Consider the following 144179-nt stretch of genomic DNA (forward strand, 5'->3'; position numbering starts at 1 on the left):
AATTTTGGGCAAGACCTGCCTCACCGAATTAATAGTAGAAGCATTAGAAGCGTGGTACTCACTACTTGCTGCCTGATGAGGTGCTGGAAGCCCTATCATCTCATCTAGACAGCACAGAGTAGCCTTAGTATCATAGGTCTTTTCTAGGTGTTCAGAAAGGGCCACCCGTGTTCCTGGGGAGGTCAGAGCCTGGAGGTGATGGTCAGGCAGCCAGCTGGGATCCTCTGCCCGCAGCTAGTTGGAAGTGCTCTTCAAATAAGTACGCCTGCGTGCAAAGCAAAACTGGTTTCCAGCAACTCAGGGCCAGTATTCTGTGTCTTGCCAGCCAGGAAATCACTCTCCTGTGCTCCCTGCCTTCCCCCATCCACAAGCATGTCTCTTTGGTACATCTGTTAAGCCCCTGCAAATCTTTAACCATATTTATTATTCCATCAAAAAGAGCGTGGTTGACTGCACAGGCGTACACATTGTCTTCCACGTGCTGCATTAACAATAGTAGTTTGTTCACGGTTCCCATAAAAAGGAACAAGGCAGGTATGAATAACGACGTGGATCAGTGTTAAAGGCCAAGAAATGAATAATAAATGAAAGTGAATCGAGAGCAGGGACTCTCCCACACTTTATGCACTTGTGTTCTCCTTAAGCTACAGTCAGATGGGACTTGTGTATGTCCCATTCACAAATGTAAAAACGATCCCCGTGTCCTTTCATCCTCCTGCGTGCTGTGGCTGCAGCATCCAGGAGTAAGGAATAAGGGCATGATGTGTGAAGGGGAGAACAGCAGAGTCTGGATTTAAAGAGAACAGTAATAATTCCTTTAATTTGCAGTTGCTGCAGCCCTTTGACCTCGTGCTAGTGTTGTTTGCACAGCATCCCTGCTCAGCTATGCATTAGAGGCATAACTTTACAGTAAATTTAGCTCTGTTGCTTCATTGGGCATCAGACATACAGCACTGTAGGAAGGACTATGTGCTCTGAATGATTCAGCTCCCAGAAAGAGAGACGTCTAACATCGACCCTTGCAAGCAAAGGCCTGAACTTAAATTCCTGCCCTGGAGAGCGTATCAACAGCTCTTGCTCAAGTTCAGAAGTAGCTGCTGATGGAGTAGGCTCCGATAATTTATGAATCCACTATAAATCAGGGAGACATAAGTGGATCAAGTTCCTTGAAAGATCACATTGAAACCACATTGAGATTGAGTTATTTTGGAGAGTAAATTAAGCAGCATTTAGGCTGGCAGGGGAAATTCATTCATTAACACTGCTTGAAGGAATGAAATTCTACCCGTATTTTCAAAATGCTCTTAATCTGAATTGGTTTCATGGCCTTCCTAGTTCGTGGCTCTGATCATCAGACTCCATCCTCAGCTGTAGCTCTGGGACTCCTGGGTGTGAATCAGGGCTCCTCACCCCCAGGATGGGTTTGGTTTGTGCCATCAGTTCTTGGCCATAGCAAGGAGTGAAACTGTTGGTAGCTTGTGTTCTGCTTTGCCTCTGTCATTCATGTTGAGCAGCCCTTGGTGGGTCACCCTGGGGTTATTGACAGTGTTTGTTGAGTTCCCAGTAGCTTGATAGTCATCTGCATGTGGGGATAGAATTTGTCTTATGGATTTAAGACATATATATGTCTTACATGTCTATGTTTAACTCCCACTGGTTTTAATGGGTGAAGCTCCACGAACAATTACAAGATTTGTAGGCAAACTCCAGGTCAAATTTCACCACCAAACTATAGGTAACATGGAGTGAGGGATGATCCACACAGAGTGGAAGTGAGCTCAGGATTTATCTCACTGCAGTCAGGTGCCCAGCCATGCACATATTGGGCCAGATCTGCTCTCATTTCCACCAGAGCAATTTCTGGTGTGAGAACTGAATTTGTGCCATTGAGATTCAAACCTAAACAAAAAGAAATCTGGCATTTACAATCTGGCTTTTCCCCGTAGCCACCATGATCTTCATGCAAAAATAATTACTTAAAGCATTGGTACAGAATCTAAGATATCACAGGGAATCAGCAATGTACCTGTTGTCTACTGCCAAGCACAATTAGAGTGCAGTACATAAAGGGAGAACATAGATAGCTGTAAAATTTGAGCATAATGTTGAACATGGTTTCTTCATGTTGCAGAACTACTCACAGATAAACCATCATTTTGTTTTTTTTTCTAGCCAAGATGTTTTTTGTGGCCCTAAAAGCTGTTACTTTCAGTGCATTTTAAGAAAAGAATGGTTTTCCTCCATAAAACACTACACACTGGTACAGCAGATGTCAATTTTTGTCAACATCAGCTGATTTTCTTCTCCATTACCCTTTCTGCTGGATCTTTGCTTATCTAGCAGGTCCTGTCTTCTTGACATCCAATGTCACGTTGGATGTTTTTTCACATTTGGTGACAGAAAGCTTGACTCAGTCTTTCTCAAAAATTGGTGTCGTCATCAGCGGGATGGTTGTTATGCATTATTGATAGCGATGGAAGTCACGAATACACACATCTGCTGCAGGGCCTTAGCCTTTTTCTTTGGTTTATCATTGCTTTATCTTCTCTCTGCCTTTTAGTAATAAAGTCAACAGAGACGTTTCATGCTGCCTTCACCACCGATGAGTAGCAGTACTCTGGTCCTGGTGCTGCAGCCATAATCCTTTTTCCTGGTGTAGTTTGAGTGAAGTTATGCAGTTTTTCACTTTATCACAGAACTCTAGAAAACATTTCAGTTATCAAAAAGCTATTTTCTAGGGGAATCCTAGCTCTTACTGATGCAGAATTAAGAATAAACTCTTGTACAGCAAGTACTTAGAAGTTAATAAATAATTCATATATTTTTCCCCACTTTTACAATGTAACTTGTAAAACTGGGAAAATAGCATTAGGAAGAAATGCCACTGCTGTATTGTGTAGTCAGAGAATAACTGTCTAATATAAGTATGGAAATTAATTCATAAAAATATGAATTATATGTTAACATTATAAACACAAATAGTAATATAAATGAACAGTGGAAGACAGTAATCTTTGAAAAGGACCCCAGCTTGCCATATTATTCGTTCTGCGAGACACATTTCTGTGGAGGGCGCCAGCCAAGCCTGGTCTGGGATGCAGAAGTTGTTTCCAACTCAATTTAAACTCGCCACTTGCTGTAGCAGCCACGAAGAGCCTTTATTGGGAAGGATCCTAGACTGCTTAACAAATCAGCCTGGAGCCTGTGCCCAGAGTTCATGTCTTCTGCCATAAAATGAAAATACTTCTGGAGTGAAAAAGGATAATTGCTTCATGGCAAATACTTCTCTAAAATATGCAGAGCAGAGCAGGAGTGGTGCAGAGAGGGCTTTATGGAACATGAGTGCAGTTGTTGTCAGCTTTCTGGCTCACCCCAAGGAAAACTCTCCAAATCCATTGTACTACTGTATGTACTATCAAAATCCACCCTCGATACTTCCGTGGCTCAGTGCTGATTCAGAAGGAAAAAAAAAAAAGCATTGCATTGATTGAATGAACTGCATGCAGCTCCCAGGAAGGCACAGCGTTTGTGGTATGCTGGAAAAAACCCAAATCTCTTCAATTTACTGTGTGTGTTGTGTTGGAACCCCCTCAAAACAGACGTGACTGCAGACCTGGTGGTGTCCTCTAATGCTTTCATGACCAAGGCCATCCCACAGGACAGGTTCTTGGCGACATTCTGCCACTTTTGTAACTCACCGGGTGTCCCTTGGTGTAGATGAGGGGAGGAAGCCTCTGCAGAGTTTCTGAGGAGAGCCTTGACTTTGTAATGCCCTCTGTCCTCTGAAAACAGCCCAGAACTGGGACTGTAATGGCATGCTGCACAGCTCATCTCTCTTCTTCTGGCATTTGAAGAGGAGAGATAATTATGAAGATGGTTAGTAGATGGGAAAGGAGGATTGTTTCATTCCTTACCTTGCCTGCTTTTGCTGCAGTTTAGTCATAATAATGAGAGGGTTTGATAAGTGAGCTTTGGATTGAGTCACTGGTATCTCGAGTGAGTAAAGAGATTTTGGTATTAGTCTGAGGAGCTAAGCAGAGCAATCATGTGCTGCTCTTGGAAGCAGGCAGGCAGAAAGGGGGAGGCAGGCGTCTCTGGAAAGGGGAGAGGATCCTTGGCTCTCATTCTTGCCGACTTGGGGGAATCACCTTGAAATGCCCTGGGCAGCTGCTGAGGTGTCCAAGCAACCTCCACGCTCACTGAAGCCCATGGGAGATGCAGGCACCCAATAGGTTTGAGGGTCAATATGCCTCATGGTGGGACCTGGGCGTGGGGACACCCAAAAGCAGTGACTGACTGGGACGTGCTCTCAAGCAGTGCTCGTGGCACGGCGTGTTGGAGGGGGATAGCCAAGGCGCGGGGCCATGCGTTATCTCCTAGACCTCGCTCGTTCTCGTTACAGCCTTCTGCTTGTTGTGCAGAGAGACACAAGGGTAAAAGACTTTGAAATGGGTTTGTTGGAGCGTATCATCACAATTCACATTTTGAATTCAGATATAGGAAAATATTACCTTTGAGACACAAGGTAATTGTTGACATAGTTGTTTTTATTTTTGTTTTTACTTCAGTTAGAAAGTCCTGGAAACCATGAGTACAGAACAGTGAAATGTAGCACTTTTTCCTGCAATAACTGAGCCAATAAAAGGCAGCCATTGAGAATAATGTCCCAACAGCCGAAGCACTTCATTAATCTCTGCTGCTGCTTCTATGAACATATTATATAATAATGGGTGTTCTTCTACAAAAAAATATAAACGTGTCTCTCTCCTTCCCCTAAATATCACCAGGGGAAGCCATTAATTCTGCTCTAGTGTTAATCTATTCTATCATGATGATATATCCATTAATGGATATCATATATCAGTTAAACTTTCCACCTTCGCACAGAAAGAAATAACAATAATTCATTGTTAAAAAGACTAAATGATGGGTTTTGTTTTTTTTTTTTTAAGTAACTGATTATATATTTGTCTGACTTTTCCTCCAGGAGTCCAGACTCCACATGCTGAGACTCTCTTGTCTATTCAATCCAGAACCTCTTTTCCTTGAAGACATAACTGGCTTCTCACTTTCAGACTAACCAGACCTCAGCCCTTGCCAGACTTAACCCTGTATTCCCAGCTGTAAACATGAGCCATCACTGCACGGATTTGGGGAGCTAGCTGGGGAACATGCGTTCATGCAATTAGTAGCCCATCATGAGTTGGAAACCAAATGAAAGCTGCAGACAGGCCTGGGCACAGCAGGCAGGTTCTCACAGAGTGTGGAAAGCCAGTACTGGGCTTCTGGCAGCAGTAAAATGGTATATTCAGTGGTAAAAGTCCGATCACTGCAGCATGGAGGAAAAGTCCATAGTATTCTTAATATAATCAATAATACAGTCCATACCTCCTTGGGCTGTAATTTCAGTTTTTCCTGCAGATTATGCATATATTTACACTCAGGTCATACTTGCAAAGTTATCTTTACTCCGAGGCATGTATACTTTCAGCATAAAAGTTGTGATTGTGGAACACAACTCGGCAACAAGGAGCAAATTCACATGTGTATCAAACCATCCAGTGGACAAGGCCCTGCTCGCGATAGTTTTGGAGCCTTGTGTAGGTGTTGTGAACTTTGTAGGATGGAGGTCTTTGAAGGAAAGCCTAAAAACAGCTACCTAGCTGTCAGCCCATCTTTGCAATGAGAAACAGAGGTAAAGAAGTGGCTTTAGGATAGAAATATTTACACAAATGGTTGTAACTCCTGCACAGCCAGCCAACGGGCCTTCCAGCGCATGGAGATTCCAGCAAGAGCCTGAATCCTGCCCTGACTGTAAATGAACCAACAACCTGGTTGACAAGACCTTCCTGTCATCTGCACGCATTTTTAGAAAGAATATGAAGCCACTACAGAATCCATGCGATTTGATTTTACTGAGTTGTTATTAGATCTATTTTTTCTATGATTCTACTATGTCCCTGCTAATTTGCATGTCTATTAATAACATTAAATTCTCATTCAAAATCCCGTAGTGAAAATAGCAAGTTTGCTAACATCCTTGTAGAGGATTAAGTATGACCTGAAACCCAGAGTCTTTATAAGCACCTCTGTGCCTTTCCACTGCTTTTACCTTATCATTTCTGACTTAAAAGGCTATTGTTATGACTGCAGGACTGCCAAGTTGTAATGCATGATTTATTATGTACAGCGGGTGACTGGTAGTTAACATTTATCTCAAAATGAATGTTACTGTTTGTTGGGGTTTTTCTTCCTGCAGCTCTCCCTGGGAGGTTCGTGTCTTTGTCAGGGACAAGATGACAATTCATATTTTTACCAAAGGATCCAGTGACTCATCCTATTAACTCCGCTGAAATACACGTTTGCCCATCGTCCCGCCACAGTAAGTCGGTGGGATTTTGCATTCTCTCTGGAAACGTTACTCAGGAGTTAGTCCATAGTATGCATCCAGCAGTACAAATAAACTTTACCTAAGGCAGTAACTTCTCAGTGATGACCACAGCCCCAAATAGCCCAAATATTGCATGTCACACCTTTTTTTTCTTTAAGTTATTAAAGTATTTTAGAGCAAATGAAAAAACTGACTGTGCCTCGTACCATGCTATTTACAAGGGCTTGGTTTGTTTGAGCCTGGAGGCCTGGTTAGAAGGAACCTCATGTGTTGTGGGAACGGATACAAAGACATAATATATGTGGCCTTGAAAGTGTTGCCCTCTGAGGGGATCCCCATGCAGCTAAGAACGAGCGTACCGTGAGTCACGCTGGAAAAATTCGGCATCCAAAAAACCCCAAATCTCCAGATGACAGACCATGGATTATGTATTAACACATATTGCCCAAATTAAATTCCTTAGTTGTTGTGTCCCTCCTGAGAAGTCCCAGCTCTTCGAGCCAAGAGCCTGTAACATTTCTGGAGATGTGTAGGCGACCTGGTTCCTTTTCCCAGCTTTGTGCTACGGGAGAGTACACCTGCCCTTGGGTTGTACTGCTCTGCAAATCGTTTTCATTTGGGAGAAAGGGTGGTGCAGGCTGGTACACGACTCTCTTGCTTTCCCCTGTTCCTTGGGTTGGGTTGGAGAAAAGGTAGGACGCGTTTTTGTTGATAAAGTCTCTCCTTCCATTGTGCTTACTTGTTCTGCCCTGGAAGGTGATGTTCTGTGGCATAGGCCAAGCAAACTGCTTGCTGCTAAAGTGTATTTTGCACACCACGCAACCTTATCTCAGAGGAGAAGAGCATATGGCCTTGAGTTATTATTTGTTATTTCAGGGTAACTAGATGGTAACTGTACTGAAAACTTATGGCAACTCGTGTGTTATCTCATGATAACAGGATAAATAAACAGTATCTTCCCTGCATGCATTAACATTAATGGAAGGAAAAACTCATGAACAACACTGTCAAACCAGCTTAAATATGTCCCCATTTAGGATGCCCCAGATGCTTTACTGCTTCTACTTGTCTCATATGCATTTAAATTATGACAGGGACTCCTTCCACAGTTGACATTCTTGCCTTCAAAGCTAATGCCAGCTGCAGTCCTGAAGTCAGTGAGCATGCAAAATACTTTAAAATGTCCTGCTTAATAGAGAAATGTAGCTTTGAATTAAAATAAAGCTTTAGCAAGAGATGGAAAACATTAGTGATGCATATAAGTGATTATGCATATTACTATGCATTAGTGATGCATAGTAAGTGATGGGCCATCTTGTCTAGACCATGCTTTTGCCAAGAAAGGTTGGACCAGATGATCCTTGAGGTCTCGTCCAACCTGGTATTCTGTGATTCAGTGATATAATGTGTATGCAGTAAAACCACCAAAGAGGTCTAAGGGGAGGACTGCAATAGTGACTGTGAGCATCCCCGGGGTAACCCCCAAAAGCAAGGCTCCTTCGGCAGCTGACAAGACATTTTCCTTGATCTGTAAAGGTCCCTTCGCAGCTGATTTCAAGTGCAAACAAAGTAAAGACAATTGGAGCATGAAAGTATTCCATATAACTGTTGTAAAACAAATAGGGGAGCAGATAAAAGCAAAGGGAAGAGAATGGAGCTAACACAGCTGCACAAAAACTATTTCAGATGTATTCTGCTTGAGAACGCCAGCACATTGCAGACCCTTTGAAAACACACTGAAGCAACACTTTAGAGTATATAAAAAGAGAATCTTAAACAGTTTATCGGTAAAATATGAGCTAAATTTGATGAGACTGTCCTCTAGACTGTAAGTATCTGTTTCTATGAAGGTTGTGTGGAACATGAAAGCTGTCATTAGCGTAGCAGATTTTCTTCATTCAGATGTAAAGCCAGATTTGCTTTTATTTTTTTGAGGAAGCTGGTGTATGGCAGAATGCTAAGCAGTAGTTAACTACATCTTTTAGCCTCATTGTAAAACCAAACTCATAGTTGTTTGGTCCGAACCCTGCCGAAGAAAATTAGAGCCTCTAATTTCAATGTAAAAATAAATAATAAAAATTAGCCAACGTATGTTTAATGATCCCACAGTAACTAAACATTTTTCCACATTGCAACCACTTCATCAGCTGAAGGTGACCACTCAGGGACAAGTTGGAACTGGAATCACAGAAATATTTTTCTAACCTTGTAATAAGGATAATATATCACAAAACTTGACTAGGTCTGATCCATCTTGTCCTGTGCTTCTCTAGTCAGTATATATAAAAGAAAACACCCTGAAAACTATTTGTCCTCATCGCTTTATCTGACAGAGATCTTAAATGAGGCAGGATTCAGGGTCTGTTGCAGTTTATAGTAACATTTTAAATGCCATAAACAAAAAAACCTAAGAAAAATCACTGGCAAAGGGGCAGTGAGCCAGAGCTGCCTCCAGGGACCATCCTCTGTTACAAACGTCACCAGTTTCCAAAGAATGAAGTGATTTTCCAGTCTCTTTTCCCATTAACCGATCCCACCCCAGCACTCGCTCGTGTTCGCCTTCGCCTGGCTGCTGTGGTCACATGCAGCGAGTTGCCTTCCCTCCAGCCCTGGATCTCCCTTGTTTTACACAATGCTTTGACTAATTATAGCCTTGATACTGGTGCTGATTTATTGTAACTGAGGCTTGCTTGCATTAATAATAACTCCTGACGTTAGCCTGAGCACCTCGGTAAATAAATTTGCCACTGCTTTAAGAAATAAGGTTCCTAATGACTATAAAATTGCCTGGAAATCGTTCTTGTTGACAATATTAAGGAAAAGAACATGAGAAAGGGCTTCTAGGGAGGTGCAGGGTTATGTACTGGGTTGCAGGGTTATGTACTGGGTTGCAAACTGGAAGCAAATTAGTAAATAATAATAATAATAAAAAGTTTATTTAGGTCTATCTGTAAATTAATTATATTCTTGACAATTTAATTCCGGTTTTCCCTAGGAAAAGTTGAAGGCATTACTTCAGCACAGCATTCTTAGTGTTTATCACAAGACATTTCTCAGACATTACTGCTGAGGCTCTGAACTCACAAAGCAGCCCTGCATTCTCCAGGAATCACTTCAGAGGAATGACATTTTGAGGTACAACTCTTCAACACAAAAAAGAGCTTTGCTGACATTACCTTTTCCTGTCATTTTAAAGTCTTAGTATATTGCAATAAAATCTAAAATAACTGAAAACATGTAGCAGTAAAGGAAGGATTTCTAAGCTTATTTAGGGATACTTCCATCTTCTGACTTTCAAATAGTGTTTGAAGAGAGTCCCTCTGCTAGAAAAGGGGGTTGAATTTCAACGTTCCCTTCTCTAAGCACTTCCTTGTACATTGCAGCATTAACCTTGAAAAGCTCTCTCAAAGTTGTGCAATATGAGACAAATCACATAACAGAAACTACTGCTTAGGCAACAGTTCTGACAACTATAAGCTTGCTAGTAGATCGTGTCAATAACACACACGACAAACATGGCAGCAAAAAAAGTTTATACAAACCCCTCTCCTCCCAACCTTCTCGCTCCCCCCAGTGTTGTGCTGCTTCCAAAAGTCGCAGTGCCTTTCTGTAACAGCTATTTTTTGATGGTAAAAATGTACTGGGAAGTCATAAAATGAAGGATGGATGGAAGTTTATCATAATAATAGTTTGTGGTAATAAAGGGATAAGCATGGAATCATAATAAATAGCTAACGGTAAAGTCATGGGCATGTGAAGTGGGCAGTGCTATGGATGGGAATTTGTCTCCCTTTCAGTTCACAGAATCACAGAATCCCAGAATCACTCAGGTTGGAAGAGCCCTCTGGGATCATCGAGTCCAACCATTGCCCTGACACCACCATGGCAACTAGACCAGGGCACTAAGTGCCATGTCCAGGCTTTTCTTAAACCCCTCCACAGATGGTGACTCCACCACCTCCCTGGGCAGCCCCTTCCAATGGCTAATGACCCTTGCTGAGAAGAAATGCTTCCTAATGTCCAACCTGAACCTCCCCTGGCGAAGCTTGAGGCTGTGTCCTCTTGTCCTATCACTGGTTGCCTGGGAGAAGAGGCCGACTCCCACTCCACTACAACCTCCCTTCAGGTAGTTGTAGACTGCACTAAGGTCACCTCTGAGCCTCCTCTTCTCCAGGCTAAACACCCCCAGCTCCCTCAGCCGTTCCTCGGAGGTCAGACCCTCCAGACCCTTCACCAGCTTGGTCGCCCTCCTCAAGGGGTTTTCCTATCAGTTCTGCAAACCATAACTTGTAGCATTGGCACATTAATGTGGGAACATGGTTAATAGGTTAGAAGGAAAAGATTTTGCCTCAGAAACATAATGGGAACAGCTGAACAATTATCGGATAACCGGTTCTTAAACCGTAACAAGTGCTATTAAAGGATGCGTGTGTATAGGTGATCCATAGAGACAAAAGTACATCCCAGGCATATGACTAGATAAACAATGAGCGTGTTGCATCGTTCATGCTTTTTAAAAAAACTTCCTGGTCTTTCAAGTAGTTTTAAGTATTCAAGTCACTGAAGATAGAGATTTCTAGGCGGGACAGAAAGAACAAATTTGCTCATTTTGCTCATTTTGGCTCTTCACAGTGAAGTTTATTTGCAGTTTCATGATAACCACCAAGTATTTCATGTTATTAACCTCTGAGTAGTTTTAAATGAAGTCTGTGTGGTTTACTGCATTTACTTTGAGTCATGGATTATACAATAACACAATGGTTTCTCAGCAGGATTAAAACCCGGGTACACTAAAATTCAATTAAAAGCCTGTGACAAGTGCGGTGGTTGACTCAGACCGTTAACTGGGATTGTGTCTCTGTAAAATGAACTGCTTTGTCACTGCACCGAGGAAGGAAGATACATGTTTGTTATAACCTAGGGAAATGTCAGGTACTCTTGGGTTTGAGCAAGTTCTAACATTTGTCTCTTAATTTCTGTTTCTCCCTAGTTAACCAACCAACATCACAATGACTGACGATTTAGACCACAGATTCAGTAGTCTCACCTGGGATCAGATTAAAATCCTGGACCAAGTTTTAGCTGAGGTCATACCTATTCATGGGAGAGGAAATTTTCCAACACTCGATGTAAAGCCGAAAGATATCATTCATGTGGTAAAGGAACAGCTCATTGAAAAGAAAATCAACGTGAGAGATACCCGTCTGAACGGTTCGACAGCCAGTCACGTCCTAGTAAAGCAGAACGGAACCAGTTACAAGGACCTAGACATCATTTTTGGGGTGGAACTTCCAAGTGAGTTCGAGTTCCAGGTGGTGAAGGAAGCTGTTTTTAATTGCCTATTGGACTTCTTGCCAAAATGTGTTAATAAGGAAAAAATCACTGCTCAGACCATGAAAGATGCCTATGTGCAGAAGATGGTCAAAGTCTCTACCAACCACGATCGCTGGAGCCTCATCTCGCTGTCAAACAACAGCGGCAAGAACGTGGAATTAAAGTTTGTCAACTCGCTCAGACGGCAGTTTGAGTTCAGCGTGGACTCCTTCCAAATCATTCTGGACTCCATATTAAACCTTTACAGAGCAGCAGACTGCAAACTGACAGAAGACTCTCACCCCACTGTCATCGCTGAGAGCATGTATGGAGACTTCAACGAAGCAATGGACCACTTAAAATACAAACTGATTTCCACGAGGAACCCAGAGGAGATCAGAGGAGGTGGCCTCCTGAAGTACAGCAATCTCCTGGTTCGTGACTTCAAGCCAGCGGATGAGGCTGAAATTAAATCTCTGGAACGTTACATGTGCTCCAGGTTCTTCATTGATTTTCCAGATGTTGCTGAGCAGCAAAGGAAAATCGAGTCATATCTGCGCAACCACTTCATTGGGGAAGAGAAAAGCAAGTATGACTACTTGATGACTCTGCGCGGAGTTGTGAACAAGAGCACGGTCTGTCTCATGGGATACGAGCGAAGACAAACGCTGAACATGATCACAATTCTGGCTTTAAAAGTGCTTGGAGAACAAAACATCATCCCAAATGCAGCCAATGTAACATGCTATTATCAGCCTGCTCCATATATCAGTGACAGAAACTTCAGCAATTACTACATTCCTCATGGACAACCGCCTATCATCTACCGGCCATACCCAGTTCACACACAAATGCAGAGCGGCACGGCTTAGGAACACGGTGACCCCTTCCACACTTACACCCTTCTCTCTTTCCAACTTCTCTCCGTAATAAAGGCCTCATTAAAGCAAGTTGCATCATCACTTTTGACTTAAGGACGTATTTTTGTGCAAGTTGCCAAAGTTCTTTGGTTGATCAATGTCTAAGTCACCATTAAGCAGATCATAAAATAGGTGAAACAGCTGTCGTTCATGAAGTATTTATACCCCTATGTGTGTTTGGGCTATACTTTTTTTTTTTTCCAATGAAAAAAGAAAGATATAAATTATTCTAACTTTATAAAATGAAATGCACTAAGTTCTGGGTTCTAAAAAATTCTTAAGCAAAATTTAAATAGTGTAAATGAAAAATTATGCCAATAAAATACCTCTCAGTAGAATTTAGAAGCGATAGAGTTCTGGGTACGTTAAAGTAGATCATCCATCCGTTATACCCCTTCAGTTCCAGCAACTTTTATTTGCAGCGCCTTTAGGAAATACCCATTGATGGGCTGTCTCTTGGTGGTTTGAGCTCTGCTTTACAGGCTCTGATCACTCTTCGGCTCCCATTAGAGACGTGAGGTCCCTCTCCTCACCAGAGCAGTGTTTAGTGATGGTTAGCAGCAAACATCCTGCCAAGAGCAGACCCAGTATTTTTGTGTATCCAAAATTTCCAGTGATCTGAGTGAGAGATTTGGCTGCTTACGTGTTGCAGGTTTGAACCCCAGGATCTGCCTCAGATAGTGAAGGCTGCAAGAGATACAACTGCTCTGATTAAATTGGTCTTGAAAAACAATGTAATAGAATGAGAAAGAAGGTGAAAATAGAGCACATAGGGCTTGCTTTCTATTGCTAATTTGTTATTGATCAGAGATGCTTCAATGCATAATAAACGGAGACAGGAAAAAACCAAAAAGCCCAGGACTGCGTTGTTTTTAGGTGAATTAAAACAAATCCTTGGCAGTGGCATTTGAAAAAATATTTTATACTAGCAATGCCCTGTATGTGTTTAGATACCTGCACACATAGACTGGTAGCAAATGAAGATCTCTCTTATGATCAGGAAGTAAAACCTTAGTTATGTTTGTGTGTGTGTGTGTGAGTGTTTACCAAAGATAAGTTTTAAACATGTCACATAAGTGCCTCCCTGCACCAGTTGCTCCGTGAAAGTCGTGATGCTGTTGGCAACCGTGCTAGAGAGCTCCTGACCTCGAAGAAGGGCAACGTCTGCCCTTGGTCCTCCTCCGATGGGTCACAAAGCGTTCGCAGCACTGAAGGTCGGAGAGGTGCGCACCGTTTGCTGCGGTGTGAGCAGGTTTGGGACAGATGAAGCTGAGGTGTTCCTACCAAAACTCCTCCCGTTTGGATGCTCAATATGGTACGAGAAGGAATAGTAGTGAGAAGGAGCTTTAGGATGGGTGCGATGTAAAATCGGAACAGCCAACTGGAAATGCAAGCAGTAGAGTTTCTTACATCTGATGCTTAACACGTCACCGTGTCGTACCACGAATTCATTACTGGTACATCGCTGTGTCCCCTCCTTGTCATCCTTAAAAACACTGACTGCTTTGTATCTATTTACAACAGGTCTTAGAAATTTCTGCTGCTTGGGAAAGAGTGTTTGATTTATTTTACACAGAAATATGCTACATACCACTATTTTAATTCAGACATTTCTAAAATTTCTAAGGTCTATGGAGTCCTTTTGCCAGTGAAATGTAGCTTTCCCTTTTCCCATTATATGCCTGTATAGTAAAACAAAGAGCTGTTTAAAGACAACTTTGCTGACCATCGTCACTGAAGTCAACTCTTTTCTGTAAAATATAGTGCAAAAAACAATGTTTCTGCAACATAAGAAGGGTGTACTAATCTACTTGGAAGCTGATTCATTTTGTGACGTCTTTCATGAGTATAGTTTTATATATTTTTGCTGATTTTTCAAGTATGTCCAATTCCGTACCTAAAAGCATACTTTATTTCACTTCCACTAGTATCTTTCCATTGGCTAAACTGTATTTAATAAAATCGGCCATTCTAATTGCTCTGTTATCAAATATGATAACGCTATATTTGCATGTAAGCACTTCTAGGGAATTCCCCCTGTCAGAAGCAAAATGGAGTGAAACAGTGGATTTTTTTTTTTTAATTGAGCTGTTTAGATTACAAAGGGAACCTTTAAGCTTTGTTTGGCATTTGCCAAGTTAAATAGCACTGTGAAATTCTGTAAGAGCCTTATGTAGGTTATGTCCCTGCTAACGTTGTGCTTCAACGCTCAGCACGTGTGGTCTGCAGGGCTGGAGAGCCGAAAGCTGGACTGGGCACAGCCAGGACTTTCTGATGAATCTGTGGGTGTTAGGCACCCAAATGCCTTGAGTTTCAGGAGGAACTGGGCTCCTAAACTCCCTAAATTTGTTTGAAAAAATCTCAGTCCGTCTGCATTGGCCTATGACCTTAACGTAATGTAGCCACATCAACTCATTACTCCTCCACTCCTGGTTTCCTTGCTTGCTGGGTGGAGAAACGGGCTGATCTTCCCAAGAACCAAGAGACAGGTCAGCCAAGAAGGAGCATTTTCAACACGTTGAGTATAGCCAATGACCCATTACCTGGAGAAATAGCTCAAAAAGTTGTTTTTTAACCAACAAGTAGGAACATGTATAAAGGACTAGAATTCTTTTTTTGAATCAGACATTGTGAAAAGTCTCAGGAATGGTGAACTAGCTCTGGAGTTGTATAAACCAGCCTGTCCGCTTGTACAGCAACCGTTTATTTAAGGACATGTATTTAATTCTGTCACGTCTCTGTTTATACATCCAGGTTAGGTAAGGAAGGGCTCAGCCAAAGCCCATGGAGTTAGCGGGAAGAATCCACCTAACTTTAACGGGCTTTGTGTGAGACCCCAGCAAAGAGTAAAGGACCTGCGTGAGTACCTGCGGGTAAAGGTACAAAGACATCAATATGCAAAAATGTCTCAGGTATATAGAAACCCTTTAAATTTATTGAAAAAGGTCTTGTATTTCTTACCTAGAGGTAGTTCAATCTTGAAGGTTAAGTGAGGTTTATGGTTTTATATATACATACTTATATAAAATCTCACATATCCACACATCCACGGGCAATTAACAAAATCTGATGGTTTTCAATATTTCCTTCCAAATGTTATATCAACACCTGGCAGCAGTACTTGACCTGGAGACTTTTTTTCAATGTAGCAGTAATCCTGTAAACTCGTATTAAAGAGGGGGTGATGTTGCATAGGCTGCTGTTTGATACCAATACGTAAGATGAAATACTGTAACCTCTGCTCCAGTTGTTACCGATTTGACTATGTGCAGACATAAATCTACAAAGAATTGAGAGAGTTTCCTCAGTACCAGTCTCCTGAGCTTCATGTTTACATTATAATTGTATCTTGTTGTTACAATCTGTTCAATAATTATAATACCCGGAAATTGTAATGCTGATTTTATTTAGTCACATAAAACTTCTTAAGGTTTACAGCTTAAAGTAATCTGATGTTGTCAGGACCTAAGTGTTAAACTTTCAAGTGCTTTCCTAAAAAATGTCATTTGAACTTTGTGTTATATTGTAAAAGGTCTATTTGAAGCATATACGTTATGGTAGTTCCTTTGAAATGTGATTTGTGAGCTTTATCCTCGACACGTTACAAAGGTTTTTGCAATGGATAAAAGAAATGTGAAATTGTCCTCAGTCGAGATGTTATATCGTCTGTTGTGTCACACTGAGCCTGCAGCTTTGGGAAATAATGGATCCGATTTACCACCGCCTCACTTCGGTTTTCTGGCTGTGTAATTTGACTGATGTTAGAGGAGTTACATCAGCGTAAATTCGGAGTTACACAGGTGTGTATCCAATATGGTTTGTAGAACTATCTGGAGGAAGGACAGCAGAGGGAGTTTGGCAGGTCAGCATGGGTCTTACAGCTCAGTTTTTGTTTGATATGTTTTTTCTATTAAACGAAACAAATGGAAGGGTTCTCAGGACAAAGCTTTGCAGGTGAGAGAAGAAATATTTCCCTTAATGTGCCATCTGAAGCTGTCGAAAAAATATTGTAATGCTAAAAATGTGTACTAATCACACCAATTTGTAGGTCATTAGTCCACAGTGTTGACTAGTGCCTTTGGGTATTTGGGGAGCGATCATTAAAATAACTTTCTTGTTTAACGTATGGTTTGCTTGTAATACCTTCATTATTCGGGTTGGGTGCCAATTCCAGCACGCAGACTTCATCCAGCAGCCAAACTGGTGTGTTCTAACAGCAAGATGCTAAAGATTCGGTCACGGTTCGTTAGGTTTAGAAACCACCGGCTCAAATGTACCCCTGGTAACTGTCAGACCTACATGGAAGGTTACAGAACAGCCGGATTCTCATTAATATCTCTGAGATATTTGGCTCTGCGCTGGTTGTCAAACAGGCTTGTGTCAAATATTCACATTTTAAGTGCCTAGATGTATATTTATATAATGAAACCATGACTGTCTGCTGGGTAAATAAAATTAATACTTAACTTGACAAATTATTTACCTTTACATATGCCTAAAATTACATCTTCCCTACGCTGAATGCACGTTCCCATAACACGTATTTACCCAGGATGCAGAATTTCTGTCCAGTATGAACACGGCCAGTGCCAGTGATGTTGGACGAAGGTCAGAGAAACTCCTACAACCTCTGAGTTTTCAGCTGGGCAACATAATCACATTCATCACAGTAAGATTTCTAGTTGCTTACTTGGATTTTCTGGTTTTTGGACGGTTGGGTTTGGGTTCTTTTGGTTGCTTGGTGTTTTTTTTGTTTCATGGGCTGGGTTTTGGACTCCTGCTTATGAAGTCAATCATATGTTTTAAAAAAGACAAGGGAATATTGTTCTTTCTTCCTGGGGGTGTCAATACAGCGTTAGGTCCTATGGACCCTCCGGTGCCTTACAGAGGAGGGGAAGGAACATGCTGGAGGTTTTAGCCCCATGTGAGAGCTCAGAAGTCCTTGGCTTGGGTGTTTGTTGCCTTTTAGCCTCTTGCAGTGTTGACCGTGCAGTCTGGGGAAACCTTTTTTTTCATTTTTTTAAAATATAGCTCAAAACATGCTTTTTCACCTGTTTTTTCGTAGTGGAATGGCTCAATTTTTGTAAAAGCCTTCCCATTTTTTTAAACAGTAATAGCCATTTAATCGTAATTTCATTTCCTGACCATTTCTTTTCTTTTATCCAGCCAGATTTTTAACAGTCTGCCTCTTAATAAAACAGTAAGTGGGGAAATGGCAAGGCAGCCCACATAGGGAGTTTTCCTTCCCTTAAATATTCACCAGACACTTTCCCGAGGAATTAAAAACCTAAAGCAATACATAGTCCTTGCCACCCCCTATTTTTTCTGCTCCATCAGTCTCCATCATTAAATATTATTTCATAAGCAAGTGATTTTCTTCTTACCACCTGCTTCCATATTCAGCTCCATTTCACCTGGTACCGCTGCAGAACCTGTGTTTCTGAAATCGCAATTAGTTACCATGGAAAGCAATTCAATACCGTAAGAAATACACCCGAAGGCTGCTCACTCAGCTGTGTACTGCAAAATAAAAATAAAAAAAAGTCCTCCAGAGAACAGGACCCAGGTCACGTGTGTATATGTTTATAGGCAAGGGAGTGCTTGTATGTACGCACGTTAATGTAATTTTTTATCGTATTTTCCTGCATGCTGAGCACAGACAGCACCTCAAACCCCACCGAGACGCAGCCCCGGGCCCTCGCAGCCCTGCCCTCCAATGGGAGCCCCTTTTGCCCCACCCTGTATTTTGTTTTCCTGTAAATATTCTCATCCTATTGTTGATATGAATTTATTTTGCACTCGTTCTGTTGTGCTTTCTGGAATAGACAGGGACACGGTGCTGCCCATAAGAAGAGGAGGCTGAGGGAAGACCTTATCACCCTCTACAATTACCTGATAGGAGATCATGGTGAGGTGTGGGTCGGTCTCTTCTCCTGGGTAACCAGTGATAGGACAAGAGGAAATGGCCTCAAGTTACACCAGGGGAGGTTCAGGCTGGATCTTAGGAAGAATTTCTTCACTGAAAGAGTCATTAGGCATTGGAACAGGCTGCCCAGGGAGGTGGTGGAGTCACCATCCCTGGACGTGTTCAAAAAACGTCTAGATGTGGCGCTTCAGGACATGGTTTAGCGGGCATGGTGGCGTTGGGTCGATGGTTGGACTTGATCATCTTTTAGGTCTTTTCCAACCCTAAAAATTCTATGGTTCTATATGTTCCTGTGTTACTGTGCAGACACAACCAGCAGCATTTCGGCGTCCTCAGCAGCTGCCGGTGCCGGCTTTGCTGTCCCGTGTCCCCGCGGAGGAGAGCCGGCGTTGAGAGCGCAACAAGTCTTGGCTCAAGGTGTTGGTGCAACCCCACGGTGCCCTTGCCGTTTATGCCAACAATTTCTTCCTCCAGCGTTTTATCGGCTCCTGACATTTTCCAGACAATAGGCTGAAATTGCAGCTCATAGTTTTGCCTAAAGGATAAAACCAGATGTTGAAATATATCTCTCTCTATTGTGTTGCCTGCTTCTCCCTGGCAGTTCCCAGGTAATGACATTTTCTAGTCAAGGGTCTGGATTCATTACCTGCCTTGAACAGCTTCTATACCCCATCAGGTCGGAAGAGCGAGCTGTGAACTCCTCGTATTAAAGCACAAACAACTCGTTACGCTTCTTTAGGAGTTGATTAAACTGTGAGTTCCAGCCCAAACGCTCAGTCTTGTTTTCAGTCAAGAGGCAGAAAGATGACCGTGAGAAACAGCATCGTAGTTATCAAATTTAATCGTGTGGGACAAGCACAGCTGGTCTAATACTGAGCTCTAAATAATTTATTGCATCGATTAGTCCTTTCATTAAGTAATGTAGTCAGTCAATGAATTTCTCAGCTCTTATTATAGGAAACAAGAGCGTCAGAAGTATTTACATCCCACGTGCCAGCCAGACACATGCTTCCCGTGGCTGCCATGGAGGCTACCCGCAGGGACACGTCCCGGGGTACCTTTATGTGCTCTGCTGAACTGAAATGTTAAAATTTTTCCATGGTTTCTAAGTAAGGTCATAACAAGAAAACAGGTTATATTACAAAAACTATCAAAAACTTGTGGGAGAAGCATGCTCTAGGTAAAAATTTGGCTCCCCTTGGGGTCAACAAGGTTAGACTTTAGGTTTAAGTTATGAAGCAGAGCTACAATAAAACATAATAAAAGGACAAATATTTAAAAATGGGAAGTGGTTTTGTTCTTCAGGTTTAAAAACCGAGTGATTTGTTTGTATTAAAAGTTACTTTCAACATCTTTAGATTAAAAATATTTTTTGTTCACTTCTCGCTTATGTTGTTTCTGGCACTTTCTGTGCGAGGTGTCAAAAACCTCCCTCCTACACGTCCAATGGACACGTCTGGGCTGACACCTCACCCCGAGGGTTTTGCAGGGACAGTACTATGGGGAACCCCGTCATGTGAAATACAATTCAGTGTTTGGGAAATTTAAAAAAAACCTCATCAACTTCTCCCGTTAGTGATGTTAAATAGTGGAATGCAAATAATCTCAGGGTATTTTGGTTTTCACGGTGATTTGGATTTGCATAACAGTGTATTAGTCAATACATGTTTGTGTTAAACAACAAAATCATTTATTTTATAAAGTAACGCTGACTAATGAACCAGCACCGAGGCAGCTGGGTGCCGTGACGGCGAAGGGAGGGGGCTCTGCTCCGGGGCTCCTGCTGCGATCTGGGCAGATCGATGTGTACGCTGAATATAAACATGGTCACTGCTGGGGCTGAGGTGTGATGAATTTAACTGTTTCCTCATTGTTGTACAACTGTGAATACCCAAGTCATGGGGCTATTTTCAATTATTTCGTTATTCAAACCTTATTAAATAATTGTGCACTTCTCTACCTTCTGTCACTGATGTGTGGAGACTTTGTGCAACAACAGCGTGAAAATAAAAATACACCCACAGAAATACCACCTCCTGGTACCTGTCAGAGTGTCTCAGCGGTTGTGTTCTCCAAAGCAGGAGTTCTCCCAGCAAACACCTTCTGGGTGAAAATGGTGGAGAGAAATGTGTTGGAAGGACACAGAATTAACACCTGCTTGAAAAGCACTACAGGTTTTATTAGCAATTTAGCTCTGTTCACTTCAATGGCGTTAGGTCTTCAGCTTAGGCATTAGGTCTTCTTCTTGTAGAGAAGACCTCTACAAGAAGAGGTCTTACCTCATTACAAGGATAAGTAATGACAGGATGAGGGTGAACGGTTTTAAACTGAAAGAGGGTAGATTTAGATTAGATATTAGGAAGAAATTCTTTACTGTGAGGGTGGTGAGACACTGGAACAGGTTGCCCAGAGAAGTTGTGGCTTCCCTCTCCCTGGCAGTGTTCAAGGCCAGGCTGGATGGGGCTTGGAGCAACCTGGTCTATGTGGAGATCTCGGTTTTGCTGGTTTGGGAGGCAGAATGGAAACTTTTGCCATGTCCATCTCCTGCCTGTTGACCATGAAGAAGGACCCTCTGTCCTGCTCCTGCCAGGGACAGTGGCTCTATGGAAACACTGCTGGACATCATTATTTATGGTGTTTTAGTCACCCTGGAAACAAAGTAGATGCTACCAGACATGATTTTTAACACCACTAATTATATCATTAGTGTCAGTACCACTTAACAAGTGGCATATACCTTCCCTGGTCCAGCGCTGACAACGTTGCCATGGGAATGACCCGGCTCTGTGCCTTGGTGGGGATGGGCACAAGATGCGCCAGGACCACGGTGAGGTGTCACGGCTTTCTGCCACTCATCCTGGGGCAGGTTTACTGGCTCATCTAAGTTCTGCATTTGCTAAAAATTACTAACTGGGGGACAAGAAACTGCTCATAAATTCAGTTGAATTTTGTAAACACTCTGCCTTGAAACATTTCACGCTGCCATCCCCACATGTGGTACTTCAGTCTCTCGTTTCTCAACAGTGCTCCCATCTCAAAATCTACTGAAGCAAAAGAATTCATTAAATGAAAAAAAAAACAAACCCCAAGAGCAAAATGAAAGCTTTCCTGCCTCTTTACCCAGGACATCTTGATCAGTCCTGGTGGCGTCAATCAGAATTTTAAGATTTCAGAATGGCTTGGAGGAGATTTTGGTGGATATCCAAACCGTTCATCACCTGGCACAAGCCTCTGGCTCTGTGGGGGATGTCTCCACGTCCAAGAGCCGCATTCAGCCAGGACACGTTGCAACAAGAGGAAAAAAATACTAAGTTATTAAATCCCTGTCCTGAAGGCTGCACACATCAGCTCTGCAGGCTTACCAAGCCATTTCACCCCAGGAGCGGCCGTTATGGATGGGCTGGTGGGTCTCAGGCTGTTCATCAAGACCCAGCTGTTCCACACAGATGCTGTCACCATGGCCTGGCTGTGGCTGGCAGCGGCTTGGGGTGATGCGGGCATTTAGAGAGGCTGGTTGCCCCACAGAGTGGCGGGAGGCAGGCAGCTCTTGCTGAACCTCGGGAAATAAGATGCAGGGCTGGGCATGTGAGTTGGGTTTTTAAAGCAGAAACCTGAAAACAGGGTATTTGTGGAATTAGAGGAATCAGTTAAAAAATAAAGAAAAGTGCCACCGAAACCCCCGTGTGTCTGCTTTCCCTCGCCTGGGAGGGATGAATCGCAGATGATAACTGAGGCATCCAGCACAGCGAGGGGCTGCCATGGTTGGATAACATGGCTTTAGAGGGGGAATATGTAAACTAGCAGGGAGATGGATGTTATGGAGATATGCCCAAAGCCCCAAGAATAAATCTAAGTACCCAGTGGATGTTTTTCAGCAGAAGACAAATAGTGTAATTTTGGATGGTTCTTCTGGGGATTAGGGGTTCAGCTCCATGGTTTAAATGCAATGGGACTTTTTACTCTTTTGGTGATGCTCATATTTATCCCCCCTGCCCACCACCCCACACAGGACATCCTCAGACCCAGCCACGCACGTACCTCTGACACCCCTTTACAACCACTGAAGTCCTTGAGGTTCCTCTAATTGCTCCGTGCTGCAGTTGTTTCTTGGTCTAAAGCAAAAAAAAAAATGGCAAAATGATATATACTGTTGTCTTTACAGATGAAACAATGTCAAAATGACTCAAGCCTGCAAATAAAATGAAGGAGGGGCCTTTTGACTGGAAACCTTGAGGGCACTTGTTCTTGCACCCACTCACAGAATCACACAGAATCACAGAATCAATCAGGTTGGAAGAGACCTCAGGGATCATCGAGTCCAACCGCTGCCCCTACACCACCCTGTCAACTAGACCAGGGCACTAAGTGCCATGTCCAGCCTTTTCTTAAACACATCCAGAGATGGTGACTCCACCACCTCCCTGGGCAGCCCATTCCAATGTCTAATAACCCTTTCTGTAAAGAAATTCTTCCTGATGTCCAACCTTTCTGCCCCAGCCCTCGGAAAGGCAGCAGGAGGGGAGGCTGGGCTCTGTCACCCCATTCAGCAGCATGATTTTGGGCTCTTCCTCCAGCTTCCCATAAGGAAGACCTCAGGGGAAGGCAGGGCTGAAGGTCTCCAACACACCAGCAGAACCTGGTCATCGTTGTTCTCCACGTACTGCTCAGTGCTGTGCCCAGAGTGACGTTGGCACAGATGTAACCCATCCAGCACCTTTCCTGAGGGCATTACAAAGAAATAAAAAACAAGCTAGAAGATAAATGTGGCCCTGGGGGTGGTGTAAATCCAAAGACACGTTGCAGAAGCATCTCTGCTGCCCACCACGATCCCCCAAGGCAGACTCTGCCTCCAGGTGTCAATTAGTTCAGCATTGACTCCGGTTGAAGAGCACCTGCTCATAAATATCCCCAAATCCTCCCACATCCTGTTTGCATCATTGCCCGTGTACTTTGCTGGGAGAGAATATGAGTAAATGACTGACTCACCATGTCTGATTTCTCAAATTTCATGCAGTTTTAGAGTTTTTCCTTGTATTTTCCATTAAGATGCTTGTTCCTTTTATAACCTTCATTACACATTAGGAAGAGCGCACGCAGACCCAAATAGCTCTTGAATTTATAAATATGGAGCAATTGATGTATTTTATTTTGCAATTATTGCGATAAACAAATGGGGTATTTCAGTAATGCGTGAATGTGCTCTGTAAGTAATGCCTCTCATTGTCCTTTAATTGTATGTATTTGGTAAATGAGCTTTAAAGGTTCTATCAGTATTCATTAGGCAGAGACTACCATACATTTTCTGCAAAATTAATAAAATATAACTTTTTTCCTCTGATCACGACGGAGCTGAGTTGCAGCCCAGTGCAATGCGCTTTTATTACAGGTATGTATTGCTGTTCCTTCCCCAAGTCTGGTTAGGAAGGGGCTATTTTTAGTTCATGGGTGTGTGCACTTACCAATTTTCTTATGATTTTCAGGCTGGAGTCCACGGCCGAGCCAGGAAAATGATACTTGAAATCCAACTTGCTCTTGGTGCTGGGGTGCTGAAAGCCTCCCATGAGCGTTACCGAGCCAGTGCCTTTGGGGTGTCCCAGTTGACCTGGGGCCAACCCCAAAAGTGCAGAAGACCCCCCTGCCAGAGCAGGACCAACCTAGGGCAGGTCACACAGGAACGCATCCAGATGGGTCTTGAAAGTCTCCAGAGAAGGAGACTCCACAACTTCTCTGGGGAGCCTGTTCCAGTGCTCTGTAATCCTCACAGTAAAGAAGTTCTTCCTCATGTTGAGGTTGAACTTCCTGTGCTCTAGCTTGCATCCATTGGCCCTTGTCCTATCGTAGGGCACAAGTGAAAAGAGGTCGCCCCTTTCCTCTTGACACCCAGCCCTCATCTATTTATACACATTAATCAGATCCCCTCTCAGTCTTCTCTTCTCCAGACTAAAAAGCCCCAGGTCTCCCAACCTTTCCTCATCAGGCAGGTGTTCCAGTCCCTTCATCATCCTCATAGCCCTCCCTTGGACTCTCTCCAGTAGCTCTCTGTCCCTCTTAAACTGGGAAGCCCAGAACTGAAGGCAATACTCCAGGTGAGGTCTCACCAGGGTAGAGTAGAGGGGGAAGGAGGACCTCCTTTGATCTGCTGGACACACTCTTCTTAATGCATCCCAGGATACCACTGGCCTTCTTGGCCCCAAGGGCACATTGCTGTCCCAATTCCTCTAAACCCAAACTATTCCTCCCTGCCTGTGGGGAGCACCTCTGTGATTGCTGGTGACTCTTCCTCAAACCTTCACACCCTGCATGGGGGAGCTTTAAATGGCCATGAGAGACCATGGGAACAAACCTGAAAAAACCCCCACCTCTTGCCAAGGTGTGAGGATATAATACAACCTGTGTGATAGAGGGCATAAAAGGAAAAAAACACATACACAGTGAGTTCTGCTTAGAGAGGGAGAAGGTTTGTTATGAGTTTGTTGTGGAGACGCTAACTCAGGTCCTGCCAAGTCATTAATAACCCTGAACTGAAAAGATCCGTCAGTCAGTCTGAGGAGCTGAATGAAAAATGACCGAGAGCAGAGCAGGGGTAGAGGCTGTAGGATGTGCCTGGTTCCTTCAGACAGATGTAAAAAAATGGCAGAGGGGCGTGTATTAAAAAAAACAACTCAAAACCAATCAGGAAAGCTATCAAAAAAATCCATTAAAATATAATGGAGGCTGAGAAATACAGAATATTACAATTTTCATCTTCCCCAAAGGACTATTAAAGCCAGGCACCGCAGACAGGCGAGAGGTGGGGGCTCTCACTGCGAAAAGGCAACGCTTGTTGGAATCCCGAGACATCAGATGGTGCGAAAAGTTCATAACTGGAGGATTATTCATGGCAAAATATAATGCCACCCCCCCCAAATCACAGCAAACTGCTGGATTTGGCTCTAAATCACAACAGAAATGGAAGAAGCCACGTTGGTTTAGCAAGGAGGAGATATTTAATGTAGAAGGAAACAGGTCGAGCAGCTGATAGCTCTATATAAATATTTAAATGGCAACAGAGCAGCCCATCGTGTGTGTTGCCTGGGGATTTAGCCTAAATAAATGAAGCTGGCCTTTCCCACCTTGTCATCTGCGAGTCAGTAAATATTTGGGGTGCTCAGTCACCCAGGACAGACACTTTGGGGGGGGGGAAATATGAAGAGGAGAAAACCACCCGCCCATTAATGAATCACAAGCAGGTGTCTGTAACAGCCAGAGCATTTCCTAAATTCTGGCTATTTTTGCCCGAAATAAATAGTCTGTTTGGTGGTGTATGGGACCCACAGCTGCATCCCTGCAGGCAGCAGCCCCGTGGACCCTGAGAGCTGCCAAGGGGGGTGTGATGACCCCTGGTATCGCCTCTGCCTGCCAGGGATAGTCTGGGGGCTGGGGGTATTTACTGTCTCCCCTATGCTTTAGCTCCCCCACCATTGCCCCCCCCATTAAAAGTTTCCTTACCCAGGTTTTGGGATTTAGAGCAGGATTAGGTTTTGCATCCTGTGGAGAAGCTTGATCTTCATTTAGAGCAGAAATATAATTTTTAACCTCACCTGAAGCAGTTTTCCTGCCCCAGAGGTGAGTGCGGTGCCAGGGCAGGGGGTTTCCTCCCACGTACCCACTGCTGCAAAGGGGGTACATATGCCCGGAGGCCAGCATTAAGCATAGCCAGATCTTTTAAGGTATTAAAGCTTTTTCTTGATTTCTTGTTGTCTTTTTTCTCAGAAAGACAGAAACACCAAAGGATGTTTAGATCTGCTCAAGTAAGAGAATCCCAGAGGAAAAAAAAGGAGAGGACATCTGCCAGCAGTACCAGCCAGGAGACAACGCTGCACTTGAGGCACAAACAAGAAAGCTCTAATGAGATAAATATGATTTTCTTAAAATTGAAGACAGAGGTCTGCCCTCAGAGCCCACTGCCCACCAGCTACACCCCACCGCCCCTTCTGCCCTCTCCCCTAGCTCTCTGAAGGCAAGCACCAGCCCAGCCTCTCCTTTTATTTACCCAGAACACCTGGTAGCAGTTTCTTGCAGAACATAATCAGCTTTTAATTAACAGTCAGGTCATTTGTCACCTGCACTTGTTGAGTAACATACTGGGTGCTCAGCTCCAGCACCGGGCATCCTGCCCTCCCTCCTGCCCGCACCACTCAGGGGACCTTTGCTCGCAGGAGCAGAGGTTACGTTTCATGTAGTACCTAGCGCTAAAGAAAGTTTATTTCTCACAATATTGATGTGTTATGCAGCGCTAAAGAAAATTTATTTCTCACAATATTTCTGTAGCGTTGACAGGGTTGTTGCATTTCATTATCTGCCGGTAATGAGATGCGCTGAGGTGAGGCCCCTCTCCCCTGAGCGCGGGGAGCCTCTGTGGAGGCTGTGAGGAGCGAAATAGGGCTGACTGTGCTCCGGGTTGTAAAGTGAGAGTTGTTTAGGAGCAGGTAGGTGAGTCTGAGTGGCATGAACAGCACAGGCAGGGGAGGAAGTGTTTGGAGATCCGTGCAGCAACGCCGAGGCCTGCTCTGCCGGTTCGTCGGCTTGTTCTGGGTGCGCCCGCGCTGAGCCCTGCCTTGGTCCGTCAAACAATAATTAAAGTGACTTCTCCTGCTCCGACACAGCGTTCAGCCAAGGGGGGAAGTGGGGGATGTTCCCCTTTAGTCATTTCTCAGAGGGTCCCCCCGGTGCCTGGCAGGCGCCTGCTCAGAAAAGATCCGGATAACGTGGGTTTAAAAACACACACCAGCTCATCCGTCAGGTTCCCCTAAAAACTTTTAAACTTTTCTCTTGAGTTTCTGTGGGGGAAAAAAAGCTGGCTGAGTACTTCCCACACCGGTTGAGAAGAGGAAAGTTGAGCAGGGAAGGGTTCTATCGCGTTCCTCTCTAATGTGCTGCTCTTTCCCACAGCCCCTGGAGCTCCTGCAGCTTCTGCTCCGGGAGCTTTGGGCTCCTTCCACAGATGCAGGCTATGCAGAAGGAAAAAAACCCACTAAACTTCGAGGAATATCACGGAGAACTTTCTTCATGGATAGCTCTGGGCTACAAACACTTTCTGACATGTATTGATTCAGCAAAAAGTCTATAATATATAATAATGCCACTTTGTCATTTTATATCCTATTATTTCTGCTCCACATCCTCAGGATTTCCCAGCTGAGCATTATGAAGTGGGCAGAGAACAACCTTTACTTTTCTGCTCGCTCAAAAAAAAAAAACAAGATGCAGGTGATGCTGGAGTAGCTGCTGAAACTCTTCAGCGTAGGCTGGGCAAGAAGTCTGCTCCCGTGACCAAAATGCTCCCTGCTCAGGGCTGGGCTTCTCCTAAACGCATCTGCTCCCCTGATTCTTCTGGTCTTTCTTCTTTCTCCTTGCAGGGAGCTAAGCTGTGGTGTACCCCAAACTCATCTGCCAAGCCAAGCGCTGGGTTGTCTGTAGTGAAGGTGCCCACCAGCCCCTTCAACCAGCAAAGCGTTAGGGCTGAGGGAAGGTCCTGGCTCAGGAGGGCAGGAGGAGCCTGTCTCGCTGCAGAGATCATCACAACCCTGAAATTCAGCTGCTCCAACCTGGAATAGCTGCAGGGACTCCAAAACACTGCCTGAACTTGTTTCACAAATAACCCAATTTTATAAATGAATTGATAATGGTGCTCAAAACCGCTGCAGAGAGACCTTGCACTTGGGACCGTCGTGCCAATAAAAGAGCTTTCTGCTCTTAAAACCTGAAACCTGAATTAGACCAGAAATAACCCAGCGCAGAAGAGAAGCCTTCTGCCTTGGGCAGATGCACCCTGCAGAGGGAAGGAGAAGGACCGAGCACAAGGAACATCTAGAGCTATCAGGAGAAAGGTGCCCAGCCCAAAGCTTGCTTTGCCTTTCAAAGAAAAAACACTTCAAATATTAACCAGAATGCTAATATTCATGAATGACAAGTCACCTGCACCTCCACATCTTCCCTGTCACCCCGCGTTCAGTCATATCGCGTACAAAGACAAAAAGCAAAATGATGCCATGCAAATGAAGTGAACTTTCCCATCAGCTCGTCTATTTATTTCCCCTTAAACATCGCAATTATTGTTTCTATTGCACAACCACTCCTCGCTGCTTCAGGCGTGTTATTAACATGCAGGAGCACAGGCTCCCGTACGAGCTGTTAACATGCATTAGCACTCCGGGTCCTGACGCGGAGGGGACCTTTCCTCCGCTCATTGTCATTCACCGCGTGGCACCAATGGCACCGGGGACGTGGCCAGGAGCCGGCAAATTCCTACGGTGGGTTCGCTGGGGCTCGGGGCTGACATCAGAGCATGCGTCACCGTGGTCCTTCGCAGTTGCCCCTGGAGACAGAAGAAGTCCAGGGTGATAATTATTTAGATTCCTCTTGAGCTCCAGAGGTTGCTGAAGGATTTTTCTTTCGCTGTCCTGTGCAATCACGTTGTCATGGTGACCAGAGCGGGATGCTGGACATCAGCCTGGCTCCCCTTCTTGGAGGATGGGCTGGCCAAGTGATGAAGCTGATGGTTTCCAGTGGGGTTTTGCCACACCTGAGAAGAGAGAAATGTTTACCAAAAAAAAAAAAAGGGAAATATTTTCTAAAACAGACTTGAAATTTTTTGCTTAACCATGATGATCAGAGATTCAGGATTCTCCTTACTATTTTGTAGAATAAAACATAAAAGGTGAGAAGTGTGATCATGGGACTGGACTGAAAACTTCCCACGGTTTGGCACCGGCCAAACCTGAGCTGTGGCTCCTTCGTGCTGTTCCCTTGCACTGACTGACCTCCCTACACGGGTGATCATTTACTCCTGTGACTTACTCCTGTCTCAGCAGGAATAAGGCTCCATAGTGTGGTCCATAAATTACTGGGTAGACTGCTCCTAACCCGTTATTTGATTACTAACACATTTCCATATTACATTGTGAATTACCTGCAAACTGCCTGTATTCTCCAAGCACGGCACTGACAAACCTGTTGCAAAATAGCAGGACAGCTCCTCCACTGTCAAAACAACACGGCTTTCGCTTGCCTGTAGGGTAATGAGACAAATGCAGAGAGATAATTTCTCAACCACGTACGAAACACTGGGAAAGGAGTTGGCATTTGTCACTGAGAAACGTGTTTCCTCCACTTCCATCCCCACGTGCCTCCCTAACCCACCCATCTCCCTCCAGCACAGTCTTTCCCAGCCAGCTCAAGGTGTTTCACTCGGGTCTGCGCCCAGGAGAGCCGGGATGGTGACACCCTGGTCCCCATGCCTTCATCCACCTGCACCAGGGCCACCTCAGCTCTGCTCGCTGCTGGCTGCAGCCCAATAATGCAGAGCAGGATGAGAAACCTCCACTTTGGGGCTTCTCGGGTAATGCCAAAGGCCGTATTGGGTCACAAACAGGCAAAGGGGCCATGCAAGGGCAGGAGGCATTCACTATGGGTGCGTGGAAGAGTCCCAAAGGAGGGTGTCATGCTCCCTCCACCTGGCTTTTGCCATGCAGAGCCCTTGCCTTTTCAGTGTGAAAATATAATTTACCTTCCAAAAAAACCCAGCAAGTTGGCACGATTCTTCAAGCAGCACCTTTTTCTCTGGTCCAAAAGCCTCTCCAGCTCTCAGATCTCTGTGTAAGTACAGGAGCATCCTTGGAAGAGCCATCGCTTCAGCTCAGCTCCTATTTCACTCATGGTCCAGTCCTGCGCTCCTTGGGAGCTTGCTTTGTTCCTGGGCTTTTGAGCATCCTGGGCTTTCTGGAATATGTTAAAAGGACCAGCTGAAATAATGATCAGGCCAGAGACACTCTCCGAAGCGGGCACCTTCCTTTTCTGGACCCTGCATCACTACAGGCTGCCAGTTTTGGTGGTGCCAGGGAGCTGAGGGCTTGAGCTTCACCACCTTTCAACCCCTGGTGCTCCACAAAAACCCAGGGCTTGACCTTAAAACATCCCAGTCAGTACTTGATATCTCCTTGGATCTGTATTACACAGACAATAAAATATCACAGAACTCCACAGGATGTTTATCTCAAAGGAATTAGCCAAGGCCAAGAGCTACTTTTGTGTTTTTCTGCTACTACCCAGATGTTAATCCTTAATGAATTATGTTTGCATGAATCCAGTAGCACCATTTATATTATCTGACCTTTGTTGAGTTGACTTATTAAGTGTTATAAATAACTACTCTTAATATGCCGTCAGTGTACAAGTGGTTTGTATAATTCAGGAACAATCACAAACTAATTTCCCACTGATAATTCTGAAGATGTTGGAATGAAATTAAGACTGTATTTGCATATCTCCCCAGAAGGAAGTAATCTCCCTGAAAAATACTCTGGTTTGCAAACTGCATTAGTCAATGACTTTAGCACAGTCACTTTCACAAGAAATTATGCTAATACATGTGGAAGATTTCATTGTCTTTAAAAAAAAAAACCCATAAGCGCAGTAGAACACAGAACAGTCCAAATGACTGCAGAGAGAGACGCTGCCCTGAGTAACTGATTGCAGGATCCATTCAAATAAATCACGCTTTGTTAGGGAAAAAAATTAGGCAAGTTACAATCACACATAGCTATAGTTTAGTCTTCAATAAACAAATAGCATTCAGGATTTAATTAGAATATGCATGGATTGTGTCACACACAACACGTACGTGTTCAGGACTCGCTGCACTTCGCTGCTGTAAAAATAAGCACTTTGAAATACCCGAGATAGCCAGAATACCACTCAAAATCTCAGGTACCGTTTAAAATAGCAGCGTAGCAGATAAGCAGAGGAGCCCCGGCACGAGCCCTGGCTTCAGCCACAGCGGTGGAGAAGGTGCCCCCCCCCACAGTGGCGTGGGGCCAGGCGATCGCATAGACCCACACAAGCAACAGGGCGTGACAATAATGCCACCATCTCCAGGCCACCCATCCCGAAGCACTGTTTTTTTTTTCATTTTCCAAGTCTAGATGACTTAATTTTGTATTCAATGAGGGAGATGTGGAGAAAAGATGTCCCCACCTGCGGCTGGTAACACCATCAAGCTGTACTTTAAACCAGCTTTTTAGGCAAAGGAAGATACAAATATTCCCGTGTCCACAAAGCATACCATTAACCGAAGAAGTCATGAGAAAGACTCTCTTGAATGAAGCCTCTGGTCTGGTTTATGCATCTTTAATACACATTTCTGCAGCTCTGTTCCACACTCGGCAAATTCATATTCTCTTTGACAGAGTAGACACTGTCATAAAGTATTTATAGCAGCCAAGCGAAATAACCATATTTCTGGAGATCTTCATTCACAAACATTGACTTTAAAGAAATGGCTTTTTAACTGAGGTTTTCAGGAGTCTGTTCCAAAATCCCAATCTTCGTTTACACTATAAAGGGTAAAAAGAGCAAATAATAAAATGGAAGTGCAATTAAATTAGTTTTTCCAGCGGAGAATGCCTGCACCTATAAAAATATGTGTGTAATTCTGCCTGCTCTGTACAACTCCATTATTTATGAGTTCGCAAGCGAGGAGGATAGACGAGTACGGGGAAGGGCCGAGGCAGGAGGAAAGGGCAAACCCAAACACGCTCTGCTGCCACTGAAACGCAGCCAGTCCTCTGGGCATGTCCCCAGCATGGTGGGAATAGCTTGTTCTTCAGAGAAAACACCTCTGATCCAGCAATTGATAAAAATCACTGCGTGCCAAAACAGACAGCCTTCTACTACACAGCTGTGTTTTCTACAGCTACATTTTGTCATAAGCCAGCAATATTTAATCACAGAATCACAGAATCACAGAATCACTCAGGTTGGAAGAGCCCTCTGGGATCATAGAGTCCAACCATTGCCCTGACACCACCATGACAACTAGACCAGGGCACTAAGTGCCATGTCCAGGCTTTTCTTAAACACCTCCAGAGATGGTGACTCCACCACCTCCCTGGGCAGCCCCTTCCAATGGCTAATGACCCTTGCTGAGAAGAAATGCTTCCTAATGTCCAACCTGAACCTCCCCTGGCAAAGCTTGAGGCTGTGTCCTCTTGTCCTATCGCTGGTTGCCTGGGAGAAGAGGCCGACTCCCACTCCACTACAACCTCCCTTCAGGTAGTTGTAGACTGCAATAAGGTCACCTCTGAGCCTCCTCATTTAATTAATTGTCTCTGCACAGGCTTCTGCAAATGCCAACACAGAATGGACTTTGTGGTTGGGGTTTTTGTTTTGCTTTGGTTTATTGGGGTTTTTTTTGTGTCTTTACCCCAAAATCGCACCTATTTTGGGGGTGTGAATTTTTGCCGTCTTCCTTCCAGCTTAAGCTCCAGCTGAAGACCAGGGCACAGCTGGTTTGTCTCCAGCACTGATTTCCAAAGCCTCCTTTTCTTTCATGGTGGTCTCCAGTTTCCGCTGATCTTCCAGACCAGGATGTGTTCAGTAATCCTTAAATAATCTGCTTTCATTAGAGGCTTGGTCTTCAATGTCTTTTATTCAAGCATTTCAAAGACCTTTAATTAAGCCCCATAACCCTCCTAACCTGGTGGCAGTAACCCTATTTTACACAGGCTTCATTGAATCACAGGAGGTTAAGAGGCCCAACAAAACAAATAATAGTACTTGCGAACTTGTATCAGTTTCTCTAACTATTTATTCCTTCACCGAGGGCATGAAACAGCCTCAAGGGAACAACCACAAGTTGGGACCAGACATACAAGCTGGTTTTGTTCTGTTTTCACTGGGATGCCTCCTGAAACACCCAGCCCTGAAGCTGCCCCCTGGGCCGCTCTCTTGGTACCCTGATATTGGCAGTAATTAGCTTTCTCATTAGCAGACTCAGAAAAGCAGGGAAGAGGCGGGATTCTCCAACTTATAGGTGATTTTATTTCCTTTCACTTAGTGGAAAAAGTCCTGTTGGTTGGAAGATGAGCCCCTTGGAGGGGAGTGTGGAGGAGCAGGGCTGTTCCTCGACCCTTCCTTCTCCAGGAGCTAGGTGGTGACCAACTCCTATTTTTGTCCCTCAAAATACCACAAATATTTCAGGCTTCTGACAAATCAGCTCTGTCTGCTCTAAGCTTATAAGCTGCAGGGATACAATTTGCTGCCATTAAAGTTGTTGGTTTTACCCATGATTTCAGTGGCAGGAAGATGAAAGTCTAACAACTGTAAAAGCCTCTGCCCGAGCATCTGCATTTTATAAGTCACTTGATATTTTTCATTTTAAATTACTCCAATAAATGTGGCTTGCTGGTCAATTTAGCAATATAAGTACTTCTGGTGAGCTCTCAGTGCAAGACAAATAAGCAGGTTTCAGCAATATGACTCTTAATGTTTCGTAGAAATTATTAAAAAATCATAAGTGAGTGTTGCTTCCCACTAATTGCCAATTTACAGTCATGTTTCCCATTGCTTCCTTAAAGAGTTTCACCATTTAGACCTTTAAAAGATATACCAGGAACTCAGAGAAGACATTTGCTATGATTGATTGGATGCAGACATCTATAAAAAAAATAATATGGGAAAATGCAAGCAATATCTCTGAGTTTCTCTGCGTTTTATGGGCAGCAGAAGACTCGGCTGCTGTCGTTACTGAAATACACTGCCTGTAGGCAAAGATTTCCATTACCAGCCTATCAGTCACATGGGCAGAGAACGAGAGAAAAAATTGGTTCTTTGTACAATGTTCAGCAGAGGTAATTAATTGGAGATCGATTCAGAAGTAATCCAACTCCTTTTGAGTTTACAGTGATATAATCATGATGGATGGGATGGAGCAGGGGAAATTCCAGCCTGGCCGGACACGAAATGAGCTCGGTGTGCAGGAGCAGCCAGCCTGCCCCGAGACTTGCCCAAGTGTTTCCAAACATGGGTATTGACGGTAATTTTTGGTTTCACTGCCAGTAGTGGCACTTCTCTCTCCATTTCAGCTGTGGAGCCTGTTGCAGCATTGACACTCTCGCAGCATCGCAGTGAACAGCGGTGGAGGGCTGAGGCTGCAGCCTCGTGCCTTGTCCTTCTGAGACAAGACTATTTAAAGCATGTAAATGGTAATTATTTATAAACCACCTTTATAAGCCACAACTTTTTTTCCATCTACACAATTTTCCCTGCCTCTGAAAGATGATCCAGTTAATGCTGTTATGTCACTAAATGGTCCTGCCCCTACCCGTAATCCTTATGGAAAAATTGGTGCCGTCTACTGCTATTTTTCCAGCTGTCAGGGTAAGAATTACTTCAGAGGGTTATTGCCAAGTGTCTGCTCTGCAATTTCAGCCTATTCCCTCTCTTTCCTCTTTGCCACACAGCTTTGCTGACCCTGAGAACTTCTAATTGGGAATTCCCCAATTAACAGTGTCCTCATTGCTTCTCCCAAGCCACCCAGGGCCACAGCTTCACCATCCTGAAATATTCCCTTTAATACCCACTTTTGATCCAATTACATACCAAGAAAGTCAACAGGCAGAGGAGCATCCCTGCTGATGGCGATAAATGGAGTCGACGTTGGCAGGTCGGGTGCCCACCACTTGTCTCCAGGACCAGGGTGGCTGCGTGGATCTGCACACACGTTTGGAACCTGGGGATTGAAAGTGGGTTAAAACCAGGCAATAAAGTCCTGCTGCAGAATTTAATATTCCCATCATCAATTTTTGAGGTGCTGCTACAAAACAATACTTTTAAAGCCTGTTCTTCAGTAATGAAGACAGATCAAGATGCACCAGGCACGTGGTGGAGGACCAGACCAGAGTGACAGCCCAGTATCTGAATGCAGAGCTTGCTTTTTGCATTAGCACGTCCAGCCTTGGCTGCTGAAAGCAACATATTTCTTGTGAGCTAAAATTAAAAACAAAAAAAATAAGTTTCTTGTCGGTTCCTGGGGGAAATAGTGGTGGAATTAATGCATTCATGTGTGTTCATTGTGTGCTGTGAAATAGTGAAGCAGCATGAAGGTTGCCAGCGCAATAAGCGCAGCAAACCTTCCCCAGACTTTTCTGTGAAAAAACTCCCCAATTCCCTGAGCCCTCGGGATGATACTAGTGAAAGTAATCCCGACTCTTGTAATTTATCTAACTGATATGTCTTCTTTATATTCCCATAGAAGCTTGTTGCATCTTGGTGCATCACCAGCTCCCAAAGTCTAATGGCTCAGAGCACGTAGCTTAGGTTCTACCAGGACGCAGGACTGTGATGTATGGATAAAGGAAAAAATCTTTTAAAAATTCATTTTTTGCCAAGTCTTGAGAAAAACACATTAAGGTAAGAGCTCTGCTCCTCCAGTGTCGGTGGCGATGGAGGCTGCTTCTGTGCTGTGTGAGCAAAAAGAGTCTTTTTCAGTTTTGATGTGTATTTCTGCATTTGGAATTGTACATGAAAATATAGAATATCGACCTATCTTTCAAATAATTGCAGTACTCCACCACATGCTCCCGAACTCAAACGCAGCCATTTTTGCTTGAATAGAAGGGTTTTGCAGCTATAGGTAATAAAAATGCTTCAGACAGAGCTAACTGCCTCTCTCCAGAGACAACGGAGTCATTGCAACCCTCTGACTTTATAGATTCTTATTTTCATGCACAGAGCATGAAAAGGTCTCTTCCAACCTGGTCGACCCTGTGATTCTGTGAAGGGGGTTCACAAGGAAGCAATTAGGAGTGCCCAGCCCATAGCATCCACTATTGCCAGCCACCCTGGTTCTGAAGGGTGTAAAAAAGCATCTACCATCAGCAAAATCAACCTTTTTTTTTCTCCTTTTGACTTCCTAAAACTTAATGGTTCCTACATCACTTTAAAATACAGTTTTTGGGGAAAAAAAAAAGTCTTCCTAAGCAAAGACTTGGACCATCACAATTCTGAGTAAATGCTAATGGCTGAGCTATAAAGTACTGGTAATGGAAATGCTGACAATCCTTCAGCCACAGAGGTCCCAGCTGTCCCCTCTGATAATAAATGACATGATACGAGGAGTAAACAGGACTTTCTGATTCACCAGGGCTATGTGCAACGGAGTGGTAAAAACAAGTTGGATTTTCAGCACTGCCTTGTGTTTTTTTTCCCCCCAGCTTCTATTTTGACCCAATGGCTGGAAATGTTTTAAATTAGTGTTGGGTGTGTGTTAAGATTTTATACTGTGAATATTTCAACATATATGAATCTTTAATACACCCCTGCTCAGCTTAGCTCAGGAAATTTGAAAATTATCGTGTAGCGACTGTACAGCTTTCATAAAAACATTGTTATATGATGCACCAGCAAAATAACAAGCTTAAATTTGTCATAGTACTGGCTGCACGCTTGCAATCAGTTTAGCTTTGTACAAATGCAAAAGTGTTCCCCTTGGGAATGTGCTGGATAGCAGATTTTTCCAGTGCCTATGGAACACGATAAAGGGATCAAAAGTGACCCAAACCAGCATGCATATGGATGTTTCGCTGCACAGCCTGTTAAAATGTTCCCAATTTGAAATACTTTTGGCCAAACAAGTAAAAATGCTTTAATACCCTCAGCACAAACGGGAAAAAAAATGGGGATCATCCAGTTTCGGAGCGGTGAATTCGCAGGTTACCTGGTAGAGTCCAGCACAGGCAGGCACCGGCGCTCAGCCACGAGCATCTCAGCCACACAGCATATGCTAATGAGCTTCATTATTTAATAATAAGCAGCAACATTTAATTAGTGCGACCATTACTATGCATAAAACACTTTAATTATGCTGAAGGCTGGTGGAAAGAAGCCAGTCTGGGGTCAAGTTGAGCGGGAGGCTCAGCTCTCATCTGTGCACTGGAACGTGGCCGTCAGCAGCCAGGAGAGAGACGGGGCTTTGCCGTTGGTGCCTTCGCTCACAGGTTAATTACACACCGAAACCGCTTCGGTTTGGGTTTTAATTGATGGAAGGGCGGCATTCACAGAATCACAGGATCACAGAATCACTCAGGCTGGAAGAGCCCTCTGGGATCATCGAGTCCAACCATTGCCCTGACACCACCATGGCAACTAGACCACGGCACTACATTCCCTATTTCCTCTTGGAAATGAGCCACCAGCTGACCCAGGCTGGCCCGTCTGGTCGGTCTAGCAGGTCTGCACGGGGACGGCGCCGGCTGAATTCACGAGCCAGGACTTCACCCCATCATTCTCTTGCATCCTGCGTGCCAGAGCATGCAGCCTCCCTGCAAACCATCCACATTGCCCGCCAGTTCCTTCCTCTTCCCTGACACTTTTTCTCCTCCAAAATGCATCTTCAGACCTGCCCCCAGTTTTGGCCAGGTTTTCCTTCTCATCTGCAGGGCAGGACACGGGGCTGTCCACCAGCACAGGGCTGCGGACATCCCCACAGCCACGCTGAGCCAGGAGGAGGCTTGGCTCCAGCCTTCATCTCCTCCAGCATCCCTTGCTCAGACAGTCACTCTCCATCCTTCAGCTCAGGAGGTGTCTAAGTGAGGGATTTGTGGCTTTGCAGAGCGGTCCATCTGCTGTGGCTTACCAGGAGGAGCACATGTGGATCCACACATAAATAATACCTTGTGTCATCACCAGTGGAGACATTAATCCTTGGTACCCACGCAGCAGATGGGCTGGAGGAATCTCATCAGCATCGTCAGTGCTGCCAAGCAGCTAAATGGCTGCATGTGTTGTCACTACATGGGAGAGTAATTCTGGGACACTGCATGTTGCCAGCTGAAAAAGCCATGAAGTGGTGGGACTGTAGTGAAATTACAGCTCACGGTTTATCCCTGGCCAGATAAATTGAGGCACGATGTGAACCCTGGGATGGAGCTCACCAGAAACCCTCACTCGGGTTTTCCTTCACTCCAAAGCCTGTACCTGTACATCCACCTGCCCCAAAATTGGCTGCCCCCAAACCCAGGAGGATGCTTTAGTGGACAAGAGTGGAAAGTATCTCCCAGCTTTGCCAATGTTAGATTTGCTCAGGAATTTTTCAAATTCTTTTTGTCAGTTAATCAAATCTTTCGTTCTTTTTTCATTAAATTGCTTTTCTCAAGACAGCATTTTGAAATTGCTGAAGCCCTTTATTTTAGCCTTTTCTAAATGAGAAGTAGCCATTAAAAACGTTAAAAAACCCCAAACCAACTGAGAACACACTTAGCAATAACATATATGTGAAATACCAGGTTATGATGAAACCACTTGAAAGAAACTGATTTTTTTTAAACTTCTTGATATGGGTCAGGGACATTTCAAGACCTTAAAAATGTTCATGGAAGGAGAAAACTAGCTCCTGCCCAAATCCTGTATGATGCTGGTATCTAGAAATGTGGGATACGGTGAGAAACATCTGTGATAGCTGTGGCCCAACGTGGCCACAGCTGTGGACAAGGTCCAATGTACCACCCAGCTGTGCTGGGCACGGTGCTAGCACCAAGGTCCGTAGATGTGTACAATACCTCCCACATACCCAGGAACCCACAGCTTTGATGGCAGAAGGGAGAAGAGGTCCCACCAGCTCTTCTGGTTCCTGCCTGGATGGAGACTGGGGAGGGCAGGACACAGATTGCTCATCGTTGTTGCATAACCATTAATTATAAAGAGCTTTTGACATTTAGGCTGCACGTCCTGGCACAAAGACGTGCCGGGCTGAGTGACTTCATGGCAGCAGTGATGCCCACCGGAGCAGAGCAGCCACCTTCTGCTCCTACCAGCGTGGGAGGGGAGGTGTGGCTCCTAGAAATGGGAATATGAATGCCCCAGCCCCATCCGCCCTCTGCTCATGGCAGGGCTGGGTCTGCAGGGCAGAGGAGAGCTCAAAACATGAGGCTGTGTCTGTATCGCCTCTGAGAAAATAGCTCATGTACCTTGAGTGTCTTCAAAGCCTTCCCTGCTCTCATGGTCGCATTCAGCTGCCCAAGCCGATTGATAAAGGGGTATTAATTTCAGTGTAAGAAAGAGCATTAAAATTAATTATAAATGTCTGGTTTTGTAACAAATTCAAATTTTGCAAGTTTGAAAACTTCAGTTTCTTGTGGAGCGTATTTTCTTCCTGGAACTTTGTGCTTCTGCCTTTATTCATCAGAAATGTTTTAGTCTCAATTTAACATTATTCTGTTGCTGCTTTATGGATGAGAAACACATTGCTCTCTCCCCTGCTCGCATCTGCCATGAAAACAAAAAGACCAAGTTCTGCACCTGTCCCTGCTTCCCAACCAGCTGAAACGCAACGCGATTCAAGTCGCTAACCGAAGCGCGAGCAATGACTCAGTATGGAAATAAGACTTATTTCTTTTTAACTCTATTATGTGGCAGCACAAGCGAGTGGGTGTGCTTGCTTGTACGGCGGTATATATACATGGGGTGCCTATTTCAAAATCTCCTTCCAATGCTTTCTCAACAACTCTGAGACAAAAGGAAGAAACACTGTGTTTCTCTCCTGATGCCCATCTGCTCTAGTCGCTATTTGCATTTTTTAAACTTTAACTAGGCATGGTTAAAATACAAGAAAATGGAACAAAAATAGAGGAAATGTCTCAAGTCCCAGGCTACAACCAACCTGCACTTGAATTTTCCCAGTATCCACCAAAGTTTTAATAGAAATTTGTTTAACAGCCCCCCAGAGGGGTGGCTTCCCCAGAGACTCTGAAGTCTCCATCCTTGAAGGCTGTCAAGACTTGTCTGAGCCTAAGCCCCAGCTGACCTGGGCTGGTGCTGGCAACAGGTGGTTGCTCAGTAGGATGCTGGCCTGGGTGAGCCCCACAGGTCCCTTCCAGTCAACATTGCTATGATTTTGATTACCTCCTGCTGCTATTATTAATAAGTTTGAATCAAAACCATTGCTAAGTGTGTGGGTTATAAAAACCATGGTCTTCGTATGCTGCTGCTGGTTATAATCGGCCAGATCCCATCTGCATTGCAGATGTGGTGTGCTGAAGTGGCCTGGCCACTTAACTAATGGCAGGTTGGAGCTTTAGGCTTTAGAAAGCCAAGGGTAATTTCCTGCTGATGACCAGGTGATGGTGTTGCCTGTTATTATCCGTGTTGTCAGGATATTCCAATGGTCCATTCAAAACTGGGAACCTGATGAGATGGGCACTTGCCAGCCATGCTGAATAAGTTTCTGCCTGAGGATGAGACTACCCGCAGCTCAGGCTGAAAACCATTGAGACTGGTTGGATATGGTTGGACTCGATGATCCCAGAGGTCTCTTCCAACATGATTTATTCTGTGATTCTGCGAGTCTGAGACGTCAGACCGATGCTGACACCTCCTCCCTGCACCATACGCGGCGAGTCTGAGAGCTCCCACCCGCTGCCTGTACAGGAATCAGCCCCACCAGCAAGGCAACGCACCTGAAAAGATCCATCCAGCAAGGTATAAAACACCGCTTGCAGTTGCTCCAGGTGTATTTTTCTTTACTACATTACACAGCTGTAAATAGCAAGAAAAAATCCTTGAAATGGAGTGTAAATTGGAATTTGGGAGCAAGGCTTTTCCCTGCAGCCGAGGATGGTGAGCCACATGCCTCGAATATCTGCTGCTGTATTGCTGCATCCCCATCCCTGGGTACCACGGCTCAGAGGGGACTGATAGTCAGCAGTTTTAGGGGGGATTTTTTTGTAAATTAGCATTTGTAAATAAAATAATAATGACAGGAAAAAGACAGGGAGTTTCCGCGTAGCCCGGTACCGGGTGGTTTCCTCCCACCCCGCTGGCCGGAGCCTGCTCTCCTGCTGTGACTCACGCCCGTGCTCCGCTCTATTTTAAGGCACCAGAATACCCAGCCCCTGCCTGAGGTGGGGAATGGTTTTCTGTGATGTGGATCGTTCGTACCCGGCGGCTCCAGCCGCTTGCCTGTTTACCCTCACTAATAAAACGCCGACGTCAGGAGCGAGTCGTTCTGGTACTTGGATTTCAACACACGCGCTCGACGGGGCCTCTTTGTTCAGGTTTTTGTCTGTTCCGTGTCTGCTGTACCTTGTTAGCCTCCTCCCCTCAAATAAAATCTGCCTTTAAAGCTGCTGGTGATCTTTTACAGTGCAAACCACAGCGGCACTTGATGTTCTCTTTCAGCTCCTGCCAACCTCATTTCCCGCGCTCGTGCTCCCGTGAACCTGTTTTCCCATAAGCCACAGAAAGCTTATTCTGCGTTATAAACCAGTACAGAAAAATACCTGTTAAATGGATGGAAATCTTTAAGGATGAGCTGCGAGCCACTCGTGCAGCTCCTGTATGCTTCAGCAAAGAGCTCAGCCAGAAAGCAGCTCCGAGCCTTTAACCAAACCCAAAAAGCAGCTGATGCAATGCAGCTTCCCCAGCAAACGTCGCGTGTTCGACGCTGAATTCTGTTCAGAGCAGGCAAGGAAGGCAGGCAGAAATGGGGAGATGCCTTGGAGAGGAGAATTCCCTGGTGCCTGGTCCCAGAGGAGGGAGCAGAACCGCATCCCCTCGAGCTGGGAGCTGCATGTGTGCAGTGAATGCCGTGGGCTGAGGCCATTCCGGGGGTACCAGGGATGCAGCTGAAGAGATGATGCTGCCATCACTTTGCTCTGGCAAGTGGCATCTGCATGCTGGGACGGGACACGGGGGCTCCAGGTTACCTGCCCAAACACTTGTGCAATCGAATGTCAGGGAAGGGGAACACAATTTTCTAAAGGAAATTCAATCAATTTTTTTCTCTCACTCTTTATCCAACCCAAAAAATTACTTATTCAGAGTGAGTGAAAGGTTTTGTTTAAGACTTCTGTTATTAATGGGAATTTTGTAGTGGTTGGCTACCCAGGCTGCATGTTGATTGATAAAACCACTAATCAGGGACCACCTCCTGCAGCCTGGGCTTACAAGAGGGGGCAAAGCTCCCCCGGCTTCAGGGCTTCACTGCACCAGAAGGGCCCCTGAGGACTCTGTGCTCCACGTGTCCATTTTTTCCCAAATGGCACCTGAATTCAGCGCTCACGAGATGACTATTCCCTGACTCCTCTTGCAGCAGCTCATTGTGCATCTTACACAAAGCCGGTGCAATTTTACTGAATGAATGAGAAGAGGTTCATTGTTAAAAAAAAAAACAAACAACAACTGAAAATACACTGAATACAAAGAAAATCACAAAAAAACACAATTATTTCGGACTCACTGGGAAGGGGCAGAGGGCTGCTGTCACCCATACACACCCCAGTCACTGCTGTCACTGCTAACTCCGTGTGCCCGCAGGGATGCCCAGGGGTCCGGGGACGTGGTGCTGTCATCTTTCAGGGCCCAGACAGGGCTTTTACCCCCAAGCTGGAGCAAAACTAAACAAAAAGCGGCACCCCCGGGTCCGAGCTTTGCCTAATTCCCCCTACACTCCCCCACAACCCCCATTTAAGCTTGACCTTTTGCCCAAAACCCCACACCTGGAACATTTCAGTGAGCGTTACTGGCTATTGTGGTTTTTTCCTTTCCCTGTTTCCCACTGAGGACGTAGCCCTTGGTCAGACACCACCTCGCTAGGGGTTTGGTATCTCCCTTTCCTTAAGTCTCTTCAAATTTGCTGTTTTCTGCAAGAACACTGCTCGGTGGTGATCAGTCCAAGCACGTTTGTGCAAAGCCTGGCTTATCCCGCCAAAGGTGGGTCTGAAATGCTGACACAGACAGTGCTTCCAGCTACACGGGTGAGTTGTAGCAACACATCCGTGAAGACCCACTAGAAGGCAGTGTTGGAGAAAACTTCATAGGAACTTCTCCTTCTGAAAGCTGAAGGTCAGCAAAGCAAACATGGATTTTCTAAGACAAGGACCCCTGTAAAAAACATGAAGTGCTTTGGCATAAATTATTTCTGGGTAGATTTTGCATGAGTTGGCTGCAGGAAGAGGCATGGAGATCAAACTTCATCCCTGCCAGGGAAATCCAGTAGAAATATTTTAACGCTGGAAAACACGAATGATTTCATTCCTGTTGGAGAAACATCCTTAAAAAGGGTCTAAAATTGAGATGTGACCAGCTCTGTGCTGCCCACGCGGATCAGGCTGCTGGGACACCAAAGACATCCCGTTGGAGCAAGCACCAAAACGACTCTGAAATGAGCCTAATTTGGCAATAAAAGCCAAGGATGGAGTTTCCAGCCTGTCGCTAGAAAGGCAAGAAGTGGCTCCCCTGAAGCTCTTGGCAGTGATCCCTACTCTTGCAGAAAGGCTTGTGAGCCACATCTCCACATTTTGCAAAGACAGGCAGCAGCAGCAGCAACTTGATGAGCTTCTACGAATAGAGTTGTTGATTCACTGGAAAATACAGGAAAAACTGGGGAAAAAACAAATCAAGTCAATTTAAACCGCTGACACATTTTTGTATTGGTGAATGAAATGTAAAAAGTGTTATGAAGCATCGCAGTAACTTCACAGCCTACACAGAAGAATGAATTTCTGATTTGACGTTAAGTATACTTGGAATAAAAATATCAAGTGTGATTTGGTATACACAGCCTTTTTGAACAAAAAAACCCACTTTTTGGAAAATTTCTGGAAATGGACATATTGGGCGATGGCTTTCAATGGGAATAGCTTAAGGAAAATGAAGATACAATTCATTAAATCTCTCATCTCGAATTAAAACATAGAAATATTTTGAATTAAGAATTTATCCTTGCTCTCGTGCCAGGGTGCTTTATTTGAGAGCAACTGGAGTACAGCAAAATGGAATTACAGTCCTAAACACTGAGGCAACTTTCCCCTCCACTTTTGCTCATAAATGTGTAATTCTCGAGGTTTGGCCAAACAGATGCTGCGAATTGAATGGAACTCAGGGAACTTAGTTCCTATTCAATGTTCAAGAGGCTTTTAAAGTTGCGTTTACAAGAAATTATTCTGTTCAGGGGGTATTTGTTGTGACATGAAAAATAAACAGTGTTAAAGGGATAAAAATTCAGTGTTTGAACGGGAGTGCACGAGTCCTCCTGGGGTCTCTGAGCAGGCACAACAGACTGTTAAGCTGCAGTAATCGACCTAAAAAAAAAGTCCTATAGGGTGGTTAAATTGTTCTGGAATTATTTGCTTGTCTAAATGCCAGGAAAAGATTTTATACATTTCCAAAAAATTATTTTCAGTGACATTTCTTCAACTGAATGACTTTGCCAGTGAGTGCTGCCAGCACAGTTACAGGCTTTGTACCTTTCAGCTGGCTCCTTTGAACGTGTTTCACTGAGAGGTTCCTCTTCAATGAATCTCATCCTGAGCCTGTCGGTACCGAACAGAGCTAAGGGGTTGGGGTAGTCTGGTTTTAACTTCACCTGTTTGGCTTTCTCTTCATTTTCTCCTTAAATATGAACTTCCTAAATTTATAATGCTCATTTGGGAAAAAATTAAAACAGCCTCCTCATGTATATTCTTTGAATCATTAAAGCAGGTCCTTCACCTTGGCTTCGTCATCCCCGGGAACATTCATAAAGCAAACGTGCTCCAAATGAGTCCCAACCTTTACTCAGAAGAGAAAGGAAACTTCCCCATCCTCTCGAATGTTCATGCCCACATTACAATATTATTAATTGCTTTGCTATACCGTAATCCGTCTCCATCTGAGGCCAATATTTAATGAAAGGCAACCAAGCATCATGAAAAAACCTGACGAATAAAGTCTCATAAACCGCCAAAGCCATCGGTGGAAAGATCTGCTCCGAGATGCAAAGTTTCTCCTCTTTTTCTCCTACTTCTTTAACTTCTCACCCCTCCTCGTTAACACAAATCAGGGCTATCTTCTTGTTAATTCAGATGCTCCCTGGATGCAAGAAAGAGCGTGCCACCGGCTGCTGCTGCCAGCAAAGGAGACAGAGCTTGGGGACCACCACCTCCGTGCCGGGCTCCCGAGGAGGTTGTGCTCCATGGAAGCCCCTGTGAATGTGCCCCGGCTGGAAGCACTGACAATAACCCGGTTTTTTCCTGTGCTTTACGGATAATCATTTACTGAGCAGCTCAACCAGTTCTGCAGGGCTGCCGGCACTGGCTGCTGCAGTCTCCCAAAAAACTGCTTCGATTGTGTAAAACCCCTCCCGGTGTCACACCACGGGGTGAGCCGTGCAGGACACCCGGCCCAAACCTGACCGCCTGTGTTCAAACCAGCAATGATAAAAAAGCAACATTAATTCACGTAAAAAAAGCCCAGGAAGTAGAAATCAGAGAACGTGGGGAAAATAAAGATTCAGATGTGGCGGAGGAGCCTTCATGCTGCTCCGTGCTGGCACCGAGCCATCGGGTCTCCTCGCATGTAAAAATAAAGTGCCAAAAACATCAACAGGCTTTTTTTTTTGATCTCTCCTTTAAATAAATAAAAAAAAAAAGAGAAACATTAAAGTTTTTCAGTTAGGTTTCATAGTATTAAAAGTGCTTTTCCTTGTTGGGCGCTGCAGTGCTCTGGGGGCCTGTCCTACAGTGCAAGTGTGCTCTCCATCCCGTTACACAAGGCACGTGTGGTCCCCACGCTGCCACACAAGGTGTGCGTGGGCCCTGTGCCACGTGAAAGGCCTGTGTGGGCCCCACACCACCATGCAAGATGCACGTGGGCCCCATGCTCCCGTGCAAGGTGTGCACGGTCCTTCCGCCTTCGTACAAGGTTTATATGGTCCCTGTGCTGCCACGCAAGGTGGGCACAGTCCCTGCATCATTGCACAAGGTGTGCATGGTCCCTGTGCCACTGTGCAACACGTGCTTGGTCCTCACGCCATCGTACGAGGTCTGTGCGGTCCCGATGCTGCCATGCAAGGTGTTCATAGTCCCTACATCATGGCACAAGGTGTGCACGGTCCCTGTGACACCGTGCAAGGCGTGTGTGGTCCCTGCACCGCCATGCAAGAAGTACAAGGCAGCAGCAGCCTCTCATGACGCCATTTCTTGCACAGACACAGGGGGAAATCCATGAGAGCTGCTGTGAAGCCCCCCCGGTGCGGCCGAGGCTCAGCGGAGGGTCCCGCCGAGGCAGGGCAGGCAGGCGCAGCAGGCGCAGAGGCTGAGCGCAGCCGTCAGCAGGGCCGAGAGCCGCGACGGTCGCTGGTACTTGACGGCTTTCTTCACCTCGTCGCCGGTCTGGGCGACGTAGTCGAGGGTGCGCAGGACGTAGTGCTCCACGCTGTCAGCGGCCCCGTGCTGCTCGGCCAGCAGCCCCTCCAGCTGCAGGAAGAGGCCGCGCAGCTCCGCCATCTGCGCTTCCAGGGCGAGGAGCTGCTGCTGGCGCGCCTGGGCCACGGCCAGGTGCTGCTTGGCCTTGAGCTCTTCCAGGTCCCGGCCCACGATGCGGGACACCTCGGGGCTCTCAGCCAGCTGGTCCAAGTCCTCGGCCCCCAGGTCAATGCCCGCCAGCTCCGCCTGCCTCTCGATCTGCTCCTTCAGCCGCTGCCGGTAGCGGCTCTCGCGGGCATAGTGGCAGGCGAGGACGGCGCGGTACCGCCGCAGCAGCAGCCACAGCTGGCTCTGCCGGATGCGGGGGCCCGCTCGCCCCGTGGTCCCCTCCGGTGACACGGGCAGGGCGCCCAGCCGGGGCTGCAGAGCCATGGCCTCGCGGGTGAAGGCGGCTCTGGCGGCACCGAGGCCCTGCTTCTCCCGGGCGACGCTCTCCTCGGAGGTGCAGCACAGCACCGTCTGCTGCGTCCTGTCGATGCTCTCGGAGAGCTGCTCCAGCCCCTCCAGCTCCTGCCACAGCTCGGCCGCCTCCCGCAGCGCCTGGCCCACGGCGCTGGCGTCGTCCCCGCCGAAGGCCGGGTTGTCGAAGCACAGAGTGTCCTCGTGCAGGTGGCCCTCGGCCGCAGCTCTCCGCCGCAGCTCGGCCAGCCGGTCCCTCATGCTCCACGCCGGCCGCCGGCACCATCCGCGGGACGAGCGGCACATCAGCCCCTGGAGGGAAGGAGCGAGGCCGGAGCTCCCTGCGTCAGCGAGAGCTGTTAAAACCTTCCCTCCTGCGCCCGAGCAAATATTGAAGGAGGCGGGCAGGCCGCCCTGCGTCAGCCGCCGGGCCCGACGCCACCGCGCCGGGGAGGGGAAGGGGGTTCGCCGAGGCGGGAGGACTGCCAGCGCCTACGTCACGGGAGAGGCTCTTCTGGCTCAGCAGCTGGTCCTCCGGGTTTTAAAACAAAGGGCTTTTATTCACTGAGAAACAAAGAAACCCCGGAGTCCATGGGACCAAGGAAGGGGCCCGCCTGCCCAGCGGCCTCCCCTCCTGCCACAGGGCCCCGCAGCGGCACCTCCGTCCTGCACCTCAAAAACAGCCTTCAAATGAAGAAGGGGCTTATGTGCAAACATCCACGCAGCCCTCCTCAGGCCTCTTAACGAGCCTTGAGAAGCAGCTTTGATACAACAACCGCAGGGCAATCACCCTCTTGCAGGGCTTATTTTGGACTGGAAAGATGGGAGGGAGGCACAGCACGGCTTCCCCCTCCTGCAAAGGGCTCCGAGAGCCCGACAGCGCCCCACGAGCACCCACATGCCGGGCAGGGCCCTGCACAGGTGGAGCATCACACGAGCAGCTGATGGGCAGATAGAGGAGGGGGCCTCAGGGTTCTCCAGGCTGGAAGTGAGCATTGGGAGGACACGGCTGTCCACACACTGCTGAAATGCATAAAAATCACGATTTAGTTCTAAAACATCTGCAAAAATTACCGTTAAAAAGCAATACTGCTACAAAACACATTTCCAAAGTGCATTGGAAGAATAATAGAATTGTTCTCTACCACATCAATATATCATATATATTATAATATGCATTACCACATATGACCTAAACATATGATGATATAAAGTATATAATACCTCTGATATAACATCTACAGGAGTGACAGCAAAGGGTGGGTTGGCAGAAGTAAAGCAGCTCTGAAGAGAGTATAATTTCTTCATTTGATGGAGGTACTTGGCAGGGGCTTCAGCATCTGTGCAATGCAAGTTTAATTCTGCTCTCTGTAACCAACAGGGCCAAGAAAAAAAAGCCCTTCTGTTCCTGGGGCCTGGAGCATGAGCGTTGTGTTAAAAGATACTCATTCACCTCTGAAAGGAATTTCCATTTGGCCTGTTTGAATCAGCACAATAAAATGAAACAAGTCAGGCAGGAGATGAGAGAGGGGAAAAGCTAAAATACTACATTGGGCGAGCGATAGGTGGGGGGACAGGCTGGAGAGGGCCAGGGTGACTGCAGAGGCTGTCCTGAACCCAACACCCTGGAACAGCCGTTTTTGAGCATTAAACTATCTGTGCCCGACAGGACAAAAGGGCTTTAAAGCCTTTGTGCAGCGTGTGGGGGAAACGCAGCCCCGTGACAGTCCCCAACCCCTCCCCGCTGTATCTGGGCTGGTGCAGGGTCAGCCTTATCGAACTTGGCCCTTTAAGTGCTTGCAGGTGAGGGTCAGCACCTGCCCCCGGCCAAGCCCAGAGACCCCCGGCCCCACAGGGCAGCGCCCAGCCCGCGCTGGCCCCAACACCCCGGTGCCGTCCATGCTCCGGCTCTGAGCACCACTTGCGTAGGAAAAGCCTTGTTTAAACAATATTATCGCTGCTATTTAACAAGAGGGCAAGAACAGTGATGAAAAACGAGTAGTTTCTTGGTTTGCATTAAATACCCCTTAAAAATAGGTACAACCTCCTCCTCGAGCTGCATCTCACCACCTGAAGCCACCCGTGTCCCGCAGCGGCAGGAGGGACCTCACCCAGAAACCTCCTCCTGGCTCACGCTGGTGCTGCTCGAGGAAGCTCTGCACAAGACCCATCGCCCCGGACGGTGCATTTCACATCATTTCCCAAGAAAGCATCAGCTGTTCCTCTCCTTTTGCCCAGGAACAGGGTGTTTTGGAGCCAGGTCAGACGGTGATTTGGGGGACAGACTCCCAGCGAGCCCTGGCACTTGCCATTGGCCAAGGTGAGGGTCTCCCTTCTCTCCTGCTCGAGATCTGCACAGTTTATAAAAGTTTCTATAACCAGTTTATAAAAATTTCCTTTTTTATAACTATAAAATGATCCGGTTGAATCAAAAAGTGATTTTCTTTTTACATTGAAAACTCATTTTAAATTTTTTTTGGTCTTTTTAATATCTAAGCTATTTAGTAAGTAACGCAAAAGCAAAGTAAGAGTTTCTCTGTTTTTTTATTAAGACAATCCCACAGCTGGAAAATGAAACATCCTAGATTACATAAGTGACTTCAAAAAAACTCTAGAAAAAAATCTTTACAAATTTACATTTGTACAATACAAAAACTAACAGCTCATTGCATATAAATATTACATTTGGTCTGCCAACACGTGGCATCAAAATCCCTGAAGTATTCATTTAAAGGGACCTGAGATAGCGGATGTGAAGATATGGGCATAAATATCACCTGGAGAAAAAAAAAAATATAGAAAGTAGACATAATTCTAATAGTTTTGTGCATTTTTGGAGTATTTTTAAATCACCCAGAACATGAACCGTAGAGCCTAAATCACGTGAATCTCATCGCTCCAACATTAACTGGTGTTTCTAAATGAACTCTGCTATGACTCATGGAGGAATGAATCGCCTGTATTAGTATTTCTACAGAAAAATAAGCATCAGACTTTGATTTCTGAATATATCCGAGCAGCCACCGCTCTGCCCAGAGGCATTTTTAGGAAGAAAGATGGAGAATTTTGCTGTTCTCTGCCCCGGAGCGGTGCAGCCACGAGGCACACCGGAGCGTTCGGGCAGGACCCCGGCTCCCCTCGCCACCCTGCTTCTCCCAGACCCAGAAACCGGGCAGATACGCAGCACTGGCCAATTAAAACCCCCCAAATTGAGAAACTGCTCTTCACTGTCCACCAGTTTAAATATTTTCCACATATTTACACGCGTCCCAAACGTGGCTGCAGTTACCTGCCAGGAGTATTAACCCGCAAGCGCAGCACTAAGCTGCTCGGTTTTACTTTAAATTCTCACCAGCTCTTATCAGGTACCCACATCCACGCACATAAAAGTATTTAAGCACCATTTTTATCACACTAGAGTTAAGGCTGTGACAGCAGTTCCACTGGAAATCTAATTTTTCAGGGATTCGTAGCACAGTTGTGCAAGTTTGCTGTGGGCTGAACATGACGCATTAAAAATGTACAAGCTTCCGAGAGGTCTTTGCATTTCTAAAACTAAAAAAAAAGACAACTTTTAGACTAAATTTTGCAGGCTGTTACTTACTGTACATAAAGGAGTTTTCTTTTTTCAATGTGTAAACCTCTGATATACTAATATTGGAAAATTATCTATTGCGCATGCGCAGTAATTTTCTATAATACAGACGTGTAAGAACACAATGACAGCTCCCTACGGTACTAAATATAGATTTATCCTTGGATTGGTAACTGCTCCTTCAGTCTATCACGTAAATAATTAACATTTTATAAAACTTTGCAGGATGGTTTAAAAAAAAATTAAAATAAAGACACGTAAACACACAAACACATTGTTAAGACATGGACATTGTGACACAGACCAACGACAGCAGGACACTCCAAGGCAGGGCTGACAAGACACCCTCAAACCTACAGCTATTCGGTTTTCCCTGTCATTCACCACTCAGATTAAAGATGAAATATTGATCAAGTTCGTATCAAAAATTAGTGATTTAAACCGATTTGCTCACGTTAACACTGTGTGATTTGAACGGTTGCCAGAAGCATCCCAGGGACGGCCAGGAGCAGCCTTTTCCAAGGCTTGCCAAGGTTCATCTTGCTTTTTGCGGTCAAGAGAGCCTCCAAACGCTGCCAAAAGCAACACATTGTCCTTGGTCTTTCCACATTTTTTAAGTTACTTGAAAACTCTCTTTACTATGCACCCGGTGTCAGTTCTTTCCAGTGCTTTCAGTCTTCCTGCCTCTGTGCAGGAGAAGCGGCCGAGGTGCAGAAACATTCAGGGAAAATTCAAATAGGCAACAGGACGCAAAATTTTAAGCGGCCAAAAATCCTCCACGAATTATTCCTTCATGATTATATTTTGCTTGTTTATCTGCAGGGTGGGGTTGACTGGGATCTGCTTAGTTTATGGAGAAAGGAGCGATAGAAAGGTAGAGAGGAGTGACAAAACTGCCCAGACCCATCTAAGTTCAAGCACCAACGTAAGTTTCACGGGTTATTTCAACCAGGAGTATCTCGTGAGGCTGGAAGCACGCGACTCCTACAAGGGTTACATTAACTGCAATTCCCACAGCAAGGGACAAAAGGAGGAACTCGGAGGACAGGGAGCACACGGAGTGTTAAGGGAGATGAGGTGGAACCAAGTGGTGTTTTGCGGAGCTGCGGGTAAGGCAGCACGAAGGGAGCAGTCCCGCTGCCCGTCCCCGCCTGCCCGGAGCCAGGGAAGGCACGTGCTGCCCCTGCCAGCGCTGCCACGCGGGGTACGGGCGGCCACAGAGGTGCAGAGCAGCCGAGAAGCCGGCCCTCAACCTTTCCATCTTCATTAAATCCACCTCCAGCAATTTGGGAGTGTTGCTAGTAAACAAAGCAAGGCAGATCTAAAAAAATATGGAAAGTCTTGGGGGAAAAAAGAGGCATAGGAAGCATTAAATCTTAGAGTCTAGCTGAAGTAGAATTCATCAAGATATCACGAGTTCCCAAAAGAGTATCCTAAATAACCTACAGGGGCAAGAAGGGGAAGCTAAAGAAGAGAGGTGGAGCACGGCAAAGAGCAAAACAAAAGGTGATGGAGAAAATAAAAAGCAGGCAAAGTTCGGGTTGAACAGAGACAACAGCCCATCAATGCTGCAAAATCAGCTTCGCCACGCGTGCCCTGCTCTGGGGAGGAACGGGAGCGCTACGGGGACGGCGTGTTTGTAGGCAGGAGCAGTCTGAGAACAAAGCCGCACACGAGATGATCAGCCCCAGCGCCCCAGAGGACGGAGCGTCTTCCAAGGTGTCTCCAAATGCCCTCAAGTCCCCCACAAACTCGGGATCATCAGGATTGCCCGGCTAGAGAAAACCTTGACACACCGATGCCCACGCACAAATCCTACGGCAGCAGAGGAAGCCCTGGCCTGCCTGCACGCCTCCTGAACCCTCAGGAATCTGATACAGAATCAGACCTTCAAACCCTTTTCTTAGGCAGAGTTTTGGAGTTTTTTTGTTACAAGTGCAAGGAGAGAGACTATGGTCCTGCCTCTGCAACACGCCGGGCGCCGCAGCCTGCCAGGAGCTCGGCAGCTCCCCGAGATGCTGGCTGCACGCTCGGGTTCTGGATCAGGGAGCGAGACGGTACAAGGTCTAAGTCATTTTACTGCTTCTGCTGGGTTGATACTAAGTTTTCTGCAACCGTAAGTGGCTCCTGATAGGATTTGGGTTTTGAGAGAAAGTGTTCAAGTCACTACAAAATTATAATTATTCCACAGAACGAGGCGATGAGAAACCAATTGCTTAACTCAGAGAAAGAATCCAGATACAAAACCAAGTAAAAATAACATCTCTAAACCCAAGTTCGTTCTTTCATGCTTATAAAAGGTTCTCATGCACAAAAAAAAGCTTTTTTTTTTTTTTACAATAAGCAACAGTTCTGTTGTTCTAGCACACCCTGCTGTCTAGCTTTTAATCATGTAACACGTTTGATTAATACTTACGCCGCAGCAAAGGGATGCTTCACTGTTATCTTCACAGTACTTCATTACATAGAAAAGATACATTTAAGAACATACTTAATATTATTCTAATTGCTGCTAAAATACACAAACTTATAAAATGATTTCTCTGGAACCCACGTGTTTTATCTCTCCCCAACCCCTACACAAAATAAATAAGGAAGTGGATTTTCGGCCAGTCAGAAATATAGGAAAAGCATTTCTTTTGCATTTCAAGATTTTCAGGCTTTAGAACAGAAACCATAGTGTTTACATTAGCTCAACAGGACTGATCTAAACAGGGGATGATTCTGACTATGGACTGATGCATACATGCTATTCCTGGTTACCATAGGTAGAAGGACCAATTAGTCAAAGAAATAATACATTTCTTATAAATATATATGTGTGTCTATATATACATGGATATGAGAGAGATGACAGGACAGGTGTTTATATTTTAAAGCCCAACACACAACTAGGAGAGCCTCCACACTTTTTTTTTTTCCCCTTATCAAAGCACAACTGAATCAAGTCCAGAAACGGATTACAGCGGATTCAAAACATTCCTTAAAAAATTAAAAGTGTGATTTCGGTGCTGTACCATAAACCCTATTAATGCTCTGAGCAATTTAGGATATACTCTCCTCCATCACAAAACTAAACCTCTGCATTTTTTCAAGTCACTTTGCATCTAAACTAGAATTTTTGGAAAGCGAGATAAAAGAGCTAGTGCTTAATATAGAAAGTCAAAAATTAAATTCCTTCTGCATCTGAGAATACACATGGGTCACTCTTTGCTGCCTGAGGTTTTCCAGAATTATTGACCAAGCTGTGCACAGAAGAACTTAAGGATATTGGATGAAAGTTTAAAAAAAATAAGCTTAAAAAACTCCACTAAAACTTTCTAGTCTCTTTTTTAGTTTGTTCTGTGTAATCTAACTCCCTTCTCTTAACAAAGCCAGAACTGTCAGATTCATTTAGACAGCGGGAGAAAACTGAAGTCCCATCTATATTCCAGTCAGACCCTACGAAATAAGAGGCTGCTCATCTCCAGCTCAGCCCACGCCAAACGCCTGTTTCTGCTCACCGAGGAGCAAGACTCCAAGTGTCATCACACACCGTACACTATTACTACCAAAAGGATGTCTGCTTTCAGGGTAACGAGTACAGTGCAACACGGATTCTCTTCTGGAAGCTCGAGATACAAGAGTCCATCTGTGAGCAGGAGCTTATCCGCACTGCCAGCCACCGCCGGCCCCAGAGCCCGTACAGCTCCCTCATCACCTTCAAGGGATAAATTACAACTAACCCAGATTTGCACCGAGCAAGCAGGAGCAGAAAGGTGTGGGAGACAGTCGGCCTGTCTGCACAAACAAATCACCACCTGCTGAAAACACTGCTGAAAACTCCCAGAATTACGTAGATTTGCTTTCGTTGTGTCAATGCAATGAAGACATAGTTACTCTACAACTTGGCGAGCAATCCTCTACGCTCCTTCTTGCCTCTTCTCCAACACGTACTGAATAACAGCATCTATTTTCTTTTACATTTCCAGTAGTTGTAAATAGAGGTAGCTGAGCTACTATTAAAAATCACGTTATGCTTTGAAGAGGAGGAACCTTTCAAATGTTGAAGTCACCCCTTAGCTGCACAATCTCTATTAAGACTACAAAAATATGAGAGGACAAAAAGAAAATAGATGCAAGTAACTTTTGCATTTGGCACCTTTTGTCTAGATAATCCATACTTCTCAAGTATTCTCTTTTTAATAAAGTTAATGCACACATAGGACACACCACATCGAAGGTTTGCTACATATTTACAAGGCACCAACCCTTTGTCACTTTTTACACGAATAAAGAACCGATAGAAAGCACGTCAGGACCCCCGTGACCGTAGTATAGACATACTTCAGTTCAGCACAATTCATGAACGTTTGGCCTGGGAAGATTAAAATAATCCAGATCCTTCTTACAATATAGAAACTGTAAACATTTTATAGCTGCCTTTAGGATTGGTGTATTGTGCAAAAGTTAATTATTACTGTGTATAAGGATTTATGGCAGAAACCACATAAAAACTCTGTAAGAAGGTGCTATTTCTATAATACAAAAACAAAACAAGGGAGAGAAGTCATAATCGTGACTCAAAATGTCATGTTCTTATTGAGGAGCTGGAAGCCTCTTTAATGTGATGAACTCGTAGTGTGTGGGGAAGAATTTCTGTAATTTAAGGCCCAATGACTAAGGCTTGTTTTGACCAATGAAGTGTGGCGATCTGAAGCTTTAAAACAAACGCAAACTGACATGATGGAAAAGCACCACTGTGAAACGTGAGTGGAGTCCCCGCACAACTTGCTTGGTAGATTTTTCTGGTAAAATCCCTGCAGTAGAAGGCCATTGAAGTTCTTTCAAAATTGTTCCAAAGTTTTTCATCTGTCAATAATTCCATCCCATGAGATGGCTGACCCTGGCTTTTTCTGTCATTTTCCGCACCCTGCCTGACCTGGAAGTACCAAGGTTCAACGGATCCTCGGTGTGCACAAAATTGTCATTATCAGAATCGTCGTTGTACAGGACAGTTCTCCTGCCCTCGTTCCTTGTTTTGATTCGAGGCGGCCGACCGAACCGCCCTCCAAACACGTTCTCACCAAACTGTCCTCCAAACAGATTTTCAAATTCATCATCTGTAATTCGGGCACGTTTCGCTCTGGTGGCTCCTCGCGAGGCTCCTCTGCCTCCTCGGCCTCTTCTTCCTCCCCTGCCGCCACCTCTTCCTCTGCCACAGCCTCTTCCGCCTCTGCCACCTCTTCCCCCTCTACTCCATCTCCCCCACCTCCCCCATCTGCCTCTCCTCCCTGTCCCTCTGCCCTGCCAATTCCGTTTCCCAGCGGTGATTTTCCTTTTGATTTTCCTTTTGGGTTTTTTGGATTGCACAACTTTGCTGTAGTCATGGTCTCCATCAATGTAATCCTGATCTGTTCGAGATGTTGATTCAGAGTCTGAATCAGAGCCACTTCTGCTTTCAGAACTTGAACTGGATCCCGATTCCCCACTTTCTGATGAAGATAAACCAGATTTTTCCTTTAATTCTCTCTTCTTTTCCTCTTCCTCCACCTCCTCCAGATGCTCATCTTCTTCTGACGCACTTACTAACTTCCTCTTGACTCCTGTCCGAGGTTCTCTGCCATCCCCGTTTGTAAGTGGTCCGTCAGGAGAGTGATCTAAGCAAACACAAAACAACCCCATCGGTTATCATCGTCACGCCTGAGCCAAATAGGATACAAAAAGTGGGATTCGCCTCATCTGCCTTTGAGGTGTGCTCTGGGGATGATCCAGCTCTGAGCCACTCACCACAGACGACCTTTATATGCTGTGGAGACAAACAGGTGCTCAAAGGGGAAAATTTATCAAAGTAAACACGGTTCATCTTCTCTGGAAGGAAGGACTGCAAACTGTCTTGACTCAGAGGTCAGTGAAGATCCAGTCAATAAAAGGAGCTCAGAGTGACTGGGTTAGACACAAACATCTAACATTTAGTCAGACAAATCCTACCTAGTGTGCCAAGGCAGAAAAAACTCTAAAATCCATTTCAAACCTGTATACACTAAAATAACACTCTGCAAGCCATATTTATTCCCCATCAAATGCATGTTCTCAAAAGGCTTAGACCAGGGAGCACTTATTGCAATCACAATTTCAAGTCACTAAATAACCCAAGAAAGCTCACTAGGATTGCTGAACACCTTAATTTAAAAATATATGAAGTATCTTGCTGGCTTGGGACCCAAAATACTACATGTTTTCAGAGTTACGAATCTCACAACGAAGATTAAATATCTTCTTGGATATGAAAAGCTCACCTGCAACATACAACACTGCTACAGCACAGCAGTAGGGTCTTGACAAAGGCTTCAGGGTTTCAGCCAGTGCTCACTCAATGCCTACCTCAGCAGAAAGTCTGCTTAATGTCCCAGAGACAAAACACCACAGTTTTCAAACAGTGTTTCCCTTCTAATCATAATCACTTAAGTCTTGATTATGACAAAAATATTCAAATTTTTTAAAACTTTTTTCATCTTAGGTTTCAACTTGATTAATAAAACAACACGGTTTTGGGGTGGGGATTCTTTTGCTTTGGTTTGCCTTTTTCTAACTCCTGAAGGAACTGTAGTTCTCAAGAAGTTTAAGAGCAATCAAGCTTTTCCATCTGGAGAAATTTTTAAGGACTTCACTGAAGTGCATATGGCATCAGGTGCATGCCACACTTCAGACAATTGACCACAGAACTGTGAGAAGTAAGGTAAATTCAATTCTTTAGTATGGTTTGGGGATATAGTATAATGATAGACTTGGACAAGAATATCATAAGCATCAGACAGAAGCAACATCTTCCATTCCTAGTGAAACAAGTCATTCAAAGAACAGAATATGTATTATTTCTCACCTTGTTTCACTGGTGTAGATTTACTCCTGATGGGTCTACTTTTCCCTGGATCAATGGTATTTCCACTTCGGTTCTGTGCATTTGAGCCCGAGGAAGATGGCTGCCCTTCCATCTCTTCACCAGTGGCTGAACCCAGAGGTTCTTCTGCTGTATCTGAAACTTTAGACAGGACACCGCTAACACGACAGAGTAACCTTTACCCTCCAATACAAGGCATTTTGGGGAAGTTTTGCATCACCTGAGTTAACAGCCCAAGTCAGGAGGTTAAGCTTACCAAGCTGCCTCTGAAGAGACAGATTCCTCCGGGTTGCAATCCAAAGTAAGCTTAATGTACTCGTAATCGCTGTACGAGAGAAGCCCGTGTACAGGAAGCCCAGGCTCTTGTCACTAGATTAATTCTTATCAAGGACACACCCAGGTGCTCTATTCTCTGACCCTTACCAATAACCTACCAACAGCTGGAGGGCCAAGTTCAGCTAACACAATCTACAGACCATATATTTACACGACCTTGCTACTTGCTCTTCCAGCAGGTGGGTTTTGCATTTGTCTCATGAATAGAAGATTTAAACTGAACATGAAACATCCTTCAGCTTTTTTATCATTCTGCACATACAAGTTGCTGCAAGAGAAAGGATGCATATTATAAAATTTCTCCTCACCATGAGACGAAACAGAAGAACTAGTCCTAGTCAAAGGCAGTGAGGTATTCAGGTTGGGTTTAGGTTGAATCTTCATTTGCTTCTGTTTCCCTTTTGGGCTGAAGACACAAAATATCCCAAAGAGATAAAACTGTTAGTACCAAAAGACCCAAACATAAAACCAATTTCCCCTGCAAAGTGTCTCGTTTTTTGCAGCAAATGCTTAACACAAATGATCTCTTCCCAGTGCTCACACAGGTGTAGTAATACTAAAAATAGTGACAATATCATTCTGTTTGATAAAGGCGTATGAGTTTGCCAGAACAAGATTTTATCTCACCTTTTAAAACAAATACTCAGTTTACTTCGATAATGTATCATATAGAAGTCAGGAAAGGATTATACAAGGCTTTTTTCAACAGTTACTAAACAAAGGCAAAAAGAAACTTGCTCTTCCATTTGCTCCAGAGGGAATACTTCTAACGACATAGTCTTTCACTTACCAGAATTAGGCACAAACTACAAATTGAGCACAGAATTTGATTTTATCACCCAAAAGAGCAACTGCATCAGGAAAGGAGCAATACTGTTACTGACTGCTCACTCACAAAGGCATGTCTACCACTGCCATCTCACGTGACACTGACAGCAAGTCTCACTATCGTTACGTTACCTAGATGCTCTGCTAGTTGAGGGTGAGCTGCTACTGCTTCGTAGCCGTTTTCGGTACCGTGGCCTCTTCCTCTTCTGACATTGCATTGCTGACTTGTACTCAGAGATGATATTTTTCATATGATTTTCAAATAAGGCAGATAGTCGAAGTGTCATGCTGTAAATCTGGAGTGAGAAAGCATGGTCATACTTATTAGAAGTTGAATAACTAGAAGATAAGCAAAAAAGTCAAAGATGCCCAGACTTTGTAGCACAAAAGAAACATTCATGGTGACATTCAACTACAAAGGTTCTTTATCTATAATTTCCTTTCACATACACGTGTATTCCTGCAACAGAAAGTATTCTGATAAAATGATTTCACTACTTACAGTACAAAATATTTATAGAGATAAAGGAAAACGGATATCCAGGTTACTGAAATACAGCGTCCTTTTTTGATCTCCATAAAGCATGGAAGCACATCATAAGATAAGTTGAAGTACCAAGGGAAAAACAATGGAACTTCCCTGCCCCCTCACCTTTGTTTTTGGCTTTAATTCCCTAGTGATGAGTCCTTCACACCGCCCCTACAGAGCTGCACACAGAAGCCAACTAAAATGTCCTCATTCCTAATTTCTGTAAGGCAGATGTCAAAATCCTTAAACCTTTTTCCTCTTCCCTTTCTAGGCCGTGCCTCTGTGTAGCCTCATCCACAAATTCATTCATGGCCATTTTCTCCATATTTCAGACTGTATTTACTTCTATTCAAGATTTTACCTCGGATGTGTTTGAGTTATGACAAACTAATAGTTCAAACTCAGCATAAATAAAACAAAGCTCTTGATTCCTTCCTCATACCCTTACCCTTCTGCTGCATCCAGTCTTCTGAAAATTGGGTAAACACCATCAAGATGTTGTCATCACCTTATACTCAGACCTCTTCCCATTTCCTGCAGTCTCTCTGAATATAAAATCTCTTTGATAGAGTTTTCTTTACATTCATATAACTTAATTTTGCCCAGACCCTTATATTTTAGCAACGTCTCTTTCTTTAGCTCTGGTCTGTAGCACCCTGCCCTGCTTGCCTCCACTCAGGATGCTGCTGCAAAGAGGGTAAAACGGGCTAGAAAACCTCAGGATGTCAGCACACATTTGGCAGCAGATGAACCTGCAGTGGCAGAGGGCCCGGCTGAGTGCCCCAGCCCTCCAGCAAGGATTATCTCACCGAGGCACTTCACAGTATTTAAGCAAATGGATATTGATGGGCCACTCCATTACAGTAATTTGGGAGCTGACTCACAAGCTGCTCAGTTATTAAATACACAGGGAAGATCCCAGGGAGCGCGCAGCAGTAAATAACTCACCAAGTTGACTCTGATATCAAGCACAAATAAAACACCCTCAAATCACCTGTCTTCTTGCAATCCTCTACAGAATCCCTTTCTAACAAAGCAAGCAAAAGGTACTGATCTTTCTCTTCAGAGCTTACCCACAGAATCACAGAATTAACCAGGCTGGAAGAGCCCTCTGGGCTCATCGAGTCCAACCATTGCCCTGACACCACCATGGCAACTAGACCAGGGCACTAAGTGCCATGTCCAGGCTTTTCTTAAACCCCTCCAGAGATGGTGACTCCACCACCTCTCTGGGCAGCCCATTCCAATGTCTAATAACCCTTTCTGAAAAGGGTTCTTATCTATGCTAAATGATGTGTTTCACCGATGTGATTTTGTCACAACTTATTTAATATGCATCTTTTCCTTATTATTATAAGGTGGTTGCAATTCTCTTTAGTGTCTGGGAGTACAGTCAAAATTTTTCCTACTGTTACATTATGAAGACATCAACCATTTGAACTCTATTTTGCGTCAACGGTGGTAAAACCTGCATCTGTGTCCTCCTGCCAACTTGTGATTTTTTGAGCATAAGCAATATATTATTAAAACATTGGAAAAATTTAGAATCGTTTGATCATTTGTCAGCTTAGGAAAAGCTGAGAGGCAATACACTGCCCAGGAACATGTATCAGACACAGCCATGTCCACAGGATCAATCACACACTTAGTAGTCACTTTACCCAGCTCATAAAAATACCTATATTCTAACATTTTGATCTCCCCTTTCCCTCTTGCCACATCCCGTTTAGGGCTCCAATCCAATACATTTTTTCTCCCTAAGCAGACTCCTATTCCTGCATGCAGAAAAAAGCAATATTAGCACCTGAGAAACACAGGCAACACTGTGTGAAAGTCTTGCCAAGTACACTAAGTAAACTAGAAAAAAAAATTAAGTATCATTATGCTCTCAGTAGAAATATTGCATAATACTTGCACTAACAATAGATTAAAAAAAGATCCTACTATATTTATAAGCAGTTATCAAGCCGATAGCCTTGTTTCCAGGAATAAATTATTGAAAAAATAAAAGCAACTGGGGATCAGTTTTCTGCTACAAATATTCAAAAAAATAGTTGCAACAGTAACCCCACAATTTCTCAGAAGCTTTAAGTTCAGAAAGCTCAGATGAAAATGAAATTCAGAAGTGAGCTGCGTGAGCAGAACAAAGCAAATTTATAACCACAGGTCACAGAATTGACATATATTACTTACTTTTATTTCACAATGCAGTGCTTTGCTTTGCAAATACAGACCTTATTTCATGCACTGTATTCATGTAGGGCCAGGGTCTTTGTAAAGAAGGGATTAAAATTTATTACTTACTCGGGACTTTTTATTAGGAGTGTAAGCTTTAGAGTTGCAGAATATTAAACGAATATCTTTGTAGAATTCCAAGGGACTAGTGTAGTTTCCTGCTTCCAAGGTTTCTTTCACAGTGCTGAAGTCCATAGGAGTGTCTACAATATCTCGATAATCCTGTAACAATATACAAAAGAAAATAACAAAGGCTATCAAATCCTACTGCATAAAACCACCTAAGTGTTCAACCACAACAGCAGCTCTCAAGTAATTATTTCTTCTTGAGAGTTACTGCAGATAATTCTCTGAAAGCATCAGTGCACAGAACACGGCGTGTTCCAGCTCAGAAAGGGAGAGGTTAGAAACATGCCCAGCACGGATGTTTTGCCAAAGGATGAACAAGAGGCTTTTTTAATTTTTAATATGAAAGTTGTACTTACAGGATAGGAGAAGAGATCAACTGGCTGTCTAAAAGGCTCTGAGTCTTCCCTTTCATAAATCAGGTTTAACAACTGCTTGCATTGCTCTTTCCAAGCATCAGGACTTGCTTTCAGGGGCTGTCTTTTTATTCGTCGTCTCACCTGCAGGGAAACAGATGCACGTCATCATTTTTCAGAATATTCACATTTTTCACTTGATGTTCCTATTAATTTACTAGCGTTATGACTCAAAGCAGATTTCCACAATCAAAACCAGCGTTGCAGTAACATTAAAGCTTAGCTGATGGCACAATATGCAAATTGCAGAAATATGCCTTTTCTGCTAATATGTACACACTCAAACCCATGAGAGGTATGCAATATTTCAGAGGCAGCCTTGCTACTTTTGTCAGCTTTCATCCAAATTTGACTGAAAATTGAATCTGTTCTAGGTATCTTTCAAATCAAATAAAAAAAAAAAAAAGATTCTTCAGCAATTAAGTAAATTTTCCTGCACAATAACCTCCTTAGTCTGCCAACACTTACATATACAGCAACTGAACTCACACAGGTAGTTCTGCAAACTATCAGCTATGACAAATTTAAACCATTCCAGACCTAAACGAGTGTGTCAGTACCTGGTCTATCTCCCTTCACAAACGAGACCAAGCAGAAATGTTTACTCACTCGTCTTTTTCCAGAGGAAGTTCCTGGCGCATCTGAATCCACATCTACTTCTGCCACCTAAAGGCAAAGGTAACGATTACACACACACATGCTTGTGTGCACCCTCAGCAGGGGAAAAAAGGGTTTAAAACCAAACAGCCAACAACAACAAACACAATTTTAAACTAACTCAAATGAAATGAATGGTTCAAGCAAAACAGAAACTAGTCTCAAACTAGAACTTGCATAATTTCAGAAAAAAATTATAGAAATTATATATAAACATGTGAGAAATATGAATGGCTTATTCTCAGTCCTTACGACTCAGCTAAGTCCCAGTCTTGCAGACCTGTATTCCCCTGCCTAAATGTTCATGCCCTGAGCAGCTGTACTGAAGGGAGGTTGTAGTAGAGTGGGAGTCGGCCTCTTCTCCCAGGCAACCAGCGACAGGACAAGAGGACACAGCCTCAAGCTGCGCCAGGTGAGGGTCAGGTTGGACATTAGGAAGCATTTCTTCTCAGCAAGGGTCATTAGCCATTGGAAGGGGCTGCCCAGGGAGGTGGTGGAGTCACCATCTCTGGAGGGGTTTAAGAAAAGCCTGGACATGGCCCTTAGTGCCCTGGTCTAGTTGCCATGGTGGTGTCAGGGCAATGGTTGGACTCGATGAGCCCAGAGGGCTCTTCCAACCTGGTTGATTCTGTGATTATGTGATTCAGGTCTCATGTAGTACCTTACTTACATTAAGTGTACGTAATGTTCTTTTCAGAATCTGGATTTAGAAACGACAACAAAAATTCCCTTGCACACAGCTTTCTACCACTAATTAAAAATAAAGAGGGGAAGTGGTTGCTTGAAAGTTCCTACAAAGAACCTGAAAGTAATTTCTCTCTTATTTTAAAATATATTATAAACCAAGACATGCTCTTTGAAAGGCTAGAGAGAAAGGAAGGTGATATAGTAGCAATTTTGGACACTTCTAATCACTGCCTGATGTGGAACAGATAAGATTCACAACTGGCACAAGAAGGTTGAGTTGGGAAAGTAGGGTCTGCTATTTAAGTCATGGAAATCCCTCCTTTTCTTCAAAATACTCTTTTAATAGTCTGTGAAAACAGATGTTATTTTATCTTTAGTTTTATAAAAGTTTCAATACAAATCCAAGACAATAGCACCAGCCATAAGCATGTAGGTGTTCAAGCAGCATCAGATTTAACTTAAATATTTCATAACTGAAACAATGGAGTTTGTCTTGGGGAAGGGAGGAGGGAAGAAACATCCTGAATCTTATACTAGCTCATGTATTAGCAAGCAACACTGAAAAAGTTAAAACAAACCCAAGTGACTTAGGTTATCCCAGGTCATTTCTTTGCAACAGAAATAGAGCACATTTTGAAATGTTTACAAACTGTGTTTAAGGGAAGAAGGTGTAAGGAGAGAGAAAAAGTTAAAGGAAGTGATATCGAACCTGGTTTCTACCTGTCATTTCACTCCATGGTACAACTGATGGGAAATGACACAGAATTACCCAAGAAAACCAGCTCTGCTGCCTCGCTGACAATAGCAGAGCTGTTGTCCCTCTGGTTTGGCAGACTGAGTGAATAGCCCCAGTTCATATAAAAACTCAACAAAAATCTCTACTCAAACTTCTTCCAGCTGCTGAATTTAAAAAAGGCAAGAAGTCCTGACGATCAGACTTAATGGTCTTACCTCCTCTTCATCAGTACTGCTCAGGTCTTCTGCTTTCACCTTGTTATATATTTCTAATATATCAGTACAACTCTGATCCCTGCAGGACGATAACAAAAGCCAAAAATACGTAATCAAATATCTCAGAAACTCAAGATGTCAGGTCTGTAAAGTAAAAAACATGCCTACCCAATGAAGCGAAGTAAGACATCTGTTACAATTTTGGCTGCTTTGACTATGGGGCTGTCTGGCTCGTTGAAAGTCCTGGCATTATGTTCGATGTATCGTACCTCCCACATCAGTGCAGAGATTCTCCTGAAAAGAAAAAGGAAAGGGATGGAGAGGAAGGTGTACATTATTTTCCTTCTGAGCTCAGTAGGATTCCTCAGTAAAAAAGGGATCAGGTAATCCAGGTCCAAGGGAAACAGGCTGCCAGAGACTAAGGTGCCAGGCTGTGACAGCTTTGTGGAAAAAAAAGATGTCCCTCTTCAAATTAGCAATGAATGGAATGAAAAGAGGAAACAAATCTACTGAAGGAGACTGCTGACTGCTCCCACTTAGAGAGAGCCGTAGAGATAGAGTTGTCCTCAGAGGGGAAAAAAAAGAGCAGGACATTTTTTATCCCCACATTAACTGGGAAAACTGAGATTTCTAGTTTACAGCACTATTTAGCCCACTTCTGGCAACTGAATACAAGAAAAGCATCTGGTTCAAAGGCAGCAGAGATACAGATGAGGCAAATATGCTCTGCCTACATCGCATCCAGAGACTGAGGCTCAGTCTGTTAAACAAAAAAAGACACTCCAGATCCAGATATACCAGCTTTTGCCTTTACAATGTGGCCAAAAGAAACTATTATTCAGGAAGACTCCCTTTGCCCTAGGCCAAAGAGAATCTCATCTTATGCTGTTGGCTGATCGAAGAAATGTGTTGCTGGAGGGGCATTACACAGTATTCAGCTAAACATATTGTTCTCAATGGGGTTATAGTAAATGTAGATTACAAACAAATAAAAATCCAGCTGACCTATAAAACCTGTTTTCAAGTCTCCTCCTGATTGTGGTGAGGTCAGTCGGATAAGCAACAACAGTGCAATACATGGGATAGGCACTAAGGTCCACCGGAACAGCAAAGGGGTTAGAAATGTCTGAAAGACAGAAGATCAAAATAATTTAGTTGCCTCAGAAGATATCAGAAGAGAAGTTATAAAGTAACTAGATTCCTTATAATGGTTTCTGGGTATTCTTCCTAAGAATTCAGCAAAATAACACATATCTACAGCTGGATATGTCATTACACAAAGGGCAGGATTCTTCCTCTTGCACCATCTGGTAACTACTCTTGAAAAAGCATTTTAAGTATCACATCTGAGATTTGCATGCCAGCAGCCAACCGTATGGCTGAAAAGCAACATGGTATATGCACTTACAACAGGAATACTACAACAAGCAACATGAACTAAGAATACAGACATGTCCTGTGTCTAAATATAGGATAGAATTTAAATCATAGCGTGCTATTAAGCTGCTACAAACTAGTTACAAGGTATTTGCTGGTGCAGATGTTTGGTGAGGACTTGGTTGTTTTTTGAGGGGTTCAATTCAATGTTTTGCTCATTCATGTTTAGATATAACCCAATAAGTTGAAAGGAAGCAGGTCAAGCCCCAGAAAAAAGACAGTATAACTGAAAAGGACACCATATGACATTTAAAAGGCTCTTTTCAATGATTTAATTGAGCACATTTCAAATACTCCACACCAGCTCCCAGCACTCCATCCCTATCTACTCTTCAGTCACGTGCTGTCATGCTGATATTCTTAGTCCTTCCACCTCTTCCCTCCAAACATACCAAGGGAGAGAAGTTGCTCAATCCCCCGGATTACACGTTCACATTCTTCATCTCTGGAATGGGCCCCCCATTCTCCTTCCTGGGGTTTGTAGAGAAGAGCTGTCAGCTCATCTGGAGTCACAGGAACTCCCGCACCAACCTCCTCCGGATAAGCAGCTAAAGATGAAGAGTTCAACAACAGTAAGTAGCAGCAGTGCCAAAAAACTATTTACTTTGTATATGGACTTGAATTCACACACTTACTTCCTTCTGGAATGGGTTCCATGTCCCATGGACTCATCCTCTCTCTTTCATTGTTGTCCCAGCTATTAAAAGAATACATTCAAATGTATAAGTTAGAGCTGAATATAACGATACACCTTTTCTCTGCCAGACTTAAACCAAAAAGGTCATGCCTATTAGAAACAAGACATGGCACCAGCTACATGCCAACTCCTTATTTTTCTCTTGTATTTCCTATATATTCACTGCACCGCTGCTTACACTAAAAGCATTGTTTTATGTATAAGTTCATAATTAAATAAATAAAGACAAAGTGGCTGAATATGTATTTAAATAGGAAAAAGGATCCTAGTTCTTGAGGTACACATTTAAGTTGTGTGTAAACGTCTAGGAGACCCAGAGCATGTAAACACATGTGATACCTTACAGCTATGTAAACACTTACTGAACAGAGTAGCATTGGAAGGAACTATCGGGATATTCTGCCTGGAAAGGCTGCTGACTCTCCACAGTTCCAAACCACCAAGCGTCGTCTATTATACTGCGAAATCTATCCCCTGAAAGGAAGAAGATTGCATTCAGCAAACAACCAACATAAATAATCGTTAAATACTTCTTTTTAGAAAATCAGCTTCATCTTTCATAAATACACTACTTCAATTCGTACATTTCTCACTACAGGAATCAACCCCTTCCCCTAAAGGGGGACTTTCACATCTCTGGTTAATTAATCACAGCTGCCTCCACACCTCAAATTACACTGTAACAGGACATTCTTCTGCTGTCACAGGCCTTTGAACAGTTTCTCTCATTTCTCTTTTTTTTTCTGCTACAGGAATTGTAGCAAACATCAAACAACGTTTCCAATGATCACTACAGTATCATGTGTGGTATAGTCCTTTACATCATGTAACACAGATGCTGTACCCCATTAAACAGCTGCAGAAATGCTGCAAAGCATATGGAAGTGGAAAAAAAGTAGTCACCTATTTGCCAGTTCCTTTCTTTGGCTTCATTATAAAACTGATGCAGCACAAGGAAGTCAATAACATCTGGCATGTCATGGTACCTTCATGAAACAGACAAAAAAAATTGCATCTATTACCCATAAACATAGTTCCACGTGTACAATACAGTTTCCAAACACAAAATTTCATGCATTTTGTTTTCACGTTTGGCATAATAACTAATTAATGTCACCATCATGCCTTGCAAGAGAAAAATCAAAGGAGGGGGGAAGCTTCTAAACTGCAAGAAAATCTCTTGAAGAACGTCATCAGCATTTCAGTTACTTACTTTATGGAAAATGATTCTCCTGTCATTTTGCCTGTGATCGGATCCAGGAATGCAAGCTTCAAGCAGCAGAGCGTAGGAGGCCCAACTTCATATTTAATTCCTACAGTCTTCACAAATTCTTGTTCCTATTTATCAATAAGCATGGAACAGTATTATTTCAACTTGCTAACAACAAAAACATCCATGTTTAAGTACCAAACATTAATAAAAAGCAAATATATTTCCACTTTACAGCCCAGGTACTTTCACCTATAAAAGTTTTCTTTTCCAAATACTAAAAATCAATCACAGTTACCCTAAAAAAAAAAAAAAAAGGCAAAAAAAAGATAGAAGATGTTCATTCCCTTGGTAGATTTGTGAACAGGATACCCACAAATTATTTAACTTTTGTAATAAAGTTCTAAGGAACATCCTGCGCTCTGGTTTTAACTGCACTGATGGCACCAAAGGTTACACCTGGCTAAACCCAGGGCCTCTCACCCTTGCATAACATACAGGGGAAATAAAAGGAAACTCTTCCTTTTAAAGTGGAAATTCAGAAATAGCCTTGTATGATCACATCCCGTCAAACACTAGCAGGTGGTCTAAGATCTCCATCCTAAGTGAAATAATATTTCCTTTTCCTTACAACTGATGATGCCTTTGAAGATTACAGCTGGAATCACTGAATACCTGGGACTAGAAAATGGATATATTTCCAGTAAAGCAATTATTTTCATTAACAGAACCACTGGCATACACATATATATGAATATTAGCACATATATGTGCTCTTCCCTCGATATGAAATTTGAGTAAAGCAGAAAAAATATGGCAACACTGTGGATTAAGTATTAAGGGACTCAGGGGTTCAAAGCCAAAAGGATAAGAAAAGTCAACAGCCCTATGTAAACCTAGGATCCACCCAAGCAATACATAATAATTTTATTTTGTAAAAGATATTGTCTTGCCCTTCCAAAAATTTACGAACATACACAATTAGCTAGATCCAATGTTCAGCTGAGCTCGTGCATACATTTAGGGCTTTACACCATGATGTCTTCCTTCTTACCATTGCATTTAAAGCAATAAATAGAACCTACATGTTCAGGTCATTGTAGAGTGTCAACAGAACTATGAGCAGCTTTTGAGTGGTGGGTTCTGCATTAATTAGCGTTAAGGAAAAAAAAACACAGAGATGTGAAATAATTTGGGTTGGAAGTGACCCCATCAAGTCCAAAATCCTGCTTATGGGAGGGCTAAAGTCTGTTAGAGCAAGCGACTCAGAGCTTGCCTTGCTGCACTTTGAGAAGTCTTCAAGGGTGGAGATTCCATGCTCTCTTTGGGCAACCTGTTCCAGTGCTTAACTACTCTCACTCTGCCTTTATTTTTTATTTAATATTCCATATTTTTTTAATCTATCAGGCAAGAATACTACACTAGATGAACCTTCACATTCTTTAGTATCCTTCTGGCTTCCTATTATCAGGAACTGATGTAAAGGCTTTGTGTTAACAAACACACTAATGTTCAGAATTACAAATTTAATTTTGATATTAACATTTTAAAGTAATGCTTTCTTCGTATTTTTCATACCGGTTTTTAATGTCAATTTAACATTACAGAGACATTCAGCTCTTTCAAGCATCTGTTGAACTTACCCTGAGTTCCATTTTGTTCCATGGTTGTTTCGGCATGTTAATACTGTAAATTTTTGCTTTCCTCACTGCCCGCACATAAGCTTCATGGCCTTGCCTGAAGTATATGATCTTAAAAGAAAATTTAAAAGAAAAAAAAAAGTTTATTTTAATCTTACTAATAGTTCTCTTCCTGTTTACTCTAAAATTTCTACAAACACATCAGGCATCATCCCTTTCAGAACACTTCTTTATTTCATTACAAAGCACTCCTCTCCTTAAAAATACTTGTATCAGCCCCCAAAGCAGTGCCTGCTACGTGCTTTCAAACTTGGGATCATTAAAAAGCACGCAGATTTGTCTGAAGATGCACAATCAATTCTTCCTGCTACTCCTAAGTCACATGTGCACAAAAAGAGACATAGGACAGCTACCGGTAGCAACTCAGCCTGTCCGGAGCACAACTCACTGCAAATATTGCTCGATGTAACAGTCCTGACCATCAAAACAAGCTCATCAGCCCAGCTGGGAATTTCATAATTACTACACTCATTACCTCATCTCCCATTTGAGGGACAAAGGGCGAGCGGCGGGGTATAGTATCCAAGATCCACTGCGGGGCAAGCCACTCTTCACTGGGTTCACCCTCCATCGAAAGCAGTCCACTTGGTTTCTTAAATATATTACATTACATTTAGAATGCAAGCTGTAATTACTCTGGCAGAATATATAAAAAACTAATCATACAGCAGCTACTGAAGATAAGCAGATATAAGGCAAAGCAAACGCTGCAACATCAACCTTCCAAAATCCTCAACTAAATAGTAGGGAATAAGAGATGTTCGTTATAAATCCAACAGAAGATTAAAACGTTCATAAAGAGATTATATTTCTTTAGAAATATTCTAAATGTCGTCTTAAGAAAATACTAGGAAAAAGAAACCTGACAATGTAGATACAACACAGATGCATTATAATTTTACAACAAAACCACCTTGGAGTAAATCTAACTGCAGCAAAGAGCACCAATCTGGGTGAAAGCATCCCACCTGTAATGGAGAACTACCTGCATGAAACATGGAAGTACAACTATGTCACACAGCAGCAAAGCAGACACAAAAAATACTCTGGTACCACCAGTACTACAATTACTGTGCTATCTATAGGTTCTTTCTTATTACACACTTGTTTGTGAAAAATTCTACTTTGAAACCAGCCACTCCAAAAAAAAAAATAAAATATATATATATTCCTAAAGTGAAAAAGACCCTCAAAAATTAAAAGTGCTGACCTTTTTTCTAGGCTGTTTAAGTTTCCTTCGTTTTGGCTCCAGTCCTTTTGTTCCCTTCATATTTTCATCTTCAGAACTACTACAGATTTTCCGAGCTGCCTGCCTGGTTTGTCTCTTTGGAGGCTGGAGATTAATTCCAGCATCTGCTGTCCAGTCCGAATATTCACTTGATGAATCACTGGAGATAATAAAAAGTTGTAAGAAAGAAAACAGCACTTCAGTTTGCACACAATGGAGTGAAAGGTCCAAAGAGTCAACCTGCTCTTCTGGTTATGTGGAACAGATGTCAGGATTAGCACAAGATTTCATTCTCACGTGAATTTAAAGAAAACTTAAGTGCTATCTAATTTGTGTATTTCAGCAAATTATTTTATCAATTGCAACCTCAAGGTAAAACTAGTTACAGCTGATACCTATTTTCATACTATTTATCTCACTGATTCAAAGACTGACTTCATTAGAAGGGAAAAATTTAGAAAACTAGAGCACTCTTCTAAAAATACACTTCTGACTTCTTTAATGTCCAAATAACACACAGACAGTATTTATATTAGCTCATGGCCCTTCCAGCCATAGAAGCATAATATTAAATAAAAAAGAGACTGTAGGAATTGTACACAAATACATACTGACAACGGAAAAATTAGGAAATGCTGAAGTGTGAACAGCAGATATGTATGCACTGCTGTCAATATTCCTATTGCATATGACTAACTGGCATAATTTTTTCAAGCAGTTCTTAAAGACATTTTCTTACAAATGGTCTTTCAAAATTGTTCTTACTTTGCAAAAAAAAAAGCCCACAAAAAACCCCACAATATAAAATGCTTCATAAACAATTGGAAAAAAGTCAGTCTTCAAAATTAAGAATTTTTCACGCTGGTTTTCTATTAAATACTGTTATAAAAAATTCTACAATTAGTCACTCAAATACATAAAAGTATTTGTGTGTTCACAGACTCCACAGATTTTGTTGACTACCATTTTGAAGTACCTAAGCATACTACACACGTTGCTTCAATCTGTCACAAGGCGTAACAAATCTGCACTGATGTGTAGTCGTAGTATCACAATATCAACTGTCTTACTTAAATTATACAATCAACTAACGTTAGCAATTAAGAGAGCAGTACCTGGAACTGCTTTCGCTTTGCCACGCTGCCACAGGATCATCCAGAGATGCATCACTTGTGCCAACAGTCTCGTCCTCCTGTATTAAAAACAAAAGGTTTCACTTTTGGGCCAAGTTTAAAATGTATCATTTTTGTTTGCAAGCGAGTTGTGTGACTTGTCTCACCTGAGGAAAGCTTTGTATTTAAGGACTGGCTTAGCTTAAAGTAAGTCCACAATTTCTTTCTGTATCTTAAGTAATACTACACTATATGCTTATATAATTTCTATAGAAATTATATGTGAATTTTAATGGTATTAGAACCATAGAATGAGTTCTTATTTAAGTGTCTGATGACTAATTTTACTTTGCATGCTTCCTTAATGAGAACAAGTTATATTTAATGTGGTATATTTTAAGTTCTTCCCTTGCCAATATCAATGATTCATACCAATACTCAATCTCTTTCAACAGCAGTCTACAGATGTAGATGAAGCCAAAGTACTGAATGTGACCTAGAATCTACGTGCAGCATGAAATCCCAAAACAGCAAGTGGTTTAACACAACCCAGTTAAATTTACTTGAAAACATTGCAGATTTCCAAAAATACACAACCTGTTTTAAGTTAGTTTTGAATACTGTACTGGCATTGAGGTAAATAAACCTTCTCTCTCCAGGATCAACCTACTACACTAACACCACAAATCCAAAGGACTCAATGATTTGAGTGTTTCCTCCTAGGTGGAGGAACTCAGAGCTCATGGTAGCAGTGCTCTGGGCACATCTGTTGTGAAACCACGCTACTTGTGAACAGGGAACCTATTGAGAGGACCTCGTGGTGCACCAGACCTCTGAGGAGCTGTCTGACTCTTCCCGTGCACGTGCACTCTGACTTGCTCCTTGCTGACTGTGCTCGATCGTGGAGCGGGTTTGGTAGGCGTGCTGGCGTTTGCGCTGGTTCCTTCTCAGAGACCTGCCACTCCCCGGCTGGTAATCATTCTTTTATCATGCAACAGGATGAAAAGAAAAATATTAGAGATTTAATAACGAATCTCACAGTTAAAAAAATGCCTCACTGAAGTGACTGTACATTGTATCACATTTACAACTAGAAAATCTGGAATTAGAAAAGATTTTTTTTACACACTTGTGGTTCATTTCAGTGCACATGCAGGTGGTTTGTTTTGGTTCAATATCAATTCTACTTTTTAAAGTAGCAGTCCTTAGAAAGGAAGTTATGGAGAAATACAATTTTTTCTAAAATATATCTGTGGTCTCTGGATAAAAGCCAGCCACTCAAAGTGTGGCACCCCTAACATTTCTCCTAGTTTCCACAAGTCAAACTGAACACCCACTGTGGCTCTGCTCGTTTCCCTTCCCAGCATCTCCCCACTACTGAAGCCTGATCTACCACTGCTATTTGCATATTACAATTAAAAGACAGACAAATTACAGTTAGAGAAGGAAGACAGAGAGCCAGAGAAACAATTAGTACTATTGAGCTTCTAAATCATTTCATAAAATTGGATTTGGGTTTTTTGTTTGTCTTTTTTTTTTTGCTCAGTGCTCACAACTGCTTCACACTCAGATTCGTTCTTCTAGTGAATTAACTCACCCGTTGTAAGGTGTGGGATGGCTTTCTCTTTTTTTCAACGGTGTATAAGTTAATTTCAATTTCCCCTTTGGCAGCTCGACATTCTTCCTGGACCCTAATTACACATAGGAAGCATCCATTTTATTCAATAAATCATCATATAACTTGACGGTCTCATTAACATACACATTAAAATACTTCTGGTTCCCTTGCTGTAAGAAATCTGTGCACAAGTGCTCCTAGCAGCTTCCACACAGATTTCACTCCTGGAATCACAAGTTAAGGACGCAAACTCGTTAGTTGAGCATGCATAATTATGTTCAAGTAAATCAAAATGTATTAAATAATTTTAAAGCTTTTTTTAAATAAAGCTTCAGGAAAATGTGGTATTTGAACTACTGAAGAAAGATTCAGTTATGAAGAGAAGGAATTACTATTCTCAACTCTCCAGCAGAGATCCTAATATCTGGATTTCAAAACAAACCAACCAACCCCCAACAGCCAACACATTTCTGAAAAATCATTTTTTAAAACTCCTAACAGGTGTATGGAAAAATCATTAAACATTACAGGATTTAATCTTTTTTTTCCCCGTCTTACTTGCTGATGCCCGGAGGAAGCTCGTTCACCACCACTCTCCTGCTCCATGCCATGAGGTCTCTCTCCGTGGCCATCTGGCTTCGGGGAGCGTTGTGATGCATTTGCCGGACCCCTTCGATCTGACCACTTCTCCGGAGACCAACGTTTGGTGGAGACGTAACATCCAAACCTGGGCTTCGAAGAGCTAAGGAAGGAAGAGATTTTTCTTCCCTTCTATAAAAACCATCAACAAAATCTAGAATTTAAAGCTTAAGGACTGCACAGAGATTCTTTTTTGGCAATAAACAACACTCATTCTATGCTGGGTGGCTTTGTCTTTTGCTTCAGGCAAATATTTGTGTGTATTGGCCTTGGACCACTGGAGATGCACACACTACTGTAACATCACTGGGGTTTGCAATATCTTGGAGATATCTGAGGCAAGCAAAGAATATAATCTATGCGAAAAGTTTTAAAAGCACTTAAGTGGTCTTCAAATCAAAGTCTTATCAACTGTTTAAAGGCCCTGAAATCATGAATCTTAAATTCTATGGTACAAGAAGAGATGAGGTTGACATCTAAAATAATAAACTGCTGCAAGGTTTAAGGTTTCTGTTGTACCTCCATTTGCTCTGTATTTGTAATGTTTATCTGCTGCACCACAGGCACCACTCCTGCTTTGCTCTTTTCATCAGGTGGCACAACACAGTGCTACGTACTCAGGACAAACCAGACGCTTTAGGTAGCAAAGTGAGACAAAAAGGCTGAGAATACCAGAGTCACTGCCATCACTGCCTTCATTTCTCATCATTTGGGAATGCATCAACACTATTTCTACGTGCTCAAACATGGTTAACCACAGGAATAAATTGCATCCACGGTCGTGCAAACCTATATAAAAATATTTGGCTATTTAAATATCAGGTACTTTACACATACTCTAACTCACACAAACGGGCAGTTCATGTAGCAAAGTCTCTGATCAATGCAAGTTCTAGAAGGTAACTACTCTAATTTCTATACCACAGAATCACAGAATGTTAAGGATTGGAAGGGACCTCGAAGGATCATCTAGTCCAACTCCCCGCCGGAGCAGGATTACCTGCATCATGTCACACAGGAACGCATCCAGGCGGGTTTTGAATGTCTCCAGAGGAGACTCCACCACCTCTCTGGGCAGCCTGTAAGCTGCTGCTAGGCCACCTTCTTGACACTACCAATTTAGATCAAAGCACAAGTGTATTTTCAGCAGTTTTCACTAATATTTTTCCTATTCCTTCTTGAATTTAAAGACAGGCAGCTCCAAATTTCGCAATCCTAATGAGCTTTTCAGGAAATCTAATTCAAACATATGTAATCAGTCATTTAACCCAGGACTAATTTATTAGCAGATGTAAATTTTTTAAAGGCTCAGGATGACTTGCAGCACAAGTTCACAGCGTCTGCTCTCTTACATCAACTGCACTCAGTGAGCTGCCTCACAGTCAGCTGTTCACATCATTTTGATTTAAATTTTTAACCACTTTGTGTATTAAAAATAAAATCACAGTAGCAGAACACTTACCAGGAGAATAATCTCAAGCTTTCTAAAGAAACACCAAGACAGAGCAGACATGTTTATTTTATAAACACTGATGCTCAGCCTTAGCATTTATGCTGCAACAGGAAGCCATTAGTCTGTCAAACATTGTGTCCCATTGACATTCTCTAATTATATGCTGTCATCTTGACATTATGCAGTTACACAGTATCATCTCTGCAGTGACTAAGTGACATCAAGACAATGCAATGAACTTTATGTTTATCTTTTTGGAAAGGTTTATAACAGAAATAATTACAGTCTAACAGTTGTAGGTAATCAGATATAGCCCCGTTAGACCATTGTGTGCCCTCTGCTGCACCTTAAACTAAAAATCCTCTGCTAGCATCAGCAGAGCATGCAACTGCTCCACACAGGTTAACAATGTGTGTAAGAACAAGAGAGAAAAGCATCCTCAGAGACATAGTCCCAGAACTTAAATTAACACATTTAGATTAGCACCTTACTGTGCTTTAGGAAAAGAATGATGGAGGTAAAGAAGGGACACTTACCTCCATTAACAGAGCGGGATCTATTGAGCGGAGGGTTTGGAAGAGTTTCTCCTTCATTAATTAGTCTCAGATCTTGTTCCCTCTGCAGCTCTCTGATCATTCCATCAAGGATACTCTCATCCTGGTCATTAGTTTGCTGCCCAATGACTTGTTCAACTACTTCACCATCACCTTGACAAGAACAAAGGCACAACTGCTTATAAAACGATTAATTTCTGTTTTACTAAACACCATGGAAACAATCAAATTTAAAACTGCGCACAATTATTCGCCTGCTCCACAAAACATCTGATCACCAGCTGGCCTTCTGCTCCCATGTAATAAATGGAGGCAAAGTTTAAAAGCGAAGTTACAATAAAAAACTGAAACTACAGACCACACGTAAAATACAAACACAAACCCTTAGAAACAGCAGAAAGAAATTACGCTTCAGTAGGTAATGATGGAAGATCTCTTTTTGCAAAAGTTTATCTATGAGAAAAAAAATCTGCTTTAAAAAAAAAACAAAATCTGTTTTTTCAATGTCTCTCTTACCTTCCTGCGCCCTTACTCACACACATAGTTACACAGAGGTTTATGGGACAACTCTTCAAGCATGCTGTCATACACCTGGTAGAAGCCCACAGATTTTGGAATGCTGCAGTCTCCTCGTGTTGCTTCCAGTCACATTAATTCCATACACTTCCTTTATGTCATAAAGCCACCCCATCCCCTCTTCTACCTCTACACTGAATTGAAACCACTAGTTTCAGAAGGCAACTGAAACAAACAAATCCTTATAGTACCATCCTACCGAGCTGGTGCTCAATACTGTGTGATACCTGCATTATGCATGAGTTTTAGACAGCATACCATTAGCTACATATCCCAGCTGAGGAATAAGTTGTTCATCCTTGCAGTTTTCCCTCCCTGGTACCAGCCGCTGGAATCTCGTGGGATGAGGATTTCCATCAACATCCACCAAGAACGGTGGAGGCATAAGATGTGGAGCCTGTTGAGTTTGTTCATCCAACACATAGTTATTTGCATCACGGATCAGGGGTCGGTAATCCGTATGGAAGAACATCTGATCTGGGATCTGCAAGAAAAGCAATTCAGTAAATAAATCAATGGCCATTTGCAGCTGTCTTGCTGCTTTGGAACAGCTCCCATACCCATAAACCACAACTCCTACGCTTAGGATCAGCAGAAGAAATGTTCTGACAGAGAACAGGTTCCTACCACAAATGTATTTTATTACCAAGGCCTGATGCAAAAATTCTATAGTAAAAGATGCCAACGGAGGTGAATAGGTAGAAGTTAATGCTTTCTTCTTCTGTCTAGAGATGCTTCTGTCTCAATCTTTTTGATTTAGGTAAACAGCAACTGCTTCATGATCTAATTACTATTTTGTCTGGGGCAGGGCAAGGAATAAACTGTAACACAAATACTTCTAAGACAAAATCGGGTCAAGACACAGAAGAGTTTAAAATTCATTTAACCCACCTTTTCATAATATTTGCTGCATCCAAAACCAAATAGTAGCAGATGTCCATGAGAGTCTGTGCAGGCAAAATGCTGTCCATCTGGTGAGAACTTGCAATCAAAAACAGCTCCATGGCCTTGGCCCTCAATCTGTATACAAGCACAGAGCATTCCTTTCACAATCAGGCATTCTCTGTAAGAGCATTTTTACAAAAATTTCACCTGTGCTCCAACAAGTATTTAATCCTGATTCTGTGTAATTTCTCATCTCACTCAAGACTGATTTACACTTACATGTTTTCCCACTTAATTATTAAAGCTAAACAGAACAATGCAGTAGAACCTCACGTTTTCTCTTTGTCCTGAAATTTCTGTACAACTTTTAAGGTATGTTCTGAAACAACTACCTAGAAGTCTACATTTGATGCTGATGGAAGACACAAGCCTGCACCACAGATCTCAGACGCATATTGGCTCCGTACAAGCAGGTTTCACAGCCCCAAGTGCCAGGAGCCTAGCTCAGGTCCTGAAGCAGTACAGCTGCATTTGCTCAGCACTGGAACCAAACCAACAAACCTGGCACTGGGGGGATAAAGATGGGCACAGCACAGAGCCAGCCATACCATTTCCCAGACCACAGCATTGTGCTACAACACACAGACTTACTGGTTTTCGTTGCTCTGCCTTGGGAGTCACTATAATCTTCTGCCCATACACATGAACAACATTCAGATGTAACAGACCCCTTGGAAGACTTGCTCCTACGCTTACAATATGCCAAAACATACTTTGGGATCGCTTACTGAAGAGTACAGGGTTTTCTTTTTAATACATAGGAGTTTTCCCCTAATCCTGTTGTAACATTGCTCACAACAGGTATATAATGAAATCTGATGTGGCCTCAAGATCAGTTTTACACAAATATGGAAAAAAAACCCCAACCAACCTTCTCTGATCGTTCTTACCATGTTAAAGTAATTGCGAATTTTTGTTCCTTTGTCTATATCCCAAACAAAAATATTTCCATCATGACCTGCTGAAAGTACAATCCTTTGGTCAAACGGATGCGCCTCCAGAACAAACACTTCATCATCATGACCCTGCAATGAAAACAGGGTGAAGAAGAGTCATATTTCTCCATATAATATCTCCAAACATGCTGGCATTTAGTGTGAGGACATCTCGGTTCAGGTAGTCATCCAGGACAGCTCAAGTTACTGGATCTTAGACTAGAACCATGTCTGTACTTAGTCAATGTTTCTGTCAGAGGCTTGGCCTTATCACTGCCCACTTTGTAAGTGCCTCGGGCTGCAGCTCAGCACAGCTGAGATGGAGAGGGATGGGGAGCAAGGAGAAATCAGCAGCGAGGACAGTTGCAACCCTCTAATCTGGGCACAAACAGTGGCCTCCAAAGGGCTCCCCTGTCAGCAATCACCAGCAGCATTTTGGTCACCAGCTCCTTTCCCCATGAGACATACTCCTCCCTGTAAGCATAAGACAGGTGGCATACCTCAGGACAAAACGCTCCTCATCAGGAGAAAGATGATGCAGTTTAGCCTCAAATCAATTTCAGAGTAGAACTACAGCCATTTGGGATCACCCACTTGAATTTTACTCACAGATAAGCTATGGAGAAGCTGCCCAGTGGACGAGTTCCACACTTTGAGAAGGAAATTGTTGACTGCAGTGATGACAGTGGCATCATATCTATCCCAAGCCACCATAGTAACCTTCAGTTTAGTCACCTTGTCCTCCCCAGATGCTACATTGTTTCTAAAGGAAATAATTTTAAAAAGAAATAAATCAGTAACTACGTACAGAAACAATGTTTTTTTTTTTTAAAAAAAAAAAAAATGAAAATTATTTACTATATTTATTTACTGGAATAGTAACTGGAATCACAGCAGAAGCTGCCAATTACCTATAACAGTGGCAGTGTGATGCTAGACGCTGTTAAACATGTCCATATTTGCATTCATATCACACATTTTGCTCATTTTTCTCTATTTTAACTTTATTATTCAATATAGTTTTAACTGTATTCCATAGCACAAAAAACAAAATAGCAAAGTATATAACATAAAATGAACACTAAAGACCGGAGGAGACTGATGAGGGCAGTTGCTACTATAACTTTGCTGAGAGATGATTGAAACCAACAGTTGTTTTGGACATTTTTAAAAAACACTTAGGTCAGCATATGGTCAATGAGGTTCTACTAAAGTGTCTTTGTGAGATGAACTATTTGACATTCTTATTTCACAAGTAAAATACTAAATATTCCCCAACTGCTACAGTAGGGAACAACCACTGTATTAATATTTTCTTTTGGGGCTATTTAACTGTGTAATTTAACAGATAGAGCCACAGCATTTTCAATACACAAAAAACATGCACTGAAATTAACTCAAAATGAAAATAAATAAATAGTTTTTAATACGATGGAAGATTTTGTTTAGCATGTTAATGTTGCTACAAAGTGTGTTCTGGTTTGTTTTACCCTGTCATTTTAGTAGCCATATCCAGGACTACACTCTTCCAGTCCTGCTGCTGATAGTGCCATATTCTTGCTGTTCCATCTCTGCTTCCACTGACAAATCTTAAGCTATGAAAAATAAAAAAAAAAAAAGAAAAAAAGTCATGAAATTATGAATGAATAAGTCACCGCTGCTTTTGGTCTTGCTATTTTCTTGCTATGGAGTTTTCCAGCCTCAGCACCAGCGTGGGCATGCTAAATCCTGTGGCAAGAGTCTGTAGGAGCTTGGCAGGGGACTGTCATTCACCTTAGAAAAGGTCGCTCCAAGCAGTTACTTCCATGTTACTCTGCAGCAAACATGCACACACACGTACACAAGTGTATATATACTTGGAAGCGTAGAGTGTGTACCTACACTTGTCTTACTCTACACATGCCCACACCTCGGTGTGTTTAACAACTCATAAAACACCCATGAACTGCTGCCACAGGGAACAGGCAGCTACAAAACGCTGGCAAGGCAAGAGCACACCCCTTCACACCAGCACAGAAGCTAGAATGTATTTCATCTTTTTTCAACACTTATTCTTTATGTTGTTTGTGCATCTCTGATCTACAGAATGTAATTAACAGTGAGGTTGCAATTTTCATATCAGATATTGTACGGTACAAAGGAGTTTATAGCCCACAACATTAATTACGTTTGGTTACAGCTAGCAGATGGCCTTGGAATGACTTTAATGTCGTAATTCATCCAAGCTGCACATTCCCCTTTTAATGACATCAGCAAATCTCTCGAGCAGTTCATAGTGGCAGCAGAGAAAAAGAAACCGCATGCCAGGAGTCTCGCATAAATTACAATACATTAACTTAGGGAGAGGGTGAAGACAGAGAAGGGAAATACCCAAGCTGAGCACAAGCAGGTAGCCCTGCCTGTGGAGTTGAACAGGAATGTTTTCATTTTTAAACTCCTCTTTGAAAAAATTCAAGCATCCAGCAACTGCATTTACCTACGTGATAATGCTTTGGCTATCACTGTCACAGAAATCACTTTTGTTGAGAATTTTTAAAAAAGCTCCTCAAGTAATACAGGATGGACAACACCTTTAAAAGTATATTCCATTTACATACTGCCACAAGTAAAAAGGCAAGCCTGGGCAATTTTATTTTAACAAGTGATTGTTCCACCTTTTCAGTTTCCCTGATGTGAATTTTTTCATGATGCTTGTGACATCTATTTTATTTTTATTTTTACTTCTTTATATTAAAATAAAAAGGCAGCTATCACTTTTCCATTAAAAGTATCACAGAATCACAGAATCAATGAGGCTGGAAGAGCCCTCTGGGATCATCGAGTCCAACCATTGCCCTCACACCACCATGGCAACTAGACTAGGGCACTAAGTGCCATGTCCAGGCTTTTCTTAAACCCCTCCAGAGATGGTGACTCCACCACCTCCCTGGGCAGCCCCTTCCGATGGCTAATGACCCTTGCTGAGAAGAAATGCTTCCTGATGTCCAACCTGAACCTCCCCTGGCCAAGCTTGAGGCTGTGTCCTCTTGTCCTGTCGCTGGTTGCCTGGGAGAAGAGGCCGACTCCCACTGCGCTACACCCTCCCTTCAGGTAGTTGTAGACTGCACTAAGGTCACCTCTGAGCCTCCTCTTCTCCAGGCTAAACACCCCCAGCTCCCTCAGCTGTTCCTCGGAGGTCAGACCCTCCAGACCCTTCCCCAGCTTGGTCGCCCTCCTCTGCACTCGCTCCAACACCTCAACATCTCTCTTGAAGTGCGGGGCCCAGAACTGGACACAGGATTCAAGGCGCTATCACTGTAGCGTATAATTTTCAGTGACTATGTGACCTAATACCCCCAGTGAGACCTGTGCTCTAGCATCCCTTGGAAGGAACTGCTGGTACAATTATACCAGAACATTCCTGCATAATTTTACATGACAAAGATCTCTGAGTACAGGTGCAGTTTCACTGGCAAAGCTGCAGTTTTTCTTGGAAGGCTCCTGCTTGCACACATCCCTTAAACCTCCTGCCAAGCAAAACAAGGAATATGAGCGAAAGCTGGCATAAAACCAGTGACATTACGATGGTGATCACTCAAAGCCACTCACCAACCAGCTGTGCCGCAGAAGTCTGACACACAGACATGCCTATAGGCACCTTTATACATTTTAGCACAAGCATCCTGACTTTAATTGCTATATAAGAGACAGCAACCTGACTTAGCACAGTTTCAAAAACTGAAAGCTCTGCAGGTTGGAATCATTCACTTCATAAATTTTAAGACCACAGAACTACTGTTATCATCAAAACTAATTAACTGGAAATTCATATATTTGCCTACAAATTCACATTTTTGCCACGTATGTCATCAGAGACAAGTAACTTCTTATGAATAATAAAGACCACCAATGAAATGATCATCAAGACCCAAAGACTGTGTCTCTGTAACCAGTTCTGGACAGGTGGCATCAACCAAGGACTGAGAGATCAGAGAATATGTGATGGGCGTGTAGAGCAACTGTCCCATGTACTCAGTTCCAGAAAGTGCTGAAAGCAAGTACTGTAGCTCACCGTTAGTCACATAAACGAGCACAGATTCACAGAGTCTTCACTCCAGATGTTAGGATTAGCCCATTTAATATCACACTTGGTGATGTTAAGCTACCCAGACGTACTGGCGACTCAGTGAAGACTAAAGATAGTAGGTTGCAAGAAGACACCACAAAACTATGGTAGGACACTACTATGTATTACATAAAACCTCCAAATCCTTGTGAAAACCCAAACAATTGTAATGAGAACATGCGTAAAGGCAAGTTCTAATCTCAAACACAGACAAATTAAGCAGAGGAATTTTATCTACTAAGTAGACTGGATCCAAATTTGGGAAGTGAGGATCAACTGCGCCTTTACATCCCACTGAAGAGCTGTCCTTTGCTTATCCCCCTTGGAAATAAATCAGGATTTTTAATTTCAGAGTTTAAAAAATACAAGATGAAGGATGAGGGCCTGGTTACTCATCAGATCACCCTTATCACTATAGAACCTCACAGAAATTGAGCTCTTATGAGTGTGCATATGAAAAGAAACATTCTCCCTCTATTTTTCAGAACTCTGAGCACCAGAAGAGACAACTTGCTTATTCAGTGTGCCCAGAGACAGCCTGGCAGAAGAAATCATTCCCCAAGGAATTAAACCAGACAGACAGTAAAGGGTGGATGGCCTTATGTTTCAGCAACATATCAGCAATGTCATATTATTTGGAAAATGTTTTCACATTATGCTCATCATTGGCTGCTTTCTGGTCCCCACCTGGTATAAGTGATACAGAAAACATATGCAAGAGAAGTAAATTTAACAAATAAACCCCAACAGATACATAATCTATCAACAATACTATCAGCTTCAACATGATTCTCATACAGCTCATAAATAAGAACACAGTGAAGTAATGAAAAAAAAACCCTCCAAGATACAAGGTTCCTTGTTTTCCTTACGCATGACACTCATCATTTAGATGCCATTATTTCCTTGATTTCCTTCCATCTCATTTCTGACAACACACCAACTTTTGTTTCCCTTCTCAAGTTTATCTTTTCATAAATGACTGCACTGAGCTTGCACACCCTTTCAGTCAAGAGCAGGCAGCATTCCTCAGATGCTAATCTGAGATCATACTCCTTTGGAAGACAGTGTCACTTTCCCATACAACTTACTACAGAGAGGACAGAGCAAGAGCAGTTGAAAAAGAGGATAAGGTGGCTTCCTCATCTGTGCCCTAGTACAGAAACAAGGGAAATATCTCCTTTGAATGCAACAGCTACTGAAAGTGCTACTGTCAGTGGTATCTTGGCCTTTCCTTTGCCTCCAACTTGGCCATCAGCAGTGGGCTGGCACACAGACATGTGGAAGTCACCATGTTACCCCTTTGCTTCCCGCAGCTCCAGAAAAAAAGATGCCCAAACACCACTAACTCAAACAAGAGCCACACAGATAAATAAATATGTATATGTGCTTATTTTTCATCTTGTTCTAACAGGACTGGATAGCTCATGGGTATGACATACATCTTGCAATATATTTTAAATAATTTGTCTAAGATTAACCAGAGCCCATGTGCAGTCATCCTGTCGCACCAAATTTTCTCTGCAAAGTTATTTGGAAAATGAAATACCATCCTTCTCATGCCAAAATCCCAGGACAGCCACTCACCTGTCACCATTGTTACAGAACTGGACGGCAACCACTTTGTCCTAAATGGGAGGGAGGAAAAAATAGTATTAAGTGCTTTGTAAGCTGGAACACTCATCCAGAAAGATCTTAATAAGCTTCTGTTTAGCAAATTGCATGTTCCCATACATCTCCTACAACATTCGAGAACAGAAAAGTCACATTTGAAGTTAAAACTTCCCCAGACACATTGTGTTAGACATTGAAATAGGAAACTTTAGCGAGGCGATGGTTTCGTGTTGCTCCACAAGGAGCTCAGAGACAGAAACAATTTCCAACTCAGTCTCCCTGATACTTAGACGTTCAGGGGGAAGAAGCTGCAGCAGCTCTGTTCTTGCCAGAGCACAGTCCTCCTGCACAGGGCCACAGGGCCATGCACACACCAGGGTATGCTCTGCCTGGGAAACCCTGCACCTTTCATACTCCACAGAGTTAGCAGGAATAAGGCACATCAAAATATTTAATAAAAAAAAAATGCAAACCTTGGCTTTATGTCCACTTCTCAATTGTTGAGAAACAAATGCTACATTTTAGACATGGTTTTGCCTGTTTTTTATGTTGCTAAATACTTGTGTTGGCTACAGGCACTCGCTAGCTGTACTCCCACTGATGCCTCTAGCTCCTGATAACCAAGTGTCCAATTTGGGATCTTTTTTCAGGAGTGGGCTGACAGCAGTCTGTTGTATTAAGAAGAGCAGACTTTCCAAAATTAAAGGAATTAGAGTTTATTCCAAACCTGAACTGCCAAATATAGAAAACATTTTTTCTTTTGTGAGCAAAATACTTATTAGATTTGTTGGCTTGGAGCTCCAAGACTTAAATGGGAGATCTATGACTCCCAGGGAAGTTCAGTGAATCAATTTAGACCTCAGCCTTAATCTGTAACATATTAAGGTGGGCAACTGGGCTATTAAGCTCCAGAGATAAATGCTCCAAACCCCTCACAAGTGACAGCCCTACCAGTGTTGCTGCCTTTCTGATATATTGTTTACCATGCACATAATAAACATGCAATCATCACCTGCTCTCAGTAACAACTAAGAAACAAGGAAGGATTTGATACTGTTTAGTGATGCTTTTCTATTGGGTTTCATCAAAATTGCAACACTTAATGGTCTTAATAAAAGCTATCAAGACTCAAACTTGAAAACTAACACTGAAAGTCATTGTACATGTATTTTAAATAGTTTGAGTTTTTACGAGAACCCTTCTGCATTACCTGAGAAAAAACAAGCTTAAAAACATCCTATTTTCTAAAGGAAACTGCCATCATGATCCAAAGTTTGACTGCACACTCTAAAACCAGAATTAGTTTGTTTTTTTCTTGTTATGTGGATTTGTGGTCACGACTAAAGTTAAATACTCAACTCTAATTTTAATAGGAAAAATGACATCGTGCATGAAAACTGCTTTAATGCCTCATTCCAACACAGACTTTCTTCAAGAATATGGGAAAATCACCTTGTCCCTCAGTTTCCTCTGGGAAGGAAATCCATAAAACATATTTTGAACACATCTCCTGCCTCAGAGGAATTTAAAAATAAACCTACCACAAATTTCCAGGCATTTAAATACCACACTGTTGAAAGCCAACTAAATTCTAAAGACAGAAAATAAGTCAAATAGGATGTACAAAACCCCAGTTTCTGAAATAAGGTAAAATGGAGATCAAAAACATTTGCTCTCTGATTCGTCTCTTACCGTATGAGATTCTAACTCAGCCATTTTCTCCGGAGATTCTGAGCCCAAATAATAAATCCTTATCACGTGGTCAGTACTACCTGTTGCAATGAACATGCCACCTAAGAGAGACAGTGTTTTCTGTGAGAAAAGCCATCCAAGGCACAACTTATTTTAATTACTGCTTTATTGTCAAGGCAGCAAACTACAGTTTTAAACAGAAAATGTAATCAAAATGTATGTCCTGAACAAAAAAAAGTTAACTCTGACAACTTCTGCTTTGATCTGTATTTTCTCAGACCGTCAGTGATTAAGCTATTTTCTTGTAACGTTTGTTCTATTTATGATGTTGCACAAAAAGGGCACTATTGTGTAGTTTACAGCACTGAAACACTTTTAGTAATTTCAGGATTTCTGGTTTTAAAAAAGGAACGTGGGCAAGGCTCACATGGCTCTAGAGTAGCTCTCAATTTCAGAAAGCAAAAATTAATGAGAAATTACATAATTTTGCTTGTAAAAATCACCATTTTTGAGAATTCAAAGCTGCAACAAAGGATGTAAATTAAGCTGATATTTTTAAACGCATTGAATTGATCCTCCTAGAACTTATCCAAATTTGGAAGATCAGCAGAAGTCACCTGGCTGCCAGATTTCAAGAACTTTTCACTCAAAAACTTAACAAGAAGAAAGCTTAAAAGGATTTTAACAAAGAAAAAGCTCTAATGTGCAAAACAACAGCCTGAAAGTACAGCTTTCCTTGGAAGGGGTCAAGACATTTTAGCTTAAATTATAGAATAAAAAAAAGTTTGGGGCAGATGCTTAGCATGGAAAGTTTCAAACAATCACAATTTGACAGTGCTGGAATTAACTGAAAAAAATGTTTAATACCATTCATATTTAAAAAGAAGCAACAGTCATGTCAGTAAAGGAATTACAGTTCATAAAATACCTTCAGCTACCTTACAATGCGTACGTACCAGAACTGAAGGATGAACAAGAGATCTGAACACCAGGCCTGGACCTCTCTGCAAACTTTACAGGGCGATCCCTATTTGCAACAACACAACATTTTTATTTTTCATTATTTTATTCCAATGCCATTCAACAAGAACAGTGCACTGCAGCTCAGCAGGCTAAGGTCAATATGCCCATCCTAAATCTCTTTATTTCAGAATTCTCACCTAAGTTTGCTAGAAGTTATTTCTCATTTTAGTAATTTTCTTCCTCTAGTTTAGTAAGAAAACCATCATTTTCTAAATTGAAAAGACTATTTAACTTATTTATCATGATACTCACCAATTCAAAACTATTTAAAACAGAACCTGGCAAACCATCAGTCTAACAGCATTTACTCCCTATTAAATATGGGTCTGATGCCATCTACATATGTGTGTTCTCATTAAAAGCAACGAAATTCTTCTGCCTGTACATTCTGCATCAGGATTTAGGAGGAAGCTGAAAATCCTTCCACAACACTGGCTTGCAAAGCACAAACCACAGAAATAGTAGCCCTGATCTCTGCCTCCCCCCTGGGCTGTAAGGCCAGAGACCCCCCAGCTCCCTGCCCCACACACTGGGCATGGCACTCACACAGTGTGTCTATAGGAAAACATATCCCAAGAAACTTGTTTATTGAGAAAGAACACGCCCTTATTTAATTATCCCAGCATTCCTATCCACGCTAAAACTGAAGAGAAATTCATCCTTTAAGATCATTATAATTATCTAGACAGGCTTACTTAAATTTCACGGTGTTAACGTGCCACTGCCAGAAACAGATTGTTCCGTCAGCACCAGTAGAAGTGAGGTATCGTGTTGTTCCTTTCCTTGCTGGAGAGAACTAAAAATAAAGTTGTAACAGTTAAACCAGCTAATTTCTTTCTCCCTGTACATGCTGGAAGCTTGTAAATGGACGTTGACAAGAATCTTTTTCACAAACATATTATCTTTCTCCCCAGGAGCAGAGAGCGCAGGATCAGGGATAAGCACAGAATCTGAACTTGCATAAAAACACAGCCAAGGAATGCAAAATACCTACATTTTGACTAGCAAGTCTTTGTTCCTACCACACAAAAGTTAGTAAAGGAGAAATGAAACAAGCCTAGACCCTCTTAATGGGGCAACAAGATGAGGAAATACCTCTTTTAGGACAGAACTGGATCAAAAATGGTAACAAAGACAAAAATAATTCCTGCATCCAAGGCCAACAAAGAACAGCAGCACAGTAGGACTCCCACTCCCTCCCTCTTCCTGAACCTCTCTAAGGAATGGGAAAGTTTTTCATTCTGAAGCCTCTCACTTCAATTTCACAACTGCAGCAACACCTTTAATCCTCTGGCTACCTGGTAATTTGATAAAGGAATCAAGCACTGTTTCCTCAAAAAGCCATGACTGATTATTTTCTAAATTACCAGAGTTTTACCAAAAGCTTGTCAGGAATGTGGGTGTATATATATATATATATATATATATATATATATATATATATAAAATATAAATAATATACAGAACACAAAACCAGGTTGTAAATTACATCTCCAAAACAATCAAAGAAACATGCAACATAGTTCGAATCAGAAAAATTGGGAGCGTAGGCAAGAGGAGGAGAAACAAGACTCCCAGGGACTACTGGCATGTTGGAGAAGGCTGATGAATCAAAGGCAGCAAGGCTCCAGAAGCGAGGGATTCTGAGCCAAACATCCCCACTCGTTCTCCCCTCCGTGTGCACAACCTGCCAAATTGCAGGGATTGTCTTCCTTACCCTGGAATTCTGTTTTGTTGGAGGTTTCTGCCTGGCTGTTGGGGTTTTCTTTAAAGCAAATAAAGTGCAAATTACCAGCCATTATTGACTGTGCCACCACGAGAGAACTGAGTGCTGGAAGTTCAGTCATTTTTTCCCCGCTTTGCTATTGCTCACTGGGCACTTGCCACCAACTGGAACTGCCCAGGCACAAGGGCAGATTCTCTGCAAACCCTGATCTGTGCTGTACCGTGGCTGCTGCAGTGTCTACATATGCTACAAGATCCAGAACATCTCCTTATGGTACAGGCTAAGATAAGGAGCAAATAAGAAATGTGGAGTAAGGATTTTTAGCTAACAGCATCCCTCTGAAAAATAAACGTTCTCTATGAACAAACGCCTGTTGGGTCAGTGGCTGTGCAAGGACAGCCAGCAAACACCAGTCATGTCCCCCTGGCTCAGCCACTTGATCTGATGCTCCTGGTGACCACACGTTTGCTAGATCTGAGGAAGAAGCAATGAGACCACAGAGTTAAAGGCAGACAGAAGAAGCAGGATCACCCCCTCACTGCGCAGGAGTGAGTTTGCCAGGGAACACCACCCTCGAGCTGGGGCAAATGGACACTGCCAGAGATGAAAAGATAAGTTTTATCCCTGATTGCTACCCACATCTCTTATTACCGTTTGAATTCAAGGGTTTAGGAAAAAAGGTCATTCCTTACCTGTATGGAAGTAATGGAAGCTGAATGGCCCTGCAGCACTGCGACTGGGGCGCAGGTTCGAAGACACCACACTCGGACCACTTTATCACAGCTGCCTGCAGCAAGCAGCGTGTTCTCGTAGTTAACAGCCATGTCAGAAATCTCAGCCGAGTGTCCTCGCAATGTTGAGAGCAGGCGCCCGTCATCTGTAGCCCAGATTTTGACCAAACAATCATCTGACCCCTAATGCCACACAAAAATTTCCAAAGATTATATAAATAATATGTTATGTGTACATAATACACAGGTACACTGCAGGTGAACAAGTATCTAAAGCACCACTGCGCCCTGAACCTGCCAGAAGAGCAGCTTCAGTGGGATTCCACGGAGGCACAGCTATTGGAGTTGGGAATCATCTTGTGGGGTCAGGGATTGAGATATTTATAAAATAGAAGCCACTGTCTTATGTTTCATACTAAGATAGGATTACTGCTGCTAATACAACTCCTCTCAGTTCAGTTCAGTAATAATTAAGGCAGATTTAAGAAGATAAAGTGTTTCATTACATACTACCAAAAGACATATTTATCTGTGTGAGCTGGATCAAGCCAGCAGTAAAATCAAAGTGACAAATAAGACTTAAGGTCTAAGGAAAGTTAAGGTCTGAGGAAAAATAGCACTTCAGCATCTGAGGGACCTCAGAGCCTCTGCCGTGCTCCTGGAGCTGTGAGGCAGCGGTACCACGAGGTTCAATTTCTGTTAAGAGAAGAAAGCTGGACCAAAGAACTCCAAATGCTGTGTCAGTGAGATTTCAGTTCAGGACAGGACACAATTCAAAAGCAGATCCAACACAGAGCAGTGTAAAATATTTTTACCTATAGTAGCAGCTACATAATTTCATACACAATCCCAATATCACCAAGGATTTTTAGGCAGTTCACAGACTTTTCCAAAGAATACTAACAGTGGCCAGGATTGCCACTATATACTCAGAAACATAACACGCTAAAACCAACTGCAATATCAACATCATTTGACTTTAAATTCCATTTTCTAACCTGCAGTTAAGTTCAAACACAAATCACTCAGTTCTTCACGTAACTGCAGATGAGAAAGATTTTTTATGGCGTAAACAAACGGAAAAGTCCTCACTATGACCTGGAGTAATTATCATTAATAACATCTCTGTTTGACCAATTCATAAGGAGTGGAGAAGAACACAAAGACAACAATTAGCCTGCCAGGCAATCTGTTTCTGAACACCTACTGGTAAGAGATAAGGGCAAAGACAAGACAAGACAGGGATTAACAGTTAAAAGTTGCATTATTAATTTGAAAAATCTGTTAATTTTTAAATCTGCAGAACAAAAAGCAAGGGCAGTATCACGGAAATCTATGTTAATATATGCTGGAGAAAAACTTAAAGTAATATTCATATATTCACTGACGTACTACAAATTCTAGAAAGAAAATTTAGCAGAGAAGTAAATTGCAGATGAAATAATGAGGTTGTCTATTTATCATCAAGTTTTTACCGAAACACAAGGGAAGGGTTGCCAGAGTTTCCAAGATTACCGAAAGGTAAAGTGTAGTATTAAAAAAAGGGTTAAGATTTCACCCAGCAAGCAGCATGCAAATTAATTCCAAATCCTAAATACTGCAGGTGTCGTTCAGTAAGAAAGATAATAAAGAAAAATAAGCACGTGTTTCAAGTGAGAGCTGCAAGCTCTGGACCAGACCAACGCTACTGTAAGGTCCTACACGGGGAAGCAAACAGCTGACTAAGTTTCAGTCTACCAGAGCTGTGAGCAATTTTAAAACACCAGGTCAAGTGAAAAGTGACAATTAGCATAGAAAGAGATGGGGTTTCCATACATTTCAAGATTTTTCTTCCTTTCTTTTTCTGGAAGCCGTGTCTGCACCTCAATCAGTAACTAAGAGGCTGTTGAGGGACTCAAGAAAGAGAGAAATCAAACCAGGCAAAGCAATCTTCCAAGAAAAGTACACTTTTCAAACTTACTGTAAAAATCCTTCTCCCACTGCGATCGAAGGCGATACAATAAACAGATGACAGATGCCCCAAAATCCTCTTATGCATCTTCATGTGTTGGTAGGTGGATGTTGGGAACAAGTGGCTGAAACGTCCACATCCAGTTAATTGCCTGGCAGAAATTATATTTACTGGCAGAGAAAAACAAAATAAAAAGAAAACTAAGACATGAATTTTGTCCGGAACTCCAAGTAAATATTAAATCAAATATAATGTTTGGTAACAACTGTATTATTATAATCCATAAATCTGAACCTCTTCCACCTTATCAGAACATTCTGTACAGTCTGGTAAAAAGAAAGCCCACTCCAGATGAAACCTTTCAACATCTACCACACCACACACTGCACCTGCTTTCTTATACACAAATTAAAGCAAAATAAAAGGTTCCTACCACAACTTGAAGTTATTCCAACGTTCAATTCACGAACAGGCAACAGATACATTTATTCTAGCTTTTCAATTCAATCCTTTAGCTTAAAAGTATAGTGAACAACTTGACCCACTTTCTTAATTGTATCATCATAACATTGCCTATCTGCACAAAAAAAGATTATGGAATATGTTAAAAAAAAATCTACAAAGTCAAGAAGCATCATTTCAATGGGTTATAAATATACAGAAGTGTGTTACTGGTTAGTAAGACTGAAGTATTTATACACAAGCAGAGAGATAAATGAGCAAGGAAAAGAAATTGTTTCCAGATTTACAGAAAGTATTTTGGTTTCTCAGTTTTATGCTCTGAAATTTGGACTTTTTTTAATCACTCGATGCAATTGAAACACTCCATACAAGAAAAAAAGTTGCAGAAAAGGTGTAGATGCTTGCAAAAGTCCTCGGGCTCCCAGCATGACCTCACCTTCAGTCAATATTTGTTTTTCATGTAAAAACACATATTCATCAGTACAAAAAAGCAAAATACACTAAACCAAATTAATTTACTATCTACCTACTATTCAATTGATACCTGATATTATACAGGAACTTTTAAATGAAACTGTCTCCCCTAGCAAAGTAAAAGTGAAATCTTTAACCCTTTTTCCCCACCTCTTACAGGAGGGCACAGAGATCCCGTCGCGATAAATGCTGTACAAAGGCACCGTCAGGTTTGCCTACACATTATTTTATTTACTATTTAAGTTTGCCAGCTTAAAAGCTAAGTTCTTAAAAATACTACACCTCCCTTTCCCCCACACTGTGGACACTGTTATGCCAACACAGAGATGTAACCATTTAGCAATATGATAATTCTGCTGTGCCTTTCAACGCTTAAATAATTTACAGAATCACAGAATCACTCGGGTTGGAAGAGCCCTCTGGGATCATCGAGTCCAACCATTGCCCTGACACCACCATGGCAACTAGACCAGGGCACTAAGTGCCATGGCCAGGCTTTTCTTCAACCCCTCCAGAGATGGTGACTCCACCACCTCCCTGGGCGGCCCCTTCCGATGCCTAATGACCCTTGCTGAGAAGAAATGCTTCCTAATGGCCAACCTGAACCTCCCCTGGCGAAGCTTGAGGCTGTGTCCTCTTGTCCTATCGCTGGTTGCCTGGGAGAAGAGGCCAACTCCCACTGCGCTACAACCTCCCTTCAGGTAGTTGTAGACTGCACTAAGGTCACCTCTGAGCCTCCTCTTCTCCAGGCTAAACACCCCCAGCTCCCTCAGCCGTTCCTCGGAGGTCAGACCCTCCAGACCCTTCACCAGCTTGGTCGCCCTCCTCTGGACTCGCTCCAACACATACTAACAGTGTATCTGCCTTTAAACAATTCCAAACGGCTTTGCACATTTTTTTTTAACCACACAAAGAACTGTGTGAATCAAACTGTACTCGCATTTCCAAATATTCCCACTAATCACAATACCTTCTGTGCACTACAGTGTTCCCTTCTGAAAAGTTACCACTGCTGTTTGTTGAAAATCACATGAAGGAAACACTAAAAGGTACAATGAACAGTCAGGCACCTCACTCACCCAGCCTTTCCTTTGGCACTCAGCACCTAACTTTTCCCATCAATTCCCACACTTGCAATCAGTCCAGCTTCAGACGATGTGAAAGTAATTTCATTTTTTTCTGTGTCTATTTCCCTATTTGCACAATGGGGACAAGACTCCTAATTTAAAATAATAATTAAAAATAAAAAGCACTGCTTATGAAATGCTTCAATCATGAGTTTCAGACAAATAGAGAACTATTGTTGTGTCATAAGGAGCACCATCTTTATCAACAAAAAGTAGCAAGTTTTCAAGGTTTCTGACCCTCACTGTAAAAATGCTGAGGGTGTACCAGAAATGTATGCCCCACACACAAAGCTGTGACTGAGCTTTTTGTCTTCCCACAGTTTATAAACTATCGCTGCCTTCAAAGGAACTGCAAAGTAAACCCCCACCACGAAACAAAACAAACATCCTCAATTCCAGCTCTCAGTATTTTTGGTAGAAGGTTAATACATAATATCAAATAGGGAATCACACACACACGACAAAAAGCCCCGTGAAGTTTGCTTTCTTCATTACTATGAAGTTATTGTACTCATAAAGCCTAAAAGCATTAAAAAAAACCCTGATTCCTGCACAGAGAATTAGCAACATCTTAGCCCTAAAAACTGTTAGCAACCTATCTAATCAGCTGCTGTTGCACTTCATGCCACACTGGGCATTGCAGCTGCCAAGTCTACCCCCTCATATTTCCTGCCAGGAAAAACATTCAAAACTGCATCGATGTTATTTCACACGAAAAGTGAGCGTTATCTAGTCGTCTTGTTAAGAAAAGCTAGTTAGTTTTGTCCACAAATGGAAAGGCCACCTTCTCAGATGAAGTTCTTCACTCCTAGCTGCTGAAATGAGCACTACCTGGGTGCAGAGATGCCACTGATGCTGCCGGGAGAGGTGGCCTTTCTCTTCCTTAGCAGGTGCTGGGAACAACCTGCTCCAGCCTCAGCACAGAATCACAGAACAGAATCACAGAATCAATCGGGTTGGAAGAGCCCTCTGGGATCATCGAGTCCAACCATTGCCCTCACACCACCATAGCAACTAGACCAGGGCACTAAGTGCCATGTCCAGGCTTTTCTTAAACACCTCCAGAGATGGTGACTCCACCACCTCCCTGGGCAGCCCCTTCCAATGCCTAATGACCCTTGCTGAGAAGAAATGCTTCCTAATGGCCAACCTGAACCTCCCTTGGCGAAGTTTGAGGCTGTGTCCTCTTGGCCCATCGCTGGTTGCCTGGGAGAAGAGGCCGACTCCCACTGCGCTACAACCTCCCTTCAGGTAGCTGTAGACTGCACTAAGGTCACCTCTGAGCCTCCTCTTCTCCAGGCTAAACACCCCCAGCTCCCTCAGCCGTTCCTCGGAGGTCAGACCCTCCAGACCCTTCACCACCTTGGTCACCCTCCTCTGGACTCGCTCCAGCACCTCAACGTCTCTCTTGCAGTGCGGGGCCCAGAACTGGACACAGGATTCAAGGTGCGGCCTCACCAGTGCCGAGTACAGAGGCACAATCTCTTCCCCAGACCGGCTGGCTACACTATTCCTGATAGAGGCCAGGATGCCATTGGCCTTCTTGGCCACCTGGGCACACTGCTGGCTCATGTGTCACCTACCTACAGCAGTTTTCAAACTGCTTGAATTCTTCCTCTCCCTATAAACCCTTGCCTCACTCCATTTTTTGCAAGCAAAAATAGAAAACAGAATACTGGTACAAATATTTGTTTTAAAAATAGTTTCTTTAGTATTAAGGGTGATGACTTCACATCATACTATTTTACCCTCTGAAATAAGCGCTATAACTTCATAATGAGGACATAACATTTTATATAGCCAGGACATGTGGTGAGTAAGCTGTGACCTCATTGTAGGGCCTGATCAAGCACGAAGATCGGGTACCACTCACAGCCTGCAGAGGAAACACAAGTCTGGATTTCATAAGAACACTGGGAAATCAACACAGTTGGCTCACACATGCAAAATATCTTCTCAGAGAGTCGATGTGTGGCCACGAAGACAGCTAGACCCAGTAAAAGCACTAAAAGAACAAAGTGTTCCAGCTTGCATAGCTGCTGACCTCATGGAATGCCTTCACAGCAGAGAAACACCATTGATCTTCTGACCTCATTCGAGCACTGCTATTTGGCAGGCCTGAGGTAGCTGGATCACCTTGACTGTAAGCTTCCACACAGCTGACTTGTGCATCCAGACCATGCTATGAACTTTCTGGTTCCAAATTTTGTGTTACTTTCACTGACAACAGCTACCCACATAAGGATTTTCATATTCAGGTTAACTAAAGAGGGAAAAGAATCTTCTTTCTAATCTGCTTTGTGTTGTGTGAAAAAAAAGCGCCTCTGACAAAACCCAAACACCATTCCAAAGCAGGTTTGTCATGTGTGAGTAACTCAGGTTGCTGAGGTACTGAATGACCCATCTTTATTTTCTGACTGGAAGAGCACAAAGGGAGCCCTAAACACACCATTGCTGCAAAACCTGTGAATAAACCATCTAAAAGACCATCCTCACCACATTCACTGCGTTATCCTGTAAGCAGCAGAAAGCTATGACGGCGTTTTCCCTTCCTCTCCTCCCCCAGCAGAACACCCCAGACCTCCACACCTCAACACACAAACACCATGCTCCTGAGAATGGACTTCCACAGGTCAGCGCTTTCTTAGAAGCCAGAAGAGTCCCAACTCTGCACAAACACACTGGGAAAAGGCAACACTGATCTCTCACTCCAGTTCCCCTGTGCGTGCTCTTTTCCTTTGGAGTACGGATCAGAAGGTCCCATCCCAACCCCATCCAGACGCAAAGGCAAACCACTGCGGCCAGCGACTCTTCCAACTGGGAGGGCAACCACAAGCACTCCCAGTCTCGCAGAAGAAAAACCCACTTATGGCAGCAAGCTTAAATCTTCATCATTGGAAGGGAAATAATATAAGAATACTTTTAGCTGCTACTTCTACACCTTATTTACCTGTCTACCCAGGTGATTACACAATCATTCCGTCTCACTCATGAACACACACCATTATGGGTGTCTATTACTTCAGCAAGTAATTCCAGACAACTCTGTCTGACTAAGCCAGCACAGTATGAGAATTCACAATTACAGCAAAATATTAAAGAGGTTGGGCATACTTCTTCATCATTCACACACACATTCCGTGGCTGTCGCTACTCACCAGAAAAAACACATAGATTTGGCACAAATATACACAGAAGGATTTTGTGACTTCCACTTCAGGATTAACAACGTGGAATCCCCAAACCAAACTCCTGCCCTCTGTACAGCTTAAGTATAGCCAGCTTCTGATTTTAATCTTTATACACATTGTCAGGAGAATGCATCTCCTACCAAACCATTCTCCTCTCTTACCAGTAGTTTATGTATTTACACCAAGGAGAACTGTATTCTTCCAGGAACCAACACTTACAAAAATTAACTCCTGGCTATAACAGACCCTTTTCCATAGAACACCTTTGCATTTCTTAAAACACAATTCATAGGAAAACACCAAAACCAGCAAAACATTCTGTTCTCCAAGTCACTAAACAGTCCCCAAACAAGCAGCACAGCCCTTTGTCACGATGGCACGACAAATGCTGAAGTTGGATCTGTGAGTATGGTTCATTAATAACACCCCATATGCCAGAAACACACTGTCTGATTCTCCTCTGATGAAAGAATTGATCCAGGAGCCCTTATAGAAACACAACTATAGAAGCTGAGTGTGTGCAGTAATCTATAATTTAGCCTGTTAGCAATCCATCAGCCCAACTGCTAACAATAAAGTAACTGCAGAACCAGCCCAAAAGAATAAATACACAGATACGTACAGAAGTAACCATACTAGCGTATGGAAATAGTTTTCTTTTTTCATGTCCACAGTATGACTCATAAATTATTTGACAAAGGCAGGAAAAGTACTAATGCAATAGTTCCTTATGCACTAGTTCCAGGCAAATATCCGTTCCTTTTTCATACAGAAGGCCCATAATTAACTTTGCTGCTCTGTCACACTGCTGCCACACCACCCCAGGCCTTATGCAAAGCACGCTATCGATTTCAACCACACACAGCCCAGGCTTCGTCACTTTCGTGTCTGACAAATGTTAATTTTTAGTAATGAGAGAGAAAGTGCAGAAGCACAAACAGAGGAAGAGACGTAGCAGAAACATCATCCCTGCATCTCCAAAGGGATGAGAGAAATGTACGTGACTGCATCTCCTAACAAGCCACGAAAAGCCTATACATTTGCACAAACACACATAAATACGGATAAAACACCCTAACAAGGAAACAAATCGTGACTGACACAACTTATACTTATGCCTGCAAGAATCAAATTTGTTTACTATAAAAATGGTTAATGAAAGTTCAGACCATACAAGGAAAACACTTTCCAGTGTAAGCAAAACAGAGCAGCTTTTTGATGATATGTAAGCTGAATGCTTACATATATCTGAGTTTTATACGAGTTCTTTAACTGTGTGGACAACTGAAACTGAATTCACACAAATGTTGGTTTGGGGATTATTTCCTTTTTGGGGAGGGATGTTGCAAGCAGTCTGTTTTCTGTCATAATCGAACTAAAAGGAATTGTTGAGGCAAAAAAAGTTCTCTGAGAGCCAGGCACTTTGTTCTGGCTAAGACCCCTGCATGAAAAGATTGTCTCCATGCTCCTGCGATCGTGCCTGTTCGATCTTATAAGCATATGTACATATGACGGGGGTGTATCATAAAAATACTCAAGCACATTGCCCTGCAAAGAGGAAGTTGATGTGCAAAGCTTTTCAACATGGCCCCAACGTTTTAATATGTGTATTAACATTATGGAAAATCCAAGCCTGAATAATATAAAAAGGGTTATTCTGTTGTTAGTGAGAAACCTTTTTCAGACTAATTCATGGTAAAATGTCAAAAAAAAAGCCATTAATGCAAACTTTACACAGACTCGCAGAATCAGTCGGGTTGGAAGAGACCTCTGGGATCATCGAGTCCAACCATTGCCCTGACACCACCATGGCAACTAGACCATGACACTAAGTGCCATGTCCAGGCTTTTCTTAAACCCTCCCCAGAGATGGTGACTCCACCACCTCCCTGGGCAGCCCCTTCCAATGGCTAATGACCCTTGCTGAGAAGAAATGCTTCCTAATGTCTAACCTGACCCTCCCCTGGCGAAGCTTGAGGCTGTGTCCTCTTGTCCTATCACTAGTTGCCTGGGAGAAGAGGTCTACTCCCACTCAGCTCCAACCTTCCTTCAGTAGTACTATACTTTTAAGCTATTTTGAACAGCACATCCCAATGTAAGTTTTAACCACTTGTACCCAGTATTGTAGTGTGTAGGCCACTTGTTTCTGTATAACAAAGCATTTCTCCCTTATTTATGAAGCCATTTATTTAGTAGTGTTTCAGTCAGTAAGCGTAACTTTCAGCTGGAACAGTAATAAAAATACAGAGAAGAAAAAAAACACCTGATGTGTGTTTCAAAACTCACCCACGTTTGGTGGTTTCCCATAATTTACAGGTAGTTCTGGAGGGCGGCCTCTGTGAAGAGCTGCAAACGCAGATCCTTTCCATAGCGTGTGTCTGAAGTCTGTACCAGCAAGATTAACAGCAGGTTAGTGAAACAATCAGCCAAACCAGGTCCAAGTGACCTGGTCTTCTTAGCATCAAGCACCACTCCCAGCATCCCAAAATAAGATCTGTCTTTTTAAATAGTCTGTCAGAGATCTGACACTTAGAGAGGATTGCTGCTCTGATTTCTAGTTCCTAGGCAATACAACTGTAAATGGTTTCAGCTTATTTTTACTTCATTTCTGCAACTAGTGAGTCTAAATTGATGGAAAGAAAGAGAATGAAAGAAGTGGGTGCACTTTCTACTGAGGCAGGACTGGACTTTGGCATGCTTTTAGTCCTTCTACAATCCTAACACATACAGGATCTCTTCTTATGAACTGTGCATTTGAGTATACACATACATGCACACATTTGCTCCCTGAAAGTGGGAGAAGTGAGGTTTTTTTTTTCCAATAAATCTGTTTTCCTGCAATCAGTGGCAATATGCCCTCCTTTCAGATTCCCCTTTGCACCCCACCCCCCCAAAAAAACATTGTTTTTAAAATGAAGACTGTTTTCTTTAAAGGCTCTCCAGCTATCTGCTGCCAACTGGCTGCACAGAGCCTCCCCTCTAGAACAATAGTGATTTTTCTGAGACTGTTCAGAGTGCCTCAGAAATGAGACCTGGACTTCTTCCATTTCTGGCCATCTGGAAGGAGAGAAATGAGCTCCCAGGGTGAGTAAGGACTGAAACAGAAGGACAGTGCCACAGATTGGTGGATCTGTGTATCACCATTTAGAGCTCTGAATATGAAGTGCACAAGCCTACCTGACTCAGACTCCTGAGAACACTTTCTGATTAAAACCCAAACTGTACCACAGAGTATTACAATGATACACATTAAAAACAGCACTCAAACTTTCTAAAATAGATCAAAATAGCTACAAATACTAATGGTAGATGGAAATTTCATACTGATACACAACTGGGGGAGCGGAAATCCATGTATGTCAGCTGTGCTTGTAGCTTCCCAATATTATTAGTGAGCGTGGTTTCATATTAGTGAGTGTGGTTTACACACCCAATGGCACAATGTCACAGCACCTTTTTCTGAAGGGTAAAAAAACACCATAAATTTAGTAGAAATCTCCTTGCAATAAATTTATCACCCAGCTTAGGAAGCACTGCATCTTTCAGTCATTCATCTAGCCTCCGCCCCCTAATTCACCTAAGAAACTTCTGTTGCCCTGCACAAAAATGTTTATTTTCTCTTTACATTTCATTGCTGTTTTCTTCTAAGATGCAAACTGAATGTGAAAGGAAGGAATGTTTCTCTGCAGGCCTCCCTGCAAACCTGAAATCCTCCACCCAATTATAACAAAGTGTAGGCAAAACAACTCAGTCCCAAAACTTCGCGTAAGGAAACTTGTTTGCAAACAGTGCATCCCTCCGGGTGATCCCCAGTGGATCAGCAGAATGCTACAGTCCCTGTTAGCATCAGAGGGTGACTTCACAGGATGCAGTAAATTAAGTGCTCAACTGCCACTGGAACAGGAAGGTCCTGCTCTTCCATCCCTCCTCCTCTCCCAGAACGATGCTCCCGCTGCCTGCGTCACTGCCAGCACTCCGATCCTTCCATGAGCTAATTTAATCCACTACAACAGCAATAACAAATTTCGCAACGTTTCAGCTCTCTGAATCAGCACATCACAGGATCAAAAAAGTTCTGGTTCCTACAGGGAAGAAGTGGCAGGGGCATGGAGGGAGGAACCGCTCTTTTCAAGAGCAGATGGCTCTCAGATCTGTTTAGCTGTAACACAAAACTGTGCTCTCGGGATCATTATCCCAAGCAGAGCAGTTTCAAAAGGACTAGGACTGGTGCTCTAGCCATGAAAGGAAGGGGGGCTTCGTTCAAATTAACTTTAAGCAAGGACAAGCAGGAATTATCACTGAAGAAATCAGTCTCACCTCCTCCCACCCTCTAAACGCTGCCCCAAATGCCACCCTGCCCTTCAAGCTGACACATCTGCCTGCACGGCCAGGGAATCAAATAACAGAACAAATGGAACAAATCAGCCTGAAAAATAGCCCAGCAAAATATAGAGACTGCTGGGTTATTTTAGACACAGGGATGTGTAAATGAAAAAAAAAGGGCTATATTTCAGCTGGATCACATCTCTAATCCAGTTCATTGCATCGTTTTACACAAACATCAGTCCAACATGCTGAGAAGGGAAGGCAGGAGAAGCATCAGGCAACTGTAGGCAAGAGCTGCTTAAGATGGCCTTTTCAGCCAAAAAAAGCTCTATGTAACAGGACCAGCAATAACTGTACTTTAGCAAGACTGCAACAAGAAAGCAGGAGCTGACAAGCACAGGAAACAAACCAGGGTTCATGCAGACATACACAGATCCCACAATAGGAATTGAAACAAAAGGGCTTTTGATCATTAAAATAAAATTCAATCACACATAAATTGAGACTCTTACCTTTTGCTGCCCTTAACAGAGACTGGCGCCCGACACCCAGCAAAGTCTGCACACCCAGGACACTCTGTGGGATTTCCTTGTCTAAGAGGGGTCCAAGTCTCTCACAGATCCTAAGAAGATAATCCGGAGGGATGTGTGCATTGACAGCCACCTAAACACACAAATAACGCAGATGTTGGAAAATTGTTTTATTCCTGCTTCTACTGGTATTTGTTTGATCCATATTCAAGTGTTAAAGTCAAATAAAGTTACTGAAATCAAGTCTAAACCCCCCTCAAAACTCATTATACCAAAGATGTCTTTTCATGTGACATGGAGCATTGAAACAGTCGGACCAGACATTCCAGGTGGTAGCAGCTACAGCTGTAATTTAAGATATCCCTTAATAACAAACAAACTCAAGAGTTCCCAGTGCAGTCCTCTGATCAAACAAAGTATTGCCTGGGGACTTTTTTTAAGCCTTTTTTACCTTTCAGTTCATTCTTTTCACAGATCTTTAGCTGAAACACCCTTGCCAGGCACTCGCATCACTGTAAGAAGCATGTGTGCTAAAGGCTAAAAACCCTAAACATTATCCTAACAGCAATACCTAGTCTCCAGTTTTTAGCTCCTGGGAGTAGGCATCTTTAAGACCCACATGTGTAGGCTCCTAATCTGTCGTGTCGGAAAAAAATTCTTCTTTTTTCCCTTTAGACAGAGACTGTTTTCTGTGGAGAGACAATAGTTTTTCCAACAGCCTGTTCAAATAGCAAATAAATTGTGCCTCATTATCCAGAACACCCTGCACTTGCCTGACTTCTGCTGTATTTACTAGCTGGCAGCAAAAACTCAACATCAGAGCTCATTTAGCTCCTCCAACACAGGACACACAGCTACATCCATCTCCTTTTTAAAGATCAAAAGTAACAGGTCACTCAGCTCTTAAGCACCTGTGACTGACGATGGATAACACAGTTATATCAGAACTATTTACAACTTTTGGACCTGGTGCAATATTACGAAGAAAGAGATTGTCATAAACCAGTTTTTTGTTTTACCAAGCCACAAACTCATGTCAAATAATACTAAAGCTGACCCGAAAGGGCCATAAAAGTGCTCATTGTAAAGAAATAATAGCAGGCATGTGCCTGCGCACACTCCTCCTCCTACACGACCACTTCAAATGTGTCTGGTCACAGGGAAGTGTTTTCTGCCAGGTTTAGCAAAGCTGACTGTGATTTAGAGAAGCATCAGAGCTGGTGGGAAGCAAGGAACAAGACCCCTTCTCTCAACAGCAGAGCACCACAGACAGGCCCTGGTATCCTGCCTGCCCAGACCCCAAGGACATGCCCAGCTCCGGCCCCAGCACACCGGAGGGAGCAGCACGCATCGGGAAGGAGGAAAAGGTAAGTGCTTTGCTCAGAACTTCTGCCAAAACATCGTTCCCTGAACTATGTCATCAAACAGATTATTAGTACATGTCATTGGGAAACACTCGTTCCAATTGGGCAAGAGCAGTGGTGCTACGGGGCTCAGCGCAGTGAGTCATGTGCTGTAGAGTGTAATCACCTGCATCACCAGCAGGATCAACACCATCCCACAAACAGGATTTTAACCAAAAAAAAAAAACCCAAAGGCTTTTCTAAGGACACATACAAATTATCATTTAACTAAAACCAACCAAAACCTTTCCAATCTGAATGGAAACTCTTAACAGAAGTGATACAGGCTTCTCCACACATCCTTTCAGTGGCTTCATGTTAAAGATATGGTCTGGCCTTTTGATGGACACAGAAGAATCGTACCTCTGTGGGGAAGAGAAACCTGATGATGGCATTAACATGGTCCCATTCCATGACTTCTCATACCATGAGCATCAAGGAATGACCCCACGAATGCTCTCTTGCACTGACTGGTTTCTCCAGCCATTCTTTATTTTTTTTTCCCCCAAAAATCATAGATTTCCAAAATTATATTGGTACCTTCTTAATTGTACAGGCGGTGAAGTTCAGTGTATAAGAATGAGTTGTCTTTCATTGTAAATTACATGATATAAAAGAAGTCAAAATGAGATAAAAGGATTATCCAAACTTTTGCATTTGCCTATCATTCTTACTCATTCCTGAAATATTATGTGTTAATGCTACAAAATATTTTATTATCCCGCGCTAGCCTCCCTTCAGTATGTAAAGGATGTGAAACAGCAGCAATTCTAAAGACAGAATCTGCAATTTAATAAAATCTGAGCATGAAATCCTTTTTTACACCTCTGATAATTAGCAACATGCTTCTCAGTCAACAATTGCCAATTCTAGCAATTTATCAAGCTGAAGATTAAAAGATTAAAAAGAAAAAGAGTAACCAATCCAGAAGCTGTAGAATCTTACATTTTACTTCCAGGGTAGGGAAAAAAACAATCCATACCACTCTCTCTGGAAATATAAAATATCACAGAAAGCCCAAACCATTCTCCTAGTGTAATGCAGCAAAACACTTCCCTTTTCACTCCATTTTTGAAGTAGCACCACAATTCTATGTCTAGAGAGAGGTGCTGAATTAAGCCTGGCAGCAAATATCCTACTGTGGAGAGGGAGCACAGTTATTCAACAAACAGTCCTGATTAACTTGGTGCATCTGCTCAGAAATGGACTTTGCTGCTTAAAGATCCGCAGATTAAGCCACAGTTTTATAAAGAAGAGCAAAGGGAGCGAACTTCAACACATGTGGACCAGCAACATTCAACGATGAAAGACAGCTGCACCAGACTCACGGCGCACGTGGCAGTTATCTGCACGTGCCTGGTGGTCATCTGCCTGGGACATCCAGACGCTGAGCAGCTCAGGACACCAGACATCTGCTCGATCGCTGCCCAGACCAGGAAAGTTGGTAAATCCATCACCCTGCTCACCAGCCTTGCCACCTGCGATCAGAACCCTGCCACACTACAGAAAGGCTGTATCATGCTGCTTTCCCTGCACATTTTCATGTTTCTACAAGCCAGAACAGCCCAAATAAGTGGCCCTTAATCTGAATATGATCACTGTTGTTATTACCAAACAGCTACGCAGGCAGCAACAGCAGCAAATTCTCCTGGAGATTTTTTTCCGTAACAACTTCCAGATAAAATGCTTAAACCACAGCCTAGAAAAAAAACAAGCAATTCTATTTTCAGGTTCCCAAAAGAACTTGAAACAAAAATCCTTCCTTTCACCTCTGCATGAGAGAGCTGTAAATGGACTTTAAGTACCTTTCCAAAACATGAAGCTGCAAAAATACAGCTGAGAAAAACAGTGTCTCCCAAATGAGATTTTCCTTAAAAGAAGGATGGAGAAAGGCAAAGCTTAGCATCAGTTATAGTCACACCTCTTAGTGTATGCTAGTCCAAACCCCACATGGTAAAAATCAAACAGCAAGGATATTATCACCTCCTCAAATATATTAGAAAATACTTTTAGAATATTAGAAAATATTTCAGGAAATAATTAGAAAAAATTAGAGACAACTAGTACAGGCCAAAGCTATGTTTAACACGACCTTTTAAAAAAGCATGTTAAAATAATGCAGAAGAGCTGGAAACATGCCAAGTGAGAGCAAGTCCTGCACCCTGGGATAAATTATAAAGAAAAAAGTGTTTTGTTGCCTTAAGATGTGAAAGACCCTATTAAAGGTTAAAAGGCAAGATCACAAGAATGCCACAGTACCCCAGAAGAGTTCTCTGACACAGTAACCATACAGGCCTTACAGAGCTAAAAACTTCCAAGAATTGGGTAAAGTGAATCCATTCTTTTATAAAAATCTATGTAAACAACCACAGGTGAACATAACACAGCCATGACTGCTCAAACCAGTATGCAAATAAGGTGCTACAGTGATAAGCAGCTGCAAGTAAAGAACTATTAATGATGTCAGGGCTGGGAGAAAGTCATACCCCTAAACCTGCCTATGCTTCTGACGTTGGAAGCATCACCACGTAATCCCAAAGACTACTGAGCAAAGGGTTGTGCTGGACAGCTAAGATGACAGGCAAGAAGCTTGCTGATCCCTGAAACAAACCAAGAGAATCCCCTGCTATGACTGCTGACAATTACTCCTCCAAGGAAGGTTTCAATAAACAGGAACCAAACACACACACACAGACTCTTTGTGATTACTGCTTCTGATAAGATATTCTCAGGGATGGGAGCCAGACAGCTCTGAAACATCTCTTTTGGGAAGCCCAGCGAAACATTGCTTCAAAGCACGGACTAAATTTGATGCAAGAGCCGCAGAATGGAAGCGACGCAGGCAGCAACGCAGACTTTGGATGGCTCCTTCGTCCCCAGTCCCTGTGGGCAGGCAGGTGTGCAGCAGCAGCAGGTTTCTAACCTCTAGGCAGTCGCACGACACTTCCCTCATTTGCCAAAATAACAATCAATTAAGAATCAATTGACAACTGTATCAAAAAGCAGCAGAGGAGACCAAGAGGACCAAGGCAGCTGAGCAAGCAGGAGATTACTCAAGCCCTCAAATATGGAATCTCAGCAAAAGGAGGCTCAGATACTGGACCTGCACAAGATGTCAACAGTATGCAAATACACGTGAATTCAAAAAGCCGTTATCCACTTGGTTTCCCCAGAGAGAGCAGGGTGAAACCACCACACCACCAGATGACATTTTCCTGAGGTGACAAAACCATAGCATCCCTTCTCTGCTGATGCTGGGACTGGCAATGTCTATAAATAACAGCACCTCAGACTCACAGCTAGTTTTAAGTCAATGCAGATGGGCAAGGCAGAAACTCAAAGCCAAATCCCATAAGCTGTTCCACACCAGCACAGCCGTTCGCAGATGCAAATTCTCCACTGTCCAACAACAGCTGATGTTCTGTTTTTCCTGAAATTATACATATCTTCAGCACAAAGACCAAACGGGGCTGAGCCAGAAGAGAAAGCCCATCAGAAAGTTCTTGAAAACCAGCCCAGAGCCAGTCATCTTTATCAGGAATAAACAAAGATAATTTCAAACAGCGGCCCACTGGAGACCGTTCTGATAATCTGAGTTGGTTCAGCTTGTCTGTACAACAGCTGACTCCACATTGAACTGCTATGGTTAAATTAAAATAGGAGTACTAATTGCGTGCAAGTCTGACATACTTCAGGCCTTCAAAAGGAGAGTGAAGGCCTTTACAAACACGTTTCATGTCTCAAGACCACCAGCAGTCAACAACAAAGTAAAAACCACTCTGGAGTACACCTGGACGATTACCTAGACAGGCAGCCACATGTTGCACATAAAAAGTACTCCGAAGTGGAAATAAGGAGAAAAGACAAAGGGAACACAAACGCATGTAACCTAGTATTTTCTGCGTGGTTTTGCTCGCAGTGCGTCTTAAATTACTCTTCTGCCTTGTGGTACCTGACATTTAAAGTAAAAGACCAAGTACAAATAAAAACGAAAAAGAAATCTCCACAGAGAGTTTTCAGACCTTGACTAAAAGCTCGAGTGAAGTGGGAGTAAACATTCCCTAGATAAAAGCCACCTACTAGGCGATTTGGTTGTTACATCTTTATCATTTCCAAAAGCCCTCAGAGCAGTAACAACGTACTCAATGGCAAGAGTATCGGCATATTTTCTGAAACATACCAATGCTAACCTGAACAGTCAAACTGAGAATGGAAAACAAAGTTGAAACCTCAGCAATTAGAACAAGAAATACTTTGTCAGATTTGCCAAAGCACAATATTGAGCAAACAAACAATGAGAAAAATCCTACTTCTCTGGGTTTGTAAACTCTCCCTGGGTTCCATTACCTCGGGCCTGCCTGACCAGTGTAGGTGCAGAGATGGTGAGTTTGGTTTCTGTCGGTGTGTTGACCAAGGAGAAACAGGCAGGAAAAAACTTTACCTCCAGTTGCTAGCATCTATGATTTAATTTTAGTTCATTATGTGACAGAGATAATTAAAATGAAGGTCAGAGTTACTTGTGTTCTTCACAGCCCTGGCTTTGTTCTGATCATGACATTCAGGCATCCAGCTAGCCCTGAAGTCGAGTAGTTCAGGTTAATATACAATCATTTGCAACCCAAGGTCCAAATTCCAAATACATCAGACCCTAAGCAATGAGAGGAAAAAAGGCCATTCTTCAACATCCTCAACAGCAAAAGCTTCAGTCTGAGCATTAACAGAGAAGCTCAGTTCATCCTACCTAGCATCAACCTGTCTCACTGTAATGATTCATTTAGAGTCCTGTTCCTTACTCTAAATCATGATAAACAGTTAAATAATACTAGATAAAAAGGCAATCAAAAAGGAGTGATTACCGTTGATTAGTTTAAGACAGTGGAAAAAAAATCTTATACTTAATTTTGATAATTCTATACAGCAAGAAGAAATTTCCCCTTAACTCCAACCCTCACTTTACAATGGTTTGTCTCCTGTTTCTGAAATTTTAAAGACAAGTACATGGTTTCAACAATGCCATCTAATACACAAGTGTCTCCGTTCAGCCCGCACGCAGGGCTAAACAATAACCAGTTGTTCTACCACCCAATCTCCGCTCGCCAACCGAGAAAGGGAATTGGGAAAAGGAGGGAGACTCATGGGTTGAAATTTAAACAGATTTCATAAAATTAAAAAAAAAAAAATAATATCAATACAAAAGACACAGAATTATACTTAGCCCATAGAGTGGTGGCAAGTCCCTACAGGGATAGCAAACATGGAGAGCAGAGCAAAGAGGCCCAGCTGTCCCCAACAAGCTTTGCAATTTATAGTGAATGTGACATTAATGTTACAGGACACACCTGTGGGCCAGCCTGGGGCAGCTGCCCTGGGTTTAACTGCTGATGGCCTTCATCACCATCCCACAGCTGGCCACAAACTGAAACACAATGTAACAGAAAATTGATTCTATAATTTTATCCCCACCAAATCAGGACAAGAAAAAGGTTTTAAGGCTTTTCTATTCACGCCCCACAGAATGAAAGGGAAAATGTATATGTTAATGTAACTGATGAAGCAAAACCAGTATGTCTGAAGTCAGACTTTATACTGCCACTGTTAATATTCCTTTTGGGTACAGGGTACAGTCACAAGCTAAACCTGAAACAGCCTATAGTTAGATTTCAGGTTCTCTAGCAAGACCGTACAGCATTAAAATTTATTGAATGCAGTACTCACTCCATGTCTGTTCACTCAATACACAGTCCTGGAATTATCCACAAGAGGTATGATGAAGCAAAACATTCATCTTAAATTCTTAATAGACTTTGGAAAGGGAAAGCCAGCAGGTACAAATGTCTCATCTCGACACAAGGAGCTCTCCCATCTGCATCCGAGCTTCTAGAATATTGCTAAAGTGGAAAACTAACTCTTGAGCAAGCTACAAAGCAGTTTGAGCAACAGTCAGGTCTAATTCCCACATCACCATTGCACTGTGCGAGGTGGGAAAGGCGAGGACGTACTTTCAGTTCCTTCCAGGTGAGGAGACAGCGATGACCACGCGTACGCAGTGTATCAATATTACAAAAGCTATTAGTAAGTTTACAGCATTCCAACTGCAAAGTGCTACATCAGCACTGTATGTTGCTACCCAGAGCTCCTAGGAATGAAAACAAGGCCATGTGCACCCTTCGCAGACACACCGAAATGCCTTTCCAGTTTCACTGCTCTCATGCGGAGGCCGGTGCGGGCGAACAGCCGTCCCCAGGCCCCTTGGCAGCGCAGAGGGCAGCTGACCTTCCTCAATGACAGACATTTATACTGTTTACATCTAGCAAAAGCAGCCACTCCAGATATTTCATCGGCGTTTAATCGTTTCAACGTTACATTTCCTAAAAATCCTGGTTTTTCTACCAAAGCAGGCCCGGCCGCCCCGGCGAGGCAGAGGCTTTGAGCAGAGGCTGCCGCCGCAGGCCAGGAATCCCTGAGCCGCACCAGCAGCTCTGCCCGGCGACGGGCCCGCCGGCACGTCGGCATGTCATCCCGCCGCTCGCTCCGCCAGCCCCGACCGCCGCCCCCCGGGGCCGGGCGATGACAGGAACCCGCTCCCGCCGGCCTCCTCCAGCCCAGGGCCGCTGCGTTTTGCCCACGCTGCGGCCTCCCCCCGGCGGGGAGGGCCCGCGGCCCTGTCAGCCCCGGGGAGCGAACGGGGTGGGGGGGCGCCTGTCAAAGCCCGGCCCCCTGAGGCGGCGGGGGCACGGGGGCGCTGCCGCCGCGTCGCCACAAGCCGGCCGAAGCGCCCCGAGTCCCCGGGCCGGGGAGGCCCGTCAGGCCGCGGGGCAGCCGCCCCCGCCCCGGCTGAGGAGCGGCGGCCGGCGCGGGGCGGCGGGGGGGGGGGGGGGACAGGGGGGACCGGCCCCCCGCGCCCCCCGCCCCAACCCGCCCGCCCTGCCAGTTCCTCCGCGGCGCCGCAGCCAATCAGGTGCCGCCTTCCATCGCCTCCCGCCGCTCTCCGGTTTGTAAGACGCGGCGCCATTCGCCGGGCCGGGCCCCGGTACGTGCCCTCAGATAACCCGCCCGGCCCCACAATAGCGCGTCGCAGTCAGTCAGCACCAAGCAGCCCCCGCCGCCGCCCCGCTGTGTCCCCCCCAGGCCCGGCCCGGCCTCCCCTCCGCACCCCCCGCGGCCCGGCGGCAGCTGCGGCCTCAGCGGGGCGCAGCCCGCAGCCCCGTGAGGGAGGACGGTGGGGCAAGGGGGGGGAGCGGCGCCCGGGGCGGCGGCGGGGAAGGGGGGAAACTTGTCGGGGAAGTCGGGAGTAAAACTTGGCTCACCAGGTCCTCGAAGCTCCGGCGGTGCTCCTTGCCCTGCCAGTCCAGGCGCCGGGGGATCAGCTGCGGGAGGGAGACGGGGAAGGGGAGGAGGGACGGGGACGGAGGCGGCCGTCAGACCCCAGCCGGCCCCGCGCGGAGCGACCCCTCCCCGGGCGGGCGAGGGGAGCCCCCGCCGGTGCCAGCCCGCCCCGGGGAGGAGCCCCCTCCGCCGCTGCCCCCGGCCCCCCCGCGCCCGCAGTGGGGGCACCCGCGCCTGCCGCAGGGTCCGCCGGAGCCCCGGGAGGCGATGGGCTGGCTCAGACAGGGCAGGGCAACCCCCGACCCCCCCCCGTCCCGAGGGCTTCCCCCGTCCTGCCGGGGCAGGCGCCTTACCTGGTGCTCCTCCAGCTCCTCCACCAGCACCTGGGGAGACACGGACACACACACACAAAGGACGTGAGTCCGGCGTCCGCAGCGCAGCGGCTCCCCCGCCCGCCGCCCTCCTGGCCCGGCCCGGCCCGGCCCGGCTCGTCCCCGCCCGCCCCGGCCCGGCCGGAGCCCCCGGCTCCCCGCTCACCTGGGCGGATTTCTTGCAGGGTCCGGACTGCAGGAACCGGGCGATCAGGTAGTAGAGCTCTGCGGAGGGACGGGGAAGGGAGGGGGGAGAAGGGGACACGGTTACAACGGGGGGCGGCCGGCGGGGCGGAGGGCAGCCCCCGCCGCCAGCGATACCCACCGGCTTCGAGCTGGGTCGGGGCGGCCGCCGTCGCCATCCTCCTCAGGAGGCCCGAGGGGGAGGGGAGGTGGCGGATCGCGCCCCGGGGAGACGCCGCTCCTACTGCGGCCGAGCCCCCATGGAGAAGCCCCGCTGCCCGTGCGCGGCGCTGGCCCCGGTGCGGCTCCCGGCCGGGCTCATGGCATCGCCGCTCGCCCCATGGATGTCCCGGCCCGAGAGGCGGCCGCCGAGCGGGGTGCAGGGCGCGCCGCCCGCCGCGAGGGGGCGGTGCGCGGCCGGGCGCGAGGGGGAAGCGGCGCGGGGAGGGGACGGGGCGGAAGCGCCGGGCCGGAAGGGCGGGGCCGTGACGCAGCGGGGGCCGCGCTCGCGCGTCCGGTGGCACTTCCGGTTCGGTGTGGTGATGGCGGCGGCTGGGCCGCGCCCGGGCCTTGCGCCCTCCGCTGACATGGCGGGAGGGGTTGGGCCGGGCCTGGCTGCCCCGCAGCGCCGGCTGCCCGTGCCTCAGGGGCCCGGCTGCCGCCCCTGGGGGAGCCCGCCCGGCGTCAGCCCTCCCGGCCTCTGCGTCGGAGGTGCAGGGCCTCGAGGCGGCCTCCTGCCCGGCAGCGGCTGGGAAGTGGAGACCCAGGGAGGCCCGGAGAATAATTAGTGGTTAAAAGAAAGAGCAGGGATTCTTGTCAGGCGGGTGTGGGCACGGAGCCTACGCGTGTTCCGTGGAGGGGGACACGCAGGGGAGGGCTGCAGGGGTGGCAGGGGGAAGGCGGAGAGCTGACACTGCAATGGCTCCCGTTGGGAAAGGGCTAGGTGTAGGAAAAGGTCTGAGAAAGCACTGTTAGGTATGGAACAGCTGTATGGGATACACAAAGATAGGTTTTTTTGGCTGTCTTCATCAAATTGTTTAACCCACCGTAAACAGACAAAGGTGCTCAAGACAGGGTGTGGAGATACAACACCTGGTGTTGGGCAACTTGAGAGGTGTCTCGATGTTTAGAGGAGTTGTGCATCTCACGTTAATCGGGCCATTAGCACCATGCCCTTGCCTTACAGTCAGCAATACACCCCAAGGGTCATAGTCCTGCCAAGGTTACAGAAAGGAAGGCAGTGGGTGCCTTCAGGAGCCAAATTAAAATGGTTTGCTCCCAGTGCACAAGAAATGAAAATACGAGTGATGGCAACAGTTCCCCTTCAAGTTCAATATCAGTCACTGTAGATATTCTTAAGGGAAATAAATATTTTTTCCATGCGAAACACCCTGTCAAAGCTCCAGAAATTTATGTCACTTTAGGATACGCTGCTAAAACGCATTAAGTGAATTGACAGCATTCTTTAGTGTGAAATTGTGTTTTGCCACCATAAATACCAGGCATTTGGTATTAGAACTCCCCGAGCCTTGGCAGTGTAACAATTGCTGTCATAACTGGAGAACAAAAAAAGGCAACTCGTCTTCATGCTTTGAATACCAAGAGCTGAATCATCGTAAATCCATGCTGTTGAAACATTTAAGAATAAATTCATTTTTAGCATATATTTATAGCATCTGCTCATGACTAGGCTTGCCGTGAAGTGCTGTTTCAGAGTTCTTCCTGCTGTTACCGTGCGGATGCAGCCCTTCCTGCTGGCAGCCTCTTCTCAGGATGCTTCAGGGTACCCAGCCAAGTGCCAGGAGCTCTCTGGAGAAGGAGTTGGCCACTGACGTTCAGCTGCTCTGCATAATTCACCTGTATTCGCCTTCCCCTTCATACAGCTGTGGAAGTTGTTTATTCTGTGCCAGGATTAACTGGATGATGTGTAGGCCTCATTTCTTCTTCATCCTCTAAAGAGTTTAAATACAGTAAAAAAAAATCACTCACCGTGGCAGCTCTTGGAATCTTTTTTAAGGCAGGTTCATTGATCAGCTCATCACTAGCAGAGACACGAGGTGCCGCCTTACCAAGCCGCAGACCTCGGTTCTAGTGGCTTTCTGATAGTAACAACGCTCTCACCTTTCCAGCGTTACCCCGGAGCCTCTGAAGTTACAGCACTGGTGCTTCCTGTGAGAGACACAGTGTAAAGCTGCAGTTCTCAAAATAAATTACCAGCTAGGAAAAGAGCACGCTGATACGATCCTTAGAGGTAATGTTTCTCCCACCTGTCTTCAGAGCTGAGAATTGCAAGCTCATCATTTTATGCATGCCGGGAAGGCAAAGAAAAAAACACGGATGATGTTTTATAATATGCCCTGAAAGTACATATCAATCTTTCTGAGCGAAATAGAATTCGGTGTCAAGAGAAAACACAGCACCATAAATATTCTATGGCACCACGTCGTAGCGCGTTCTAGTGCTAACAGTTACCTGATATATTTCTGTATAAATACGGCTGTTTTCCGTGGCACCTTCTGGCCGGTGCCTTACTGAACCTCTCTGCTTGTGATTTGCTTTTATTTGAGCTTGGGGTGGCAGCATGTGAAGCTGCACTACCACAACAGGATTATTCTTTTAGGGCTTTTTAGGACTCTTTTAGGCTGCGGCATCCTGCATGCGGGTCAGGTGCAGACAGAGCGTTAGTCACGGCCAGAACAGCCGTTGTGTAACTCCTCGCTTGGCCAGGCACCCTCAGCAGCTCTGCAGTGACTCCCAAGCCTCTTCCCACGTTGCTGGTTCCCTGGCACCTCAGCTTCCCATCGTTAACATTTTCCCAGTTGCTTTATTATTCCCTGAGGCTGCTGTAAGGACTGTGAGCGATACCTCTTCCCACTTCTCCTGGGTTTTCCCCTGAAGGAGTCACCCGGTGAGTAATGCCCTCTCATTCCCCGGGAGCTCCGTTTCCACAGCCCTCTGCAGCCACACCGCGGATCTTGCAGCTCCGTGACTCATCTCTTTCTGGATCCTCTGCATCCAAGCAGCAGCGTGCTGGGGGGTGATAGTAAATCTCCTAATGAAAGCAGGATGTTCTGGTTGTGCTTATTCATCTTTCCCCAAAGCAGAACTCTGTGATGTAAATGCCAACGGCAGCAGTGGCACCCAGGAGTGAAGAAGAACGTACTAATGGTGTGGTAATGAACAACAGAGGTTCAGAAGCAGAGGTGCTTTAAGGAAGAAGCTGGATAGTCAGAGTTTCTTTCCATACAGCTCTTTAAACAAATAAAAATGAAAGCCTTTAAAGGATTTTAGGAGTAGAAACCAGTGATATTCTGGTTTCTATTCTACAATACCCACCCATTTGGTATTGTAGAAGCCTCTCAGCACTTGACAAGAAGCTGTTTTTCAGCTTTATGCCTCTCTCTGGTTCACCCAGTGCTGCACTAGTGCTCGCAGCCAACAGTTTACCCCTGTTTAATTTGACTACAAAACTCAATTAATTTCCCCGTAGTCAACTTGTAACCCCGTGTGAATGTGTCTCTGTTATTTTATTTATCATTGTACTGCCCTGATGAGTCAAGTTCTGACTTCTGCTTTAACACAGCATAAAAACGTGATTGTGGTTTTTCACAACCACACAGAAACGTACAAATCAGAGCTGCAGAACTGCGACAGGAATGTTGCACATCAAAAAAAGAGAAAGTTTAGAGTAGAATCGTGCAGGTGTGCTGGGTTGTGCCTGGGTTGTACCTTTCCTCTCCAGTAAGTGTAGATGGGAATGTGTCTGAATCCCTCTGGATTTACAGACTGCAGCAAGTGAAGCATTTTCAGCTTGTTTTTGAGTGTTTTCCATGCACATTTCTATGTGCATCCTGCTCGTCTTGGGCCTTTCATATGCAGCTAAATGGTAAATGAGGATAGTAATTGTTGCAGAACTAAAACCCGAGGTTTTGTTTGGAGGAGAAATCTCCAGATTTACGTTCCTTCATACAGTTTTTTTCCCTTCCTAACAGCTGTTAAATAATAATTAAATAGCTGTTAGATGTCGTACAAGGTCTGCTCTAGGTTTTTTGCTGTTTTTAAAAATTTAATATTTAATTTCCCTGCTGCATCATACCAATCTTTCCTCTAGATGGTGCCCGATACCCAAGAGTTGGGTGCGATACTATCCCATATCAAAGGCGGTTGAGAAATAGTCAGGACGCCACTCTCCTTTGTTTCTAAATTCTATCTTATAATAGTTCATCTAAGTTGATAGATTACTTGTTCTGCACAATGTAAATATGGTGTTTCTTCCTCTTGAGCATCTTAAAATCCCTTCCCTAGAGCCTGAAACGCCTGGAACAGTATCTGCTACTCCGTGGGCTGATCCATATCTTATATTTCTTACGGCAGCCATTAACTGGCGTTAGCTGTTGATCAGCTAGACGGTCTGTACAGCCCTGCTGCAGCTGTGGGAACCTGTTATTGGCCTAGTTTTCAAATAAATCAGTTCTCTGTGAATATTATGTAAATATCTGTGTCTCTATTTTACATAGAAATACAAAATTTCAAATATGGATGAAATGCGTATGAAAATGGGCACCAGCGATCAGCGTACCTGGATGCTCAAAGCTCGGCAAGCAGAAGGACCAGGTAAATCATGTCAGTATTCCAGGATATATTCAGCATCGCTGAATTTCACCATCGTACCTGAAAGTGCTTGTAACCCTGCGAGTTCTGTAAGCAGGAAAACTACTATTAGTTGTAAGTGACAAGGTAGTTTTTGTTATTGTTGGTATTACAATTGCTGTCGGCTCCATCCCTGCCTAAGGGCCTGATTCTGGTCCCCTGTCCCCAGGAGCCCCTGGCTGGGATCCAGCCCCCTGTCCCCAGCCTTTCCCAGCTGCCTCACACAGCCCTTCCCGTGAGGTGGCCACGGCTGCTCCGGGGGGTCACAGTGCACAAAGGGGCTCTCGCCCCAGAAATACCACCTGGTATTTCCCAGTGGGGCTAATTCAGCAACTTCAAATCTTGCTGAATTTTTTTAAAATAATCCTTTGATGTTTGATTTGTGATTTTGGGTTTTTTTTAGGGCCCAATCCTGCATTTTTTAGTTCTGGAAGCGCCTGGGAGCCGTGCAGCCTGTGTCCGACAGCGACTGGACATTCATTACCTCTCTCCCTGCGTAGCTGGGCACACAAATTTTACTGGAGCTCCCTCAGCTAAGTATATAATTTAAACAGAATTCTGTCCCCGTGTATCCCATACCCTTCCTCTGTTAAGTTGTGAGGATTTTTACATTTTAATTCTGTTTGTCAGTTTCACAAAAATACTATTTTTGTGAAGAAGCACACAGGGTTCACAAGAGCTTTTGAAAGTGCTGCTTTTATTGAAATAAAAAGAGGTTTAAAAATGGTTGGAGGTATTTTTTATATTTATTGTTATCCATAACAAGTAGACATTGTAAATAAGCTCATTTATCAGTTGTAAATACAGTCTGATAAAAAAAGGAAATTAAATATAAATTACTGGATGAGGTGATGGATTAGAAAACTGGCTTGTGTAAGACTGCCCACAGGAGTGTGAGTTTATCCGGAACTTTCCAAGTCACTAATAAAACTAATGCTCCAGTTCAGCGATGAGGAAAACGAAACGGGCTCTGTGAGTCATGCCATAACACCAAGGTGCCGAAACCGAAACCAATACCAAATCAAGGAGCAGCCATCCCCCTTCACCGTGCTCTTTGTGTACCCTGGCATACTCTCAGGCACCTCTTCCAAAGAAGAAAGTCCTACTCTCCTGAACCCCCCAAGGTGATTTTTGCAGACCACTGCTCCCTCCCCTTGTCTTTCCCCACCCTTTCTGGGTATCCATCCTGCGGAGAGCGAGCTGAAACACGTGGGCACACCACGGGCTCATGCAGTGCCAGGACAACGCTTGTTTTTATTTGTTTCTGTGTCCTCCCTGATAGTTCCTTACGGTCTGTTTGCCTTCCAGCTGCCTGGGAGCGCTGCGCAGAGCTCTATGAAAATGTCAGCGCAGCGATGCCAAGATCTCAGCGAGCAATAGTCTGTCAGAGCCCCTTCCTGGGCGTTTGTAGTGATTCGCATGATTTTACATCCATCAAAGTTCAGTTTCATTTGTTGTTCTAATCCTTAAATCTCAAGCGTGATTTAGACCAACCAGAGTTAAGCAGTCAGATCGTTTCATCTTTGAGCACCTTTCTGTAGCTCTTGGAAAATACTCTCCCATACAGGAATTTTGTTGCCATTGATTTTATTTATTTATTCAGTTTAAAGCCTCTCCTACTCACCTGCAGTTTGAGACAACTTCTCCATCTTATCCCTCATAACGAAAGACTTTATCATGGAAACCTCCATAAATTCCTCTGTAGTAAACAGTGACCCACATATTTCATTTAGTTCTCGTACTTCCATCATTCAGTAGACAAATCCATCCTCCTCTAGCCTTCCAGGTTCTTATCTTTGAGAAGAGTCTTTCTTCTGATATCCTCAGGAGTTCAGTTTTCAGAATCTCTCTTTTAATTTTTTTGGCCTTAACTTATTAGAGCTTGAGCTACAGCCCTCTAAAATGTACATTTTCTCTGTCATCTCCATTTGGAGATGACTCACATTCTTGGAAGGTCCCTTAAAGCTTTTCTTGATAGAAGGACTAATTTAATTTAACCTCTGGTGAAGTGTTTTTCAACACCTGCAAGTACTGGCCCTTTTGGCTGTTCCCTTTTGTTTCTTTTACACCAACTAAAGAGTTTTTCTTTAGAGTTTGTGGAGTTTGTGTGGCTGAGTGCTAGGCTGGTATCTGATGGAAAATAACAGGCGAGGCCAGTAGATGTGAGGTGAAGATGTGAAGGCAAATGGTGGCCCAAAAGACAGAATTCCATCATCGGTCTTTATTTTCCCGTGGCATTGTATCCTTAGTGCTGGATTATAGTGAGATAAGTGTGGAAGGCAATTGCACAGACTCTGTAGGTGAAAAAAGTGTCTCCTGTTTATTCGCCAGACTCCTGGGCAGTTCATTGAGTCTAAAGGATCCTGCCATTGTCCTGTGGAGGTTTCTCTTCTCTCCACGTGTTTCCTGACGTCTCTCTGGACACCAGTGTAATAGATCCCAGTCTCTTAATCTTTTCCTTTCTTTGCTCCTGCCTCCCGTTTGGGTGACTCAGCTTGCTACAGGTAACATCTTTCAGACCTTGACCTTTCTTCCACACCCTTCTTCCCATCTTGACTTCGTTGCTGCTGCACATCGACTATACCAGCCCCCCGGGCTCTTGTGTTTGTACTTTTTGTCTTTGCTACGGCTCCTTCTGAGATCCCTAGAAGCAGGCTGAGGAACGTTTCCTTGGGAGACACAGTGCACCTGTAAAAGGGGCTTTGAGAAATCCCATCAAGAGCAGCACGAACTTCTTGGTGCAGGTTTTTATTCACTGCTGGCTGAATGCATCAGGTTCAAGCAGACATCAGAGAAACGCTGGGAGCTGAGCACCAGTGGAGGAATTTGAGCAGAACATAGGCTCGTGAGATGCTGCCATAGTTTCTAAGAGTCTTGTCTTGTCTTTCTTTTGAACATGTGGAAAAACAGCCCGTGCTGCAGCACTCCCTCCCTGTCAGGAGAAGAAAGGAAGAGGACAAAAACTCTTGCTGGAACTTCCCTCCTGCAGCACTTTCATCCCATCCCTCCTGAGGTGAGAGCCGTGGTCATGTTTGGGGAGGTAGGAGGACCCGTCCTGCATTGGCTCTGTCCCAGGGGGACGCAGGCATCCCCGAGCTGGGGACTTTGCTTTGTTCCCTGCAGCCCCACCCACCTTCTCAGCCAAAAAAGAGATTTTTCACCAACTGCCAAAGTCTCCCGCTCGTGGTTTAATATTAATTTTGGCAATTTGGACCCAGGCTCTGAGCTACTTTCTCCAGGGATCAGTACGGCAGCCCTGAGGTCCAGCCACGTCTGGAGTGACAGAGCTTGTTTCGTTTGACAATATGGATTTAATGAACAGGCTGCCCAGCGCTGGGAACCATTTCCCTCAAATAGCTGCAAAATAAATGATGGGACGTTTTCCAGTGCAGTGCTGCAACCACCCGAAATACCACTATAAAATTCACAGGCGCAGACCAGGGTGACTGCATTAAGCAAGGCTTAGGGGGATTATCGAATTAAATGGGCTGCCCCTTCCACCCTTCCCCCAGTCTTATTAGAAATCTGAATACAACGACGGACGTTAAAACAACACGGTGGGCTTGGCTAAAACCTAGAAAAGCAAAGAAACTCCTTGTTAAGGCTCTTGCTTTATTCTAGGCTGCCATTGTGTTCGGGCGCAGCGTTGTGTTTCCGAGGGGTTCTGCCAGGGAGCCCTGGGTAATCTTGTGAGCCACGGAAACCGCCGCGGCTCGAACGCTCCCGGCACGGCTCTGCCTCCGTAATTCCCCCGGCGAAAGAGAAATGCAACGTAACGGCGCAGAGCGCAGGAGCGTCGCCGCCACCAGCGAATCGCTCTGCCTGGCTCTGGCACTCGTCGCTCGCTGCCCGCCGTGCCCGGCTCCCTCCTCCTCCCGGGGACAGCGGCGTCCCCAGCGTCCCGCTCGCTTCGGGGAGCGTTTGTGCAACGAAAGCTTTGCTTTAATCTCTGCTGGATTTATCCAGATGCATCAGTTCTCTGGAAGGCTTACAGGGGTTTCAGGTCTTCTACGTGCACGTAGCCTTCGTTTGGTGTATTTGAAATTAAGAAAAGAAACAAAAAAAAACAACCCACCTTTAAAACTGCTTTGCTTGAACTGCTTTTGATGGGGCAGTGGGACACGCACCCAGGCTCTCAGTCCTAAATACGGTCTGGCACCCATGTAATAGGTTTTAGGCTAATGTGTGGCACGCTGTGCCTGCTTTAATTAAATGAATTATAGCAAAAAAAGCATTTCCAATTTAGATATTTTAATATCTTCACGATATGATTTGGTTAAATATTTAATATATAAATATATACAATTAAATATTAATTTCCAATACGTTTACAGAACCCACTTCACCCAAATGACCACAGAAATATTTCCTTACCAGGGAATTCCTTTTCTTTGCATCTTTCTTAACGTGATTACAAACCCTCGTAGTTCAAGTCTTTATTTTAGTACAGTTCTCTTAGTAATAAAATAAATTCATTAGGCTTGGGGTGCAGAAATGAGACACCTGTGTAGTACAAATAGGATTTACAGGGATTTTAAGCTCTCTGGGGCAAACACGGGTTTGTTCTTGCCCGCATCAGAGCCTGGAGGAGGCCTGCCGAGCCCCACGGCACCCCAGCCAGATGAGTGGTGTTAATAAGTGCTAATTACTAAAGCCACCGGGTTATCTTTGACCTTCTCAAAGTCTTACTGCAAGGGCTTCCCAGATCTCGGCGTTAGGCTGACTGCTCTGTAATTCCCCACTCCTCATTGTTGAAGACGGGTGCTGCGTCCGTCCGTCGGAGCCCCCGGCACCTCCCTGTCACCTTCGGGTTTCTGTGGTGGTCACCCGTAGCGATGTCCATGTCCGGGCGGTGATGCTCTCCGTGACCTGTCCCAGTCGGAGATGTTGCAGCTGCACCTCCCGATTCACCCCCATCTTCCATAGTTTCTGCTCCAGCTGAGATTTTAATCATCTCCCTCGTGGGACACCTCCCGTCCCGGCTGGGTAAGCCTCCTCTGCGCTCCTCCTGGAAAGCAGCCAGCACGTGTTCCTGGTATCTCTGCAGCCCTTCAGCTCATCCCCGCTGATGACGGGATTCCCTTGCTGACACCAGCTGTGTCCCTTCTTGGTGTCAGCAGCCAGGTCCTGAGGGTTTCTTTCATCAGGGGAAGAAAGGGGGACGGACGCTGCATGGGCTGCATGAGGTCCTACACCCAAAGTCCAACGTCCCTCTATAAGCATCTCCACTAAGCATCTCTTCCCAAGACAACACTTTCACCACAAGCATTTCTGCTTGCCTCTCCCTGGCCCTGCCTTTCTTCTGTGCCCTCCCCGAGGGGCAGAGGGGCTCTCCCGGCCACGCTCAGCCCCGTTCGAGCCCAGCCCGACCTCGGTCCGATCTGGTCCCACAAAGAAACCCAACTGCTATTCCATGCCTTTCCTGAAGGAAGGGCGAGTGGCAGAAGCACCACATTCAACAAAAAGTTAATAAAATTGTTAGGAATTTAGCGGGTTGGAAGAGCCCTCTGGGATCATTGAGTCCAACCATTGCCCTGACACCACCATGGCAACTAGACCAGGGCACTAAGTGCCATGTCCAGTCTTTTCTTAAACACCTCCAGAGATGGTGACTCCACCACCTCCCTGGGCAGCCCCTTCCAATGGCTAATGACCCTTGCTGAGAAGAAATGCTTCCTAATGTCCAACCTGAACCTCCCCTGGCGAAGCTTGAGGCTGTGTCCTCTTGTCCTGTCGCTGGTTGCCTGGGAGAAGAGGCCGACTCCCACTGCGCTACAACCTCCCTTCAGGTAGTTGTAGACTGCACTAAGGTCACCTCTGAGCCTCCTCTTCTCCAGGCTGAACACCCCCAGCTCCCTCAGCTGTTCCTCGTAGGTCAGACCCTCCAGACCCTTCACCAGCTTGGTCGCCCTCCTCTGGACTCGCTCCAACACCTCAACATCTTCCTTGAAGTGCGGGGCCCAGAACTGGACACTGCTGCTCCTCAAAGGCAAAGAGCATTTATGGGTAAAGCGTAAGGCCGCGGGAAATCACAGCACCCCCGTTTCTGCCCTGCAGCAAGCCGGGGCTAATCCAGTACAAAAAAGAGATGAAACTTGACTGGCGTTTCAGCTAGGGAGCAGAGACCTGGTGATGTTTGATTTTGAGATCATCCAGACGATACGCTGCGAGAGGCTGATGTTATTCTGAAAATAACACGCCTCCCCAGGGGCTTTGATAATGCTCCAGCTGGAGAGCTGTACCTGGTGCTCCCCGGGCGATGGGAGATCCGGAGCTGGAGCTGTTCTAAGCCAAGCAGAAAGGCAGCCGGCGTGAGGCAAAACCCAGCCGTTGTGGGTGTGCTGGGTACAGAGCGTCTGACTGGAACCGTGTAAGTGCTGAAGGCTCCACAGAGCCGCGACTTTCCCCATTTCTTTGGGAAAGTTCAGCCTGTCCATAAAAACCCAGGGAACTCCAGCACATCCCGGCAGGAATCGCTGGCAGATGCAGCTGCGTAAGCGAGTCTGGACTTCTAGTTTTCGCAGTGATGAGCTGCTGCAAAAATAAACACGTTTAAAATAATAAAACACTTCCTTGATGCTCTGCTGCTTCACTCCCCAGGGAGGAATAAGGAGACTCCTCCCGTCATCTCCCCCCCAAAAGCTCTTCCCCGCTCTCCTGTCCCCCTCCCAAGGTGAATCCAGCCCCTTTTGCAGAGCTCGCTGCCATCCTTCTCCTTCGTCACAGCCCCTCCGCCGTCCTCCCCTCCCGCCCCGCTGGGCTCCGTCCCTGCAGCTCCCCAGGCGCGGGTGCAGGATGCGCCCCATCGCCCTGGACACCCCGGAGCTCCCAGCCCCGCGGGTGCCGGAGCAGCCCAGCTCCTGGCTCTTGGCTGTGTCCTTGCAGCTGGGGATGCTGCAGGTCCCGGGGAGGGACCGGACGGGGGGCAGGCGGGGAGGGGAGGTGGGAGCTGCTGGGACGGGAGCACCCAGGAGGGATGAGCGGGAGGATGCTCAGCCCCCACCTCGCTGCGAGCTGGAGGGGGACGCGTGTGGTGGCTCTGGGGCTGGCTCCGGGGCAGGGGGGATACCCAGCTATCGAGTGACGGATTCTCCTTTGATTACAGGGAATGAAGAGCTTAAATATTCTTTCGTAGCACTCCACGTGCATTTTACCCTCCAAATCCCGCTTTGCGAGAGCTTTGCACCCACTTTGACAGCAACAAAAATAATTTACTTCCAACTGCTTCTTTCACAGCAACCCAAGGGAAGTGGATTAAAAGAAATGAGGTTACGTAGCGTAACAAAATCCTCCCAAACAACTGAGGAGGGGGAAAGAAAAGGCACGGCTCTGACATTGAGCTCGCCCAGGTAGGTGCAGTGACTAGTGAGGCACTAAATAATTGAGTTATGTCGCGTTTTAACGTCATCGCACAGAGCCCAGATGCTGCCTCTCTCCTCTCCGTCGGTATTTCCTTGCCACAACACATTTTATTCCATATCATGCAGCCTGTGGTCACTCGGAGCAGACCGAGGGCTGGCTGGCGGCGTGCCCCTGCTCCCGGCACCGCAGCCGGGCTGAGCCCGAAGGAAAAGGATTTGTGCCCCGGGGCAGCCCCGCTCCCGCACCCCATCCCTGCCCGCTCGCCCCGCAAGTGCCCACCAAGGAAAAGTAATCACTCGCCTTACCTCCGCCTTTAATTACTCTCTGCTCCAGGGCTAATTAGGAGCGCGGTCCGTCCGGAGCCCTCCCTCCTGCTTCGTGCCATCTGCCATTGCCATGACACTGGCTTTGCTTTTCACGCCTGGCCGGGCGCGCTGGATGCGGGGGGTGATGGGGCTGGTTCCCCCCCCCCGGGGTCTTTGGAAAGGAAATTAAAAAAAAAAAAAAGACTGGTTAAAGCTGCCACGCTGCCCCTTTTCCTTCCTGCTTGTTAAGCCCTTTAGCGTACGGTTTTCCAGCAATTGGGAGGAAAATTGCCCTGAAAGAAAGAAACAAAAATCTGTCTTATTTTTTAAACAAAACCCCCCGCGCCACACAAGCAGCTGCAGAGAATTTCTCTTCCAAACGGGTGATGTAATGGGCTTTGTCAGCCAACGCTGGCATGAATAAAAACCTAGACCCTAAAATCGCCAAGGCTTTAGAAAAACGTACTTGTGAGACGCCTTCATAGATCCGAGTTAATTTATGGATTGGCACCGCGGCCGTCGCTGCTGTCCTCAGGCGCTGGCCGTGGCACGACCTCCGCGCAAACCGGGGCCCCTCCTACAAGAACAGAATCACAGGATCACAGAATCACTCAGGTTGGAAGAGCCCTCTGGGATCATCGAGTCCAACCATTGCCCTGACACCACCATGGCAACTAGACCAGGGCACTAAGTGCCATGTCCAGGCTTTTCTTAAACCCCTCCAGAGATGGTGACTCCACCACCTCCCTGGGCAGCCCCTTCCAATGGCTAATGACCCTTGCTGAGAAGAAATGCTTCCTCATGTCCAACCTGACCCTCCCCTGGCGAAGCTTGAGGCTGTGTCCTCTTGTCCTATCGCTGGTTGCCTGGGAGAAGAGGCCAACTCCCACTCCACTACAACCTCCCTTCAGGTAGTTGTAGACTGCACTAAGGTCACCTCTGAGCCTCCTCTTCTCCAGGCTAAACACCCCCAGCTCCCTCAGCCGTTCCTCGTAGGTCAGACCCTCCAGACCCTTCACCAGCTTGGTCGCCCTCCTCTGGACTCGCTCCAACCCCTCAACATCTTTCTTGAAGTGCAAGGCTCCTTCCAGCCACTGGTCTGTGTTACCTGGGTTTCCACGTATAGCGAGCTATAGGTGCTGCTTTCCACCTGCTGTAGGTGGAAAACCTCTGGAAGAAAAGCGGGCGCCAGGAGGGCTTCGCTATGCTTTAACTCCCACACCCTCCGCTGGTCAGCTGCGCTGCTTTGCCGTAGTTCTCCTTACAAATAATGACTGTCACCATTTATCCAGCACAGTAAATTTATACAAAGATTTAGAGAATGAAACCCTCACCTTACTAGTCCTGATGGAGAAACTTCTGTTGGCTGCACCAGTGATGACCTCCTCTTCACATCCACCTGGAGTGCCACAAACTGCTGTTTCTTTTCCTTCAAGCTCACGTTTTAGTAAATAGGATGTGCAAAATGAAACAAGACTGTTTCCTTGCTTCTCACCCACCGTAGGACTGGCACAAGCCACTGTCCCTGTCACCGGGGCAGCAGGAAGGAGCGGGCATCCCGCCGGGTACCTGCTAGCCAGAGCCCGCAGGTCGGCCGCCCAAAACTCAGCCTCTGCTCCCTGATGCTGGGGACGGGAGGATGGGGACACACGAGCCCATGTTTCTGCACCGCAGAGGAGCACTTGTCACCCTGGAGGAGCTGTGGCACGTGCTCCTGCCCACAGTGCCATCAACCCCCCCAGCCAGCTGATTAACCCCAACCTCTCAGGGTCCCCCCTGCTCAGGGAGTTGTGGTTGCAGCGCAGTTACACGAGGATGCTCAGACGTGACCACCACCTAGAGGCTACAGCACTAAATGAAGCTGGGAAGATTTAGTTAAGAAGGGCCCAAAAGAGGGTTAGAAGTATTTCATGAGCCCAAATCGAGCCAGAATGAGAGCTGGGTACCTGGACCACCTTCCTCCAAGCCAGTGGTGGCCCTCACCTCACCTTCAGCCTACGCAGCAGCAGCCGATGGCAGCACCAGGTCCTCTCCCAGCCTCCCACACTTGCAGCTTCGGCTTGTCCTGCGCCGGAGACGTGTCTTTGTGCTCCACAGCCCTGCTGAGTCGTCCTCCAAGGATCTGCCTAATCACTTACTAAACCATTACAATTTTTGGGATCCATTTGGGCAACGAGTTCCGCAGCTTAATTACACGTTGCGTGAACTACGTTCGTTTTGCATCTGCCACTTCGCTGGGTGCCTCTTTGTTTGCTTTGTCTCCCACACAAGAGCCACCGACCCCTATTCACTTTCTCCCTGCCACTGCTTGAGTCTATACATCTCCCTCCTCCTTTTTCCCCTCCCCGTCTGTCAATTCTTTGCAAGACAAAAAGGGTAATTTATTTAATTGTTGCTGATATAATGTGCTAAAACTCTCCTTTACCCTCCAACAGTTAATTACACATGTTAATTATTTTAATCACTCCCAGGGTAATGGTCCAGGTACAGAGCAGGAGCCCACTGGGCTGCAGAGGCATAAACACAGCGCAGAGAAGTCAGTGTCTGCTCCAAAGGGCCTCGTGGATACAACCAGTCTGTACCAGCACGGGTGGGGAGAGCGGAGCAGGGCGAGCTTGGGCGAGATCTGCACGTTTCTGTTTGCAGCGTGGAAGGATTTATGGGTGGTGGCCTTAGGGGAAGGCAGATCCCGCGGGATTCCCCTCGGGCTGGGCTGCGGAGGCTTGGGGAGGCGACTCCAGCAGAGACGACGCTTCCAGTGCAAAAAGGAACCACGGCTCCGCAATGTCACAGAATCACAGAATCAACCAGGTTGGAAGAGCCCTCTGGGATCATCGAGTCCAACCACTGCCCTGACACCACCATGGCAACTAGACCAGGGCACTAAGTGCCATGTCCAGTCTTTTCTTAAACACCTCCACAGATGGTGACTCCACCACCTCCCTGGGCAGCCCCTTCCAATGGCTAATGACCCTTGCTGAGAAGAAATGCTTCCTAATGTCCAACCTGAACCTCCCCTGGTGAAGCTTGAGGCTGTGTCCTCTTGTCCTATCGCTGGTTGCCTGGGAGAAGAGGCCGACTTGTCGTTATGGCCAGCACCTCTGTGATGGCAGATACAGTTATTTGAGGGAAGAAATCAAATCAAGCCAACTTTTGGCACGGCTGGAAAGCTGAGGCTCGGTCCTAGGCTTAGCACCAGGCTCGCTCTCACTCCAGGACGGGCGCCTGGGGCACGGCAGCCCCCGTAGCCATCAAACCAAACAGGTCCCTTGTGGTCTCGCAGGGCAGCGCCCTCATAGCCAGGATGAAATCCGAGAGTTGCCGCAATCCAAACCTCCTCTGCAGTTGCTTTAATCTTATGGAGAGGGGGGGAAGCAAACAGAAGAGAAGCAGAAAGCTTTGGGGCCAAGATGTCTCACATCTGGTTTTAGCTCCAAGAAATGTAGTTCCACCCCCTCCCCGAACTGTTCATGTTAAACAAACAAAACCCCGGCGACTTTTCTGGAGCTCGGCTCTCGGGTAACTCACCAGCAGCTTTGACTGCGGACTCCAGGCTCCTGTGACCCTTCGTGCCTCCTGAAGGCACCTCACAGAATCAACCAGGTTGGAAGAGACCTCTGGGATCATCGAGTCCAACCTCGCCGCGTCCTGGGACTGGAGCCCACCCACCGGCTGGGCGCTGGGGACGGTGACGCTGGGAGGGAGAAGGAGCCTGTGCCTCAGCACTGGGAGGCATTTCCAGTTTGGGACCATTCTTTGGAGCCTCTGCAGGGGCTCCTGCAGCTCTCTGCACCGCGGGCTCCCTGCTGCGGCCCTGGGAGGGATGGGAGCCCCAGTTGGGGAGCACAACTGGGCTCTCCACGGGGAGATGCATTTCCCATTTCTAGTGAGACGAACCTGGTTTAAATCTTGGCCACTCTGTTTTTAGGTTTCAATACAGCATTTTTGCCTGTGTTATTTATGCTTCCCCCCCTTTTTTTAAGAACGTCTGGAAATGTTTAAGATGTGTCCAATTGTGTTAACATGCCTTTGAGAGCTTTATGGTGTCAATTTGATTTCCACTCTTTTACAGAGCTTTCTAATTTGCGATTTTATTCCCTTTTATATCCCAGGAGCTCCTACTTCGTTTCACAGCTTTCAGGTGTTAGGTCAGTCGGAAGTTCACGCTAATGCACTTGGACACCACTCACATATTTCCATTTGGCACCTTCCAAGCGATCCCCTCGCCGGTGCCACGGGAGAAGGGCAGCGTTCCCTTCCTGCGGGACCCCCTCCCGCTGTCCTCTTCCAGCAGCCTTGGCAGAGGCAGTTCATCGGGGCAGATGAAGGGGTGGGAGCAGCACAGTGGTCCTCTCCCCATCCCCTCGAGTGCCCCCAAGCCCAATCCTAACCACACTCCTTCAAAACCAGGGGACGGCGGCCAAGTGAGACACCAGTGACTTCCCTCACCCACCTCCACGCTCGCTGGTAGCCGGTTCCCCTCTCCTCCGGGCACTGGGACGGTCTCTGGCCAGGAGCCACGTTGACATTGTTCTCTCAAAATGAGCGCGGCTCCTCGAAAGCCACGCGGCGGCGGGGCCCGAGGGGTGTTCTGGGCTCGCTGGAGCCCGGCCAGGGCCTCGGCTTTCAGAGCAGGGGCTCCCGCGCCAGCTGCGTGGGGAAGGAACGTCACCGCTGGGACAATTAGAGAGAGGAGCCATCCGTTTCTGTTCAGGGGATTCAATTTTCTTCCTGCTTCATCAGATTAACACCAATGTAACTCCATTAACTACCAGGGAAGTTGCTCCTGATCTGAAAATCAGACCCGTCGGATTTTCTGGCTGTTGCGTGCAGTCGCTTCACTCAAAGGAGCGAGGGTGGATGTGGGATGTGCCTACAGAAGCCCTCCTTTTATGTGGTTTGGGGGGTTGGGGGTTTTGTCTTTCCCCCATTTTAAACACATAATTTACTCTTATTTTTTTAATCCCAAGGACCTCATTATGATTTTCATTTTCTACTTGCTGATGGCAGCCTTGCTTTTTCTCCCCCGTTCCTCCCCCTGTGCTGCTCCAGCCTGATGCTGATGATGGCCATCAGGAAGAAGGCTAGAGGTGCTTCCTCATTTCAAACCTCCCTGTCCCGGGCGGTGAGCGGTGTTTTTCTAAACCTTTCATTGCTCCAACAAAGCAATAAGCAAATGCTTGCCCAAGTTCTGCTGAAGATCCTGTAAGAATGTACAGTATTGCGGGGAATGGGAAGTCCCAGTACATTCTCCTAAACTTTAAGGGCACCCTGAAGTTACCCCAGCCCCACGCTGCACTAGGAGCCTGCACCAAAAGTGGTACCATGAGTCACATTAACACACCAAGCCTGGCAAGGATGACAAAGCAGAAATCCTGGTGAAGAGCCTTGCTTTGTCCAGTGATTGCTACTGAATAAAGTCACTATGATGAACCTCCTTAGCAGTAAGACGGGTCTGAGGCATTAACATGATCCCTCCAGTGTTGCACTACAATTGGGTGGTTGTTCACTGTCATCTCACTGCACAAACCCCGACTCTATAGCTGCACCCTACCAAGGCTTCTGTCTGGGCAGGACAACGTGGCCCCAGACACCAATTCCCACCCAAACCACTCCGCTATCCCCTCCACCCCACACCACTGCTCAGCGGGACGTACCCACACTCTGCGCTCGCCTGGACACCCAGCTAAGGTTCAATGATTTGTGGGGTTCCTGCTTAGCAGGTAACACCCTTGGTAGCGCTCACGGTCTGCTTGTTAAACAGGACGTAAGGTTTGTCCAACGACCTCAAACAACAACATCTAGAACATTATGACCAGCAAGGTCACCTCCTTTCACCAGGCTTCACTGCAAACTCCAAGCCAACAGCTGTCCACGTATCTTGTCCGACAACTGACGAGCTGTACGGGCATCTCACCACTGCAAGTTGTTGTCAACCCCCCTCTAAATCCAAACCTCTGCTTTTCAGACAACCATCAGCCCAGCACAGTGGTGGAGCTGGCCTTTGAGTCAGTGTCTGGCCATCAGGACCAGCGGAGGAGGAGGGTTTGGCAGAAGGCAGGCGATCTGTTCATTGTGCAACTCGCTCAATACCCCATTGCTCAGAGAAGTTATGAATTTGAGCAAGGAAGTTTGTCTGACAAGTTCTTAGGCAATTTTCTGTACTTTTATTTGAAACAGGAATCTGATTATAACAATAGTTATAGAATTAAGACCAACTCTCGCCCTGGCACTAGAAGAGGAAGAAATAAACAAAACCAAACACTCAGCTGCATGTTTCTGTGTAACAACCTCTGAATTAAAATGGAGCAACACGACTTGACATACAGAACGACCTCAATTAGCATATGACGGGCTGATTATACCTTGGCATATGGATGAGCCCTTTGCTAAGAAGAAAATATCAACCACATTCACAGTGTCTGTTTAAATAATGCTTGAAACACTCAGTGACCAGAGGCTAAAGCCAAAGCGAAGCGGGTCAGTGGTACCAAGCTTTGGAGAAGGAGCTCACCTTCCCTGCGGAACCAGATTTGCTGTTTCAAGCCGTTTTAGAGAAACCTCAGGGGCGGGGGGGGCACGTGCAAGTATAAACCATCGCACTCCATACGCATGTTCCCTCTGAAGCAGTACAGACCCGTTGGTATTTCTCATCAACTTCAAACAGCATTCAGTCAGCCCCTAAAATGATGGTACCACATGTCCAACGCATGCTGCTGTGCTTGTTAGTGACCTGTTAGTATTCAAAAGAAGGGTAAATTCAGTAAATAATCTTTATGTGTAAAAGGAACAGGATGACATTTGAACTACTGTTGGATCGATTGTTTTCACAGAATCAACCAGGTTGGAAGAGCCCTCTGGGATCATCGAGTCCAACCATTGCCCTGACACCACCATGGCAACTAGACCAGGGCACTAAGTGCCATGTCCAGGCTTTTCTTAAACCCCTCCAGAGATGGTGACTCCACCACCTCCCTGGGCAGCCCCTTCCAATGGCTAATGACCCTTGCTGAGAAGAAATGCTTCCTAATGTTCAACCTGAACCTCCCCTGGTGAAGCTTGAGGCTGTGTCCTCTTGTCCTATCGCTGGTTGTCTGGGAGAAGAGGCCGACTCCCACTCCACTACAACCTCCCTTCAGGTAGTTGTAGACTGCACTAAGGTCACCTCTGAGCCTCCTCTTCTCCAGGCTAAACACCCCCAGCTCCCTCAGCCGTTCCTCGTAGGTCAGACCCTCCAGACCCTTCACCAGCTTGGTCGCCCTCCTTTGGGGTCGCTCCAACCCCTCAACATCTTTCTTGAAGTGTAAGATGTAGCTCAGTTAATCCTGACGCTTTTATAGAGCAGCTCTACAGAATGAAAGGTGGTGCAGGAGGAATCAAAATCCCCCGTGCTTTAAGCCTTGAAAATTAAATCCACATTAAACATCATCTAGTAGCCAGCGCCCTGGGGTACCGGTCCTGAAACACACATTTAATACAGACACTATGCACTGAGATGCTGAGTTAAGAGTTTGGATGGGAGTTGCGAGATGCAAGCCCTCAGAATTTCACCCTTCTGGGCTGCGAAACAATTTAATGCAGAAGATGAGGTTTCTGCATTGCAGACATTTTTCTTCTTATTAAATATATGATGTATTTGGTCACCAATGTGAAGAGACTTTATCTAAAAGGAGGCTTTAAGAGGAAAATTGGAGGTGTCCTTGGTAAAGTTGCACAGAATAGCCACAGCAACACAAACGTGGCTAGGTAAAACCACCACTAAACCCCCATTTAACTACTGCCCAGTCCAGCTGTCGTTTCCCAAATGGTGAAGGTTGCATTAATGGGAAGCACCTCTGTACCCACACACGATACCATGCAAGGAGGAGCTAAGGGAGGCCAAGAAAACATTTTGTGAGTAATACATGTTTAAAGAAGAAAACTATAACCAAGTTATGGCAGTATGCACCTCAACCAGGACTATGCACATTCCTACATCAACAGGGATCTATTTTATACTGTCAAGGGTTCACAGAATCAACCAGGTTGGAAGAGACCTCAGGGATCATCGAGTCCAACCATTGCCCTGACACCACCATGGCAACTAGACCAGGGCGCTAAGTGCCATGTCCAATCTTTCCTTAAACACCTCCAGAGATGGTGACTCCACCACCTCCCTGGGCAGCCCCTTCCAATGTCTAATAATCCTTTCTGAGAAGAAATGCTTCCTAATGTCCAACCTGAACCTCCCCTGGCGAAGCTTGAGGCTGTGTCCTCTTGTCCTATCGCTAATTGCCCAGGAGAAAAGGCCGACTCCCACTTCACTACAACCTCCCTTCAGGAGGATCCATGTTCAATGCAAACACGGCGTCTCTAAGCTTCTGCAGTATTCCTAAGAGCAAAACGCCCCTCTAAATCATAATCAATGAACAGGCACATGAAGAACACCAGACAATTCCCTCCAGAATTCATAATACCATCTATAATGCTTAAGGCCTGTTGGACACCACCAAGTATCCCACCTTCACCTGGGTCAGTACCAGGTTACCAGGTCAGCTTCATCTCCAAGCGCCGGCTGAAGTTCCCTGCTGTAAGCTGGCACCGCAATCCTCTGTTCCCGTTTCGCTGCTGGGAGGCTGGCCCACGAAGGCATTTTTGTTCACACAACTGAGGAAGAGAGGGGCCCAAGCCCGACTCACGCTTCTCTAGCTGCACAGGTTCTCTCAGCCCGGAGCCCTGTGCTACTGCAGCTCTTCTGGAAGGTGGGAGCTTTCCAGCACTACGTTTGCAGCACAAGCAACAAACCACAATCAGCTTTTGAGGAGTCTTTTTTATTAAGATAAATCCAGCAAAATTCCTAACAGTGGGTACATACAACCGACCTGCCCTTTTAAAAGAAATGTTTGTATTTCATTTAAAAACATGATTACACTTTTATTTATTTATTTTTTTTTTCAAAACTGACAAAATAAAATTACATTTGGGAAACAACAGATTTCCAGCTCTTAGGTTTTTCATGAAAATAGCTCACCTTCTTTATAAAAGCAACCCACAGAACCACTGGAATGTTTAACACGGTTATTTGTTTTGAGACCTCCCCACTTTAAGAAACCATACAACACGTACAAGGGAAAAATTAAAATCTGAAGTCTGTAAGCATGACTTACACAAAGAGGGACACACTGACAGAAGTCAAAAGCTACCACCACTTATTCTTTCCATGTACCATACAAACTATTACAATCACAAAATTTAAAAACAATGATTTTTTTTTTTGTTTTGTTTTGTTTGTTAGGGATTTAATTCCCAAGTAACCGAGATGAAGATGTTCCATAATTAAATTCATGCTAAAAAAACCTGCATTTATAAAATAGTTGATAAAAATATTCCTCTCTGTTAACAATACAGCATGGAGGTACGGATACCAAATGATGGAGATATAGGGCAGGGTTAACGTTACTCGGACTTGGCTTCCTTATCATCAGATGCTTCAGCAGCTGGTGCCTACAAAAGTGTTTGGGAAGAATAGAAATATTATTCGTAATGCTGATCGGATTAATTCTAACAAGCATCAAAGAGAGACTCGTTTGTTAGCACACACATGGACAACGTTTTGTGTAGACAGACAAGAACGCACAGAAAGTATCAACCCACCACCATGGTGGCTGGTAATTCTAAAAGCTAAAGCACAGGTGAGTATGAATTGGTGATCGAGTTCATTTTGGAATGTTAAGTGCCTCTAGAGGCAGAAGATTAGAACATATTTTAGCTTAGGATCAATCCCACGCTAGGGAAAATCAAGTCCTCATCTCATTAAGTCACGGGGAAGTGTAAGAATTACACATAAAACTTGTTTATTGTCCAAACTTTGGGGAAATTGGTTCTCACCTGTTTCCTATAAAATGTCTGCTATTACCTTTTAAGTCAACACATCAAAACTGCAAAGCTCCAATCAAAGATCCTTTGAAGTACATTAGCCCCATATTAATTTTTAGCGAAGAAGCTCCTCAATTAGTTTTAAAAATGAAAGAATAAACAACCCATTAACTGGATAATGATACTCAACACATGAAGAGAAAAATCACTGTAAATCAAAAGCAACAGGGAACAAAACAGGCTGGTCTGTGCCTACAGGGGCAAAGGGAGCCCGTAGCAAACGTTGCGCTTCTACTGTCAGCAAGAAATCTGCTAGGGAAAGGCCATCAGGAGCTGACTGAAACTTGCAGCTAGTCCTAGAAAATGGCATCTCTTAGTAGTAGCTGATACAGTAAGAACCTGTACAAAAGAGGCTTGCAGATCAAGAGACAAGACCAAGTTTATTTTGCAGATCTCTTGTTGAATTGTTCTGAGGCGAAGAATTGTTTTAAAGAATTGTGTAAAACTTAAAACCAGATTTCTGGCCCAGTACCAACCCGTGCTGAGCAGAAGAGGCAATCCAGCAGTCCAGGGAGGATATGCAAAGTCAGCTCAGGGCTGGATAGCAATCTTACTGAGCTCTATTGTTCCCCAAATATTCTGCATTGCTCTTGTGCCAGCCCCGAGAAGGACACTACGGCAGCACAGCCCACCTGTGGAAGGGCTCTGTCAGATAGCAGGAAGGAGTTTGAAGGAGAACGCTATTCTTTCAGGCTCTCCCTGGGAGCTGCCCTGTGCATACTGCAGCTGGTCTGTCCTTACAGGATGGCAGTGAGACACAGCCCCTGCTGACCAGGAGGCCGAGCATTAGCTCCCGCAGATGTATTACCCATACATCTGTGGTTACTCCCATGTTTACCGCAGCTAAAGTACCTCGTTAGTTTTGGTATCTCCATTTTCAGAGTGGTTTTCTTCTTTCGCATCCTCTTGTTTAGTTTCGTCTTTGCCTTTGGCTCCTTTCTTCCCTTTTGTCGCTGCCTTTTTGTCCTCCTTTTTATCATTTGCTGCCTTTTCTTTCTGTTGAGAAAACAGACCGTGATACGGTAAATGCTAATTCCCACTTCATACACCTGCACACGCACATTCTCAACTCTAGAACCTCCTACACAACCTGCTCCTGCACACTGAACTTCCTACTGACAAAGATGAGATGGAAGTTTCTAAGAAGTGTTTTCCTTCTGTTCTGTCCCAAATGTGCTACTGGGAAGTGCATAATATAAAAGCAGCCATGGCTGGGTTTAAAAGAATTCCTATTTTAAATTGGCATTCAATTAAATTAGCTAAAAAATGCTGGAGTTGAACTGGCCTGCTGCTGAAAGGCATACCACAGAACAAGAACATGGACAACGAGTGGAAATACCAGAATACTTCAGATGTGCTGTTAATGCCTATTTAGAAAACTGTAACAAAGCTGTAGTCAAAGGACTTTCCCCCTTCCCTGCCAGAAATATTCCTTACTACAATAAACCATTCGTGTGATAGACAAGTTGGGGGCTCGACAGCGTCACGTCCATAACGACAAGAACTTTGCATTTATTATTTAAGTGCAGTTTTTTATATGTGGATCAGGCTAAATCAAAACAAAACTTGATGCTACAACTTCTGTAGTAATAGTTCTACATATGGCAAGGTCAGATCCCAACCCCAATGCAGTAATAAGTACGACTCTCATTAGTTTCACCTTGGAGGATCTGCCTCTTGCTGCCAAAAAGTAACTGCACTAAGGAAACTAGCTTAGCTCCTCGCTTGATTAACCTAGTTCCAACAAACGAACCATAAATATCTGCAAAATCACTACTCACAGGTAATTGAAGATAAACAGATAATCACTGCATAAATATATATCTCTACTCAGAAGGTGGAGTTGTCTCAGTGACTAGAAGTTACCAAAAGTGTACTTTCTTATGTCAACACCTCGTTTGTTAGCGTACAAAATTAATTCACATTAAAAATGAGATGCTTGCTGAGGGTAAACTCAGATACAGAGTATATGGGGCAAAGTCACCTGATTCTTCAATGATAATGATGAATAAAAATTCAACAAAATTAACACCAAACCCTACAATAATGCAGAAAATTTAAACCGTGAGGTTAGCAGCACTCCAGTGGGTGAGCGTCTTTTTCCTCTCTAACCTCCCACTCCCCAGCCTGACCTTGCTGAGGGATTTCAGCCCACCCAGGAAACTCTGCTACAATGTGGTGTTAGCAATCCCCTTCTCCTGCAACACACCTCTCCTCCTCTCTGGGGCCTCATTTATCAGAGATATGTAGCAGCTCTTTCCAAGAGAAGGAAGAGAGTCAGCAGAGGAGGAGAGACAGAGTATGCCTCCACTCACTCCTTTTCCCCTCCGTTGGCTGAACACTCCTCCAACTTTCAAGAGCGGGAGAAGATAAATATCACAGGAATATCAGCACCCAAGTGTTCTGGTACTGTTTGGCAGCAAGATTTAGCACTGCAACACTACTATGGCACTGGTTTGCTCTCTGTCACTTGAACAGACCTCATCAGACCTCTGAAGCACACATGTAAGTAGTCCACTGGGAAGGGTTCCTCAGCAGCACCAGTACGCTCCAAACTCATGAGCACAAGTGTCCTAGTCACTTGCTCTTCCAACATAAGCCAGAAAGGATTTGTAAAGACTTGGGGCTGTTTGAAGAAGGGTATCTTTTCCCTTACCCCACCAAAAAAAAAGACAACAAAGTATTAACAGAGCTAAAACTGTAATTCTCTGTAGCCCCCTGTTTGCTGGTAAAGCCCAGCTTAAGAAAGGATCTGAGGAGAATCCACAGAAACTCGCCTCGATTGCTGGACAGACCAGAGAGAAAGTGTCTCACAGCACACGGGTGTGAGGGAGCATCCCGGGGTCTCTGCTCTGTTCTGCAAGGTCCGTGACTTCTGGGGACAAGCTAACAGCTATTCTGGAAGGGATTAAGCCCCCTTCCACAACCCAGTGCCTCCAGGAAAACAAACAGTCAAGGATAAACCATTATTTTTTCAATTTCCAAGTTGCTTTCATCCTCTCAGCTAGTTCTGAGCTAATACCATTGTATTAATTTACCTGAATAATTTTTCTATAGAGATGGCAACATCAATTCAGCAATAAGGTCACGAAGAGCAAGCCCCAGCGGCAGGCTGCCCTCTGCCCAGGAGAGCAGCCACTAGAGGGAGGTGGCATCCAGAGTGTGCCACCGCAGGAATGCAGAGCAGCAGGGCTCCTGAGTTCCCCTGCGGCTCCAGAATGGGATCTAGAAACCCAGCTGCACGACCAAGAGGCAGATGTGAAAAACTTGCTCTGCACACCACTGCGATTACAGAGCTGAGGTGTGGGGTCTCCAAAACAACAAGCAGGGTTCTCCTTGTCCATTTCTCGTGACATCTCTGCTGCTCCATACAGCAGAGAATAGTTTCCATCCTCTGGAAGCCTGCTGTGCCATGTGCAATGGCAAGGACTTTTAAATGTAGAGAAAAGAGCTGGTTCCCAGCCCGTCATCCCCTTCTGTAACTAAAGCATCTCTTGGCCTGTGCTTTGTCCGTATGACCATCCAAAACCACAATGGAAAATGTATGATGGGAACAGGTTAAGAAGAACACTGAAGTTTTGTTGTTGTTTTTTTAATCATCTGAAAAATCCTAATACAATCTGAATATTTACAGATAGATCTAAAAATAGCACCGCAAGCTGTGACTGCTGGGGAAGCCTGTGACAGGAAGGGGGTACAAAGAAATACCTCATGGATTGCAGAACTGTCCCCTTTTAACTTTCAAACTGTTGCTCCAAAGCACAGAGGAGCTTTAAATAGTTTATTTTTTCACTATACTGTCAGATATGGCAATATTTTTGACATTTCCAAAAATATCCAGCTTAAGGAAACAGGTATGTAGGACTTTATCTCCAGTGATTAGAACATGATAAACTGATAACTAAATGAAAAGATGCCTTTGAATGAAAACATCGTAAGAAACTGTAATTAAAAGCATGATTTTCAATGCCTTCTCTAATTGAGTCTCTGATCTCTATTCAAAGCATCATTTTCCCAACAAAACATCATATGAAACTTCAGAATGGCCTTGCAAGGCAAGCAGTAAAGCCTCTCCCCAGCTGATTTAAAATCTGTTCAGTTTACCACCTTCCTTCACTAGGAATTGGATAAAATTGTCTTTATGTCTTTCACATTCTTTTAACTCACATAATTCAACTTTACATCTTTAAAGAAAATTATGAAAAAGCAAAATGGTTAGTTGTGGATGTCCTCCCCCCACCCATAAACACTTTGAGAAAGAAAAGTATAACTTCAGTTCAAGAGATCTCAAACACTTACCTTAGGTGCTGCCTTTTTGGGCTTTGGCTCCGGTTTAGGCGGAGCAGGTTTCTGTACAAAACACATGTAAGAAACAGAGTCAGAGGAAAGGTATAAATGTTTCAGCAATACGTTGGTAACTTCTGAAAATATTCAAACAAAAAACAGTTTAGAGCTGTCTGCTTCATTCTGTAGCCCAAAGGAGTAAATGTCAGGGACAGATCAGTGTCTTTCGTTACCCAAACCCGTGTTTCCTCACGGATGTTACGGTGGTTGTGGTACAGATGCTGACAGTAGTAGTAAGTGGATCATTACTGTGCCTGGGTGTTACTGTCTGCTGCGAAGGCAAGCGTGGGTCAAAAACGAAAGGTATTAACATCTGGACATAACTCTATGTATGCACACACAGCTCAGCTTTCACTAAAATTAAGTACTTTCTTTTTTAACTAGCAACCGTGATCCACTTGGCGTCTCCAAGATGGCTTAAAAAAGGGCTGGGTGCCCTAAACGTCTGTAGCAAAGGATGCCAAGAGCCTGGTTAAGGCTGTGACTTTGGGCTGAACCCTACTGCATGACATAGATTTACACCCTCTAGATCTCAGCTTACCCAACAGTTGGGCCCACAAAATCAATGGGCAAATTACAAGCATAAGGAGAGAGCAGTTATAGAGCTATGAGCAGGTATGTGTGTGGAGAAGACCTACAGAGAACAAACGCATCTTGAAATCAATATTCCTTGACTCTGGATACTCGTATGTCCACACTGAATGTTAACTTACACAGACATTGTATCTCATGTGAAATGTCTAAAAGTAAGGCTGTAATGTGTTGATACTCAAGGCTTAGAAGCATAGTATAGGAATTTTACTTTTAAATAGTGCAATACTCTAACCATGACTTTCACGGTGGAAGAAAAGCAAATAGTTTCTCTAGAACTGTCCCCCAGAACTCAGCATCCCACGCGACGTAGTATTAAAAGAGTAAATAAAGATACTTACAGCAGATAGTCTAGCCGACCTTCTCTTTGGCTGTGTAAAGAAAGATGTGTCACTAAAATTCAGAGAGAATGTAACGCAGTGCTTTCTCAGAACTGCAACCCCGCGTAACACGGTCATCAAGTCCCATATGAATTGTAGGATTTATGAAACTATTGGCATTATGGCGATGACTTCCCGAAAGTGCAGCTTTGTTCAATAGTTCTCACTCTATGCTGCTGCGTTTTACCCCAGTGAGGTGCCCACCTCAGGTGACAGGCCCAGGGCTGGGCCTGGGCACCCCAAACCCAGGCGCAAGGCCCGAGCTTGCACCCACACCCCTAGAGCATTGTAATTTATGTGGAGCACCACAAAAGTTCTTGGAGGAACGGGGACCGGCACCGCAGCATCTCCTACCTCCTCCTTTGCCTCGCCTTCAGCTGGAGCCTGCAAGGAAAGCGAAACGCTGAGGTGAGAAGACGACAGCGCCATCCCCTTGCGCTCAGGGATGCCCGGGGAGCTCTCAACGCCAGCCGGGAGGAGCACCGTACCCCCTGCCTCCCTTCCGCGCTCCCCGGGGCCGGCGGCTGTGCCAGGAGAGGGAAGGGAGGGCGATGGCGGACCCCTACCCCCCCTCCGCCATGCCGCAGCGGACTACAACTCCCACAATGCCTTGCGGCGGCCGCGCCTACGTCACCACGCACCGACGTCGCCGCGTTTAAAAAGTTCCCGCCAAATTACCTGCCACAACAAGGTCGTCGCCGGCCCCGCGCAAGGACAATGTCGGCGACATGGCACCGTCGCGCACCGCCCGCGGGGCTTCGACCGCGGCCCCGTCGCTCCCGGACCCGCCGGCGGCGGGTCCGGGAGCGACGGGGCCGCGGTCGAAGCCCCGCGGGCGGCTGAGGGGAGTCCCGGCGGGTGGGGGGCCGCTGTCTCCCCGCCGCCTCCTCCTCGGGCGAGGGGAGCGGGGGGGCCCGGCGGTGCCGGCCGAGCTGAAGTTACTAATTATGGTGGTGAATCCCTTCCCCGCTTTTCCTTCAAGGACAGTTTCAAAATTCTGCGCCGCCTAATGGCACCAAATTACCATTGCACAACCATCTGGTATGACAAGAAGTGGGAGAGGAGGGAGGGAGGGAAGAGAGAGAGGAGGAAAAAAAAAAAAAAAAAAGGAGAACAAAGGCAAACGCAGGAGAAAGAGGCACCGTTTAGCCCCAAATCTTCCCGGGGAATGGCCCGATCTGCTCTAAAATGCCGGCGGGAAGGCCGGGGCCGTTCGGCGGCGGGGTTTTGGGAGCCGGGCGAGCGGCAGAGCCCTCCGTGCCTAGCGCTGCCTGCCTGTGTTCTCCATAGGGGCAGCAGCAGCACTATGGCTGTTTGTAATCCAGCATGGAGACACTGCTCAGCCTTCTCCTTGCAAACAAAACAGCCCAAAGTGAACTCGCAGGCTCCCCTGCCCGCGCCCTGCTCCCCACCACACGCCCCAGCCCTCTCCCTCCGGTCCCGGCTTCACTTTAGGACATACACAAAAAATTAAAAATGCAAAAACTCCACATACACACGCGCGCGCGCAAAAATCCACAGATAATGTTGCAAACGCCGCTTTGATCTCTCCCCTTCGTACCCCATCTGTCTCCCCTATTTTTTTTTTTGTACTTACCTTTCTTTTGGGCATAGTTGCACCTTAATAGTTGATTGCAAAATATATAGATATATATATAAAAAATAAATGTAACCACCAAAAAACTGTTTCAACCGTTCTGCAAAATTGCCAAAAAAAAAAAAAAAAAAAAAAAGAAAGATGTATAAGGGACCAAGAGTTAATTGCAGCAGAAACTGAACAAAAAAAATTCCCCCCCTCTTTATTGCAAACAGTAAAATACACCAACACGCAACCAAACTGCATGAATGGGGAGCGCGAGATGGGCCCAGCCGCCGAGTGACGGCCGCGGCGGCCAATGGGAGCGCGCGCAGCGGGCCCGGGAGGCGGGGCGTGGGCGAGGGGGGCGGGGCGGCGGCCGTAGCGCCAGAGACGCTCGCAGACGGAGGGACGGCGGGTCGCTACGCTGTCTGCGCAGCGGAGCCGGCCTAAAGCGCGCGGTGAATACGGCGCCGCCGGCAGCCCCAGCGCGGCCCGCGGGGGACGGCGAGGCGACGCGGCGCAGGGGCGAGCCCCCGGCCCGCCGCCTCCCCGAGCGCCTCTGTGCCCGCCGCGTCCTGCCCCGCCGGCCGCAGATTCCTCCCCCCCCCGCCTCCTTCCCCGCGTGCCCCCAGAGGCCGGGAAAGAAACTTCCCCGAAAGTTACCACAGGCCGCAGGACGACAACATGGCCGCCTCGGCGGCGGCCCCGGCCCTCCCGCCGCGCGGGGCTGCGGGGGGCCGCCGTGCCGCGGGGCGCTGCGGCCTGGCAGCCGAGGCCGGGCGGCGGCGGCGGGGGGAGCTGGGCCGGGCGGCGGCGGCCGCCACCTCCCGCCTCTGCGGTACCTGTTGGAAAGGGCCGCCAGAGCCCCCCCGGGCTGCCTCAGCCAGCACAGGGGGCCGCGGCCTTGGTCCGCCCCGGCCCCGCGGGGTAAAACGGGGTGCCCGTAGCGTGTCACTGCCTCTGGGGCCGGGCTACAGCCGGGCAGGGATTTTCGGGATCAGTTTTGGCTCCAAGTTGCCTGTTGGTCTGTTACACCTCGGCTGAAGCGTGTGAGATCTTCCCTGGGGCTGGGCCTGTGAGTTGGAGGCAGGCTGTAAGGTGAAGTCTCAGACTTCTGCACGGATGAAGGAAAATTTGCTCTTGTTTCTATCAAAACTGCAATTTCCTACAGGATTTCTGCCATCTTTTCTTATATTTCTTTAGGGAAAGCACAAGGCGTGTATTAATACCACATTCAGGACCAAAGCACTTTGCAACTAAGATTTAAAGCAGGAGCTGCTGCTCTGAGGTGTGACTGTTCCTGCCAAAAGCCAGTCTAATATCTTTCAAAAAACCTACAATAAAGGAGATTCTGCATCTACCTAGTTAGCCTGTTTCAGCACTTAAAACCACCAAGTTTTCCCCAGCATCTAAACTGTACTTTGGTTGTGAATTTAAGTTTCTTTGCCCAGCGTCTAGCAGATATAAAGAAAAATTAATAAACATCACTTTATACTGACATTTTAGATCCTGTATTATTTCACATAATATTACCATATTCTCCCTTAAACTTCGTTTTTCTAGGCTAAACAAATTCTCATAGGTCTCATGATTTTATAGGCCATATTTTCTAAACCTTTTATCATTCTTGGGCTGCTCCGGACTCTTTTCAACTTTGCATTCTTCCTTACATCTAGACCCAATAATCAGGTTAATTAGGTAACCTATTTCAGCGTGGCATTTGCCGCCTTTGCAATAGCATCACCACGTTGGTTCCGATTCTTTTCCTGATCCCCTGTAATCCCCGGATCCCTTGCAGTGCTGCTGTCTGAACAGCTGTTCCCCCTGTTCTTGACAAATTCATGGTGACTTTTTGATTTGTCACTTTTTACGTTGCCTCATTCTCAAAGTGCTTGTATGTCGATAGTTTATTATCTTACTCGACTTTGGAGTCAAGCTGAGCAGTTTTCCATCCACAGGCCCATCTTTCTCCCCGTTCCTCCAGTCAATGTAGAACCATCAAATGCCACGATTTTTTTGTAGATACACACCAGTTATGTCTGTGACTGGCCTCCTGAATACTGGGGAGTGCATTTTCCAGGCATTGCCAACCTCCGTGCAACCACATAACCAAATACAATTGAGTGTGTTCTTTCCTGCTGCTGTCATCTTCCCAGAAAGGTCGTGTGTAGTAACTGGTGGCAATTCACTTTATTTGAAGGCTGAAGCAACGAAGGCACAGCTTTTTTTTTTGCCTTCCTTTATTTGTTCTCCTTTTCTGTCAGTAGTAAGATTTTTTGTTTTGCTCTTACTGCCAGTGTGTATAAATAGAACGTGTTCCTATATCAATGGGTTTCTTTCTCCCCCCTTACCTGTTAATCATGCCACCTTCAAGTTCTCCTGTATTAATCAAGATTTTAAATAGTGTTTCCAGTAATTTTCTCCATCTTCTGAACTAAAAATCATCTAAAACACATTTCAAGAGTTCTTTCAAGAGTCTGTGTCCGATAGCAGGAGTTCTCCATCACCAACAAGGTTTGTGCTTCAGTTGCTTTTGTCAGTTGCCTTGGAAGGTTTTGTCTGTCTCCCTGCAGTTATTGTTTCATTCTTTCTCTATTCTGTGAGAAGTCTTTGTACATTTGTGGAAAAGGAACAGGAATTTGTTGATGAGTCTGTCAAGATCTTCTCCTGAACAACTTGCATGACAAGCAATTTGGCTGAAAGCTTGGATCAAAATGTGCGCTGCAAAGTGAGCGCAGATTTAAAGTTCGCTACTAATTTTTTGCGTTATATTTGCTGTGCCTTCTGCCTCACCTTTAGACTTTTTCAAACTTTTTGACTTTTCTCAAAATGTTCATTAAACCCCAAACTGACCTAAATAATCATTAGTTAGAAGACCACTTCTTCTAGGATAGAAGTCCTGTTGTGAGATCCTGTTGTGCTGGAAGTACAAATGGCTGTTACTGTGCAGACCTGTCCTGGTTTCATTGGGATTTGGTTTCAGTTTGTGGCCAGCCGTGGTGATCAAGGCCCTCAGCAGTTAAATCCGGGGCAGCTGACCCAGGCTGGCCCCCAGGTGTGTTCTATAGCATTAACATCAAGTTCACTATAAAAGACAGGGCTTGCTAGGGAGAGGTGGGGCTTTTTTTGTTCTCCTCTCCTTTTCTTCCTCATTTCCAATGATTGTGATTCCTGGAGCAACTTGCTGGCACTCTGCAGATAAGTATAGTTTTGTCTCTTCTGTGTTGTCATATATATTGATTTCTTTATGTAATTAAATCTGTTTAACTTCAGCCTACAAGTCTCCCTCCTTTTCCCAATTCCCTTCCTCATTTGGAGAAGGGACATTGGGTGATAGAAAAACTGCTTATTATTTAGCCCTGGGTGTGGGCTAAATGAGGACAAGGCCTATAGAAAATTAGAGGCCTGGCTGTAGCCTATGGATATTCTAAAGACCCTTCCTTCAGGCCAAGGGGAAGGAGCAATGAAATATTTCTTTATGCAATAATAACTGGAAAGAATAGGAAGTCACCTCTCAATGGGGAGGTGGCTGTGGCTGGTTGAATTTCCTTCTAGATCACAGAAGGAGCTGTAAGTTTATCTGTGACCACAACCAAGCAGCAGGGAAGAGAAGCGCTGGCCATGCGATGAAGACCTTCAGTCCTTGCTGTTCATCCTCGGTGTTAAAGCAAAGGAGACCATGGCACTGTTAATTCAGTAGTAGAAATGTGATTCAGACAGGGAGCGGGCTCACTGCAACGTTAGTCACCCCACGCAGCATGGAGCTGACAGTGGCTTTATGACTGTACGGCAGCTTTACACGGGGTGTGGAAAGGCAAAAAGGATTTGATGACACGTTAGAATGGCATGGACCGGTACACCTAGTCTGGCACGCAGGCTGCTGGTACAAAACTAACCAGTTAAACCTTTTTGATAAATCAGGCTTAGGAGAGGAAGTTTATTCTGGATCATTAATTTGTACCATGTTACCTTTTTTGGCATTTTGGCCAAAACTGGCATTTTTTATTCCGTACAAAAAGATCTAACCCTGAATTTATGATATCATATCACCAGAACTATGTCAAGAGTAAATCAAAGCAACAAACCAGAAATTAATCTTTTTTTGTGCTACTGTTTGCATGAGAAAACTTCATGCTAAAATTTTAATCCTGCTTCTATAACTAGATTATTAACTCTGGAGGTAAAAACACCCAGTCTACAAACAGAAAGGTGACTATGTCAAAACGAAACTAACCTGCACAGCCAGCACTCCAGTCAGTCAGCCTGAGTGGCCCACACTAAACTTACAGAGCAATGCTCAAATGTTGAGAAATTCTTAGAAAATTGGGAACTTGCAGGCAACCTAAGTGCAAGAAAGTACTTTCAGGCTGAAACTTCTCACAACTCAGTTTGATTTTTGCCCCTTAATCTTTGCAAAATAGGGCAAGACTCAGCCAACCTGATTTTGATACCCCCGTGGTCTGACTC

General features: G+C 44.8%; 4 protein-coding genes and 1 long non-coding RNA gene across 5 annotated transcripts; 2 read left to right on the forward strand and 3 right to left on the reverse strand.

Annotated features, from left to right (window-relative positions):
* The first annotated feature begins 11400 nt into the window (after window positions 1-11400).
* TENT5D (terminal nucleotidyltransferase 5D) lies at window positions 11401-12576 on the forward strand. Its single transcript, XM_068412072.1, has one exon. It carries the CDS (start codon window positions 11401-11403, stop codon window positions 12574-12576), a length of 1176 nt encoding a protein of 391 aa, XP_068268173.1.
* Window positions 12577-46386: 33810 nt separating this feature from the next.
* LOC137669583 (syntaxin-1B-like) lies at window positions 46387-47268 on the reverse strand. The gene has a single exon (XM_068411721.1). The coding sequence runs from the start codon at window positions 47266-47268 to the stop codon at window positions 46387-46389; it is 882 nt and encodes a 293-aa protein (XP_068267822.1).
* A 6185-nt stretch (window positions 47269-53453) lies between these two features.
* BRWD3 (bromodomain and WD repeat domain containing 3) lies at window positions 53454-110937 on the reverse strand. Its single transcript, XM_068411720.1, has 40 exons — window positions 110729-110937; window positions 110570-110628; window positions 110386-110415; window positions 110014-110073; window positions 101286-101436; window positions 98734-98832; window positions 91203-91363; window positions 89204-89425; window positions 87481-87581; window positions 86719-86789; window positions 85763-85863; window positions 84044-84084; window positions 79842-79946; window positions 78961-79114; window positions 78307-78441; window positions 77363-77491; window positions 76730-76955; window positions 75878-76048; window positions 73808-73991; window positions 73229-73322; window positions 72463-72612; window positions 71635-71711; window positions 70502-70679; window positions 69767-69883; window positions 69235-69342; window positions 67595-67719; window positions 67285-67367; window positions 66744-66855; window positions 66320-66381; window positions 66077-66232; window positions 65253-65373; window positions 64416-64541; window positions 64248-64326; window positions 62562-62618; window positions 61896-62036; window positions 61480-61632; window positions 58779-58942; window positions 58127-58224; window positions 57465-57623; window positions 53454-56241 (listed from the first exon to the last, which is right to left on the reverse strand). Exons 1-40 carry the CDS (start codon window positions 110763-110765, stop codon window positions 55457-55459), a joined length of 5382 nt encoding a protein of 1793 aa, XP_068267821.1. The 5' UTR covers window positions 110766-110937; the 3' UTR covers window positions 53454-55456.
* On the forward strand, window positions 110277-119293 carry LOC137669582 (uncharacterized). Its single transcript, XR_011049124.1, has 5 exons — window positions 110277-110617; window positions 115104-115200; window positions 115640-115773; window positions 118147-118249; window positions 118858-119293. It is a non-coding gene; the product is annotated as an uncharacterized lncRNA (long non-coding RNA).
* Window positions 119294-131694: 12401 nt separating this feature from the next.
* HMGN5 (high mobility group nucleosome binding domain 5) lies at window positions 131695-139972 on the reverse strand. Its single transcript, XM_068412011.1, has 6 exons — window positions 139731-139972; window positions 138488-138517; window positions 138095-138124; window positions 137118-137168; window positions 133671-133814; window positions 131695-132386 (listed from the first exon to the last, which is right to left on the reverse strand). Exons 1-6 carry the CDS (start codon window positions 139743-139745, stop codon window positions 132339-132341), a joined length of 318 nt encoding a protein of 105 aa, XP_068268112.1. The 5' UTR covers window positions 139746-139972; the 3' UTR covers window positions 131695-132338.
* Between the last annotated feature and the right edge of the window lie 4207 nt (window positions 139973-144179).

Source organism: Nyctibius grandis, chromosome 13 (assembly GCF_013368605.1).
Source record: "Nyctibius grandis isolate bNycGra1 chromosome 13, bNycGra1.pri, whole genome shotgun sequence".
Lineage (NCBI taxonomy): Eukaryota > Metazoa > Chordata > Aves > Nyctibiiformes > Nyctibiidae > Nyctibius > Nyctibius grandis.

Bases quoted from the DNA above. Each gene is read 5' to 3' on its own strand.
- HMGN5 (XM_068412011.1), bottom strand. The intron at 133,815-137,117 runs GTAAGTGTTTGA...TTTTCTCAACAG, and splicing joins CCAAAAAGGCAGCACCTAAG to AAAGAAAAGGCAGCAAATGA. The intron at 132,387-133,670 runs GTACTTTAGCTG...ACACTTTTGTAG, and splicing joins GAGATACCAAAACTAACGAG to GCACCAGCTGCTGAAGCATC.
- LOC137669583 (XM_068411721.1), bottom strand. From the start codon at position 47,268: ATGAGGGACCGGCTGGCCGAGCTGCGGCGGAGAGCTGCGGCCGAGGGC.
- TENT5D (XM_068412072.1), top strand. From the start codon at position 11,401: ATGACTGACGATTTAGACCACAGATTCAGTAGTCTCACCTGGGATCAG.
- BRWD3 (XM_068411720.1), bottom strand. From the start codon at position 110,765: ATGGCGACGGCGGCCGCCCCGACCCAGCTCGAAGCCG. The intron at 76,956-77,362 runs GTGGGTTAAATG...CTTTTCTTGCAG, and splicing joins GCAGCAAATATTATGAAAAG to ATCCCAGATCAGATGTTCTT. The intron at 66,382-66,743 runs GTAAGTGTTTAC...TTCTTTTAATAG, and splicing joins TTCCAATGCTACTCTGTTCA to CTGGGACAACAATGAAAGAG.